Raw genomic sequence first — 141420 nt, forward strand, 5'->3', positions numbered from 1 at the left:
TATTTTTTGAGTTTTGTGTATTCTGGATATTAATCCTCTACCAGAGGAGTAGCTGGCCGAGATTTTATCCCATTCTGTAGGCTCTCTCTTCATGTTCTTAATTGTTTCTTTTGCTACGCAGAAGCTTTTTAGTTTGATGGCATCCCACTATTGATTCTTGGATTTATTTCCTGCACTTCGGGGGCCTTGTTATGGAAGGTGGTGCCATCACCTATATGACACACTTGGGTGACCCTGTTTTCTTGTAGCACTTGTAAAGTTTCTGGTCTAATTCCTTTTATCTAATTCTTTTATCCATTTCAATTTGAGTTTTTTGCAGGGTGATAAATAGGAGGCTAGTTTCATTTTTCTACATAAAGCTATCTAGTTTTTCCAGCACAATTTGTTTAAAAAAAAAAAAAGCTTCCTTTTCGCCAAAATATATTTTGGCACCTTTGTCAAATATCAGATGGCTACAGGTATATATGGATTTGTCTCTGTCTTATATTCTGTTCCATTGGTTTTCATGTCTATTTTGATGTCAATGCCATGTTGTTTTGTTACTACAGTTCTGTAGTATAATTTCAGATCAGGCATTGTGATACCTCCTGCTTCGCTTCTCTTACCTAGTATTACTTTTGCTATTCTGGGTTTCGTATTATTCCAAATGAATTGTTTTTTCTAAGTCTATGAAGAATGTTATTGGTATTTTGATGGGGATTGCATTGAATCTATTGCTTTTGGTATTATGGCCATTTTACATTATTGATTCTGCCCATGTAAGAATATGTGATGATTTTTCCATCTTCTAACCACTAACCATTTAACCATTTAACCACTTCTTTAATTTCTTTCTTCAGTGTTCTATAATTTTTGTTGTACAGCTCTTTTACCTCCCTGGTTAGATTAATTTTTTGAGGTTATTGTGTATGGGATGGCTTTCCTGGTTTTTTTTTTTCCTTGTCTGAATCACTGTTGGAGTATAGGAAATCTACTGATTTATGGGTGTTGATCTTGTATCCTGCTACTTTGCTCAACTCATTTATAAGCTCTGGAAGTCTTCTGGTGGTGTTGCTTGGGTTTTCTAGATATAGGTCATACCATCAGTAAACAGAGATAGTTTGATGTCTTCTTTTTCACTTGTATCCATTTGATTTGCCTTCCTTACCTGATTGCTCTAGCATTAATATTTTGAGGACTATATTGAATAGATGTGGTGAGAAGGGACAGCCTTTTTTTCTTTCTGAGTACAAAGTAAATGCTTTTAGTTTTTCTCCATTTAGTATGATGTTGAATTTGAATTTTTCATAAATGGCCTTTATGATGTTAAGATGGGTTCCTTTGAACCCTAGCTTCTACAATGTTTTTAATATGAATGGGTGTTGGATTTTTATTAAAGGCCTTTTTTGCATCTATTGAGATGATCATATGATTTTTGTCCTTAATTACTTTTAAGTGATAAATTACATTTATTGATTTGCATATATTGAACCAAACTTGCATCCCTGGAATGAAACCTACTTGATCATAATGTTTTACTTTTTGATGAGTTTTTTAATGTGGCTTGCTCATATTTTATTAAAAGTTTTTACTTCTATGTTCATCAGGGATATTGACCTGCAGTTTTCTTTCCTTGATATGTCTTTGCCTCATAAAAATCTACTTGGGAGTATTTCCTCACTTTCAATTTTATGGAATAATTTGAAAAAAATTGTGTTATTTCTTCTGCCAAGGTCTAGTAGAATTCAGCTGAGAATCCATCAGGTCCTCAGCTTTTCTTTTATGGAAGGCTTTTAATTGCTATTTCAATTTCACTACTTGGTATTGGTTGTTAGGTGTTTTATATCTTCCTGATTCAATTTGGGCTGGTTGTATGTATCCATAAGTTTGTCGATGTCTTCTATTTTTTTCTAATTATTGGTGTATCAGTTTTCAAAATAGGCTCTAATAATCCTCTGGATTTCAGAAGGGTCTGTGATGATATCTCCTTTTTCACATCTGATCTTGTTTGCACCCTCTCACTCTTCCTTTAAGTTAGTTTGGCTAAGGCTTGGTTGATCTTATTCATCTTTTAAAAAAACCAATGCTTAATTGCATTGATCCTGTGTATTGTTTTCTCATCCTCAATTTTATTGATTTTGCCTCTGATCTTATTTTCTATTTTCTGCTGCTTTGGGGGTTAATTTGTTCTTTTTCCAAGACCTTGAGGTGGAGCATAAACTTATTTATTTGGGATCTCACTGATATTTTAATGTAGGCTATAAATTTTTCTTTTAGAATTGCTTTCATACTGTCCCAGAAAATTTGATATGTTGTATATCTGTCCTTTTGTTTCTAAGAATTTCTTGATTTCTATTCTCATTTCTTCTTTCATCCATTTTTCATTTAAGAGAGTATTGTTCAGTCTCCATATGATTTCTGTTATTTTTCTTGCTGTTGATTTGTAGCTTCATTCCATTATGATCTGATAGGATAGAAAAGATTATATCCACTCTTTTATTTGGTAAGATTTGCTTTGTGGACTAAAATATGATCTAATTTAGGAAAAGTACCATGGGCAGCTGAGAAGAAGACAAATTCAACTGTTTGAAGATGGAATCTTCTGTATACGTACGTCCATTTGATTTATAATGTTGTTTAGGTTGGAGATATCTTTGATTTTATGTTTTGATGATCTGTCTATTGGTGATAAATGCCGCAGTCTGGCTGGGCACAATTCAGGAGCCACTTATCAAGCAGAAACAAACTTTATTTTTAGAACACACACACCACACCACACGAACTCTTCAGGAATTCCCTCAGAGCCCAACTGCCACCACCGGCTTCCCACAAACCTCTCAACCCCCCCCCCACTCTTCCTGCTCTTGAGGCCAATTGGCTGGGTCACGTGGGCGGAGCCAAAAAAAAGTCCCCCAATGAGCAGCTCCGTGGTCTGAAAGAATGGGGAAACAGCCCAATGAGCATTACCACAGAGGAGCCAATCAGCTGGCAGCTAGAAGTTTGCTGGCAGCTGGAAGTTTGCTGGGGCCCCTTCCGCTGTGGCTCTCAATGGATAAAGGTATATTAAAATCACCATGAAGTATAGTAACCTTAGTATAGTAACCTTGGCTGGCAGTTTATTGTGTTGGGGTCTATGTGGGATTTAATGTTGTGGAGTATTTTTTCCATATAATTGGGTATGTTGAAATGTGTGTTTACCATCATTATATGTTATTGTTGGATTGTTCCTTTACTGGGATGTAGTGGCCTTCTTTGTCTGTTCTGATTAATTTTTGCTTGAAATTTGATTGTCAATATGACTATAGCTACTCCTGCTTGTTTTCTTAGACTATATATATGCCTGGAATATCTCTTACCATCCTTTTACTTTCAGCCTGTGGATGTCTTTGCCTATAAGATGAGTCTTACAACAGCATATAGTTGGATCTTGGTTTTGATTCATTACACTAATTTGTGTCTTATAATTAGGGACTTGAGACCACTAACCATCAGTATTAGTATGGATATATATTTGTGGTTTCCTGACATTTTGGTTTTTTGTTATATTTTATCCTGTATTGATTCTCATTTAGTGGATTATTCTATTGAACTTCCTTGTTTGGGAGCTTTGGGAATTGTATTTTAGTTCATCTCCATGAAGTTTATCTTTGAGTATTCTTTGTAATACTGGCTTGGTGCTCATGAATTCTTTATTCTTGTCATGGAAAGTTTTTATTTCCCCCTCAAATTTGAAACTGAGCTTTTCTGGGTATAGTAACCAAAGCTGGTGATTGTTTTCCCTTAGGGCATGGAATATCTCATTCCAGGCCCTCTTTGCTTTTAGGGTATAAGCTGAGAAATCAGAAGTGAACCTTATTGGTTTGCCTCTAAATCTGACCTGATGTTTCTCTCTTGTGGCTTTTAATATTCTTTCCTTATTTTCAATGTTAGGCATTTTGATTATGTCTTGATGAGCTTCTTATTTGATTAGGTCTATTTGGGGTCCTATAAGCCTCCTGTATGTAGATATCTATCTCATTTCTGATATGGGAAAAGTTTTCTGTAACCATCTCATTGAAAATATTCTTTATGCCTTTAGTTTATATCTCCATATTCTCTTCTATCCCAATGATTCTCAGGTTTGGTCTTTTAAAGTTGTCCTATTGTTCTCATATATACTGGTCATGTTCTATGATTTGTTCCTCTTTATGGCCTTCTGTGTACTCAATATCAATAGACTGTCTTCAATGTCTGAGGTTCTGTCTTCAAGGGCTTATGGTTCTACTGAGGTTCTATTTTTTCCACATTTTAATTTGTTAGTGATGCCTTCAAGTAAGATTTTAATTTGGTTGATTATGTCTTTCATATCTAGGAGCTCTGTTTGGCTTCTTTTCACAATTTCTATTTCTTTATTAAAGTGGTATTTCATCTTTAATAATTGCTCTTTTAATTTTTTTTAGATCTTCTTTTAACTCATTGAACATTTTAATAATCATTTTTTATAACTTTTCTCTAGGTTTTTGTCCATCTCACTATCAGTGGGATCATTTTGGGGGGATTGTAGATTTGGGGGGAAGATTTATTTGCCTGTTTTCTCATGTTTTCAGAGGTCTTGGACTTGCACATCAGTTGGATTCCTCTATCTTTTTTTGCATAGTTCTTTTTGTATGTAAGTATCTTATTTGTTCTGGAACTTCTATTTTTGATATATGCATAGATCTTAAGGAGTGTAACCTGAGTTTCCTCTGATTGTTCCTCCTTGGGTCCTTGTTTTTGGTTCAGGGCTTTTGTCTCCGTACTTCTTTGAGTTGAAGTAATTTCATGGAATGTTAGTTCAATAGCAGAGTCTCTACCTGTGAATTTTTAGTGTCTCTGTAGGTTCCCAGCACCTCACAGATTAAGATGAAATAAAAAATAGTAATAACCACTACAAACAACAAACAATACGCAGTATTAAAGTAAATACTCAATTCCTACTCTGATGTCTTCAACTCTAATAGCCACTGAAAAACCAATTATCAGCAGTAAAAACAAACACCAATAACTAGATCTGGCTTTAAAGCAAACCACAGGTGTCGACTATATCATCCATAGCTATAATGATTGTATTAGCATTAATGGTGGGGCATTAGTTATATAAGCCAACGAGTTTGGAAGGATGGCAAATATACAGTTAATTAGGGAAAAGTAAAATGTGCTAGAACATTAGGAAAGAGTTTTCAGTTTTAAAAAGTAAACAGAGAATGCAGAAGTGACGATGTAGCACATGATCTTTCTATGGAGGGAGTGGAGAAATAGAAGAAGCAAGGTATTGGGAGAGAGGGAAATAAAGCAATAGAATTTGTTCATTATCAGAAGCAATAGAGAAAAAGAAAAATGAGAAATGACAAAAATAATACAAAACGAAGCCAAAATATACAGTCTGAAAAAAAACCCAAACCCTTAAAAGATAACACTAAGAAAAAATAATTACATTTTAAAATGCTAAAAAATGAGAGAAGAAACAAAGCAAGTGTATTATTGTGTCCCTGAACCAATCAGCACAGCCATAATTCTCTCACAAAAATTAAAATGAAACATTGTTTTTTAAAAAAATCTAAAGTCTTAGTGAAGAATGAAGAAATCTTCTCTGTTGAGATGGTCAAAATAGTTGATCAGATTGGGTGGTCAGTGTCTGTGCCCTACAGTCTGCCTTTCCATTTCTTCTTGAGTTAAGTACTGATAGAGCAAAGGGTGGTGGTTGTTAACCTCCTCCTGTTTTGTGTTTCTCTCTGGGCTGCCAGTTGGAACAGCTTAAGATTGAACCTCTTTGATATAAGACTAAACTTCCCTTCTCACTAGTAGGGCCTGTAATGGGTTAGGACATCCTGTCAGTTGGCATTTTGTCCATTCTTGGACCAGTTCGGTGCACTCCCAAGATACTACTCCTGCAGTGTTCTGTGAGGGGACTTCCAGTAGGTGGTGCTGAGGCTAAAGGCCTCAGGGGCTTTGTTGGGTGGTACCTGATTGGGAGAGATTCCATTGACCAGGTCCTTGGGCTTGACAGTAACCTGTGTTTGATGTGATTCTCTGGAGCCTCCCAAGAAATCCAAACATGGGGCAGGAGGAAGCCCAACCTTCACTCACGGCTTCCCAGTTGTGGAACATTAATGGTCTTAGTGCCTGAGGCTGTGCACCCTGCCAGCTCAGACTCCCAGCTGGCTTCAGCTGGTCACTGAGATTCCAGACACAAACAAAGAAGTGAGTCCATCTTCCCTTTCTCCTTCCTACTGGAATCCTCCTGGGTCCAATCTACTCCAGGCCTGTTTCACTCATGTTCCATCAGACCCATACTAGGGCACTGTATATGTGCCTGCCAAGACACTGGGGCTGTGTGATGTTGTTGTTTCTGATCTCCTGGTTCACATAGTTGCCAAGACGGCACACTAGCCCCAAGATGGCTCAAACCTCAGTTCTCCAAGACCAGCTGAGGTACAGAGCAGGCTTTTCAAGCACCAGCATGCAGTGCAGCCTCTGGAGCAGCCAACATAAGGTAGCATTTCTGATCTCAGTTTCTCTGTACCAAAACTCTGTTCTCCTTCCCTCTGCCTGGAGTGAATCCAACCAATGTAGGTTAGCTCCATGTCTTCTTTCTTCTTTGTTTATTGAACCCAAATTTCTGAGTCCATAAGCTGCTTTTAGTGTCCAATATGAAATTTTAGTGAAATTGCTCTTTGTCCTACCTCACTAAGAAGCTGTACACCTGCTGTTTTAATCCAGAGCCACAGCATAGCCTGGAATGCAGGTTTCTTCTGCTCTGCCATCTCCCATCCTTGAAAAACAGATTTAAACAAGTGTGTTAGCACTACATTACTGTAAAAGAATACCTGGGATAATCAACTTATAAAGCAAAATAGTTTATTCTGAATGACAGTTCTGGAGGTTTCAGTCCATGATTAATTGGCCCTGCTGATTCTAGGCTTCTGATGAGGCAGCACATCATGGTAAGAGATCGTGACAGGCAAATCTACTCACCTCATGCTCAATAAGCAAAAGAGAGGAAGAGGAAGGAGACTGGGGTTCTACTAACCCCTTCAAGGGCATGTCCTGATGACTACAAGAATTCCCACTAGGCTCTGCCTCATAAGTTTCCAATCCCTAACAATTGTGCCAAGGTAAGAGACTAAGCCTTTAACATATGAAACTTTGGGGTCATTTAAGTCCCAAACCATAGCAACAAACAACAAAACTTGACAGTAAGTGGATAGCTTCTAGCTCAGTACATTAATACCATGTATACTGTAATAGGTATATAATGCATATGAAAATATATATACTTATGTATGGTATGTAGTACAATGTATGGTATAGCACATTATATAACAAAATAGTGGATTTGTTAGTTTTATCCAACTCCTGCTAAGGAAGGAGTATTAATTTTTGACAACATTTTGTAAAATAGTAGCACTTCTTGGTAGAAATTAATTTCACATAATAGTTACACTAGGTCTTTTGTGTTTTGAAAATATTTTAGCTTTGGTTACATGATTTCTACAGACCTATTTGTTTAGGCTGCATTATAAACTGTGAAATTAATTTTATGTATTTGTACATTTGTTCTTTTTAAAATAAATATTTACTACACTACTACTGTATGTAATTTTGCTGGAGCATTATGGAAAAATAAGTTTGTGATTTACAGGCTTTAATATACTTGGGATAAAATAATAATATGTTAGTAATATTAATGAGGATCATTTGTACAAGGTAAGTAGCCATAGGTTTGTTTTCTATATCATTCATCTTTTTAATTTTACAACAAATGTGTACTTATCTAAGGATAGGAGAAAAAAGTTCTGATATTCTATTGCACGATGGCTACCCATACATGTATTTCAAAAAAGCTAGAAGAAAGCATTTTTAATGTTTTCACTCCAAAGCAAAGAAAAGATGTTTGAGGACATTTCACCACAAAGAACTGAAAAAATAGGGAGATATGCTTATCCTAGCTTGATCATTACACAATGCATACTTATATTAAAATACCACATGATACCCCATATGTATAATCTTTATGTTTCAACAAAAAGAATTTTTTTTAAAGAACTTTAAAAGATCGACAAAAAGAGAAAAACTGGAAAAAAAAACAAATGAGAAAAATTAAATTACATTCTAAAAATCATCCATAATGTCACCTTCTGGGGATAATCAGCATTATAATTTTGTTTTATATCTTCCAACCTTTCAACCTTTTTTGCATATGTATAAGTGAATCATATGTGGGAGAGGAAGCTAATGTACCTAATTCTGTGCTGGCTCATAAGGACATGTGTCTGTCAGCAGAGTGCCTTTGTGCCTTCTGTGTGGAATGAGATTGCAAGTAATGGGGAGATAAAAGCAGCGGCGAGGCTAGCTTGACTGATTACATAGGTAGGGGCATTGAAAACCAATAAAATAGATCTGGAATATGGAAGAATCGAGCGACAGAGGTTGAGAGTGAACAGATGAATGTTAAAAAATTGTATGTTGATTGAAATTTCTTTTAAATGTTTTGGAGGATATTACTCTTCTAAATTATTTGAGTGAAGACCCATAGGTGATTTGGCCTTATATGAATATGTTCACATGATAAAATACATGTGGGGTCTATGCATAGCCATCCTCATCCCCCTTTTCCAATAACAGCACCAACTCCCCAAACCTAGTGGGCTTCTGACAGCAACATTTTCAATGGTACAATTCTATTCTGCTGGCCTCACTTGAAACCCTAAGAAGTCATATACTCATCAATTCTTGGCCCAGAGTCTTTCAGAAATTTGGAACCAGAATTTACAGAATACCAAGTGGTTTCTAGATACCACTTGACTGCAATAGATGAAGTTGCCTAGGATCAATGTAACCCACTACATGGATTCTGGAATTAAACAGACAGAGTGAACAGAGATGAAAGAAAAATTACTGACAACTTTTTAATACATGGTTTAGCCTTTTATTTTTTTCAGCTATTTCTCCTAAGTGGCCATGGACTCCTTGAGATATCTCTTCATTTTTAAAAAAATTTTTAGTGTTTATTTTTTAGTTATTGGCGGATACAACATCTTTGTTTGTATGTGGTGCTGAGGATTGAACCTGGGCCACACGCATGCCAGGCGAGCGCTCTACTGCTTGAGCCACATCCCCAGCCCATCTTCATTTTTATAATAAACTTCATTTAGGTTTTTTTTTTCCTATTTGCTAGTTCAAATTGGTTCTTCATTTGCCATCACATACATTTTTCATATGAATCCATATCATTATCTCATCTACATTAATTACCATACAATCAGTTTGATTGATAAATGCTCTGCAATTTAATTAATCCCTAATCTTGTACTCTCGTACATTGTTTGCTCTTATAAACAATCTTTGTGTGTGTGTGTGGTACTGGGGATTGAATTTAGGGACTTATTCATGCTAGGCAAATACTAGAACACTAAGCTACATCCCCAGCCTTTTTCTTTTTTGGGGGGGAGGATGAGGTTTACTAGGGATTAAACCCAAGAGTGCTTTACCTCTGTGCCACATCCTTAGCCCCATTTTTATTTTTTTTATTTTGAGACAGAGTCTCACTAAGTTGCTTAGGGCCTCACTAAAATACTGAATCTGGCCTCAAACTTCTGATCCTCCCTGCCTCAGACTCTCAATCTGCTAGAATTACAGGCATGCACCACCACATCTTTTTTATAAAAAATTTACACATATATTTGCTTATTAATTTGAGAATATCCTTAGGGTAACCTTGTAGCAGCATATACACTGGATCAAAGAATAAGGTACATCTTTTAAGACTTTTGAGATATGTTGCCAAATTGTGCAAAAAATATGTAATAGTTTATCAAAACTAACCATAAATATTTGATAGGCAAATAGTAGAGATAAGTATCTTGTTTTAAGGTACATTCCTTTGATCACTAAACAGTATAATATTCATTCATGTGTGGGTCATTTTATTTCTCCAGTAGTAATAGTTATATATTTATCTTCTTAATTCACTTTTATAAGAGTATATAATTTTTCCTCATTAATTTTTAAGGTTCTTTTAAATACAAAAACATTTGTCCTTTGTTTAGCATATGAGTAACACATATATTTTCTAGCATATTATTTCATGTTTAGTTTTCAGTATGGCAGGTTTAAAACCATTTCGTTTTTAATTTTTCTTGATTTACTTCATAGAAATCTTTACCGTTCACATTTCCACCTTTAACCATGGGCTTAGAAGTTCCTCTGGCATTCCAAGATGATGCAGCAATTCAGTTGGTTCTCTAACTCTTTCCAGGGTGATAATCCAATATTCATGTCTGTTCTACTATTAAATGGGTCCTTCCTCTCCCTCCCTTTTTCCCTCCCTCCCTCCCTTTCTTCCCTCCTTCCTACCTTCCATCCGTCCTTCCTTTTGTCCTTCTTTTCATTTCATTGCATTGACTAGAATTTCTAGGACAATCTTATAAAATAGCATAAATAGTAGGTAACTTACATTTGGTTATATACTTCAGTAAACATTTAACAATGTTTTTCTCTTAAGATCTTTAACCCTTAGACTCCAAAGTACACTGTTTACATTAACAATGTAACTTATTCAGTTTCCTGGGAGGTTTTGTGCAGATTGGAAGCTGACCTTTGTTATAGTTTGATTCTGGAATGTTGCCCAAAGCCCCCTGTTGTTAAAGGCTTGGTCTCTAGCTTGGCACTATCAGGAGATGGTGGAACCTTTAAGATATGGGAGGGGTGGAGCTTAGGTTATTGGGGGTGTGCCCTTGAAGGGAATAGTGAGAATATAGCCCCTTCCTTTCTCCCTTTTGCATATTGCGCTCTCCCACCATGATGTGCTGCCTCACCACAGGCCCAGAAGCAACAGGACCTCTTGACCACAGACTGGAACCTCCAGCACTGGGAACCCAAACAAACCTTTCCTTTTTCAAGTTGATCTGCGGCAGGTGTTGGTTGTAGTAAAGGAAAACTGAATAATATAACCTTGCTCAAATGCCTCTTTAGCATCTCTGTAGCTAATATTTTTGTCCTTTGACATATAGATAAATTATATTAATAGTTTATGATATTATACCGTCCTTAAAATACTAGAATAAATCCAATTTTGTAATTATTTCAATATATGTTTTAGTTCCTTTTAAAAATATTAACATTTATGTCCAAAATTATATTGGCATATAGTTTATATTTTGCTACATCTTATTTAAGCTTATAGTATGACTATTAGCTACATGAAGAATTCAAAAATGTAATTTCCTAAATCTAATAAGATTCAAGTATAGAGTAGAAGTCTGCTCTAGCATTTAACCATTTTTTTGTTACCACCCTCTCCCTGTTCTTAACCATGTGGTTTTATGGTGTGTGTTTTTGTTTGTTTTATTTTGTTTACTTTCTTTATGGAAGCTTTACTTTGTTACGGAAATTTTCAAACATACAGAAAAGTAGGGGGAATTATAAACTAAAATACCATGAACCCCTCTCTTAGTGCCAATGTCAAAAATGACAGTGCTTTTTACAAGAGTTTTTAAATCTATCGCCCCTCAATTTCTTGCTGATTTTTTATTTTTAAGAAAAATAAGGATACATCTCAAAATAATGCATAAAAGTGAATCAAAGGAAGCACCTTAGCCACTTAAGTTTTAAGGATGTCTGTTTACTTCCAGCAGAACATCTTAGCTACTGTAGATAGCACAGATTATGTGCCTAGAACATTTGATAAACTTGCTCATACAATTTCTCAAACATATTTGAATCATCACTCCTCCAAACACTCTTTTGTATTTATTCTCTAATCATTAAACTATTTAGAGTTCCAATTATATATTTTATGTGTTGTTCAAAAAATTGATCTTTCTATTCATTGCATTTAGGTGAATATTTTATGCTTTTCTGTTTATACCTTCCCTATGCTTTTTGGTATATTTTAATGTTCTTTTATTAGGACTTTTTGAAAGAGATTTTTAGTTATGTTTGTGCCTTCTTGAAAAATATTTCTTGAAGTTAGTACTTTTACTTTATCCCAGAAATTGCATAATATGTATTCTATATATTTTAAGTAGTAAGTTTTTATTAACCTTTGTTATTAATCTCCATTTTAATGGCTTTGTGACTAAAAATGCTTCCTATAAAATTTACATTTATTAAGAAAAACATTTATGGCCTAATATACCTATGACTGTTTTAAATATTCTAAGGCATTGTTAAATGCCGAAGTCTGGTTGGACACAATTCATGAGCCACTTGTCAAAAGAAACAAACTTTATTTTTAGAATATACACACCAAACCACACAGCTCTTCAGGAAAACTTTCAGAGCCCAACTGCCACCACTGGCTTCCCACAAGCCTCTCAACCTCCCCCACTCCTCCTGCTCTTGAGGCCTATTGGCTGGGTCGCGTGGGCAGAGCCAAAAAAAGTCCCCCAATGAGCAGCTCCGTGGTCTGAAAGGGCGGGGAAACAACCCAATGAGCATCACCGCAGAGGAGCCAATCAGTTGGCAGCTAGAAGTTTGCTGGGGCCGCTGTAAGCCAATCATCAGCTGGCAGCTGGAAATTTGCTGGCAGCTTGAAGTTTGCTGGGGCTCCTTCGGCTGTGGCTCTCAACAGTTAAAGAAAGTATATAGACTTAGTTTAAAAAGCAAAGTATTGGATTCCACCTTTTGGGTCCCCTTCTTCCTCCGGGAGAAGTCTTTTCTTCTGTCCTTTAATAAATTTCTAATCTCTACAAAAAAAAAATAAATAAATAAATAAAAAGCAAAGTATTATATTCATGCATGCATGAATGCAATTTTAAAGTTGACATTCTTTGTTACATTAATCACACTTGTATTTCCAAAAATGTGATGGATCGGATATCCTGAAATATTCTCCCAATTCAAACTATCTAGAAATCATAGGTAAAATAAAACAACCCTTTTAAATGGATAGCTTCCAATAAAGTAAGAAAAATTCTTGGGAAATAAAACAGGAGGAGTGAATATTGGAAACCAGAGCAGAAGCTTAGGCTAAGATTTATTAATCAAGTGTTCTATGAGAATTTGAAGGGACCCAATACAATATCTCACCCTACTCAAGGAGTTAGAAGTTATATACCCACCTCCTACACTTATGTAGGGTTTATAACAGTGTAGAAGTAAAAGGTCCAGCAATTATAGCCCAAACAACAGAAAAGAGAAAATGAAAGAACACTGTTGTGAGATATGAAGTCATGAAAGCAGACTTTGGTTGGTTAAAGAAACACAGTATACCTAGAAGAGCCACTAAAAGATAAAACCAACTGAGGAGATTAAATGGAGTGCAAAAACAAACAAACAAAAATTCAGTTGTTCCAAAAGAAGGCAAGAAAAAGGCAGGGGAGAACAAAGGACAGATAGGAGAAATAGAAAACAAATAGCAAGATGATAGATTTAAAACTCATCAAATGGATGATTGCATTAAATATAATTTCAGTGGACCTAGAGGATTCAGAGTTAAACAGACCTCGACAATGACCTCACTTATTACGTTTCCCTCCATGTACATGTACTTGAATGGGGAGTGGAATGGACTTTATACCACTTTGGGTCCCTAGAAATTGTCACAAACTTAGGTCCTGTGTCCAACAATTTGGAAGATATATCTGAGTATTTTCCTTTCCCCAGTGTACATTCCCTAAGTGTCTTTATTGTAAAAGCATTTGTATTTTACACACTTGCTGCTGAATTACAGAGCAAGTTCCCATGGGGACCAGACCTCTTTTTCAGTCAATGAGTTCAGAGTCTGAATACCTGCTCAGGCCTAGATTCTTAATTTCCTAGTTAGGGCATGAATCTCAGTTTCTGCTCATCCATGCTTTCATGTCTTTTGATTGCATATCATAGGAACTGTCTTAATGGACACGGTGATGCATGACTCAAATGCTTCCTCCATGAATGGCTTGACATCCCAAATGTGAGGAGTAATGTCTGTACACAACCTTCAGCTGCCAGTACCCTCAGGTATCACTTCAACTGCAGCAAGACCATCAGTGGAGTTAAGTTCATGCTCTTTTCCAGAACAGCCAACATCCAATGACTGCTGACGCAAGATTATAAAGGCAAGGCATCCAAGCTCAATTGGGACAATTCTGAAGGGTGATTTTGGCTTCAGAATTCCCAAGTCAGCCAAGACTGGTAAGGGGTCTGCAACACAACTGGATCTCCCTCTGCCCAATCCTGCCTTCCCAACCCCCTTTCCACAGCTGTTGAATCCAAGTTTACTACTAAGGAACATACTATACCCTCTGTCTCTGAACCTGAAGCACAGAAAATCCAACCTGCAACATTGGTAGCAAGAGTAGTCTGTAAAAGAAAGAGATAAAATAGGGAAGTTCAAAGCTGGTACTTGCCACTGACAATGAGGAACTCGTCACTGGTGTTAGGCAGAGCACAGGTGCTCCTAGGAATGTTCGCTAGTGGTGAACTGGGGTGACTTATCAGTAGAAGAAAGTATCCTATCTGGTGTGATATGTCAGGAATTTGAAAAAAATGTGTAGGGGGTAGTAGCTACAAGGAAAACAAAATAGGAAAGATATAGTTAAACTATATTAAACTCTGAAAAAGATGACAGAAAGCTGAGAGAGATTGATGGCCAATTGAAAGCTAAGTCAGAAAACCAGATGGCATCTGTACCATACTAAGCACAGAGAAGGCTGTGAAAGCTGAGAACTATGACAAAAGATAAATTATTGGGTAACAAAGCTCTAGAGAGATTTGAACTCAAAACCAAGTCAGAGCCAGTATGCTGAAAGCAGGATTTGGGTTGGAAAGAATGGGTCCTGACACATATGAAAGGGATATGTGGCTTGATGTCTCCTCCACATCTTGAATACCTAGATTCCTTTGAACTCTCATCCTGCATTCAGGCTCATCCTCTCTGTTAGAGCTAGCATTTCCCATTTGAAGACCACATAGAAGTCTCTTCCCTGCAATACAACGTGGGCCCCACTTAGGATCTACCTCCTTTCCTGGTCTCTAGGCCTATAACCAAGTTGAAGCCACAGCTTCCTAGTCAGGAATATGCTGGTACCGGATAGAGGAAGAAAGGGACTGTACTTGAAAGCAGAACGTTATTTGGCCAGTGGGAGCTATATTTTGGTCTCATAACATTCCTCCTCCAATATTCCCAAAGGGTAAGAGTGATGCTGGTTAGAGTAGAAGCTTCTGGAAAGTACACGATGAAGCAGATACAAGAGGTAGACTGAACTGAAAAGTCAAAGGCATCACCTGTTTGATAAAGGACTCTTTGCTCCAGCTCCTAGATGCGGAACTAGGTAGGTGGGCATCTTCCCAGGGTAGGTGGGCATCTTCCCCTCTGTCTGGTTTCTTCAGGTAAGACTCTAATCATTCCTGAAGGCCCATTTCTAAGGCCTTAAGACTGGAGCTGGTATGTACAACACCAACTTTTCTGGGTCTCTAGTTGGCAGAATTTCTAGATTTCTGGGCCTCTGCTCTCTCTAGAATTACATCTGATTACATAATCATTCTCCAAAGCTTCATAATCAAGCAATGAATAATAAATCTCTCCCCAAAAGATAGATTTTTAGATCTCCTTTTGGTTCTGTGTCTCTGGAGAACCCTGACTAATTTTTGTCAAGGGTGGTCCACATCCACTGACTCAACAATGTGGGAATCAAAGGTCTGGCCATTTCAGCTTAACTTGGGGCCATGCAAAAATACCTTTCTGGTTTCTCAGTTCACAGTGGGGTCAGACAAGCCTGTATGCATCTAATCTCCATCTGCAGAATGCTACCTCCCCCAGCCCAATTCTCCAAGTTTCAATTTTTTTTAATATTTATTTTTTAGTTGTAGTTGGACACAGTACCTTTATTTTATTTATTTATTTTTATGTGGTGCTGAGGATTGAACCCAGAGCCTAGCACACACCAGGCAAGCGCTCTACCGCTGAGCCATAACCCCAGCCTTACAAGTTAAATGTTAAGGGCATACCTAAATAAACAACCTGTTCTCTAAATACCACTTTTTTCCTAGAAAACCCCACCTGTGACACTACTCATCACTCTCTCCCTCAGAAACTCCATGTGCCAGCTCATAAGGCAGGGTAACCTCCCCTAGATGCAATTCCAATCTTTCTACCCATTCCAGTAATTATGTTTGTAATCTTACTTCTGAGTCTCATAGGCTGCCTCCTCTATCTTCTCTCCTGGCCATTTCTAGGATATAGCATCCCTTGGATCTAGCATCCCTATTGTCACTAAAAAGCTCAGTTCTTAAGCTGAAGGTACTTAAGTACCTTCAGCCTCAGCGTACAAAAGACAGGCACTATTGAGTTCTCAAAAAGCTGGTACCCCTCCTGCTCACTGAGGAATCATTTATAAATTTGGTAAATGTAGTATGTATAGGCCTTCCTGAGCATAGTGAGTTAATGCATTTTCTGGTCTAAAGATTCATTCTAGCATTCTCATTTCTTTGATCCTATTTATCCTCTACTCCCTTCATAACTTTTCTAGCATCTCTATTTAATGTAGGCAACTAGGTTTTCCAAGCTCAGAGACATGCTTACTAACTAGTACATAGTAACATGCAAAGCAACTTTATAATGAAGAAGCCTCAAGCAAACATTGTGGAACTGGGGAACTCACATGCCACTGGGAAGGATGCACAGCATCACCTTTGTAATATTCCCTCCAAAGAAGCATAACCCAAATCTCATCGCAAGGAAACAAGCTCAAATTAAGTGATATTCTACAGATGATCTGTCCTATCACTTCAAACGTGTCAAAGCTGGTGTTTATGGACATACTGTGTGCCTTCCCGCTACAAAATTCATACATTGAATTCCTAACCCCAACTTGACTATATCTGAAAATAGGACCTTCAAGGAGGTAATTAAGGTTAAATGAGGTCATAAAGGTCGTGTCCTAATCTGATAAAATGACTGGCCTTATTTTAAAGATGGAGTGAAAACAAGTGAACTCTCTCTATGCACACATAGAGGAAAGCCCATGTGAGGCCTCAGAGAGAAGCTACCTGCCTACAAACAGGAAGGGAGGCCTCACCAGAAACCAATCCTGACAGCACCTTTAACTAGGGCTTCCAGCCTCCAGAACTGTGAAAAACTAAATTGTGGGAGGCTGAACTAGCACGTGACTGGGTCTATCTCCTCTGTTGAGGGATGTGACATCTCGCAGGGTCATACTGCTTCTTGATAGCCCCAGTCTGTGTCTCCTGCATGGGCGTGCCTTCCCACATCCCTGAGGGTGGAGCTATGCTCAACTGTTTCTTTGTAATATTACTCTTTGCCCTATTTAGGATAAAATGTTCCATGGAAACGCCTTTTGTGTGTGTCCTCTTCTCTTACTGTGCCCTTGGATGTGGCCTACCTAGTTGTCAGTCAACCTGCTGACAGCACACATCAGCCCCCTGAAACCTGACCCCTTGCCTCATTTGAATAGTTTCTCCTCAATAAAAGGAGTCAGCACGTTCTCTCTCTCTCTCTCTCTCTCTCTCTCTCTCTCTCTCTCTCTCTCTCTTTCTGTGAACCCTTAATGTCTGAGGAGCTGTCACAGCACCCCCAAAGAAAAAGGTATTTCTGTCTCTTGTGTGGTTATTTCACACAGCTCAATTAATCCAGTTCCCCTGGAGTGACCCCCAAGTGTTTTAGTCTCCAGCAACTCGGCAATAAATGTCTCTTGCTTAAGCTTCCCAGTGAGTGTTATGCTGGGTAATAGTCTAAACAGACTATAATGACCATAAAAACCACAAGAAAGAATTAAAGCCTTTGACTTTGGAGTCAAAGGGAAAACAGAAGAACTGGTATTACCTTTCTGTTTTATATGCATGAATCTTTCTTCAGCAGGAGAACCTTTAAAATTACATCTCTGTTTCATCATTTGTCTCAAACCTCATCTTTAGTATTTTCTAAAGAACATTTTGCTTAATTCCTCAGAATCCAATTCTACTCTTCTGTCATGCTTTAGCAGAAATATGATTGAGTAAACTGGAACCTAAGGCCAAGGAATAGTTCCTGATTTGTATAAGCCCATTCTTGCAGTCATACAATTTTTTTTAAAGATTGTTTTCTAACTTCAAGCCTAAGGTAATCCCAGCACTGAGACCCTATGACAACAGTTAGGAGTGGATGTATAAACTGTATTCCAATATAAACACTTGCTCAGAGATGGAGGAGGAGATGTTCTTTGTCCATCATGCTAAAAATGTGATAGGAACCAGCCTTAAAGTGAAGTATAAACTAGATGCACTAGAAGCAGAGGGATAGCTTGAATGAGGGTCCTTGGTGATATTGTTGAACCACTTGGTGACATTGTTGTTATCCCATTCTGACCTTTGCTCTTCCCTGGACTTCTAGTTATGCAAACTACATTCATTAATGATTTAAGTCACTTCAAGTTCAGTTTTCTATGACTTACAGATGAAAGCATTGATGTACATTATTTATAACTTTAAAAAATTCAAACAATTTTTGCTAGAAATATATAATGAGTACTTATTCTGACATAGTACTGTCCTATATGCAGTGAACAATTCGGAAATAACTTCTCTCCCTTTGTACATCTTATTTTGGTTAATTGACTTTATTTTGATTTTTCCAATATTTCTTTTGCCTACCTCCATTTTATGGCTTACTAGAATCTTTCATATTAATTCTGGAAGGATTATTCAAACTGGTTTACTGGGATAAACTAATCTTCTATAGCACTAATTATACTGTTGATAGTTTACACTCCAGATCTTTCTTTTGTTTTTTAAAATTTCTTCATCATACTGTCCCTGTCTACCCTACTTTATTATCTTCCCTCTCCCTTTTCTTCCTTATAGATTGACATTCTACATTCTAATGTTTTCTATCCTTACAATTTTTTTCCTAAATAAATGGGATGTAGTCTTGTACCCAATTAACGATGAAAACAATGATTTGAAATTTATACTTTTTGGGGGGTACTGGACATTGAACTTAGGGGCAGGAGACACTGAACCACATCCCCAGCCCCCTTTTAAAAATTTTTTGTTTTGAGACAAGTTCTCATTAAGTTGCCAAGGCTGGCCTTGATTTTTGATCCATCTGCCTCAGCCTCCCCAGTCACTGGGATTATAGGCATATGTCACTGTGCCCAGCAATCCACATTTTTTTTGATTAATACAAAAGCATGCTCTCATCCTCAGCAAGAAGAGTGAATCAGGAGGCATTACAATACCAGACTTTAATTATACTACAGAGCTATAGTAACAAAACAGCAATGGTATTGGCATCAAAATAGACATGAACACCAATGGTACAGAATAGAAGACACCGATACACATCCACTAAATACAGTTATCTCACACTAGACAAAAGGTGCCATAAACATACATTGGAGAAAAGATACCTCTTCAACAAATAGTGCCGGGAAAATAGAAATCCACATGTAGCAAATGAAATTAGAGCCCTATCTCTTATCCTGCAGAAAAGTTAACTCAAAGTGGATCAAGGACCCATGCATTAGACTCAAGACCCTGCACCTACTAAAATAAAAAGTAGGCCCAAATCTCCATCATGTCAGCTTAGGAACCAAATTCCTCAGCAAGACTCCTAAAGCGCAAGAAGTAAAATCAAGAGTCAATAAATGAGATGGATTTAAACTAAAAAGCATCTTTTCAGTAAAGGAAATAGTCAAGAACATGAATAAAGAGCCTACAGAATGGGAGAAAATCTTTTCTACCTGCACCTCAGATATAGCATTAATCCCCAGGACATAAAGAGCTAAAAAATCTTAACACCAAAAAGTCAATAAATGGGCAAAAGAACTGAATAGACACTTCACAGAAAAAAATACAAGCAATCAACAAATATATAAAAAAAGTTCAACAACTGTAGAAATTATAGAAATGCAAATTAAAACTACACTGAGATTTCATTTCACTCTAGTCAGAATGGCAATTATCAAGAACACAAGTAACAATTAATGTTGGCAAGGATGTGCGGAAAAAGGTACACTCATACATTGCTGGTGGGACTGCAAGTTGATGCAACCACTCTGGAAAGCTGTATGGAGATTCCTCAGAAAACTTTGAATGGAACCACCATTTGATCCAGTTGTCCCATTCCTTAGTATATACCCAAAGAACTTAAAATCAGTGTACTATAGTGAAACAGCACATAAATGTTCGTAGCAGCTCAATTCACAACAGCTAAGCTATGAAATCAACCTAGATGGCCTTCAACAGATGAATGGGTAAAGAAAATGTGGTGCATATACACAATGGAATATTACTCAGCCATCAAGAAAAATGAAATTATGGCATTTTCTCGTAAATGGATGGAAGTGGAGGCTATTAGGCTAAGTGAAATAAGCCAATCCCAAGAAAACAGAGAATGTTCTCTCTGATATGCTGATGCTACGTCTCAATAAGTGCTAGGGAGGCAAGAATAGAAGTTCATTGGGTTACACAAAGGAGAATGAAGGGAATTGAGGGGGGATGGAAATAGGAAAGACAATAGAAATAATTGGACATAGATTTCTATGTTCTTATATGAATACAAGACCAGGCTACCTCTATATCGTGTACAACCATAAAAATGAGAAGTTACAATCTATGTATGTATGATATATCAAAATATATTCTACTGTTATATATAACTAAAATGAAGAAATAAAACAATTTTTAAAAGCATGCTTTCTATGATCAAGAAATAAAAGACTTAAAGAAAATAAAAAGTTTACCTTCATTTTAAAAATCATTATTCACTTCTCTGAGATAAAGAATAAAAGGTGAATACACATTTTGCCTCCTGCAGAGTGGACAAAGGATGATATACAATTTTAAAGAATATAATGGCACATGGGAATTGAATATTAACAAAATAAGTCCTGGATTTGCCCTCACCTTTTGTGCCTGGAAAAAGTATATTCTCAATTCCTTACTTACTTCTTCATTTAGAAAAAAATGCCAGGTCTGAAAGTCAGAGAACTCCCATTGCCCAATATAAACCCTAAGATAGAACAATATGGTAGCATGATTCATTGAGGGGATAGGTATGCAATGTCTAATGTCACAATTTAATAAATATAATAATTGTACTATTCTATACACTACCATTTGTTCTAATTTTCTTTACTTGCTCTACCATGAGCAAATATATGATGATTAAAATTTAATCTGTTAAGTCCACATTGTGTAACAAAAAAGGTCATATAATTTAGGGAGATCTGGCTTTAGTCTGGGCTCCAATATTTACTTTCAGTCTAACTCTTGAAATATATCTTAATTGTAAGATGGGAATTGTTACAGAGTTATATAATAAGAACAAATGAGAAATGAATTTGAGAATAAGTTTTTAAGTGTACCTGTGAGGGGCTGGAGTTGTGCCTCAGTGGTAGAATGCTCACCTAGTACATGAGAGGCCCTGGGTTCGAGCCTTAGCACCACATGGAAATAAATAAATATAAAGGTATTATGTCCAACTATAACTAAAAAATAAAATATTTAAAAAATGTATCTATGATCCATAGAAATAAATATTAAATGTGTTAAATATTCAAACTTATACTAGAGGAAAGTTATTTAAAGAAAATCTCCTAGCTTTTATAAAATAAAGTATGTACAGTATATTGATAATTACATCATTTAACATATATTCCTTTACTTAGGCTTCTGCTCCCAAATATATTTTGTCTACTCTGAAATTGAATATTCCATCTGCTGACCAATTCAGCTAATTGATCCAAATGTTTCTAAATATGTTTGTTCCATTTCTTAATATTTGTGTTGCTTGCAGTTTTAGTATTGCTAAAAAAGTGTGTTATTTTCAATTACTTTTTTTAAGATCATTCACATCAACAACACAGGACTAATTAGCTTAGAAGAGCTAGCTGTTTCTGAAATCCCTAAGGACAATCACAAGAAGCCTCAAACTAATCTCTCTGTCATGAGCTGTGCCAACTTCTTATTACCACCTTCCTTGATCATGCTGTGACTATGATAACCACCCTTGAGCAAATAAAGTTTCCAGTTTACATAGTGGATCAAAACCAGAGCTGGGAATGGTACACTCATTCTCTCTTCGTTCCCTTTATGACATGGTATCTAAGTTACCCATCCCAAGCTGTCCCTGCATGACTTGGCCACAACATGAAAGGCATCTCATAGTGCTGTTTCTTCTAATATGTAACTACAAAGAAATCTCTTGGCGGAGCTGTAACCAATGTTATATTTAATAGCATTTGTAAAAGAAGACACATAAATAGGTATTAGGTGTCATCTTATTTCTCTTGGGATTAAAAAAAATGTATTCTTTACCAATATTTAACAATATTTTAAAATTATAAAATTAATAAAAGAATCATCATATTCTTTATATACCACAATGTATAGCTACCTATTATAAATATTATTTTGACTATTAATTGCTTTGTAGACAAAATAGAGGACACATATGTCATGCAATGTCTAGCATTATACATTAGAATAATTTAATCAATTTTGTTCTGAAATGCAATTTTAACCATAGGCAGCTTTTAAACTCTTAAGATCCAAGTTTCTTAAGATGCAACAGTATTGACCAAGGGCGTTAAAATGTGATATGCTTATAGATACAACTATTACAAAACAGTTTTCTTTCTTTCACCACATTCAAACTATAATACAATGGCACCATCTGTTGATGGAATGGCAGAATTGAACTTCTAAATGACAACATAATTATAAATATTTCTTGGAAATAAAAAAATCAAGGAACAGGACATAGGCCATTGCCCACAGAACATGTGACAGAGTGACATAGTTGGACAGGATTTGACTTGATTCCATTAATTGATTTTTTTGACTCTTTCATTCTGCAGAAGGGCACAGAATTTTTTTAAATGTTGATCATTGCATGAACATACAATATATAATATTAATTTTCTCACATATATTTAAATGTAAATTTTAGAAAGAACATATTCCTAACATTGACTTTTTTCATTCAACACAATTGTGTCAGATTGAACAGTAGGGCTTTGCTATAAACACATTTTTGGAAACACAGACTTCATATTTTCTTTCTTCCTTTTTTTTTTTTTTGGAAACATGCTGAACTGTATAAATGACCAGGAAACACATTTTAAAATGACTTTTAAAACACAGCAAAATGCTCTCAGATGCATATTTATACTTGCAAGAAAGTAAGGGAAATCTTCATATGCAAAACTTATCAAGAACACAAAAAAGCAGAACAATAAACAATAAGCTGAATTTTTCTCCACTGTTCCAGGGAAAAAGTATAGGGATCCAGATTGGTTTCATGGACTCCAATCAAAGATATTAACTGAAACTTATGAGATGTCCCTAGTTAAAACTGAGCCATTAGATTGGCTGTACCCACACCAAAAGTGTGGAATTGATTAAAATGGTCCACCAACTCAGGAAAATGATAAGCAATCTTGTTTGTCGTGACCTGGGATCTAGATGGATAAATACATTGTCTGATTTAAGAATTAGTGGTAAGGGAACATTCAACTGGTTTAAGGATGCATCTTTGCATGGCATCACTGGAAATACCTGGATAAACCAAATTTAAAACCTATTTGGGAGCTGGGTACAGTGGCACACACCTGTAATCCCAGTGCTCAGGAGCCTGAGGCAGGAGGATCACGAGTTCAATGCCAGCCTCAGCAAAAGCAAGGTGCTAAGCAACTCAGTGAGACCCTGTCTCTAAATAAAATATAAAATAGGACAAGGGATGTGCCTTAGTGGTTCAAGTGCCCCTGAGTTCAATCCCTGGCATCCCCCTCCCATAAAAAAATAATATATTTGGGGGACACATATTCACTTATTATGCCCATTCAGTTATAAAGGATTCTCACAAAAAAGTTCCACTGAAAGTGAGCCCATAAATCAAAAATCACAAAACTAAAAAGAAAACCTTTGATCTACCATTCAGAAAATATTATAAAATCTCAGGCAAATTTGGAAAACAATTAAATGGAACATACATGAATTAAAAATATAATATTGAGATTTAAAGTTATACATATTGTTTAGAAGCAGGTATGACAGAGCTAAGCAGATGATAAATGGAAGACTATGATGCAGAAATATAATGCACAGAGAAGTAAAGAAATATAAAATATGAAAGAGAAATTAGGCGTGGCAGATGGAATGATGAAGCTCAATATACATCTGACTATTCAGATTCCCAATGACAGACAACAGATGGAATGATTGAGAGAAAATGTTAAAAAGGACATGGCTGCACTTTTTCCCAAATGATAAAGACATGAATCCCCCAAATGGCAATATAGCACTAGCATCACGGAGAATAAAGAGAAATAAAGCACATAGATAATCCAGTGGAATAGCAGAAAAGCAAAGATAAAGAAGCAATTTCAAATACAAACATCAAGACAGACAAGTTTCCTGAAAGTAATGACAACTAGACTCACCACAGGCTTTTTGAAAGTATAGCAAAATGCAGTTGAAGGTATAATAAAGGTCAGAGAGCTTTCTTGCCATTTTCCTGAATTGTGAGCAACTCCCCCCCCCATTCCACAGATTCACTAAAGGTACAGCCATTGGAGGGGCTTAGTTCTAACTAGCAGCATCACACAAATTTAAGTTACTATCATTTGATTTGAGTACTCTTAAGTACTCAAATATCTTGTTAGTTTTAAGGGATGAGAGAAAACAACTCTCACCTTATTCTCACATTGTATTTTTATTTAAAGGAACTAATGTGGTATATACTATGAACTCACACTGTTTAATGATGTTCTAAACATTCACTAATTTAGTTGACATGATTTAATCCCCATAATAAATCCAAAAGGAATAATTTTAAATTCTCATCTTCTTGGTGAGGAAACTGAAGATAACAGTGGGAATAAAGTAAAATCCACAAAGTCACATAGCTAGAAAAAATTTAGAACTTAGAGTTTTGTCCCAACTAAGTTACCACTTAAAAATAGTGTTAAAATGAAAATGCTTCTGGGGTTGTGGCCAGTGGTATAGCACTTACCTAGCATGTGTGAGGCACTGGGTTCAATTCTCAGAACCACATAAAAATATAAATGAAAATGCTTCTTTTACAAACATTTAGTGACCATAAAATTTTTGTTAGAATAATTTTTATATAAAGTTATTCCTTAACAAGCAGGAAATTAAATCTCAAAAGTAGAGTTGTTAAACAACACCAACAAAAAAGTGGGGGGGTTACTATGTAAACCTAACCATCCTTAACTAAAAGAGCAAAAACAAAGACAAAAATATGAATACAAGTTTAGGGATTATACAAATAAGGAGGAACTAAATATTAGACAATATAATTTTTATTATCATATGTTACAAATAAAAGGAATAATTTTCAGATACAATAATTCTAAATGTATAGGCACTTAATATGCAATATAGAAATATATAAAACAATCTTTGACAAAACAAGAAATATCAATAAGTCAAATTTAACCATGAGAGATCTAACATTCTCCTCTCTAAATGACTTACCAACTAGATTTTTTATAGTTTTAAGATGGTAGATGAATAAAATAATGAGTTAACCTGTTAATCTGTTAGAAATATATTTAAAAATAACAAAAATAATCAGAGAGCAAATAGTTTCTCAATCATTTACAAAACTTTTAAAACAGCTGAGCTTGATTCCACATTATGTACAAACACAAGAGTGGGAAGTTATACTCAATATATGTATAATATATCAAAATACATTCTACTATCATGTATAACTAAAAATAACAAATAAAAAAATTTTTTTAAAAAGAATAGGGAAAAAACTGGCCATGAACTAAGCCTAAAAACAAGTTTTACCAAATACTAAGTATAAGGATCATAAAATCTGTGTCCACTGAATAAAATATGATTAAGATAAATTTGATAATAGATACATCTAAGAGGTCTCTAAAATTTTAAAATCACATTTTAATTAACAGGTTAAAAAGGAAAATAAAAAGAATCCATAAATATTAAACCAAATGATAATTATAAAATATTTTATACCGTAACTTATATGAATCTTAGCAATTTTATAGCACTAAGTGCTATAAAAAGCATTGGACAATTTAAAAAATAATGAACTAAGCTTTCAACTCAAGTTAGGAAAAAGAAACCAATAAACAGAGCACAATTTGTACTCCCAATGAAATAACTGATTCAGGCAAGAATTTTCAATGGATGTTAAACCATTAAATAAAAAGGTAATGGATTTAAATTGAAACAGAGTTAATGTAGATCCCACAGATTACTTGCTAGTGGTTTCTTACAACAGTGATCAATGGTGGCAACACCAATGATCAGATGATAGTTTTAATGTGATATAATAAGAAAATCATTGGAGCAATATCATCATCATCATCATCATCATCATCATCATCACCACCATTATCATCAATAGGGATTAAATGCAGTGTCAATTTACCACTGAGCCACATCCCTAATGCTTTTTATTTTTGATTTTGAGACAAGATATCGCTAAGTTGCTTAGGGTCTCACTAAGTTTTTGAGGCTGGCCTTGAATTTGTGATCCTCCGGCTTCAGCCTCCCAAGCCTCTGGGATTATAGACATGTGCCACCATGCCTAGCATATTATTTTTTAATAACTTTCAAAGAAGTGTTTTGCTATCTAATTAAATATAATCAAAACTTTATATCTATTTTACCAATTTACAGGACATTTATAGGAAATATCAAAATGCTAAGGTGCAAATTGAACAACCTCACAAGGAAACAATCATACACACTTGAAAAACTGGGTATTCTAAAGGAAAATCAATCTAGTCTCTTTAACAAATTAATGTCATAAAAAAAGAGAGAAAAATGTTTTATATTGAAATATTCTCTGGAGAAATGCCACATGTTATCATTGATTAAATCATAGCCTGAAAAACAATCAAAGGCATTGTGGGACTTAATGGAGACATTTGATAAAGGCAGATATTAAATCACTTTAGGGAATTATTATTAATTTTGTTACAAATAAATGATGGTTTGGTTATGTAGAATAAGTGTTTTAATTTTTAGAGGTACATACTGAAATAATTAGGGGTAAATTGTTATGATATGTGTAATTTATATTTTAAAATTTACCAAAAATAGATGAAACACATGATTTAATAATTAAATCTAGGTGACAAGTTTATTTTACCATTCTTTTCATTCTTTCATGTTTGGAATTTGTTAAAATAACACATTTCAAAAATAAAAACTTCACTGTCATTTGATTTTGAAGGTACTAATGTGAGCCAGATCTCTGTCTGTCTGTATAGGTTCTGCTTCTACCAAAGACTACTTCCTAAATCTGCAGAATGTATGACACAGAAAGATCCAGACACAGATGTCATTCATCCTGCAGCAAGATTGACATTCTGCCTGGACAGCATCCAGGCTGGTGACCATGACACTAACTGAACTGTGAGTTAATGATTATCAGACACCTCTTTCTCCTCTTACTTTTAATATAACATTCCAACACCAACTTTGAGTCAAACAAATTTGGACAGCTCTGTATTTGTCATCTTGTCACTGCTATAACAAATGCCTGGGATAAATATACCAAAGGAGAAAAATGTTTATTTTAGCTCACAGTTTAAAAGTTCTAGTCCCTTATTAATTGTCCCTGTTGATTTTGGGCTTCTAACAAAGCAACACCTTGTGGTAGAAACATGCAGTAGACTAAAACTGCCCACCTCGTGAATAAGAAACAACAACAAAAAAGAAAGCCAGGAGGGGGCTGAGGTCCCAGAGACTCCTTCAAAGGCACACTCCCAATGACCTAAAGTCTCCCCACTAGACCTCACCTCTTAAAGGTTCCACCACCTCCCAATAATACCACCCCCAGGGACCAAGCTTTTAACATGTGGACCATTGGAGAACATTTAAAATCCTATTTAGGAGAACCAAGATAGTTTTGGAGACAGTCTGGAATCAAATTGAAAACTTTCTGACCTTACTTATATCCAGTTTTACTGACTTTGTTGGAAACTTGCAGAATGTTTTTTATTATTATTTTTTCTATCTGTTCAAGTCCATCCAGTGTCTAAGTTTCACTCAACGGAAATAGCTATGCCTCTTCCAGAACAGGGAAGTAGAGTTCCATATTATTTTGGATAAAGTTAAGCAGTTCAATTCCATGTGCATTTACTGGAATTTTGACCTGTTTAGAGAGGTGAGATAAAAGTTATGAGGGGCTTATGCAGATACAAGCCACAGAAGAAAGCATTAAGTAGTAATACAAGAGACAAAACTTGAGCATTACAGGCTGAGAGTAAAACATGGGACAAGCTGTGGATAATGATAGCTTTGTTTCAACCTTAGTAATCCTTTAATTTCTTTTTCAAATTTTATTTTTGCCTTATGGGTAGGACCTCCTCTATGATATTGTATAGAAGTGATTATTGTGAGCATCTTTATCTGTTGCCAATACACAAAAGGAAATCATCTAAGTTTCCTCATTATGTTGTTTTATGTTGTCAAAGGCTTTTTTATTTTGGAGACCTGTAACAGGAGCTATGAGTTCTCACCTAGATTCCCATTGATCCAGTGAATATATCCATTCCTAAGCGATTGTGAATTAGGACACTTGAAGTTTACAACTGTTTCTTCTTACAAAGAATTCTCCTGACCTAACTATAGTCACAGGGGCAACCAGTGGCTAATAACTGACTGATACTCATTACAAAGACTGTTTTATTTTTACATAGTATTGAAGTGTTGAAGAAAGAAAATGACAGCTGAGCCCAGTGGCACACACCTATAATCAAAGATACTCTACCTGTGAGGCTGAGGCAGGAGGATCAAAAGTTCAAGGTCAGCCTCAGTAACTTAGTGGGATCCTGTTGCAAAATGAAAAAAATAAAAGAGCTGGAAGTATATCTCAGTGATACAGAGCCCCTTGGTTCAAACCCTAGTACCCCCCACTGCATACACACACATGAAGAAAAGTAGAAAATGCTAGACTCATATTCTCTTATTTAGTAATCAGGAATCTAAAACAGTAGGAGAGTCAAGAATCCTCCTTGGCAGCAGCATTTTTTTTTAAAAAATCAATTCTTGAAATGAGAAAAATACATCAGTTTAAAAGCCAGTCAGAATTTACTTTTGAGAGTAGAAGAATTTCAGAGAAAGCCTAATATCCTTTGTCTGGATTAGGGCTTCATTAATAAGAAGATATGATTGGGGGATGAGATATCTTTTTTTTAAAGAGAGATAATTTTTTGATATTTACTTTTCAGTAGACACAACATCTTTATTTTATTTTATGTGGTGGTGAGGATCAAACCCAGCACCCTACACATGTCAGGCAAGCGTGTTACCACTTGAGCCACGTCCCCAGCCTGGTGCAGCACTTTTCTATGTGTGCCTGTCACAGACAACCTGAGTATCCTCCTAGTATGGAAGTTGGTTTATCAATAGAGCAGAAGACCCAGTATACCAAGCAGAAACTACAATACCTTTAAGGATCTTCATTTGGAAATTATATACCATGATTTGTATGATATTATATTGATCACAAAATTCAGCCTTTTTCAGTGATAGTCAAGAGCATGACTATGAAGAGGCCTGGAGCATTTGTTGCTTTCTCATAGGCTGACAACCATAGTCTTCATATGACCTCCAACTATCAATCTCTTCTCAATGCAAAATATACTTATTCCTTGTCCAAGGTAACCAAAAGTTCCATATTATTAAAGTTCTAGCTTTAATTATCCTTTAAATCAAGTAAAAGTGTGGATGCACGTCTTTAGGTGGGGTTTCTCAAGAAAAAAACTAGTTAGCTGGGCAAGGTGACACAGCAATGGTAATCCCAGCAACTCTGGAGGCTGAAGCAAGAGTATCACAAATTCAAGGCCTGCCTCAGCAATTTAGTTTCACTAAACTGTCTCAAAAAAATAAAAATAAAAAGAATTGGGTTGTAGCTTATTTGTAAGTTACCCCATTACCAAATAAATAAACTGGTTATCTCATCTGCACACCCATCATAATGGTGGGGCAGGTTGCTTATCAGCTGACCTTAAAGTAAGATTATCTCACAGTAGCTAGGTGTACTCAATGTAATTACAAAGTTCTTAAAAGTAGAAAAGGAACTCTGAAGAAGTCAAAGTGACCTGATGTTAGAAGGCTTCAGCTCACTTTCATTGTCTGAGTCAAACAACAAAAACATCACATTCAGTTTTATGAGACTGGAAAATCCAAGATTAATATGCAGGCAGATTTGGTGTCTGATGAGGGTCCCTTTAAGATTCATAAACACCTCCTTCTTCTTGTGCAGTCAGAGTGGAGATGAAGCACTAGCTCTCTGGGGCCACTTACAAGGGCACTAATCCCAACTCCACCTTCATGACCTAGTTACTTTGCAAAAGCCCCACCTCTTAATACCATCATTGTGGTAAGACTGACTTTTTGAAGCTGGAAAAGAAAAGAATCCTTTCTAAAGCCCACAGAAAGGAGCACATCCCTGCTGATACCTTGATTTCGATTTGACACTCTGACCAACAGAACTCTTAGATAATAAGTGTGTGTTGTTTAAGCTACCAACTTTGTAATCCTTTGTTTTAAATGCAATGGAAAATGAACATACTTCCCCTTTATACTCTTTAGACCTACACATTTCCTATGCTTTCTTGATTAATAGGGTAATAGTTTTATGTGGTAGTTTTAGCATCTCTGGCTTCCTTACAGGGTCCAGGTAGCTCTTTCTCAAATCCAGTTTTCATGCAATGATTTCAGTAAATGTTAGGCTTCTGAAGTTAAACTCCAACTTATCAAGTCCTCTTTCCACACAGAAAACCAAGTGGACCTATAGCTTTAACCCCCATTTGTATTCCAGTTGTTTCTAGTTGACAGAAAGGCTAATTCAACTTGCTTAATTTGAAAAAGTTAGAAAACTTAGTGTTGCATCAAATTTTTATATAATGCCTTCTTTAGGTAGAAAATGCCTTTATTTATGAATATCTTCCATATGTCACGAAGTAAACCGAAAACTTTGCATGCATCAATTTTTCCATGTATTACTTAAAATGCACAGAAATATAAGCTGTCCCTGTTTTAGAAAGAAAAAAGTAGAAGTAGAAATTAGGTAATCCTAGTAAGTGCAGAAGCTAAGGATCTAGGTCAGTATAAGCCAGAGCCTGGCTTCCTAATAACTATGTACTGCATTCTAAGTAATGTGGCTTCCGGAGCTCATAAATCTCTCTACTTTCCAAAAACAAAAATACAAATTTTTAAAAGTTAGATTTTGCCCTTTTGTTTAAAATTCAAAGACCAAAGGATGCTTAAGTTTTCTTCTTAAAATGGCATAAATAGAAACTTTCACAGAAGCTTAAAATAACTCTGCTGGTCAATGAACAAAACATGGTCTTCAAATCCAGGTGTTGCCCACAGGGTAACAAAAATTAAGGATGAAGATGCTATACCACTTACAAACAGACGGCTTGTTTTCCTCCAAATAACTTTATAATTCTGCCCTACACCTGGTAGAGTTTTTTCCTAATGCACCAACATACTATAGCTTTTCAGATATTTCCAGTTAGTAAATGGTTTAGGAACAGATAGGAAAGGCTTTTACTCGTGCTGCGCACTCTCTATATAGGAAAGGATGTAGCCTCACCGTGAGCTAGTTTTGCGTAACTACTATTACAAATCTTAAGGAATGGGCGAATGTTCTCCACCCTACAGTTCATGGCCCTGACTCGCCAGCCGAGGCCAAAACCGTGCCCAAGTGGCGGTGGTGTTCCAAATGGGTAGAGCCGCCCACACCCTCCAGCCCTCCCCGGGAGTGCCTTCACAGTACAAAAGCCGCCGCACCACCAAAATGCTCCGGACAGCTTAAATAGCCGGCGACACGCTCCGTGCCCTTCCGTAAGTCTTCCCACCCCACTTCCGCTTCCGGGGGGGTGACTCCCAGGCCCTGGGGCTTGAGGGGCGGAGTTAGAGAGGAGCCGGAAGCGGCCGCACTTCCGGTACGGAAAACTCTCAGCTGCGGCTCTGACCCGGCTTGACAGGCGCGGTCCCTGCAAGTAGCGCTGCCGCCTTTCACCTCTCTGCTGTCTAACCTTCAAGCTCGTTTGCCGTCCCGAAGCTCCTTGTCTTCGAAGTCGCCCCTTCCCTATGTTCCGGGGCAGGAGTCCTGTAAGCAAAGATCCGCCCGCCGGTACCCCATCATGTCCGAACTGACTAAAGAGCTGATGGAGCTGGTGTGGGGCACCAAGAGCAGCCCCGGTCTCTCTGATACCATCTTCTGCCGCTGGACGCAAGGTACCCTGACTGGGTTCTCACTTCCAGCCCCTCTTCCTTTGCCCTGTGAGAGTCTAGCTGTGACGCCCTTCGCTCCAGACCCTCGCGAGCCCCGCACCCTATCCCACTACCCATGCTCAGCGCTGAAACAGAATTTTCTAAAAACGCCCACTTGCTTTGTGGGGAAGAGGTTGAGTAGGAGAGGGGTTACAGCTGCCTGCTGGAGAGCCTCTTCCACCCTTCGAGTTGCCCTTCAGCTGGAGAGAAGGGGCGGGTGGTCCCTTGCTGGGATGCAGTGTGTGACAAGGAAAGTGAGCCCTTTGCCTCTTGTCGGTTTCTCAGTGCTGTGGTTCTCTGGATTTTTACCCTGTAACAGTTTTATTTTATTGGTCTTTGATCTGTTTTTGCTCCCGAAGGAGGTGTATGTTATCTGTGTTTGGTCTATTTTTGGAGGGCGGGGAGTCCACAGGACAGTTAAGGCGGCTAAACCAGAAAGCAGTTTTGTTGTTTGTATTTTATATACGTGATTAGGCGTGGTACTTCCAATATAAACAGAAGGGTGCTTGCTACAAAGTTTTCTCTTGGCCCAAAGTATTCCCGGTTTTGAGATAGTATCTATTAGTATCTGATAGTATCTGTTACACTTGAAAAGGACTGTGGATCACAGCACTAAATGTGCAGTTCTAATGTTATCCAGACAAGAGTTTTGCATATGTAAAAATTCTTAATAAAACAAAGAGTATTGAAATAAAAATAACCATTTAATTCCTGCACTATTCTGGACTCTGAGCTGGACCCTTTATACTAGTAGTTGTCCCGAATTCTTAAGTCCTGATAGTAAAATAACACCTTACTAAGGTGACTTAAATTATGGTGAGGTGAAGAGTATAGCCTTTGGAGTCACTAGTAATGTATGTATGTATGTAAAACATTATTATTATTTAGAGAACACCTCAGAAGATTTGGGCGAATTTTTGGTATAGTAAGTAAAAATCCCTACTTCAAAATGTATGTTTTGTAACAAAAAAATCAGAATTGAAGAAGTCATCCCTTCTTTTAGATATGCCTGTTTTAGAGCTGGTAAAGTTAAGATGATTTATTACAGTAAATTGGACTACTTAGCCTACACTCTAGTTTTCCAAATGAGAAAAATGAGTCATGAAGGAATGAATTTCATATCTAACTCCCAACAGCTCTGATTTTATTATTTTGCTTTGAGTTTCTAAACAGATGTATTTAGTTTAGCTCTTTTTATACAGTTATGTCAGCTAACCAATATTTTGTAAATTCATGGACACCTGCATTTGCAGATTAATGTTACTTTGTAATCAGTCAACATTTATTAAGTATTCTACAATGTAGAAGAAGGTAATTTTCAACTTGGCTTACATTGTGAAATTTGAAGAAAATTTTAGGGAGACAGTTCTAGTAATAGTTAAGAGAACAGTCTTTGCATGTGCTTAGGTTCTAGGTTCATGCTATTTAAATTATTTAAGCCTCAGTTGCCTTCTCTGTAAAAATGCAGATAGCAGTGTCAACTTTAAAGGGTTGTTATGAGGATTAAAGGCCATGTAAATATATTTGGCCACTTAGCACAATATCTAATATATAGTAAATACTCTGTAAATGATAGTCATTGTTAAATAAAATTAAAAAGCATTTGATTGTGAACTAGGCCCAAGATCACATTGATTTTGCCCTGACAGTTACAAGAAATTATTTGATGTATAATTGTTATTTTAAATAGGAATTTATAATGGTATAGTAGAATGCTCTTCCAGCCAACTTTTAGTTAGGTGGAAGTTGCTTAACAAGATTAAAAATTAGTTCAGTTCAGATTATTTTGAAATAAGGGACTTTTTCCACCAAAGTGGTTATTTTTATTGTGGATATCTAATTCTTCAAGGTCTTCCATTGGTCAGTATTTTAAGGCAACCAAACATATATTTTAAGTCATCATCTCTGAGTCAGGTGCTGTTCTTGGTTGTGTATGTCGACTGTTGTATTAATTCTGTCATTCTTAGAGGTCATTGCTAAGTCTTGCTGTGGAAGTCATTTGGGAATGTGGGAATAGGCACAAGACACTGCTGCATTAGTAATGTGACATCAACCTTGGCTTTATTTTGTAGTCAGTAACAGTGTTTTGATTTGACAGCTGCAGTCTCAATCCTTTGGAAGCACGATATAAGGGTAAAATATATAGGATAAATACAAAGTTACATCTAGTTATATCATGTGAGATTATATTTATTGGTCGAGTTAAATTATTTTCATATGTCTGCCCAAAATAATATGCTGCAGGAGTGACACATAGTTGTCTTTACATTTTTAGATAACTCTTTACTGAAAATCTCATTTTTATAAAATGGGTAGGGTTTTGTTTTTATTTGGAAGACAAGAAGCCACTTAGAGGCTTGAAGCTGGCTTTTTTTTTTTTAACTTTTAAATGTTTCCTGTACTCCATTTCCTTTCTGCTAAAATTGCCTATAGTACTTTATAAGGAAAAACATTTTTCACTTCTTTAGTTCTTCAGTATCATTCATTCTTTTCTTTCTACAAATTAAACCAGAGTTTCAGGGCCTTGAAATTGAGACTTAATAGATTATGAGGGAAAATAAACATAAGTTAAGCATATATAGATGGTAAAAAAAAAAATAGAGAATTCCGGGTGGATTGTCCTGAATGGCTCTAACTTTTAAGATGAGATTTAAACAAACATTTGAAGTCAATGATCTAGTAGTCATGCAGACATAGGAAGAAAGTGTTCCAGGCAGAGGAAATGGTTGTCCTAAAAGACTAAATGCATAATATACCTTGCCTGTTGCTTGAGGACCAGAAAAGAGGTGAGTGTGGCTGGAGAGGGTGAGGGAAGGCAATAAAAGATGAGTGAAGAAATAATAGGGCCCAAGTCATAGCTTTCTAGGGCATTGTAAGAACTTTGGCTCTTATTCTGAATGAAATGGATGTTATAAGATAGTTCAGAGCTACAAAGATTTTAAGGCATTGTTTGGTTACTGTACTTGAAGATAGACTCTAGTGGATTAAGTTAGGCAATAAAGTCAGAAAATGAACAACTGCAGTAATTCAGGGGAAAGGTGGTTTGGATTAGGAAAATAGTAATGTAGATGGTAGAAAGCGGTCATATTGAAAAATTCCAGTAGAACCAAAACAAACTAGATTTAATAACAGCAGAATTGGTGTTATAAATAAAAACAATTAACTTTCAAATTTGGCAGACTTTTTCTATAAAGGGTTAATGTCCTTTTCCTCAATACTTTTGTAGCAAAAGCAGCCATACTGCATTTATAAAACATATGAAGACTGTAATTTTCCAATTGCCAATCTATATTATAAATATATTATAAATGCTCAAACTATTTCTCCCTCCTTCCAAGCTTTGTTGTTTCCTTGTTCCATGTGAAGATTAGCCAGAAAGGGAAAAACAATTTTGCTATTTATAGCAGTTCCATGTTTGGGGATTTTTTTGGGGGGTGAGAGGGCAGGTGTTGGGGAGGTGGGGCTGTGTTTGATTGAAATTAGAGTTCTAGGTTTTCAATATTGGGGACAATATTACATAAAATGAAAAAAAAGTAACAAAAGCGAGGGGTAAGTTGAAAATGTAAGTATGAAAAGTACTAAGAGGTAATTCCTTTGGGTTCAAATTTGATTGGGAATTATTACAAAGGAATTCAGTATTATTTTAAAGTAATAAAATGATATATCAGTATCATTAATTTTTCCCCTTAAAGTAAGTATAATGCTATGGATAACATTATTTCAAATATTTTATTGTTGGAAGCCTTTTATTTAAGTATAGTTTTTCCTTTCTCCAGTACACCTAAGTCATATTTCATCTAACAGATTTTTAAAATTAATTTATAAGCACATATGACAAAATTAATTCCTTGATAGTTTTAACACATAGTGTATTATTTTAAATTTTTTTTCTGTGTGGTTGTAGATAGACAGCATGCCTTTATTTGTTTGTGTTTTATTTTTTTCTATGATGCTAAGGATCCAATCCAGTGCTTCACACATGCTAGACAAGCACTCTGCCACTGAGCTACAGCCCTGGCCCCTAACGTATTCTTTTTTATTAAAAGACTTTGAAGTGTCTCATAGCATCATATTTCTACATTATGCTTTACAGTTTTTGAAAATTTATTTAACCCTTACAACCTTGAAAGATAATAGAAGACAAGTATAGTTGCCCTCATATTTTTTGATAAGAAAAATAAGGTCCAATTCAGATATATGACTTAAACAAGATCATCTAAGCTTGTAGTAGTCCAAAAAGTCTTTCTACAGTCATGTTTACATGGAATGTGAGAATTATAGAGGCCATGCAGTTATCAACTGTTTTGAGTAATGTATAGTGTATAATAAGTCATGAAACTGAGACTGAAAAACTGCAGAGGTTCATGGCTTAGGTTTAATTATAAAGAACAGACTTTTCTGTGGTTTATAATATTGTGATATAAAATTGCATAATATAATCAGTGGTTAAATGGGTCATTTCAGATCTCATCAGAAAAAAAGACAGTTTGTAATATGTTAATTCCTTTTAAAACTAGGATATAATGTCAGTATGAAAACCCTTGACAAGAAAAGTAGCTCAGTGTCCTAGGAAGTTCAAACTCAAAATCTTTTAAAAGCCTACTTGAAATAGTCTTGTTGAAGCATAAAATACTTAATTTCTATTTAGCTAACTTCATTTCAATTTTGGCTTTAATAGCATTTACAGTTTTTGAAAATTTATTTAATTATCAATTAATACACTCAAATATACATACTGGAATTAAACCGAATTTATATAAAGCATATCTACCTAGAATTCTCTCCTTGGTGTTTTAATAGCCAAAGTATAAAAGTGATTCATTACAATGTAGTTGGAACTATCAGCTCCACCCATGGATCCTGAAAATTGCATTATATTATTAAGAGTTTTAAGGAAGGTTAGAGTCCATTAATAATTCACACACATACACAGAAAGTTGAGCAGAGCCTGTTTGTTTTGTCTGCACTTAAGATGTACAACACCAGAGGTCCTTTCCTTATTCCCATTGGGCAAACAACAAAGGCCTGTTGATTTCACCTCTTGTTTCTAATTTGCACCTTGAATTTGATTGTCTTAATGCAGTAACTAACACCTTTAGTTACACTTGGCCTTGCTAAATTTTCCCATCTCCTTACCAATTTCCACTTCTGCATTTATCTTCTTATCTAACTCTCAGTCAACTGTGTATTGCTGGAGAAAATTGTCCAGCATTAATACAAATGTAATTAAGTTCAAGTTGAGTCCTTGCTACTACTTAGTTCTTTATCCTTGTTAGCTTTTCAGAAAACATTTCTCTCAATTCTCTACCCTTCTCATTTCCCTCACTTTTCAATAAATAACATCTGTTCATTTCTTTGCCCATGTTTAAATTAGAAGCCTTCTGAAATTCATCTGTAAGCTACCAACTTTCAAATTTTTTGAGCTCACTCAAAAATATTGAGGGCTTCAATATAAATAATGCAAAATTAATAAGCCCCTGATTATTTTTTGCATTTTAAAAAATCTCTCCAGTGTCCAGCTTGCTGGATGACTGCATTCTCACATTCGCTGTCCCAGTTCAGTCTGTCCCAATTTGTTGTTTTGATTGAAGTTATGCAGAAAACTCAGCTTCACAGATATGTAATTGAACAAGTTATGTATTGGCCTTTTATAATAACCATTGATATTATTTGATACCACACCAAAACTGAACATGCAATAGTCTTTGAAATTGTTTGCAATCTGGAATCTGAAACTGCAACAATGAACTTTTCCTACTCAGTTAAATTGAAATCCATTGATTGTCTTGTACTTTGACTGGATCTCTTGCCTGTGCACTAATTTGTACCAATGGATTCATTTGGAAATTATTGGTCTATTGGTTATGACAACCTTTTGAATGTATTTACTTCACAATAATCACCACTCATCAGAGAATTCTTTAAGCTTTGAGAAACTGTTAGATTCACACTTATAGATAGTTTCCCAGGTATTGCTTGAAAACTTGAAATTTTCTTACAATAATACTGCCAATTATTTTCCTTAATTTGCCACACTAACTTAATTTATTTATGAGAAAGTATCAGAAACCTATGTCTGAGTAATTGTATTTTATTGCTGGTTCTTCAAACTAAACACACACACATACACACATACACACACACACATATACACACACAAACAGCAATAGCAACAGAAATCCTGAAACCAGCACTCATTTAAGAAAGTAGCAAAGTTAGTTTGCAATTCTAAAAATTACCCATGTACTTTTCCTTGAGGTAACTCTAAACCATCAGACTTTGTAGATAGCAGAATTGCTTTATGGATAGTTTCCATTTTGTCACACATAATACTAAAGAGATTGCATTAAGGGCCTGATTTTAAAAAGTTAGCTGTTTTTACTATTTCAGGGCATTCTTAAGTTAATTTGACTATGTGTATGGTTGTATTTGTTACTACAAAATTACTAGTACATTTTGATAGCACTGCCTTGATATATGCTAATGAACAAGCAGTTTAACCCTCTTCGCTTTTGTACCATTACTGTGAATGTCAACAAAGTTAAAAGGACAAATAATATCTTAATATTATATTACAGGAACTATTTTAACCTCTAGGGAGCCCCCTGAAAGCATCACTTCCAGAGGATCTGTGAACTATATTTGAGAATCTGTCTTTAGTCCACAACTACCAAATTATACTTTTTTCAGCTCTTTTAAGAATTGCAGTCTTTAGACTTGCTTTTGCCCATATAAATCATATTCGTGCCTCCCTGCCTTTTTTATAACACATACCCTCAGTCTATAAAAATAGTAATTCTTTATCCAACCACCCTTCAATGGATCATCCTTTTTATCTTGTGCCAATTTTTTTCAACAAATAGCTTATTTTCCCTATTTTTCCTTCTAATTTGAATCACACTTCAATCCTTTAAAGTTTGGTTATTCTCTCCAGCACTGCAAGTCTCCCCCTCCACAGTGAAAGGTTTAATCCAGGAGGTTATCTTTATTTGGCAGCATTTATAACAGTTGACTACTCTTTGCTTCTGATTTTTTCCTTCCCAGAACCTGTCATGTTTTTCTCTTACCCTTATTTTTCTAATCTGTCAGTCTACATTGCTGACTCAGCCCTTGATCACTTCTTTAATGTTTCCAACTTCATTACCTTTGTGTGTGTGCTCATTCACGTTAACTGACATGTTTTAAAAGATTGTAATTGCTCTTTCTAATCCTAACTTCTGTTCTGAGCTCTAGACTACTTCTAAATGTTGCTAAAAAGTCTCACATTTTTTGAAACTGAATGTTGTCTTCATAGAAACAATGCCCCCACCCCATTATCTTCCTTTTGAAAACTTCAGCAAGCATTAATTGAGTAATGGCAATACATCATACTGTGGAAAAATAGTGTTCAATAAAATGGTCAAAATACCTATAAGGTAAAGTGGACAATGAATAAATAAACAATATAATTTCAGATTACAGTAAATAATCATTGTGCTGGAGGATGATAAGAGAGACTGCTTAGATAGGAAATATTTCTTTGAGGGGTTGACTTAGGTCCTGAAGAATAAGAATGATTTAGAGAAGAGAGTAGGGGAAAGAACATTTCCTGCAGAGAGAACAGCAAGCATAGAAGCCCCAGAAAAAGACCTTGGGATGTTCTAAAGATTGAAGGTCATTGCAGAGAATGAAAGAGTGAACTGAGGGCTGGTTGGATTAGTAGATCATCCTGAGTCTTTAAACTATTAAAAGGAGTTTGCATTTTATTCTAATTAGATTGAGAAGTCATTGAAATGTTTGAAGCAGATTGTGACAAAATCTAATTTTTATTTCTAAAGTATTCTGGAAACTCTGATGAATAGATGGAATAGATGTGATTTAAGGAGATAGAGAGGAAGTGGAAGATCTATTTGAAAAATTTTAATAGTATTTTAGGTAAGAAATTATGGCAGTTGAAATGTACATGCTCGAGATTATTCTGGATCCCTGAACCAAAGGATGAAGCCTAAAAGAAATCAGAATTTTTTAGAGGAAAGGTTAGCACGTGTTTCAAGCCAAGAAACATCATTTACAGAGGGTGAAAAATGGAATATTTGAAGACCTGAAAGAAGCCCAGCATATTTGGAGTCTAAAAAGGGAGAACTGTCTGGGGTGAAGGAGGAGAGATGGGCAGAAGCCAGTATACACGACCATATAATTTAGACTCTGTGTCTGGAGTTCTAAACCAGGCTATGTTTGGGGACTACCTGGTTACTCGCAGTAATGGAAATGCAGGGAATAGATGAAATAGCCCAGGTAGAATGTATAGGAAAAAGAGCAGAGATCCTAATGCTTGCACCTGGGGGCCTTCCACAGTTAAAAAGAGCTGATCTGAGAGACTGAGAAGAAATAGAAAAAAGAAAACATGGAACAAGAGGGACCAAAATTCAAAGAACAATGATTTTTCAGAAGTTCTAGTAAGCATTTGAGGTGATTCTCTGAGAGGTTAAGTAAGATTTGGAAAATAGCCTGTATTGGTCACATTGATGAATGTTGGGTGAGAATGCCTTTGGTATAATCATAGGTTAAAAAACCAGATTGGTGTGAGTTGAATAACATGTGAGATAAGACAAGTGAGATACTATATTTAGTTGGGGAGCTTTGAGAGAACAAAAATAAGGAAGTGTTGGCTGGAGTTTTTGGTAGAATCTTAAAGACTTTTGTAAAATGTGAGATACACATTTAAATGCTGCTTAGAAGAGAGACTGAAGGAAGAGAGAAGGTAGAAAGGAATGAGTATGTCTTGTTTGAATTGTTATCACCATCTTAAACTAGAAACCTCAGAGACAGTTCTAATTTCTTCTATACCAAGGCTTTGCTCCACTTACACATACTAATCAAAACTTAATTTTAATTATCTTACACATCAACCAAATCTTAATTTTGCCCCAAATATTGTCTAAAATAGTTTTTCTTCTCCACATGAATGTTGCTTTTTTTAGGTTGGCTTTTATTAGGGCTCTTGAAACAACCTTATCCCGTTCTGGTTCTTCAGCAAACATGAAAAACATTGAGTGATCATGCAACTACTAGAAAGTCTTGCCTGGTCGAATACTGGTTTGGTCCTTTGCAGTTCAAACCTCTTGTCATCTTCAGCTCCTCCCATTTGCCCTCTCCTCCAGCCTACCCCATCCTACCCTTTAGCTACATTAAATTTCCCTATGATTCATAAAATTTCCAGCTTTTACAATGCTTTTTCTTTTAATAAATAATATTTTAACTAAATTTCATTTGCTTATCCTTTTTCCCCCACCAGAGTCTTATTCAAGATCATTCTCAAACTTATCTTTTATGACTTGATTCAGGCAGAATATATTGTATCATTCTTTAGCCAAGGCACTTTCTTCATTCTCTTGTTACAACATTAACTTATTCCTTTTAGTAATCTTCTATTTGCATGTCTGTCTTCTCTGGACTGTTGTTTTCTCAAGACTAATGATTGTAACATTTATGAATATATCCTAGAGTGAATGACCAAGTTGTAATCAGTAATGAACTTTGATAGATTCCTAGCATGTGGAATTTTAAGAATAAAAACAGGCCTAGGAAATTGAAATGCTTACCTCCAGGTTATCTAGAAAATAACTGGATTTTTCAGACTTCTGGCTCAGGGGCCTCTGAAGAACTTCTGTAGTCACTACCAATCAGTGCAGGTAGGATAATGTTTACATAAAGATAGAACTAATATAATCACATTTATCGTCTATGATGCCATTATTAATTTACAGAATGTGACTCAAAGATTGAAATAAAAAAAATATATGGTTGGAAGGAGTCCTAAAAATTCTGTTGGAATTCAATACACTGTCTAGTCTTCCTTAGAATAAATTAAATAATTTAAAAATCAGGGGCTAAAGGTGTAGGTCACTGGTAGAACATGTGCTTAGGTTTCTTCCCCAACAAAATAAATAAAAAACTAAAGTCAGATTTAGTGACTTTATGACATTTGCCAGTAAATGGGTAGAGCTAGAGACTATCATGCTTAGTGAAAGAAGCCAGTCCCAAAAAGCCAAAGGTCAAATGTTTTCTGATATGTGAAAAGCTAACCCACAATAAGTGAATAGGGGTGAGGGAAAGAATAGAAGTTCAGTAGATGAGACAATGGGAAAAGCAGGAAAGGAGTAAAGATAGGAAAGGAAAGACAGTGGAATGAATCAGATATAATTTTCCAATGTACATATATGGAAACATCACAGTGAATCCTACCATCATGACCATCCCCAATAACAGAATCCTAAGTAGAATAAGATATATTTGATACTTGTATGATTATATCACAATGGATTCTACTGTCATGTATAACTAAAAAGAACAAATAAATTTTTAAAACTTAAATTTAGTGTTCTTTTATTCAGTTGCACACTTCATCTTCCTAGAGTGGTCTCTAGGTGCAAAATTATGTGTGTGCACGCATGTGTGTACATTCACTTGTGTGTATTTGGGAGGGCTAACATTGATTGCATAGCTTTTTTCAAAGGGCTTTTTGATCCTCCCAAAAGTGAAGAACTAATGTACCTGTTAACATGTAGGTATTTGCTGTTCTGATAAGTGATTGTTCTTTAAACAAAGTACATGAAAAATTCGTTTAGCTGCTTTTTGAATTACATTTTTAATCTTTGCTACTTGCTTTCATTTTTAGGGTTTGTGTTTAGTGAATCAGAGGGATCTGCATTAGAACAGTTTGAAGGTGGCCCCTGTGCTGTTATTGCACCCGTTCAGGTAACATAGACTACTTTACCAACTCCTTAGAGGGACATATTCAAACGTTTCATATTTGGCATTTTGTTTTCTAATGTCTGTACTCTATATAATTATGAGACATGGTCAGTTAATTATTTTGCTCATACAGATTTCTATAAATATCTAAAATAAAAATGAATTCAGAACATGGTGAGCATGGTGTACAGCAGTAGCTTCTTCTCTGCTTTCAAGGAAAAATAATAGAACTTCCCCAACTTTCAAAAATGTAGGAATCATTGATCTTGACACTTTTATGATATAAAGAACCTATTGAATAATAACATTTTATGCCTTACATAGAAATAACCAGTAATTATACTGTTTTCATTTGTTCTTTGTATAAAAATTATTTTCTGAAAAAGTTGAAGATATGTTAATATTTTCATGGCCTAAAACTTAAAGTATTCATATGTTGGCATTACATACTACTTAGGCTATAGCTTTGGCGTTTCTAAATAAACATAGCATCTGATTTCAAACAGTTTCAGAAATTGTCTTTGCACCGTAGGGCTTATATAAATGTCATTGATTTTAAATATGAATGTTTTTTAATTTGAAAGACTGATTTGTTATAAATTCTAACATTATTAAAGAATTTTCAGTTTACTGGTAATGTTTACAATATCTGAAAAGTACTGCAACTTTAGAATTGTTAAAAAAGAAGCTCTAATTTATTGCTTACATTTTTAACCATGTTTTTAAAATATATATTTAATGTGATATATTTATTACTCACTGGGTATAAAGAATATATTCCTGAACTGTCAGCTGCAAAGTAAGTTTTTATCTCAAACATTATATTTCATATAATTTTACATTATTAAAAACAAAATGTATTTCTAAAAAGGAAAAAAATTCCCTCATGATGAATTCCAAAATGTGTCCTTATAGCTCATTATTTCTTTAAAGAGTGAAGTTGTCTATAGAGTTGAATTAGTAAAGTTATAAATTAAGAAAGATGTGATTGTCTGACTCTTATGTCAGAATTAACTGAATACTTTAAAAGGAATTAAATCATAAGTTAGTGATTATAGCTGTTGTATTGAGTGAGTGAAGCATATTTTGGTCACTAGTAAGAATCTTACCGGGCCTGAATTTGGAGATGCTTTTATAGTCTATATATAAATTAGATTTTATGAACATAGCCCCTCTTGATCAGTAATGCTACCCTTAAATTTTTAGCAAAAGTTTATGAATGTGGAGAAATGCACAGGAGTTTAAAATTCAGTATATATCCAGATGGTAGTTCTTTTTATAAGTGGGGTGATTTTATGTAACAAAGGTAACTGTAATGTTAAAAATTCTGATGTACAACTACAAAAATGGAAAGTTGTTACTCCATGTATGTGTAATATGTGAAAATACACTCTACTTTTGAGGTCATGATTTAGTTTAAGAGGCACACAAATCTTTTCAAACAATAATATAACTTTTTTTTTATTAGTGTTTCAATGTAAACACCAAAACTAAATCATTAAGAGTAATGACAGATGGGGTTGCAATTGTGGCTTGGTGGTAGAGCACTTGCCTAGCATGTGTGAGGCACTAGTTTTGATTCTAAGCACCACATACAAATAAATTAAATAAAGGTCCATTGACAACTAAATATTAAAAAAAAGAGTTTGACATAAATGATTAAGTCTAGTTATTAAGTTAGACTATAAAATTTAGAATATGATACTAGTTTTTCTGGCACCATAGTAATACCATGATAACAGCACCAAATCTACAACTTCATCATAAATCTTACCTCATTTGTCAGTTTATTGAGTTTATTACATACCATGATTTTTAAAAAGGAACCAAACATCAATGGTGAAATAAAATGAAACTTCATATATATGCCATCAATATGACTTGTTAGCAATTTGAGGAGGAAAATTAGTTTAGATCTGATACTATATACCAAATATACTTTGAATTGTTTAATCATAGAGTAATATATTGTCAGTGTTTTAACAGAAGGATTACTTTAAGCTCAAAAAATATTTGCAGTGACCATTAGCAATAAGGGTATATTGTCTAATGGAAAGAACTTGTAAAAATTGGTTAGAAAAACATAGAAGACCTCAGTGCTGGAATGGACATAAATATGTAGTTGTAGCAGGTAGGATGATACTGGACTAATAAATAAATAAATAAATAAATAAATAACCCCCCCACCCACCCACACACACAAAAAAACCCTGCTGAGAATCCAAAGAATGAAAATTAAATTGTAACTAGAGCCTATTACCTACTTTTTAAAATTATATGAAATTATAATTGCCAGTGCATATGCAGGTAGGATGATGCTAGCATACTCAGGCACTGCCAGCTGATACAAATTTAACACAAATTTGAACTTTGATTTTGGGAAGAAATTTTATACTGTAATTGGAATCAATCAGATTTTTTTTAGTAGTTGTACCTTCTGTGAATCTTTGTTAAAGTAATAATCATATGGAAAAAGCTGAATTCAAGAATAAGATCATATTTATAGTATCAAAAAATTGCAACAACCTAATGAAAAATGATTTGAAGTAAATTTTGGCAGCTTGATAGACTTAAGTACTACTTAGATTATATTTATGAATTTCTATGGAAAAATAGAAAACAATGTGCCCATTATGATTCTCACTTGTAAAAACAAGTGTGGGGAAAAGACCATAAAGAAATACTGTGTGCATCACAGTGGCAACAGTGGTTGTATTAGTGGATGTCTTCACCTCACTTCCAAAATTTTGTAATGTAGTTATATTAATCCATTTTATGGTGGTTGTCATTTTGGGAAAATTCAGAAAAACTTGATTGTAGTATCTGTAGGTTTTATTGCTATGTGAATGCTATTGAATATTAGTTTTATTGTTAATTGTCTTTAAATCAGCAGCTCATTAGGTGCCAGGTACTGTGCTGAGAGTATTACATAAATTTTCTCCTAGAATCCTCACTGCAACGTTCTAAAGATTGTACACCGTTATTTTTAGTAAAGTAATAGAACCAGGATTCAAATCTAACTAAAAGCAATCTTCAGACTGTTTTTCTAATGCTTTCAAACACATGTGAGTGTGAATCGTCATAGTATCTTTAAAGGGATCTGCCCTTTACAGATTCAGATTCAATAGATGTATTTTAAGCAAGTCAGGTGAACTATGAGAGGGAAAATCTTTACTGCACTCAGATGCTTTCTGTAAACTAACCAATTCAGTTGACTTATTGAAGGAAAAGATCAGAAACCAGTTTGTTTTTGCTTTCAAATCTTATAGATTTTTGAGTTAAACCCGTAAATTAGGAGAGCTCCTTATGATTAATTGATAACTCTAATAGTGGTATTTCACAGATAAGACAGAGATAACAGGACCACTTTGTGCTTAGATTTCTTTTATCCCAAAGAATCTAAGGGAAATGTAGACTTGTTCCTGGTTTTGTAGGGCCCTCACTTAGTAAATGGAACAGAAATTTTGTAATTTCTAATTATGTGTCTATTATTTGAGTCTATTCTTCATAGGAGAAAATATGTATTGGAGAGGAATGTATATCTAGAATCAAATTCATAGTAGTATATTCCTAGTAAATAACCGTGCACTTACTGTTGAATGTGAAGGGGAATCACTTGAAATTTTTACAGAACTATTCAAAAGATCAGAAGGAGAGGCAATTTAGTTTTTCCCATTTAAAAAATAAAATGATAAGAGGTATGTTTATAATGCATTCTAATTCATGCTTTAATTGTATAAAGGCATTTCTTTTGAAGAAGCTCCTGTTTTCTTCTGAGAAGTCATCTTGGCGGAATTGCTCAGGTATAACAGCCATCTTTTAAAACTTTTATTCCATCCTCTATTTTAAAAAAGATCTATGCAGCATTCATCATCAATATTTTAATTAAAATTATCTATCTTAAAAAGTAAATTATCAGTGGGAGTTTTTTTCCTGAGGTTTATTTTTTATAATGTTTCATGAATAGCAACTCCAAATTTTAAGCTGTTTATTTCCAAATTTGATTTTTCTAATAACTAAGAGATAAAAGACAGGGTAGTATGACAGAGAAAAACCTTTGGCCTCTTGCTAAAACATACAATTCCTAGAACTTTGTGATGATAGTATACCATAAATAAAGATCATTATGGCCTTTATATTTTGTCTTATTTAGCTCTGGTCGACAGCTCAGAATTATATTTGCATCCCTGCATCTTTTGGTATAATGCCTTACACAATGCAAATACTGCAAATAATTCTCAGTTGAATTGCAAATGGGGCTCTAATAGCATCTGCAATATGATTAAATCAGATCTGTAGTACTACCTGATAATAACAAACATTTGCATTCCACTTGACAGTTTATAAAGATCTTTCCTTCATTTACACAATTTCATGTGAACCTCACAATAACATCTGGAGAAGGTAGGATATATTATGATCGAAGTTTTGTATGTAAGGACATAACAGCTTCCATTCCAAACCATGACCATAGACTGTACTAATGATTTTGAATTTAAGAGTTAAGTTGTCATACTTATATACATATATACTTTGATTTCTGAAATGCAAAATTTTAGTAAACCTATTTAAGAGAGATTTTCATTAACAAATTTTTATTAATAAAATTTGTACTTCTTGTACTAAAATATATTCACTTTGATACAAACTTGTAAAGCATTGTCATAAAGGTCAGAAAGGCTTCAATAATTATAAAGTAGATGACACAGTTCCTGTCTTTAAAGACAGTTTAATTCATTAGGAGAAACAGAAAGCTCCTGGGTCATTGAATATGTATACAGCTTATCCCCTTTATTGGAAAGTTTCAGAAAATTGTACTACTTCTGAAAAGTAACACAGCTTGAGAAAGGCAGGGTTGGCTAAGGTTCAGAGAGAAATGGTCTGTGTGTTCTCATACTCAAATCACTACAATATAGTGTCAGTAACTTATGTATTATATAGCATAACCACAATGGCCTCTGCTAAAGTAATGAATTATGGTCTTATATTTGCTGACAATGTGTTACCTCATTTTTCTTATTCCTGTGGGATAAGATGATAAGACATTAAAATTCAGAAGAAAGGATAAAAATAGAGGTCTCAACAGGCCTTGATGGTTGTGCTTGGTTCTGCAGTAGAGGAAACCTCAGGTTAAATGCTACATTTGCAGCTTCAGAAGCATGATCAGAATCAGATTATTCCAAGTGGCATATTCATAATGTTTAATTCTGCATTTTTCAGGACTTTTTCTATCAATGATAGTATGTAAAGTGATGATGTTTTGATCCTAAAGCACACCATAGAATAATTTACCATCTGTTATTCTTGGATTTTCCACATTCTTAAAATATTTGATTTTCATTATTAAATCAAAACATTTTTACTATTGTTGTTCGTCATGGGATTTTTTTTCTGAAAAAGCTATTAAACTTATACTTTGATTATTTTTAGAGGACGAGCAGAAGGAACTTCTTTGTCATACCTTATGTGATATTTTAGAAAGTGCTTGTTGTGACAACTCTGGATCATACTGCTTGGTTTCATGGTTAAGAGGAAGGACAACTGAGGAAACTGCTAGTATTTCTGGGAGTCCTGCAGAGTCTAGTTGCCAAGTGGAACATTCTTGTAAGATACATTTTTATTTCCTGAAATAACTTCTTATGCTTTTGTTTTAATGAAACTTGAACTTTTTGAAGAAAATATTTTTTAAATTTCATAACATCTTTTCTAATCAAAGCTTAATTAATAAATCAATTTAATATTTTCTATTTACCTTTTGATTTTAACTACTAGTAGATATATTTTTGCAAAAAAATTATCTCATAATAATCTTTTAAAGTTATAGATAACTTCTGCTTGACAGCAATCTCCCTTGAGCTTCAGAACTCTTATTAAGAAAGTTAAAAGAACAAAAATCTGTATACTTTAATTTCAAATGCCTTAATGTTATTCTTTAAGCATTGAAAGTAAAGGAGACATTTGATATCAGTACATTTCTTTTCGTTAGCTGCTTTCTAGAGCAAAGATGGGGATATTTTTTCTTAATTACATGCTGTTTTTTTGCTCCCAAACTTTTTGGTCATTGTTATATATGTGGATTATTTTAAGGTAATTTTAATTATTTCTAAAGTTTTTCATACAGCTATTCTTTTTCCTACAAAGTATGTATTCTGTGGCGTTTAGCTTTTAAAAATTTTTATGTGATTGACCTGAAAACTGTAATGGATGGATTCTTCTCGTGTATGGAAACTAGATTACATAAGAGTTGCTTTTCTGATTCGCAATTGAGGAATAAACTAATAGGTGATTTTTGATAAATGCTTCTAATAGATAAGTGACTTATTTTACATGTAATGCATTCCATTTACTGTCATCTCTATAGAACTTATTTAATAAAATTTGATGCTTTATTTTTAGAAAGTAAATTTTAATTGCTTCTAGAGACATCTTACCTTCCATATAGGATTAGTTGTAAGGCACCTTTGCCTCCTGGACTAAAATGTCCATGTGTTGTCATTGTCTTCTTTCTCTCACCTGTGCAATTAAAATGACTTAAATCTGGGAAATTCTAATAGTACATTTGCAAGGAATAATTTTTAAAATTTAGACAGTTGAGTGATGTCCCTTTTTGGGCCCTTTCCAACAGAACTTAATATTTTTACAGCTGATAATGACATTTGAAGACAAGTTGAAAATATTCACAAGGATTATAGTAAAACATATCAATTAATATTGGTTTTGAAATATTTTCTACCTTTCACCAGATTGCATGTAAGCATGTTTAATAGTTCCAGTTAGGATATTAAAAATTTGAGAGGAGAATAATTAAACTATTTAAAAGGCATTCTAAGGAAAATATACTTAAAGTCAGTCTATAATTATATGAGAAACTGTTAAAGCACTTTTTAATGTGATATTTTTCATTAGGATCTTAAAAATATGCTGTGTGCTCACCATGGATTCTGCTATGCATCCTATAGTGATAGGTTAAACTGCCCTGATTATATGCCCTTATCATGCACGGGGTTTGCTACTTTAGTAACTAATTTAAGTGGGCATTATATTGAATTCCCCTTCAAAAGACAGGCTACAATAATTTTCCAGTTTGCTTTGTGCCTCATTAAGTTGACATGACATAAAACCATATCTGAACTCCATTTTAAATTTTGTATACATTTGAACTGTTTTGTTAACTGAAAATTTGAGAGCTTACTTTAGATAATGAACTGAATTTAAATTAAAATTTTTATTCCATATAACAATCTATTTTTACCTGTTCTTTATTCCCAGTTCTCTTCTTCTTGTGTTTTATTTTTCACCATCCCTGCCTGCTAAGCTTTTTATTTTGCTTGCCTTTTTTCTCTAAATTACTATCTTTATGTCCACTTGAATAGTATACCTAGTAAAATTATTGTGATAATCAAGCCCTTTGGAAAAAGTAGTCTAGATTTTTTAATTTATCCTAAAATTGCAAATGTGAAGTGTTTTCTCCTTCATTAATATTACATTCTATACAAACATTAATTTCATTGGCTTATGTGGTGTGTATATTTTTGGCTTGTTGGTAATGCACACTTGTTTGCAGTAGTGAATACTTGGGTTCAATTTCAGTTTGTTTCCCATATAAACCTAAAGATTATTTAAATTAATCCATTTGGCCTTCTAAAGATTTTTTAAAAATTACTTGAAACATTTGAAAATTAAAACTGTGCTTTGTAAAGCTAGCATAATGTAATATTTTTAAATTGTCAGGAAATTTTTAAAATTTTGAACTCATAATGAATCAATTTCCCAAATTCACAAGAATGTATATTTTAAGCTATTAAGATTCACTTTATAAAATTCTAAAATTGTTCATTGTGAAAAAGTAGTCATTGTATTCAGTTATTTTGAAAGACTTTATCTTCTAGGAGCCAAGACTGAGTTTAAATCTCAGCTATATGTTCTTGAGAGAAGTCTTCTCTGTACCTCATGTTCCTCTTCTGTAAAATGGAGAACAGAGGGTCCATATAATGATTAAAGGAGGTCAGACCTGGCACTTGGAAAGCATTTAAGCATCACCTTTGATTAAAATTCTTTCTTTGATTTCTTGGATATTTTAAATTTATACTTGTACTATATTAATAGTATAATCTACATTACTGAAAACTTCTCAACAATTACACGAATTTAAATACAGAAACAAACTTAAAGCTGTTGTTGAACCTGTGTAATTTCAGTGCTATGCCTTTTTATAAACTTTTCTTTAATAATGAAGCATTAAACTTAAAGATCTTATATTATAAAGGAGGAAGCTGATGATTTTACTTGGAACCATAAGCTGAAAGATAATTTGAAAGTGAAGGGCACATGACAATGGTGTATGAAGCACTGATTGTCATCAGTTTCTCCTTTTTTATAAAATGTCCTAGTGTAACTGAATTGAAAATAAATGTCTGTTATTTACCCTTCTACATTCTCAGTATTATATCCATTTTAGTTATAACCATTGTAACTAAGACATTGAAATATAAATTCATGTTATAGTAGACACTAAACAGAATCTTAAGGGAATAAAAGAAATAGGGAAATTTTTTTATTGCTTGAAAGTATTTACAGCCTGCTGTGTGTATCTTGTGTCATTTATTTGCCATGTGTAGTGCTGAAAAGTGTCTTTTATGTATAGCTGCCTTGGCTGTCGAAGAGCTTGGCTTTGAGCGATTTCATGCATTAATTCAGTAAGTAACATTGGAACATTTAAAATACTTACTTTGTGGACACATTGCCATTCTAAGTCTGTTCATACTGTGGATTCTTAGATTGATATAGCACTGTGCTACTTAAACACAAATTTAAAATCCCTTGCTTAAGGATTTTTTTAACTAAAAAACTATAATTTATGTGTATATTTAATTATTTTAAGTCCTGAATTAGCTATCCAAGCACACTTAAAAAAAATTAAAAGCTTTTCATCATTACAATGAAAAAAATATGTTAGCCTAATGTTTTTCTGACTTGAATTAATATAAAATTTTTTAGTGGATAACACTAGAATTATTGCCTGTGTACCAGAATTTTTCTTTAATATTCAAAATGCCTATTTCATTAAAGTGTTTAAAATTTTGTTACAAAATAAAAGGTAAGGATGGCTATGTTGATAGATTTATAGGTGGCATTGGGAATTAATTTCTTAGAAAAGAAGCCACAAATGCATACAATAGTTTTAGCATTGAGATAATTGTTAAATAATTTTCAGGCGTTAAGAGATAAAATTTTCATCATTATTAAACACTTCTTTAAAGAGAGCCACTCTATTTTCTAAAAAAAACCAAAATGTATATTAAAGAATTTTATTGATGCCAGGCATTTCACCTAAAAGATGAAGAGGGTCCCCTACTAAGTAGATGGTTTGTTTTAATGGTATATACTGTATATAGTGGGAGTTGGCAGAAATAAAATTTGCTTTTAATAGCTAAACTTGTATTTGAAAGTTCGAATACTTATAAAAATCTCCTATTTATATGTATGTTTTAATGTATAAAACAATTTAAATTTTTCCCACTTGTGAATGTAGTAGATCTCATTATGTTACTAATACTTAATTATTTTTCCCCCCCAGAAAAAGATCATTCAGAAGTTTATCAGAATTAAAAGATGCTGTCTTGGACCAGTATTCAATGTGGGGAAACAAATTTGGAGTATTGCTTTTTCTGTATTCTGTGTTACTGACAAAGGTTTGTTTAAGAAGATGTTTCTTCTGCCCTTTATTAGTTTAGTACTGTTTATCCTGCTGTGATAAGTAATTTTTTGCCTGCTTCTGGTGCTTCTAAATCTCAAAATAAAAATCACTTAGGCTGATAATAAGAAATTAACTCACATTTTCTCTCCATTCACTTGTTACTTAACCACTTTCAAACTTTCATCTCTGCTTTTCTGTACTACAGAAGTTAGCAATGATAATCTTTATGAAATAGTGTCAGTTCTTATGAATTTTGCTTTCTTTGATCTTAGCAGTTTTTGGCATTGACCCCTTATCCCCTTCTGGGACTCCCACTTTTTTTCTTAACTTATCAATCATTGTGCTAGTTTTCTTCTTATGTCTCACAATTCTTTATGTTGTTGCTGTTGTTATTTTCTTCGATAGCTTCTTTCTTTCTTAGGTATTTTCTTCTTTCCTTCTGAATTTTGATATTCCCTATATTTCATTCTCTGGATTCGGTATGCTTTTTATTTTGTGAATATCTCACTCTCTCAGCTTAGCTTTATGTGTTTCATTCCAATATGTATACTTCTAATCCTACCGTTTTTCCTCAAATGCCAGTTTTATATTTCCAGTCACTTGTTAGTCTCAGTTGAATATGCTAATAGATATACAATGCCTGAAATCAATTTTTTTTCATTTGAAAAATGTTTATTGAGCATTGACTTTATGCTGGAACTTGTGCTAATAGTGTGATATATTTTTAATGGCTCTATTCAATGTTGTAAAAAATTACATGTAAATAATTATTTTCTGGGACTGAAAATTGGTGCAACCACTATGGAAAGTAGTATGGAGATTCCTCAGAAAACGGAATGAAATCACCATCTAACCCAGCTATCTTACTCCTTGGTTTATACCCAAAGAATTTAAAAATCAGCATACTACAGTAATGTCAATGTTTATAGCAGCTCAATTCACAATAGCTAGACTATAGAAGCAACCTAGGTGTCCCTCAATAGATGCATGGATAAAGAAAATGTGGTATATATACTCAACAGAATATTACTCAGCTTTAAAGAAAAGTGAAATTATGGCATTTTCCAGTAAATAGTTGGAGTTGGAGAAGATCATGCTAAGCAAAATAAGCCAATCCCACAAAACCAAAGGCCAAATATTTTCTCTAATATGCGGATGCTAATTCACAATAAGGCGGCGGGCACTAGGGAAGAATAACATTATCTTAGATTAGGCAGACGAAAGTGAGGGGAAGAGAGGGGAGGAGAGGGGATGTGGGGATAGGAAAGATAATATAATGAGACAGACTTTATGTATGTATATTTATGACTACATGACCAATATGATTCTGCAACATGTACACTCAGAAAAATGAGAAGTTACATCCCATCCAGGTATGATATATCAAAGTGCATAAATGCATTCTACTGTCATGTATAACTAATTAAAACCAAAAATTTTAAAAAACAATCATTTTCATTATGGCAATGGGTTTGGTGTTTAATTGTATGTGCAAAGAGTGGTAAGAAAATAGAAGATATGCCCAAGTTTATCAAGTTGAATAATGGGCCCACATTTTATAGTAGGGATCACTGATGGATGTAGGAATTTTATGAATGAATAAAAGTTTTGTGTAAGGAAAAGCTGTAATAATTTCCAAGCAGTGGGAGCAGCAAGTCTCAAAGCATAAGGTTTGAGACAACATAAGTTTTTGGAAACTATAAATACTCAGCATTACTCCAGCATAATATGCCATATAGCTAATGTGAAAGATGAGACTGAATACTTACATAAAGAAGTCTCCAAATATGAAGGTCCTTGTATATCATTCAAAAAATACTTCAGGTTTCATCTGCTCAAAATTGACAGAAGAAAAAAAAAGTTGAAGAAAATAACAAAATCTTTTTATTGATAAAAGAACCCTTAAATTGGAATAAATTTAATGAAAAGATTTGTTGTATGAATAAAAGTCTAGAATAAAGGTAACCAGAAAAGTGGGTATTGGAACAGGTGAAGCCTAAACCAGGACAATGACCATAGAGTGAAAAAGAAAGAATATATTTAGAGATGAATAATAGAAATAAACCAAATATTTATTTGACTTACTGAATATAAATGAAATAACCAAAAGCACTTGGGAATTGGGTAGTTGTTAGAAATGGCACTAATGGTGATGTCTAAGATGATTGGTTCCTTCTTAATAGTACATGGTTCTCATTTTTCAGATATATATATCTGAAAAATTTGGGTGCTTCCTCTCTCTCACCTTTTACAGCCAATAAGTTATCATGCTATTTGTTTTTTGAGCTACTCTTTGAAATGATACCTCCTTCCACCCCAGTGACTGTGCCCCTTGTTTCTGTTATTTATTTTGACTTTATCATAACTTGCTTTGTGTTTACAAGGATGGCAAGTGCAAGATCATACAAACTTTTGTTTCCCTACAATGTTTACACAATCATTAAATGTTCCGATATTTGATTAGTCAGTTATTTATGTAATTTTTACAACCAATAATGTGATAGTACCAGTGGTTAAAATTAGGTGAATAGCACAATATGTGTCAGTTTATCTGTGTCATTTTGGAGTTGGTGAGGTTAAAATACCTAGATCTTGTACTCATCCCCCATCTAGAACTTTTGCAATTTTGGTGTCCTTTGGAGAGATTTAGTATAAGGAAACTGGTTTTCAAGAAAATAAACTTTGTGTCCTCCTAATTTACATTTTATTTTGTTGCTATACATTTGAATTGCCAATATTTGGGGAAAAGCCTGATCAGAAATAAACTTTTCATTTTTTATGTGCCAGTTACATCTTTTGTATATTTAATATCTGTTGAAAATAATATGTGGATTTGTTTAGTACTGATAAGTTTTTTAATGACCTAAAATAAAATGAGTTGTTTTAGTGGGTATACTAGGTTTTAATTTAATTTAGCCTAAAGTAAATATTAACTTTTGTATTAAATAAACTTTTTCTTCTTCTTGAATGTTAAATGTTCTCTCTATCCTCTCTAATGAACAATGGATTTATTATCTATGAGTCTATTAGTGTTCTTTATGCAGAGCCCATGAAAGAAAATGTTTTGAGGAACTACTGCTTATAGTTATCTCAAATGTACCCCATTTCAAAGCTGAGTAATTCTTTGAAAGAAAGATTATGTAAATGTATTTTTTTAGAGTTATAAACTGGTCATTTTTTAAACTACCGTAATTTCCATTTTTGTTTTTAAATTAATTCTGTGAATTCTTGTTTTTTTTTTTTTTTTTAGGGCATTGAAAATATAAAAAATGAAATTGAAGATGCAAGTGAACCTTTAATAGATCCTGTATATGGACATGGCAGGTAATTAACCAAACTCTCTGATCTCCTTTGAGAATTTTAGTTTTTAGGAACTTAAGGTAAAATGTAAGTGAGGCAGATGAATTTCTGTCAGTAGTGTTGACAGCATGGAGTCTGTGGGTTTGAGCAGTCTTGGGCTTTCTGCATTGCTTTATGGATTAGGTGTTAACTTCCGGTTGACAATGCATTGTGTTAAGTTTTTAAGATAATAAGAGGTATTTTAAACAAATTCTGCTTTGTTTCATTTATGAAATTTTTTTAAAAGATAGAATTTACTATTTTGAATTTGAAACAACATCCTTACCTATTGAAAATGGTTTCTTCTTGGGAGGAAAAAAAAAATCCCATTTCCTCTGAGGCCACCTTCCTCTCAAGGTTTTTTATACCCATTTTTAACAAAATTAATAGAACATTGATAGATCATCTGCTTTTTCTTTTTTTCTTTCTTTCTTTTTTTTGTACTGGGGAACGAACCCAGAGATACTTTACCATTGAGCTATATCCCTAGTCCTTTTTATTTTCCTATTCAGAGTCTAAGTTGCTGAAGATCTTGCTAAGTTGCTTGCCCAAGCTGGCCTTGAATTTGCAATCTTCCTGCCTCAGCCTCCCAAATTGCTGGGATTACAGGTGTGTACTATCACACCGAGCTGATAGTTAATTTACCTAATACATGAATCCTTCTTTTTAGACCATTCTGCCTCAGAGGTTAAATTCACATATCTTCGATCAAAGACAAAACACATTAATAATTACCTATTTTTAAAGATGATAGTTAATTATCTATCATTTTTTAATTCATTTAAATATGATATCTTAAAAGTTGTTGAATTCATATGATTATATAGAATTATAGTTACCATTGTAGCAATGCATTTAACAAGACTAATTATATAAAATGGAAAATATACTCCCTCTATTTGTTATTTCTTAACATGATTTCATGTAAAAAATTACTTTATCCCTTACCATAGGGATCAATTACTTGACTTGCAGACTAGGTTTATCCATATTTTAATTGCCTTTTAATTCTTATTAATAGCCAAAGTTTAATTAACCTCCTACTGACGGGACATGCTGTTTCTAATGTATGGGATGGTGATAGAGAATGCTCAGGAATGCGTAAGTATATTTGTTTGTGTTTGCTTTATTATTAATACTTCAGTAGAACACAGTTGATTATTATTCATCTATGTAGTGGCTGCACATGATTTAGAAGTTAAGGTAAGTGCTTTCTGATAGAAGAATCCTCTATAGTTGCCAGGACACCATGTCATCAAGGATATAAATTCAGAGCCAAGCAATATTGGGGTTCACTTCCAATCAAGTATGGCTTTTGTTGGGCTGTTAAAGCACTCAGGCCTTTTATATTCTCTAGTATGATATTGGGATTATAGGACTAACTTCTTGAAAAAAATAACTCTATACAGATAGAACAGATTTATTTGGAGACATATTGCTATTGTTGCTTTAAATGGAGGAAAATTACAGGTTATAGTGATCTGAAATATTTACCTGAAGATCCTAGTGGGTTTTCCTATTACTTTTAATAAGCATAATTTCCTTTAAAATGCTGGGCAAATTTCATTTTATTACTGTTCAGAATAAATTTTTTTATTAAATAACTATTATATTAAATAACTACTGTTTGCCTCTTATTGAAATGTTTAGAGTAGGATGCGAAGCCAGATAGTTCCTTTAATTCACAGGCAAATTTATTATACAATTTTTTTTCTAATTTGTAATTACATAAAACTCACCAAACAGCAAAGCAAATGTTATGATTGAGAAAATAAGTTACTACTTTTTGTTCGCATTTAAATGATTCTTAAATTTGAGTTTTTCTCTAATTTTAGAAATATGTATAGTTAACAGAAACATGAAAGTATGCAGTGTAAAGAAAAGTAAAATTTGTGGAATGTCAGAATTTTTAAAACTGTAATGGAATCCAATCATTTTTCTTTTTCAGAAACTTAAGAACTTGAGAACTAACTTCATTTCCATTTTAGTCATTTTTTTAGTTGCTATACCAAAAGACCTTTCAAGAACAATTTTAAGGAGGAAAAGTTTATTTTGGGGGCTCACAGTTCAGAACTCTCAGTTTATAGAGGGCTGATTCCATTGCTCTGGGCCTGAGTCAAGGCAGAATATCATTATGGAATAGTATGATGGGAAAGTGGCTCAGAGCATCCTACCAGGAAGCTGAGCTCTAGAGAGAACTCTCTTCTCACCAAGGATAAATACATATCCTAAAGGCACACTCAAGTGACCCACCTTCCAGACATACCTCATCTGCCCACAGTTACCGCCAAGTTAATCCTTATTAAGAAGTTCATGTACTGATTGGGTTAGGACTCATAACCTAATCATTTTACCTCTAAACCCTCTTTCATTGTCACACATGTGCTTTTGGGGGCATCTAATATCTAAACCGTAACAATTACCGCAAAATTATTCACCTAGAGGTAAGGTTAGAATGAGAGCCTAGTTTTGCTAATTTTTAGCAAGTGTCACAGCATAAGGAGTGAAATTCATGGGGGGAAAATAGTCATTTTGTTGCTCTGTTATCTGTAATTAAGCTTATTCTCTTCTTAGAGCTTTATTCTGACATATAGCTGAAAGCATTTGATCCTGCCTATTAAAGGTCTATCAGTCTCTCTCTTGATTATATAGGCAGGTTTCTTTGTTCTCTCTCTGCCTCTCATATTGGCTTCAGCTCATCCCTACTTTCTTCTTGCTTTACAGAATAAGTTTGTTAATTATATAAGTTTTGGTTCTTGATATTTGCAGATTCATCCTTTTCTGATTCTTAAAATATTGCCATTCAAGGCTGCTGTCTTGCTGTGAATACTTTTAAGTATTAAACCAGAGACTCTGTATCTAATAGAAGAAAAAGTGGGCCCTAATCTTCATCATGTGGGATTAGACCCCAACTTCCTTAATAAAACTCCTATAGTGCAAGAATTAAAACCAAGAATCAATAAATGGGATGGAAACAAACTAAAAAGTTTCTTCTCAGCAAGAGAAACAATCTGTGAGGTGAACAGAGAGCCTACATCCTAGAGTAAATTTTTACCCCTCATAACAGATAGAGCATTAATCTCTAGGGTATATAAAGAACTCAAAAAGCTAAGCACCAAAAAACTAAGAACCCAATCAACAAATGGGCCAAGAACCTGAACAGACTCTTCTCAGAAGAGGATATACAATCAATCAACAAATATATGAAAAAATGTTCATCATCTCTAGCAATTAGAGCAATGCATATCAAAACTACTCTAAGATATCATCTCACTTCAGTCAGAATGGCAGCTATTATGAAGACAAACAACAGTAAGTGTTGGCGAGGATGTGTGGGAAAAGGTACACTCATACATTGCTGGTAGGACTGCAAATTGGTGCAGCCAATATGGAAAGCAGTATGGAGATTCCTTGGAATTCTGGGAATGGAACCACCATTTGGCCCAGCTCTCACTTTCCTTGGTCTATACTCAGAAGACTTAAAAACAGCATACTATAGGGACACAGCCACATCAATGTTTATAGCAGCACAATTCACAATATCTAAACTGTGGAGCCAACCGGGATGCCCTTCAGTGGATGAATGGATTAAAAAAAATGACATATATACACAATGGAATATTACTCAGCAATAAAAGAGAATAAATTCATGGCATTTGAAGGTAAATGGATGGCACTGGAGAAGATAATGCTAAGTGAAGCTAGCTAATTCCAAAAAAATGCTGAATGTTTTCTGTGATTTAAGGAGGCTGACTCATAGTTGGGTAGGGAGGGGGAGCATGTGAGGAATGGATGAATTATAGATAGGGCGGAGGGGTGGGAGGGAAAGGGAGAGGGCAAGGGATTAGCAATGATGGTAGAATGTGATGGTCATCATTATTCAAAGTACATGTATGAAGACACAAATTGGTATCAACATACTTTATATACAACCAGATATGAAAAATTGTGCTGTATACTTGTAATAGAATTATAATGCATTCTGCTGTCATTTATTTAAATAAATAAATAAAAAATAAAAATAAAATTAAAAAAATCAAAGTTCAGCAATAACTTTGAAATATTTTGGAAAAGAAAATAGGAAGAGTATATTTTTTACATTTTCCCTTAATCATTAGGAATATTGACTTGAAGTTCAGTTAACTGAACTTAAGATCAAAATCAATACATTCATTTGGCATTTATTGGATTTGTTTCCTGATAACATGGTTGGAGATATGTACTATAGGAAAAATTAGAGTTACTACTTTAAAATGCTTAGACAAGTCACATTACTTCTCTTAGCTTTAGTTCTTTTTTCATATAATATGAAAGTAATATCTTCCTCAAAGGGTTGTAAAAGTTAAGATCAGATTTCCAAATGTCTACACTGGCTAATAGAAAAACCTGTTTTCCCTCAAATGCTTATACACCTTGTCCTAGGGAGACTAGAACATGTAAGCAAGTAACTGTGGAATAAGGTCAAATGAAGCATTTTGAAATTAAGTACCACAGACATTCAGAAGGAGAAATTTTATGGATTTAGCTTGTGGGAAAGTAGACTTCAGGAGTGAACATTTTAATAGCCATACAGAATGAGCAGAAAGGCATTTGGGAGAAAGTGCAGTTATATTTAGGAATGAGGAGGCAGAGCAGTTAGAATACAGTAGTGTGGTTTTTAATTCTAACTACACATCATCATTTGGGGAGCGTAAAAATATATGATATTGGGCATGGTGCTGCATGCCTATAATCCTAACAGATTGGGAGGCTGAGGCAGGAGAATTGCAAATTCAAAACCAGCCTCAGCAATTTAGCAAGGCCCTAAGCAACTCAGTGATATAAATATTAAAAAAGGGCTGGAGATGTGTGGCTCAATGGTTGAATGACCATGGGCTCAATCCCCGGTACCAAAAATAAAAATATATGAGTACTCAGAGTCCAACACGGAACAATTATATTAGAACTCTAGATGGTAGGCCATGGGCATATAATTTAAAATTTATCTTAGATGATTTTTGATATGCATCCAGGTTTGAGGAAAAAGTGAATTAGACTAGTAAGAGGCAGGATTATCAACCTAGGATAGGGTAAGAACATAGAATTTCTAGAAAGCTATAAAGTCTAAGCCTTTGTTGACAAGTATTAGAAGAAGTCATTGAAAGTATTGAACAGAGAAATCAAAACCCTTAACCTGAGACAAGATTCACCTGATTATCTCAATAGATGCTACAAAAGCATTTGACCAATTACAGCATCCATTTGTGTTCAAAACACTAGAAAAACTAGGATAGTAGCAACATACCTCAACATTATAAAAGCTATGTACATTAAATCCAAAATCAACATCATTTTGAATGGGAAAAAAAATTGAAAGCATTCCTGCTAAAAAATGAACAAGATAAAGATACCCTCTTTCATCACTCAAACTATCTCTGTTTGCTGACATGATCCTATATTTAAACGATCCAAATACTCTATTAGAAAACTTCTAGAACTTATAAACAAATTCAGCCAAGTAGCAGGATATAAAATTAACAATTTTAAATCAGTTGCACCAATGATGAATCAACAGAAAGAGAAATTAGGAAATCTATATCATTCACAATAGCCTCAAAAAAACCTGGGAATCAATCTAACAAAAGAGATGAAAGACCTACCATGAAAACTACAGACCAGTAAAGAAAGAAATTGAAAACCACCTTTAGAGGATGAAAAGATCTCCTATGTTCTTGGACAGGCAGAATTAATCTTACTACTACAGATACTATTCAGATGTAACACAATTCCTATTGACATTCCAATGATATACTTTATAGAAATAGAAAAGGCAGTTATGAAATTCATTTGGAAAAATAAGAGCCTCAGAATAGCCAAAACAATCCTTAGTGAAAAAAGTGAAGCAGGATGTGTCATAGTACCAAACCTTAAATTATACTACAGAGCTAGTAACAAAACAGCATGGTACTGCCACCAAAACAGACATGAAGACCAGTAGTACAGAATAGAAGACACAGACACACCCACATAAATATTTATCTCATACTAGAAAAAGGTGCCATAAACATACATTGGAGGAAAGATAGTCTTTTCAGCAAATGGTGCTGGGAAAACTGGAAATTCATATGTAGCAGAATAAATTTGAATCACTGTCCATTACCCAGCACAAAAATCAACTCAAAGTGGATGAAGACCTAGGCATTAGACCAGAAACTCTGCACCTACTGGAAGAATATGTAGGCCTAACCCTCCATCATGTCAGCGTAGGAACCAATTTCCAAGAAGATTCCTAAAGAACTAGAAGTAAAATGAAGTATCAATAAATGGGATGGTATCAAACTAAAAAGTTTCTTGACAGCAAAGGAAACAAGAGTGTGAAGAGATAGCCTACAGAATGGAGAAGATCTTTGACCCCTGCATCTCAAGCATTAATCTCTAGGATATATAAAGAACTTAAAACCAAAAAGACAAATAACCCAATCAATAACTGGAAAAGGAACTGAACAGGCACATTTCATGGAAGAAAAAATAGGATCAGTCAACAAATATATGAAAAAATATTCAACATCTCTAGCAGTTAGAGAAATGCAAATTAAAATTATACTGAGATTTCATCTCAACTCTAGTTAGAAAGGCAATTATCAAAAGTACAAGTAACAATAAATGTTGGCGAGGGTGTGGGGGAAAGGTACACTCATACCTTGCTGTTGGAACTGCAACTGGGTGAAAGTACTCTGGAAAGCAGCATGATGATTCCTCAGAAACCTTGGAATGGAACCACTATATGACCCAGTTATCCCACTCCTTGATATATACCCAAGGGACTTAAAATTAGCACACTGCAATGATGCAGCCATTTTGACATTTATAACAGTTTGATTCACAATAGCTAAGGTATGAATTCAACCTAGGTGTCCTTTAACAGGTGAATGGATAAAGAAATTGTGGTATGTATACATCACTGAATATTACTCAGCCATAAAGAAGAATGACTATGACATTTTCCAGTAAATGGATGGACCTTCAGACTATTGTGCAAAGTGAAATAAGCAATCCCCAAAAACCAAATGTCATAGGTTCTCTCTGATATATAGATGCTAACACACAACAAGGGGGCAAGAGAAAGACAAAGAAGAATGAAGGAAAGGGAGGGGGACAGGAATAGGAAAGACAGTGAAATGAATCTGACATAACATTCATTCGTACATATTTGAACACACCACAGTGAACCTCCATAATTGTGTACAATCACAAGACTGGGATCCTATCTATAATAATATTTACTCCATGTTTGCATAAATATGTCAAAATATAATATACTCTCATGTATAACTAAAATCTGTTTGTAGGATATACTAGAATGGATTCACAAATTGAAAGCTGTTAGCATATAGCCTAGTCAGATGAGGGGTAATGTGGTGACAGAAGATACAGCAAAGAGGGAAAACAGAGCAGCTAGTATTTGTGTACTTCAGTATGTTAAGCAGTATGTTTTGGATATTATATTTTAAACCTCAGCGTAGTTAAGAAAATTAAAGCCAAAATACTTTAGTAATTTTCCCAAAGTCAATCACCAGAGGCCTAAACTACCTGTACTTTTGCTAACTTTTGATCCTTGCCCCAAGGCCTGTTCTGATTTCCCATAACATGTTCCCAGGTATCACATTACCTCTGGGATAGACAGTACAGAACTGTAGAATCTCTGGGATTCAGCATATTCTGTGTATGAAGGAAAGGTACAAATAACTACAAATAGTGGATTTTCAAATAAAACTTGTTGACTAAATTAACATAAGAATCATGCCAAGTTGCTTAAAAGCACTATATATGTTTTTATGGAGGAAAAAGTAATCTTTGCCTTCAGGTGTTTCATTTGAAGTGAATGACAACTCTTTGACGTTGATAAGAATCTTCATTATACAGTGGTGACAAACATTGAATATTCCATCAGCTGTTAAGTATTTGAATATCTTTTTTTCCATTTGCTCACCTCATTAATGTAACTACCCTATGATCATACTCATTTTACAGATCAGGAAACTGAGACACTGGGTGGCTGAGGATCTTCTTTTTAATTTTCATAGCTTAATAAACAGTATAACTGAGGCTTGAAGCACAGTTAGATTCTGTACAACAATATCCTTAATCAGTATGATGTAATCCCAGTTTTACTATGTATATTTTATGTATATTATCTCATATATATGTGGGATGAGAGAAGTTTATCTTATTTAAATTTTATGATAACCCAGAGAGGCAGATGTTTGTGCCACTGATAAACAACTGAGATTGAGTATTTATTCAATAGGTTCTTTGGATAAAGTTAATAAATGAGCCATGCACATATATATCTCAAAGAGAATGAAGGTGAAAAAGAGACTATGAAGTTATCAACAAGGTTTTTCTTTAGAAAAATAATTGAGATAGAAACCCTAATAGAATTATACATAACTTTCAAGAGTTAGAAGTCTCCTAAATTGTAGACCAGGAAACAGCCACTTTTAGTAGAAGTAATAGTAAATGAGGTCAAGAGTGTCACTAGCCTAGGAGAGGTGCACAGTTCTTTGAAGAAATAATATCCTGAGAAAAGACAAAGGCATTTTGACCTGTAAAAGAATTGAAACTTGATATTTGTGAAGCTTGCTTAGAGTGTGTATGCAGAGATACAAAGAAGAAAAAAAGAGAGAAAGGGTTTAAATCAGTTGCTGTAAAGAATATAGAGATGAGAAAAATTTAACAATGGGCATTCAGCAGCAATAGTTTAGATGAGATTAACTAGGATTATTTTAAAGTGAATCTGACCAATAAAGTTTTTAGTTAGTTCCCCCCACCCTAGCAATAAACTTCAGTCTGGCAGTGGGAGAAAAAGTATATATTTTATATTTAGCCCAGGAAAGGCCAAGAAGGTTCAGTGAAAGATGAACAGGGTATTTTCTCGCCTTTATTTTGTCAATATTTCATCTGTCATGTGTAGTAAACATTTTTTCTCATGGTCTTTTGCCTTGAATCATGGTGAACATTTAGACTGTTTATAATTTTGGCTATTACAAATAATGCTGTAGTAAGTATTGCATATGGGTCTTTCCTATTCATATATTACTACCAGTTTGATTTCTAGAAGTTAAATGTGTATCACATATTTAGCCTTTTGTTAAAATTTTTATTTACAACTTTATTAAGATATAATTTGCATATATGTTTAATACTTAAGATGTACAATTCAGTAATTTTTTTAGTAAGTTCTTAAGAGTTGTACAGCCACCACCACAATCAATTTTAAAATATTTTCCTCATCCCAAAAAGAAATCTTGTTCCCATTACCATGTTTCTTTTCATTCCAGCCTGGTGACTACTAAAATCTACTATTTGTCTCTACTAAATTTGCATGTTCGGGACATTTTGTAAAAGTAATACAGTGTCTGGTCTTATGACTGGATTTTTTTCATATATCATAGTGTTTTCCATGTACCAGTACTTCTCTCTTTTTATTGATAAATAACATTTAATCTTATGGATATACCACATTTATTCCAAAATCAATTAACAGACAATTGGAGCGTTTCCATTTATGTATAATACTGTTAGGGATATTAATGTGCATATTTTTGTGAGGACATAGTTTAGTATTATTTACTCTTTCCCTGGGAGTTAAAATCTGATATCATACAATAATTCATAAGATAGCCTTTTGAGAAACATGTTAAATATTGATAATGACAAATTTCCTTCTGAAATTTGCTACACCAACTAGTAAAGAATAAACTTCCATTTATGAAAGAGAGGTCCCATTTTCTGCATCCTGGCTGACACTAGATTTGCCAGAATCGTCAATCTTGAACATTTGTTTGGTCAGTTTATTTACCAGTGACAGACTTTTAATTTACACTTCTCAGATTTTACTGAGCCTCAACTTGATTATATTTTTTCATGTATTTGTCAGCATTTAAAATTTCTTCTTCTGGGAATTTCTGCTCCTCCTTCTATTGGCATTTTTGGGTAAGGAGTTATTTTCTTTCATTCATTTTCTAGGACTATTTATAAAGTCTCTTTTAGTTGGTTGTATATTAACTGTATTGCAGATATTTTCTTCCAACCTTTCCCCTCTCATTAGCATTGTTAATGATATATCTTATTATACTCAAGATTTTCATTTTTATGAGGTTGAATGATTTTTTACAGCTTGTTTTACTTTTTTTCTCTTTGTATCAATTTTATATTTCTACCACCCCAAGATTAGACTGCTATTCTCTAATATTAATTTTCTTCAAATGCTTTTGTGGGACTTTTTTTTCTCTTCTTCTTCTTCATATTTAGCTCTTTAGTCTATCTGCATTACTTATGAGTGGTATGAGGCAGTGATCTACATTATTTTTTTTAACTTGTTTTGCTTGTTGGTGATCAAACTTAGATCCTGAATATGCTAGGCAACCATTCTACCCCTGAACTACATACGCTCTCAATCCTACTATTATGGTTTAGATGTGAGATGCCCTTAAAAGCTCATGTATGAAACAATGCAAGAAAGTTTGAAGTAGAAATTATAGAGTTAACCCTTAACCTAATCAGTGAATTAGTCCCCTGATAGGGATTAACTGAGTGGTAACTGAAATCGTAAGGTGTGGCTAGAGGAGATGAGAATTGAGGTGTGGCTGTGTGTATATATTTGTATCTGGCAAGTGGAGATCTCTCTCTGCTTTCTGATCGCCATATAAGCTGCTTCCCTCTGCGAACTCTTCTGCCATGTGTTCTGCCTCACCATGAGCCCTGAGGAATGGAGCTGGTCTTCAATTAACTAATAAGACCTCTGAAACTATGAGCCCTCAAATAAACTTTTTCTTCTCTACAATTGTGCTGGTCAGATCTCTTAGTCATAGCAATAAAGTAGCCTACTAAAATACTTACCTTTTTACTTTTTCTCAAAGAATTACCCAAAGACCTACTTCCAGTCAGTTCTCTGCTGGTGGGAAACAACTCTATAAAAAAAATTCCCATATTTATGAGTCATTCTTCTAGCTCATCTATTCTACTGATGTATTTGTGAGGTAATATGTAAAACTATGGTATTATAAAATATTTTGATATTTGTTAGTACATGTTTCTTGATATTGTACTTTTCAAAATTATCCATTCTGGGGGTTATAGATCCAAAAAGTACATGCTTAGACACCAGTTTCCCTGGGTTCAACCCAGCATGTGTACACACACACACACACACACACACACACACAAATACATACAAATTATAGTAATTTCTACACTGTGTTTTTCAAACAAACTTTTCCCTATATTTTCTGGGTTTTGTTCTAAGAAATTTGTGAGGACTTGGAGTGAAGTCACATTGAATTTGTACATGATTTTAAAGAAATAACACCCTTACAATATTGAATCTTCCTATCTTGTTCCATATGTCCTTTAAAAAATTTAGTGTTTATCACATAGATCATATAGGTCCCAATTCCTCATGCCTCATTCTATCCCAAATGTTAAAGCTATCTTTTACTTCTGTAATAGAAATACACTGCAAGCTGGGCTTGATGGTGTATGCCTATAATCCCAGCAGCTCAGGAGGCTGAGTCAGGAGGATTGAGAGTTAAAAGCCAGCTTCAGCAATGGTGAGGTGCTTAGCAACTCAGTGAGACCTTGTCTCTAAATACAAAAATAGGGCCAGGGATATGGCTCAGTGGTTGAGTGCCCCTGAGTCCAATTCCCAGAACCAACAAAAAAAGAAAAACACTGCAGTAAAACTAATTACCCTCTTTGCATTCTTGCCCACTCCCTTAGACTTTCACATTGCCTTGTTGTATTCTTTTTCCATCATGTTTCTCTCTCACTTAAAACCTTTTACTGGCTGCTTCCCCTTTCACTTAAAATAAAACCCAGATTTCTTTCTAAGACTGATATCTTTTCATGGTCTATTTCCTGTCTGTCTGTTGTCTTTTTCTACCACTGCTAGTCTTTTGATCTGAAGTTTTCTTTGTTTTCCTATACATGAGTTTTCCCATAGATGAGTTTTCCCATGAACGCTTTTCTACCTTAAAGGAATCCCTCTATATTTTACACTCTTTATTGTTTATATTGTACATTTATTATTTTTGTATTTTTATTTTTTTAATATTTATCTTTGTCATATGAGATTGGTGTAGAAGTGTCAACTGCTATAAATCAGAAATGTACAGTCTTGTTTTTAAATTAAAATCACTATTGTCTATTGAGGCATAGTTATTTCAAGTTAATGAATTTGTGATACATATCAAATAATATAAACTCTAAGTAATAAGATCATTTTGAAATTCTATTATTAAGTAATGAGTTGCTATTAAGTGGCTAGGTGCTATACAAATTTGAAAAGTGTTTGGTTTATAAAAATAGGAGATATGGGCACAGTGGTGCATACCTAAAATTCCAGTGGTTCAGGAGGCTGAGGCAGGAAGATTGCAAGTTCAAAGCCAGCCTCAGCAAAACTGAGGTGCTAAGCAACTCAGTGAAACCCTGTCTCTAAATAAAATACAAAATAGGACTGGGTATGTGGCTCAGTGGCTCAGTTCAATTCCTGCTATTCCCTCCAAAAAAATTAATAGGAGAAAAGATCATAAATGCTATTTTTCTCAAATCTAATTTGCAAAAATAAGTTTAATGGGAACCAGATTTCATTTCACATTTAAAAGATCATCTTTAGTATCAGTATGTCCCCACACAAATTTTTAATATACTTTTCAATAGTGTTTTTTATCTGAAATTTAAATTTAACTGGGTATCTTTATTTTACTTTTTGTTGTTAATTTTTAACAGTGCTAGTTGGATGCCAAGTTGAGCAATCTAACATCTTAGGAATACAGCATACTACCAGTGAGTTTAAAAAGCTCTTCATGCTCATATATAGTTCAAACATGGCTCAAACTATAGGTACCTTTACATATAAGTGAAATGCTGAAACCTTTTTCATTATATTTTTTATTTTAGCTGTCCTAACATCCTTATTTTAAAAAGTCTTTTTTTCATTTTTAACTACAGATTCTTTATTTACTCAAAGACCTTACATAATCTATCACAGTTTAATTCTTCCTCATCACTAACTTGTGCTTGAGCAAAATAATGCTACTTGCATTCATATCTTTGTTCTTGCTTGTTGCTCTGCCTAAAGAGCCACGTCACATTTTTTAAACATTACCATCTAAACTAGATGCCTCTTATCTGTGCCTGTCCTTTCTTCAGTAACCACTTCATATACCAGCTCTTCCAAGAAGAGCTTCTGATTCTCATGGCTAGAAGATCCTACCTCTAAGTATTTTGCTTTCCTGACACTTACCACATCCTACCTAGTCTCTTAACTGCTTATTACTAAATTGCCCTTTAGAAAATCTGATCATCTGACCTCTCTGGGATACCTTTGTATTTTTGCACTATGCTTGGCATGTGAGATGCCCTCACAGCATAATAGCAAATTCAAGTACTTGGAATATAATACTCTGCTTAGAAATATAGTTAATCTCATTGAAATTAATAAGATATGTGTAGAAGGGGACTGATCATGATTAATATTTAAGATGCAATTTAATGCTAGGGTAAGAAAACCAGGTTAGACAGAAAATTCTAAATATACTTATAATTTTAAAAAGGTGAATTCATAGAAGCAGAGAGTAGAATGGTGGTTACCAGGAGATGTGGTAAGTTGGTGAGATGTTGGTCAAAGGATACCAAATTTCACTTAAAATGTTGGAATATTGTTAAAAGTTCTGTTGTACAATATGGGGACAGTTATTAAAGACAAACACTTAAAAATCATAATTGATTTTAAGTGTTCTCACCACAGAAAATAAATATGTGAGTTAACACATTTATTAATTAGTTGGATTCAGCCATCCATCAGCGTATACATATTTGGAGACATGTTCACTATCAATATATACTACTTTTATTTGTCAATCAATGAAAAATAAAAGACAAATGTATATTATAGTTAGGCTAAAGAAGAGTCTTATTTCTTTGATGCTATTTATACTGTAATATGTAGTACTTCTAAAAATTCAATTAGAAATTGGATAAGTCTTCATGGTTTATTTGTCTTTTTATTCTTATAATAAACCAATAATGGGAAAATATGCATATATATAACACATAATTATTAGAATTTTCTGCAAGTGAAGAATAAAATAAATAATCTTTGAAACTTTCTGAGAATCTTAATAAATAAATTCTATAAGTTGTAATTTTTGAGAATATTATATTCTCAGTATATTATAACTTGATATTAAAGGCTTAAAGATGCTTTTTAACTGTCAAAAGAAGATAATTTTAAATATATACTGTTTAAGTATATACTCTTTTTAAAGCAAATAGGCTTAATATATTTTTTAAACATTACCATCTAAACTAGATGCCTAAGCATGTAATTACTGATCTATTTTGAAAAATTCACTACCCAAGATTTATGAAAAGCTGTTTGGTATATTTAATAAAATATTATATACTATTCTAGATATTTGTTTAAACTCAAAGAAAAGGATGATGTAGTAACAAATCATAACACTAGGTGGTAGTAATTGATTTTAGAAATGATAAAATGTTTCTAAACATGTATTCTTTCTTGAACATGTAAACATTTAGTACTGCTTACTTTTTTTTTTTTTTTTTTTTGTACCAGGAATTGAACTCAGGGGCACTCGACTACTGAGCCACATCCCCATCCCTATTTTGTATTTTATTTAGAGACAGGGTCTCACTGAGTTGCTTAGGGCCTTGCTATTGCTGAGACTGGCTTTGAACTCATGATCCTCCTGTCTCAGCCTCTTGAGCTGCTGGGATTACAGGCGTGTACCACCACATCCAGTTAGTACTGCTTACATTTCATTGGAAAAAAGGAGAGATGTTTTCAAAGTATTTATTTACCTCTTTGGCCTACTTACCTGCACTCTGTTTTATTTCCTTTAACAGCTCTTTCCTAAATATTCTCAAAATTTTGGGTCCTAGGTCCTTTATATTCTTAAAAATCACTGAGGATCCCAAGGAGGTATTATTATAATACTTATAAGCCAATAATAATTTTTATGTTAGAAATTATAACTGAGAATTTTAAAAATATGTACCAATTCATTTTAAAATAATATGACCATTACTTGTAATACTTTTAATTAAAAAAAAAACCTTTTTGAAACAAATTAAGAACAGTGGAATTGTTTTAAATTTTGAAAATTTATTTATTTATTATTTGTTGTTTTTAGATATACATGACAGTAGGGTGCATTTTGACATATTATCCATACATGGAGTGCAACCCATTCCAATTTGAATCCCATTCTTGTGGTGGTATATGATATGAAGTTGCAGTGGTCATGTATTCATATTTGAGCATAGGAAAGTTATGTCCAATTTATTCTACTGTCTTTCCTGTTCTGTGTCTCTTCCCTTCCCTCCATTCCCTTAGTCTAATCCTATAAACTTCTACACTTTTCCTACTTACCCTTCCTTGTTATAGGTTAGCATCCACATATAAGACAGAACATTTGGTCTTTGGTTTTGGGGGACTGGCTTATTTCACTTGGCATGATAGTCTCCAGTTCCATCCATTTACCAGCAATGCCATAATTTCATTTTTTCATGGCCATTTAGTCCATTGTATAAATGTGACATGTTTTATTTATTCTAGGTTGATTCCATAGGTTGACTATTGTGAATTGAGCTGCTATAAACATTGATGTGTGTGCATCACTGTAGTATGCTGAGTTTAAGACCTTTAGATATAAGCTGAGGAGTGAGATAACTGGGTCAACTGGTGGTTCTATTCCATGTTTTCTGAGGAATCTCCATTCTGCTTTCCACAGTGATTGTACCAATTTGCAGTCTCACCAATAATGTATGAGTGTATCTTTTTCTCTACTTTCTCGACAATATTTATTATTGTATTCTTGATAATTGCCATTGGAATCTTAGTGTAGTTTGCTGGATTTTTACATCTGTTTATGAATTCAATCTATTGTGATATAAAAAAAATCACTTAGGTATGTAAGCCTCCAATCTACATTCATGAGAGAGTAAGAATAAAATAAGCAGTTAACGCCATATTATGAAAATCATTTGGATCTCTTCCTGAAAAGGTTCCTTTGAATCCCCAAAACTCCTAAATCATACTATAAGAATCATTGTTCTAACTCATCTCTGCCTGCCTAGAAGAAGGTAGTGACAAAATACAACCTATATTTATTCATGCCTTCTATTAATTTTTATTTTTTATTAATTAATTTATTATAATTTTATATTTATGACAACAGAATGTATTTCAATTCATAGTAAACATAGAGCACAATTTTTCATGGCTCTGATTGTACACAGAGTATTTTCACACCATTTGTGTCTTCATACATGGACTTAGGATAATGATTTCCATCTCATCTTCTTATCTCCCTGCCCCTTCCTTTCTCCTCTCTCCCCTTTGTCTTATCTAAAGTTCCTCCATTCCTCCCATGCCTCCTCATCCCCATTATGGATCAGCATCCTCATATCAGAGAACACATTCAGCATTTGGTTTTGGGAGGATTGGCTTACTTCACTTAGTATAATATTCTCCAACTCCATCCATTTACCTGCAAATGCCATGATTTTATTCTCTTTAATGCTGAGTAATATTCCATCGTATACATAGTTCCTTTATCCATTCGTCTACTGAAGGGCATCTAGGTTGGTTCCACAGTTTACCTATTGTGAATTGGGTGCTATAAACATTGATGTGGCTGTGTAACTATAGTATGGTCTTTAAAGTCCTTTGGGTATAAACCGAGCAGTGGAATAGCTGGGTCAAATGGTTGTGATTTGCATTTCTCTAATTGCGAGAGATGTTGAACATTTTTTCATATATTTGTTGATTAATTATATATATCCTCTTCTGAGAAGTGTCTGTTCAAGTCCTGTCTTCTACTTTTTTTGATTTTGATTTGTTGTTCTTTTTCTAGGGCTTTGAGATGTAATGTTAGGTCATTTATTTGTTGACTTCTTTTAAGGAATGAACTCCATGCAATGAACTTTCCTCTTAGTATTGCCTTCATATGTGTCCCAGAGATTCCGGTATGTTTTATCAGTGTTCTCATTTACCTCTAGGAATTTTTTTTAATCTCCTCTTTGATGTCTTTTGCAACCCATTGTTCATTCAGTAGCATATTAATTTAGTCTCCAGCTGTTGGAGTACCTTCTTTTTTTTATCATTGATTTCTAATTTCATTCCACTATGATCTGATAGAAATGTAGGGGAGTATCTCTGGGGTTTTTTGTTTTTTGTTTTTATTTGCTAACAGTTGTTTTTTGGCATAATATATGGTCTATTTTAGAAAAGTATCCATGTGCTGCTGAGAAGAAAGTATATTCACTCATTGATGTATGAAATATTCTGTATGTGTTTGTTAAGTCTGTTATTGATTGAATTATTGAGTTCTATAGTTTCTTTGTTTAGCTTTTCTTTGGAAGGTCTATCCAGTGGTGAAAGAGGTGTGTTAAAGTTCCCGAGAATTATTGTTTTGTGGTCTATTTGACTCTTGAACTTAAGAAAAAGTTTGTAGATGCTAAATTCTTTGGGGCATATATATTTATAATTGTTATGTCTTGTTGACGTATAGTTCCCCTAAGCAGTATGAAATATCCTTCTTTATCCCTTTTGATTAAATTTGGCTTGAAGTCTACTTTGATATGAGGATGGAAACCCCTATGTGTTTCCACAGTCCATGTGAGTGATTTGTTTTTTCCCAACCTTTCAACTTGAGTTTGTGAATGTCTTTTTCTATGAGATGAGTATCTTGAAGGCAGCATATTATTGGGTCTTTTATTTTCTCTTATCCAATCCACCAGGCTATGTCTTTTGATTGGTGAGTTTAGGCCATTCAACATTTAGAATTATTATTGAGATATGATTTATATTCCCAGCCATATTTGTTTATTTTTGGTATTTAACTTGATTTGGTTTCTCCTTTGATTAGTATTTCCTTTAGTGTAATACCACCTTTTGTGATTTTCATTGTTATTTTTCATTTCCCCCTCATGGAATATTTTGCCAAGGATGTTCTTGTAGTGTAGGCTTTCTAGTTGTAAATTATTTAAACTTTTGTTATCATGGAAGGTTTTTATTTAGTCATCAAATCTAAAGCTTAGTTTTTCTAGATATAAGATTCTTGGTTGGCATCCATTTTCTTTCAGAGCTGGTATATGCTATTCCAGGATCTTTTAGCTTTCAGGGTCTGGTTGAAAAATCTGCAGATATACTAATTGGTTTCCCCCATATGTAATCTGATTCCTTTTTCTTGTGGCTTTTAAAATTCTCTCCTTATTTTTTATGTAGGCATTATAACGTGCCTTGTTGTGGATCTGTTGTGATTTTGTGATTTTTGGTGTCCTGTAAGCCTCTTGTATTTGATTTTCCAATGCATTCTTCATATTTGGAAAATTTTCTGATATTACTTCATTGTATAGATTTTCATTTCTTTGGTTTGGAATTCTATGCCTTCCTCTATCCTAATATTTTTTAAATTTGTTCTTTTTATTTATCCCATAATTCTTGAATATTCTGCTCATGGCTTCTTAACCATCTTCACTGTTGTGTGGTCAACATTCTTTTCAAGATTATATATTTTGTCTTTATTGTCCAAGGTCCTGTCTTCCAAGTGATCTAATCTGTTGGTGATGCTTTCTTTTAACTTGGTTTATTGTTCTGTTCATTTCAAGGGTTTCTGTTTTGTTTTTTTTTCAGAACTTCTCTCTCCTTATTGAACTATCTTTTTCTTCCTGTATTTGCTTATGTAGCTCTTTATCAAAATGATCTTTTGATACCTGTATTTGTTCTCTTATATCATCCTTTAATTCACAGAACATTTTAATTATGTATATCCTGAGCTCTTTCTCTGTCATTTTTTCTGTTGTGCTGGCTATGTTTCTAATAATTTATTATTTTGTTTTGTTGGGGACACTTTCTTGTCTTGTTTTTTCATGTTATTCATGTGTCTTCCCTTCCAGCACTGCAGATCTGAGGTGTTACACTTTTTACCCTATAGGCTTATAGGGTGCCTGCATGTTTCCAGTATCTCTCCTTTAAAGGGGGAACAATGTGAACAGATCCCAGTACAAACAATATACAACCTTAAACCAAACAGCTGCTTTTAGGACATTTATGGTTTTGTCACAATATACAGAAATGAAAAGTTCAATTATTATTTTCAATATAAACAGTAGGTTTGCAAAAGGGTCTACAGTTTCTGATGGTGGACAAAGAAACCAGGGGTTAGATATAGGATGAGATGTTGAGGGGGTAGGAGGTGAGAATATATAGTTATTAGAAAGCATGAAAGAGGAATCTAAAGAAGTTGGTTAGTAGCAGGAGAAGAGAGAAAAAGTGATTTGGGCAGACAAGTGGGAATACAGTAGAGTTCAGAAAACAAACAAATATTAAGAAAATTAAAAATGTAAAAATAGGAGATAAAAGAATATACAACACTACTGTAATATACTATTCAGACATCCCAGCCCTCAGTAGCCTAATTCATGAAAAGTACATGGTTTCACAAATGTTGGGGATGTGAGGGCAAGAGAAGAGAAAGAAAAAAAATTTGAAGGAAGACACAAGGATTGTTTTTGTAGGAGATCAGTTTCTTTCCAGCTTTTCTTCTTATCCAATAGGTGAAATTGACTGTTGTTTGCTGGTATCTCCACCCTCAGGATAGTGAAGGTTATTAGGATGGGAGGATTGATCCTGGGGGCAAAGCTCTTGGAAGTGGGGTATAGCACTTTCCGGTCTCCAATGGAGACTGCACCCCAAGTATCTCCTTTGGGACCCACTCATGTGATGTGGGCACCTAATCTTAACTCCTTTTATCACCTGTAGACCTCACAATTCCTGGTCTCTAATTTAATCTCTAAACTGTATCTCACTCATCCCAATTGTGAACCTCTCTATCCAGAGGACTTACAGGCTGCATTCTGGGGGTTGTGCACCTGTTGAAGAGAGCTGTTTTATATTGGGTAGTTCAGGACCTGGTTTTGTAAGCTAGGGACTAGGTGCATAGCCGCAAGTACTGTGCCGGGTTAGTAGCTGCCGGTGAGGTGTGAGAATAAGGACTTTCCATTCCTTGATATTACTTCTGAGGTCCAGCTGTTTTTCTAAACTGGGAGTCTCCTCAACTAAAGGTGTCCCAAGAAGGAGGCGGCTGCTTTCAGCAATGAGGTGCTGCCAGAGGTGACATTGAATGGTCAGTTCAGAGATGCAGCTCTGTGGCATGCAGTATTGTGGCTGCCAGCTGTCTCCAGACCCAGTACAGTGTCCCCAGATGCAAACTCCCATATGTAGAGGACTGGCAGTGGTTGCAGTGCCCCAAGATGGAGGCAACCAGGAGAACCCGATGCTCGTAGATAGGAGTCCACACCGGAGTAGCAGCCGGAGTTTCTACACATGGGCTGCAAAGGGGTGTCCTGCATGGAAGCAGCAGCCAGGATTTTTGCACAGTTGGGCAACCAGGAATCCTGCACAGGTGCTAATGCCAGTGGACCTATTCGGGCATCTGGAGGTCCTATGTGGACGAGTGGCCGGGAGTTCTGCGCTGATGCTAAGGCCTGGAGACCATGGTGGCCATGATTTCTGTGCAAGCAGCTGGGGGTGGGGGACAGCAAGGGGGTCCTCTAATCACTCCCAGAGAAGCAGTATTCCCACTACTTGAATCCCAGAGGTCCTGAATGACACAGAATACAGCCTACCTCTAGGCCACCATCTAATTAATCTTCCCTATTAATTGTAAATTTACAAATCCAAAAAGCTAAACTTATATATATAGTTTTACAATGAACATAAATTTTAACCAGGAAAAAATTCTACAGACATAGGGAACCCAATGTTTCAAATGTATTTATTATAGTTCTGCTTAATATATGCAAGGTAAATGCTACAGTCTGAAAAGATTTTATCATCACTGTTACATCTCTGTGAAATAATCTGTTACACCTCTTCATTCTTTTCATGTTTTCTTCTTTCTTTCCACCTCCATGATTTTAAATCTAACCTCTGTGCTGATGATTCCCAAATCTCTGTATCTAACCCTGGCTTGCCTATCCTATGTCATCCAGTTGTTTGTCTCAATTTAGAAGTCCTAAAGATACATGAGTCCCAGCTTGTCTAAGGGCAAAGTTATGTTTTCTATTCATACAACACCAGAATATACTTCATAATCCTTTTTTTAGTTAATCACTGTTTATCAGGTTCCCCAGGCTAGATGCATATAAGGAAGCTTTAACAAAGGTTTAACTTCTTAAATACATTCAGTTTTTCATACCTCTGCCATTTCCTCTGCTTTGAATTTTCTTCTTACCTCTTTTTGGCCTGGAAAACTCCTGCGTATGCTTCAGGATACCGCTCCTGTAAGTCTTCCCTGACACTGTAAAGCAGGTGCTTGTATACTGCAGTGTGTGTGTGTGCCTGCGCATGTGTATACACAGCACAAACATTTTTTTCATTTGTTTCTTGGTAAACTCTAAGCCTTTATAGGGCAGAGACTATTTTCCTTTCATTATATCTCCTATCTTAAGCATACTACCTGTGTCCATTTATAGAAGAGAGGGATAGCATAAAATATCCATATTTTAATTGTGCTACCCAGTGATAAATTTTACTAAATAAGCATGTCCACTTTTTTTCAAAATCAAAGTCAACTCAAGTGAACCTTTTTGCATGGATATTAGTCTTTACTTTTACCAGTAATTCATTGGATTTCAGGGAATAAATTATTAAGCAAGTTAACATTGAATATAAAGTTTTATAAGTACATTTAAGATACATCACCCTTATCCATCACAAAGGTAATCTAGTGGTATTTTATAATTAGTGGTAATACAATGATTTGATTTTACCTCTTAATTCATATGTGCTAAGTTTCAAAGTATATTTCCAGGTAAAAGTATTTTGGAATAGTATAAATATAAATATTTAAACACATATATATGTATGAGTACTTCTCAGGTTTATATATAAATACAATGCTAAGTTTTTGGCTTTGCTTTTTTATTTTGCAGAACTTCTTGGTATACATGAGCAAGCAGCTGTAGGATTCTTAACATTAATGGAAGCTTTAAGATATTGTAAGGTAAATTGATTTTTAATATATTTTGAAACTGTTTTATTCACATGTTCTCTGTTGTAGATAATATTTTTGTTCCTATGATGGCACATTTTAACTTATTATTATGCCATTCTCTTCATTTTCTTTCTGATCCCTAAGTCTAAACTGGCAAGTTGAAAGATGGTTAAACTGACTGATCCTGAGATTGCTGTGAGAGGAATAGGGACAGAACTCAGAATAAAATAATATATAAAATATACAATATGACTTTGAATTTGAGGTGCCAAAATCTTAGAAGGAATCATACTATTTAGGACTTTTGCCAAAGCCTAAGAATTGGGACTAATCTAGTTATTTCTAGCTGTATTAAATTTACATGACTATTATTATAATATAAAGGTGCAATATAAGTTTAAAAACATTTTATGTATACATGGAACATTTGATCTTTATGGATAAGGCATTCTGTTGAAATATGTAATTACATTTATTTATGAATTAGAAAATATGCTTTGAATATTTGTGTGTTAACAGGCATTGTAAATTTTTCATTTATTTGTTTTACTTTGCTATATTTCTTCCAGGTTGGTTCTTACTTGAAATCTCCAAAATTTCCTATTTGGATTGTTGGCAGTGAAACTCACCTCACCGTATTTTTTGCCAAGGTATACTTCTAGCAGGATTTTTTCTTTAAATATGGCATCAAACAAACAGGTACTATAAGTCCATAAGTTGTATTTTGTGTAAATGTCAGTCTGTTTTCACTAATAAATGGATTGTTCCAAGAATCTAAGAAGTAAATACTACAGAATGTATTATATTGCTCCGATATTGGAGTCGTTTCAATAAAATTTGTCACTCAATTGTGTTATGGAGGAGTCACATTTTGGTTTGCTTTTTTTTTTTGGTAGGGAGGATAAAAAATCTCACTCACATGATCTAAAATAACTGTATCTCCTTAGAAAATAATTTAAAAATCTATTCAATGATATTAAAGTCAAGTGTTCTTTAAGATAGAACATTTCCCACAGTTTTAATATGTAATTCATTATAATATTGAAATAAAAGAAATGCATTTGTGTTTCAAATGCTTATATAAAATTATTTAAGTCTTAATCATTGACTACATATAATATCTTTTCATAATTTAGTGTTTAAGAGCTTTGATCTTAACCTTCCTTTAAATTCCAGCTTGCCATTGCCACTTACTAACATTTCTTATCCTTTTTTCTTATTGTAATGTAGGGGTTAATTAAAATACCTCGCTCTTAATTTTCAGGCTCCAATATAAAACATTTAGCAGTGTCTAGTTTAATTTAAGTGCTCAGTAAAGCTTAGTTGTTTTCATTATTGTCAATTTCATTTTTCAACAAAATTTAAACATCTCTGTTATCATAAGGTTGAATTATTAGTTTTTGAACTGAATGGGAAAATATAAAATTGATCCTTTGAAAGTTTTTAGTTCTAATGCATTTTTTGGATTCCTCCTTGAAAATTTTAGCAAGTATTTATCAATGTAAATTTACTTGTTTCTATATGAAGTATGAATTGTATTAATTGTGCCAAAATCTGAATTGATAGACTGTTAAATTTTGTAGATGTAATTCATTATTTATTCTCTTATTACTTTTATTGTGCTAGCAAAAGTCCAGTTAGCAGATCTAGAACAAGAAACATATTAAGTTTTCTTAAACTGGGAAAGTTATCATGTGCAACTCTAAAAGTACAGGCTTTTTTTACTTGTTACTTTTAATCAGAAAATTTTTGCTTTTTACTTCCCTCCCAAAATAGGGAGAAAGAAGTTGAAAGCAAAATGTACACTACAGAAACAGAACATCTTCTAATTAGTGATGATTTCATTGTTAATATATTTCCAGAAAAGAAAATTTTAATTTACATATATAATGTATTTTTAAACAAACTATATTTATTTCCAACCCCACTCTTCAACATTAGGAAAATTAACAAATTATACCAAGCTGTATGTTATAAATGTAAAAGAAGATGAGATGAAACTATTTTAAATCTTACAATTGATATTTAAGGAATTATTTTGTCAAAAATAGACTTAGTGGAAAGTTAATACACATATATATCAACTGAGCTCTGTGAGTTTGCAGAATCTTGTATTTAAGCATCTGAGTTAGACCTGCTGACAGAGCAATAAGAACAAATTATGCCTTCTTGATGAAACATACACTTTTTGCTTACTACTCCTGATATTTATTGTTGTTTCCATGGCTCTTGGTTTATTGTGCCATTGGGTTTATCACATAGCATAGAGTTTCCAATTCCCACTGTCTTTTTGCATGTCCCATGGGAGGTAGTGAGCCTTATCCAGGACAGATCTCTCATTTATTCTATTTCTCATCTATAGATCCAAGCCACATGCAATAAAATATTTTATTAGGGATGTGAAATTCATAAGAGAAACACAGGTCTAGGCCTGACAAAAACCTAAAACTTAGTGTGTGACTGTCATTAAGGTCACATATAGGACATTTTAAATCAGTCTTCATTTATTTGCATCCCTGATGCTCCATAGTCATGATAGGAAAGTGCACATATAATAAGGTGATTATAGAAATTTTTTAAGTTTTAGAGTCTTCAAATTTTTAGATCTTCAATATTGTTATATCAAATTCCTCATCTATCATATAGAACTCTTGAATTTTATACTAATTTTGTTTCAAGGCTTACCTTTGTAGTCTGAGCACCTAGCAATTAGTTTGGCTTATCAGATAGAGGATTCATTAGTTGAATGTTATAAACCTTTTGCATGTATTTTCTACACTTGAGTTCCAGTGATATTGATATACCCTATCTTTCCGTGACTTCTTTTGAAGCTTCTTAAAAGTATAGGTACTTCCCTTTCAATGTATTTTATTTATTTATTTATTTTAATTTTTTTTAAAGAGAGAGAGAGAATTTTTTTAATATTTATCTTTTAGTTTTTGGCGGACACAACATCTTTTTTTTTTGTTTTTTTTTTTTTATTGATTGTTCAACACATTACAGAGCTCAAGACATATCATCTTTCATACATTCGACTCAATTGGGTTTTGAACTCCCCAAATACATAATACAGACTCACTTCTGTTACATACTCACATTTTTACATAATGGCATATTAGTGACTGTTGTATTCTGCTACCTTTCCTATCCCCTACTATCCCCCCTCCCCTCCCCTCCCCTCCCCTCCCCTCCCCTCCCATCTTCCCTCTCTACCTCCTCTGCTGTTGTTCAATTCTCTCCCCTTTTTCCCCCCCACCCCCTTGCCCCTCATAACCTCTTATAATTTTGTGTATCACTGAAGGTCTCCTACCATTTCCATATGTTTTCCCTTCTCTCTTCCTTTCTCTCCCCCCATTCGTCTTAGTTTGCTGGTAGTCTTTTCCTCATGCTCTTCCTTCCTGTTCTATTCTTAGTGGCTCTCTTTATATCAAAGAAGACATTTGACATTTGTTTTTTAGGGCTTGGCTAGCTTCACTTAGCATAATCTGCTCTAATGCCATCCATTTCCCTGCAAATTCTATGATTTTGTCATTTCTTAGTGCTGCATAATACTCCATTGTGTATAGCTGCCACAATTTTTTTATCCACTCATCTATTGAAGGGCATCTAGGTTGGTTCCACAGTCTAGCTATTGTGAATTGTGCTGCTATAATCATTGATGTGGCCGTATCCGTATAGTGTGCTCTTTTAAGGTCCTCAGGGAATAGTCCAAGAAGGGCAATACCTGGGTCAAATGGTGGATCCATTCCCAGCTTTCCCAGGAATCTCCATACTGCTTTCCAAATTGGCCTCACCATTTTGCAGTCCCACCAGCAGTGAACAAGTGTGCCCTTTTCCCCACATCCTCGCCAACACTTATTGTTGTTTGACTTCATCATGGCTGCCAATCTTACAGGAGTGAAGTGGTATCTTAGGGTGGTTTTGATTTGCATTTCTCTGATTGCTAGAGATGGTGAGCATTTTCTCATGTGCTTGTGGATTGATTGTATGTCCTCCTCTGAGAAGTGTCTGTTCAGGTCCTTGGCCCATTTGTTGATTGGATTATTTGTTATCTTATTGTTTAATTTTTTGAGTTCTTTGTACATTCTGGATATTAGGGCTCTATCTGAGGTGTGAGGGGTAAAAATTTGTTCCCAGGATGTAGGCTCTCTATTTACCTCTTTTACTGTTTCTCTTGCTGAGAAAAAACTTTTTAGTTTAAGTAGGTCCCATTTGTTTATTCTTGTTATTAACTCTTGGGCTACGGGCGTTCTATTAAGGAATTTGGAGCCCGACCCCACAATATGTAGATCATAGCCAACTTTTCCTTCTATCAGACGCAGTGTCTCTGTTTTTATATCTAGCTCCTTGATCCATTTTGAGTTAACTTTTGTGGCTGGCGAGAGAAAGGGATTCAATTTCATTTTGTTGCATATGGATTTCCAATTTTCCCAACACCATTTGTTGAAGATGCTATCCTTCCTCCATTGCATGTTTTTAGCCCCTTTATCAAATATAAGATAGTTATAACTTTGTGGATTAGTCTCTGTGTCCTCTATTCTGTACCATTGGTCCACCTGCCTGTTTTGGTACCAGTACCATGCTGTTTTTGTTACTATTGCTTTGTAGTACAGTTTGAGCTCTGGTATCGCTATACCTCCAGATTCACACTTCCTGCTTAGAATTGCTTTTGCTATTCTGGGTCTTTTGTTTTTCCATATGAATTTCATGATTGTTTTATCTATTTCTACAAGAAATGTCTTTGGGATTCTGATTGGCATCGCATTAAACCTGTAGAGAACTTTGGGTAATATCGCCATTTTGATGATGTTAGTTCTGCCTATCCATGAACAGGGTACATTTCTTCCATCTTCTGAGATCTTCTTCTATCTCTCTCTTTAGGGTTCTGTAGTTTTCATTGTATAAATCTTTCACCTCTTTTGTTAGGTTGATTCCCAAGTATCTTATTTTCCTTGAGGATATTGTGAATGGAGTGGTTTTCCTTATTTCCATTTCAAAGGTTTTGTTGCTGATATACAGGAATGCCTTTGATTTGTGCGTGTTGATTTTATATCCTGCCACTTTGCTGAATTCATTTATTAACTCTAGCAGCTTCTTTGTAGATCCTTTTGGGTCTGTTAAGTAAATTATCATGTCATCTGCAAATAGCGATAATTTAATTTCTTCTTTTCCTATTTTTATGCCTTTAATTTCTTTTGTCTGTCTAATTGCTCTGGCTAGTACTTCGAGAACTAAATTGAATAGAAGTGGTGATAGAGGACATCCCGGTCTTGTTCCAGATTTTAGAGGGAATGCCTTCAGTTTTTCTCCGTTTAGGATGATGCTAGCCTGAGGTTTAGCATATATAGCTTTTACAGTGTTGAGGTAAATTCCTGATATCCCTAGTTTTTCTAATGTTTTGAACATAAAGGGATGTTGTATTTTGTCAAATGCTTTTTCTGCATCTATCGAGATGATCATATGGTTCTGGTCTTTAAGCCTATTGATGTGGTGAATAGCATGTATTGATTTCTGTATATTGAACCAGCCTTGCATCCCAGGGATGAATCCTACTTGATCATGGTGCACAAGTTTTCTGATATGTTTTTTTTTTTTAAAGAGAGAGTGAGAGAGGAGAGAGAGAGAGAGAGAATTTTTAATATTTATTTTTAGTTATCGGCAGACACAACATCTTTGTTGGTATGTGGTGCTGAGGATCGAACCCGGGCCGCACGCATGCCAGGAGAGCGCGCTACCGCTTGAGCCACATCCCCAGCCCTCTGATATGTTTTTGTATTCGATTCGCCAGAATTTTATTGAGAATTTTTGCATCCAAGTTCATTAGAGATATTGGTCTGTAGTTTTCTTTCTTTGAAGTGTCTTTGTCTGGTTTTGGGATCAGGGTGATGTTGGCCTCATAGAATGAATTTGGAAGAGCTCCTTCTTTTTCTATTTCTTGAAATAGTTTGAAAAGTATTGGTATTAGTTCTTCTTTGAAGGTTTTGTAGAACTCCGCTGTATACCCATCAGGTCCAGGGCTTTTCTTGGTTGGTAGTCTTTTGATGGCTTCTTCTATTTCTTCCTTTGTTATTGGTCTGTTTAAATTGTGTGTGTCTTCCTGTCTCAATCTGGGCAAATCATATGCCTTAAGAAATTTATTGATATCCTCGCTATCTTCTATTTTATTAGAATATAGGGTTTCAAAATAGTTTCTAATTATCTTCTGTATTTCTGTAGTGTCTGTTGTGATATTGCCTTTTTCATCCCGTATATTAGTAATTTGAGTTCTCTCTCTTCTTCTTTTTGTTAGCATAGCTAAGGGCTTGTCTATCTTATTTATTTTTTCAAAGAACCAACTTTTAGTTTTATCAATTTTTTCAATGGTTTTTTTTGTTTCAATTTTGTTTATTTCTGCTCTAATTTTAATTATTTCTTGTCTTCTACTACAATTGCTGTTGTTTTGTTCTTCCTTTTCTAGGTTTTTGAGGTGTAGTGTGAGTTCATTTATTTGTTGGTTTTTTCTTTTTTTGATGAAAGAACTCCAGGATATGAATTTCCCTCTTAAAACTGCTTTCATTGTGTCCCATAGATTCCGGTATGTTGTGTCTGTATTATCATTTGGCTCTAAGATACTTTTTTTATCTCTTCCTTTATGTCTTCTGTAACCCATTGATCATTCAATAACATATTGTTCATTTTCCATGTGGTGTAGGATTTTTCCTTCCTTTTTTTATCATTGATTTCCAATTTCATTCCATTATGGTCAGATATGGTGCATGGTATTATCTCCACACTTTTATATTTACTAAGATTTGCCTTATGGCATAATATATGGTCTATTTTTGAGTAGGATCCATGTGCTGCTGCGAAGAACGTGTATCCACTTGATGATGGTTGGTATATTCTATATATGTCAGTTAGGTCTAGGTTATTGATTGTGCTGTTGAGTTCTATAGTTTCTTTATTCAGTTTTTCTCTAGAGGATCTGTCTAATGGCGAGAGCGGTGTGTTGAAGTCACCCGTAATTATTGTGTTATGGTCTATTTGACTCTTGAACTTGAGGAGCGTTTGTTTTATGTAGATTGCAGCTCCATTGTTTGGTGCATACAAATTGATAATTGTTATGTCTTGTTGGTGGATGGTCCCTTTTAACAGTATATAGTGTCCTTCTTTATCCTTCTTAATTAACTTAGGTTTGAAGTTGATTTTATTTGATATGAGTATGGCCACTCCTGCTTGCTTCCGAGGGCCATGTGAGTGGTATGATTTTTCCTAACCTTTTACCTTCAGCCTGTGTATGTCTTTTCCTATCATATGAGTCTCCTGAAGGCATCATATTGTTGGATTTGTTTTTTTGATCCAGGTTGCTAGCCTATGTCTCTTGATTGGTGAGTTTAGGCCATTAACATTTAAAGTTACAATTGAGATATGATTTGTACTTCCAGTCATGCTTCTTTATTTATTTATTTTAGTTTGGCTAGTTTTACTTTTTTGGTTATTTTCCTCCTCCTTTACTGAGATACCTCTTGTTGTTAGTTTTGGGCACTATTTTTCAATTCCTCTTCTTGTAGTATATTGCTCAGAATGCTTTGCAGTGCTGGTTTTCTTGCTGCAAATTCTTTTAGCTTTTGTTTATCGTGAAAGATTTTAATTTCGTTGTCAAATCTGAAGCTCAATTTTGCTGGATACAGTATTCTTGGCTGAAATCCATTATTTTTCAGCGTTTGAAATACATTGTTCCAGGATCTTCTCGCTTTCAAAGTCTGTGCTGAGAAATCAGTCGTTAACCTAATTGGTTTACCCCTGAATGTAATCTGTCTCTTTTCTCTGGTAGCTTTTAATATTCTCTCCTTGTCCTGTATGTTGGCTATCTTCATAATTATGTGTCTTGGAGTTGGTCTATTATAGTTTTGAATGTTTGGGGTCCTGTAGGCTTCCAGGATTTGGCAATCCATTCCATCTTTCATCTCTGGGAAGTTTTCTACAATTATTTCATTTAATATGCTGTCCATTCCTTTGGTTTGAATCTCTGTGCCTTCTTCTATCCCGATGACTCTCAAATTTGGTTTTTTAATGACATCCCATATCTCTTGAATAGATTGCTCATGGGATTTAAGCATCTTTTCTGTGTTGACTATACTCTTTTCAAGTTGATAAACCTTGTCTTCATTATCTGATGTTCTGACTTCTACTTGTTCAAGTCTATTTGTAATATTCTCGTTTGAGTTTTTAATTTGGTTTATAGTTTCCTGCAATTCTAGGATTATAGTTTGATTCTTTTTTAAGATCTCTATCTCCTGGTAGAGCTCGTTCTTTGCCATTTGAATTTGTTTGTTTAATTCATTTTCAAAATATATTTTTATTGCTTGGACTTGCTGTCTCATGTCTTCTCTAATATTCCTTTCCATTTGAGTTAGGTATGCCTTGAGTTCTTTCCCTATCCCTGCTTCTGATGTTTCTATGTCCTCTTGTAGAATTAAGTTGTCTTGCATTGTTTGTACTCCTTTTTTCCCTTGTTTTCTCATGTTGTCCCCGTTGCTTTCCAGCTCTATTTGATTGTCGTGTTTCTGTTCTCTTCTATAGATTTGTTTCGGTTCTGTATTACTCTGATGCCTCTCCTTAGTGTTGTTAAACTATGCCTGCTGACGTGGATTCCACTGTGAAGGAAGATCCGACGTCTGAGCTCCAGTGACAACACTACTTTGCTATGACCGGCCCCAGTTCCTTGCCGGGGTGTCCTGATGAGGTGGTGTGACTGGACTGTCTCTGTTTGATTTCAGCTCCCAGTCGTGGCAGGCAGGCGGTCTCCAGCCGCCCAGTATCACAGGCCGCAGGCGAGTGATCGGTCACCTACGGCCGGGTGTTCTCCTACCGCCCAGCTATGCGGGCAGTGGGTGAACTGTCGCCGGTGGGCCTGCAATTTCCAGCTGCCCAGTCTCGAGGGCCTTGCCTCTAGCCTCCTGGTTTCTCCTGCTAGCCTTCTGTAGCCACAGGGCAGGCCGCAAGAATCAGTCGGCCTGGATCTCCGGGGTCCCACAGTTGGCAATTGGGATCCCAGGCACTCTGTCCTTTGGATTTTTCCTGCTTGCCCCTCCCCCAGCTCTAGCTAGACAGGTTTCCTTTTGGCTGCAGATGGGTAGGGGGGAGTTGCAGGTCAGGTGCCTCTAGTTCCCCCCTAGTCTTTATGCAGGCTCACTCTGATTCTCCCTCCCCCAGCAAGCGTAGGAGAGATTTTATGCAAGTTCCCGATGTATGGGGGATGGGCTGAGTGCCACACACCTGTTTTGTTGTTGAGATCTGTGGGAGAATGGCGGTGAATATTTCAGCTGTTCAAGATGCTGGCTGCTGATTGCCTTGGCGGAGTGTCCGCTGTGGGGGATGGGACTGTACCGCTTCCTTCCCTGTCTAAACTCCCGTACTCAGCCCGGGGGTCAGTGTGGGCTTGGCTGGCGGGATTCCACCTGATCGCAGCCGAGCCTCTCCCTGCTTGCTAATTAATGGCTTCCCTGGGGCGCCATGCCTTCTGTAGCCGCAGGGCAGGCCGCACGAATCAGTGGGCCTGGATCTCCGGGGTCCCACAGTTGGCGATTGGGATCCCAGGCACTCTGTCCTTTGGATTTTTCCTGCTTGCCCCTCCCCCAGCTCTAGCTAGACAGGTTTCCTTTTGGCTGCAGATGTGTAGGGGGTGTTGCAGGTCAGGTGCCTCTAGTTCCCCCCTAGTCTTTATGCAGGCTCACTCTGATTCTCCCTCCCCCGGCAAGCCTAGGAGAGATTTTATGCGAGTTCCCGATGTATGGGGGATGGGCTGAGTGCCACACACCTGTTTTGTTGTTGAGATCTGTAGGAGAATGGCGGTGGATATTTCAGCTGTTCAAGATGCTGACTGCTGATTGCCTTGGCGGAGTGTCCGCTGTGGGGGATGGGACTGTACCGCTTCCTTCCCCGTCTAAACTCCCGTACTCAGCCCGGGGGTCAGTGTGGGCTTGGCTGGCGGGATTCCACCTGATCACAGCCGAGCCTCTCCCTGCTTGCTAATTAATGGCTTCCCTGGGGCGCCACGCCTTCTGTAGCCGCAGGGCAGGCCGCACGAATCAGTGGGCCTGGATCTCTGGGGTCCCACAATTAGCGATTGGGATCCCAGGCCCTCTGTCCTTTGGATTTTTCCTGCTTTTTTTCATGTACTTGTTGATTGATTGTATGTCCTCCTCTGAGAAGAGTCTGTTCAGGTCTTTAACCCATTTGTTGATTGGGTTATTTGTTTTCTTATTGTTTAATATTTTGAGTTATTTGTATACTCTGAATATTAGGACTCTATCTGAAGTGTGAGGAATAAAAATTTGTTTCCAGGATGTAGGCTCCCTATTTACCTCTCTTATTGTTTCTCTTGCTGAAACTTTTTAATTTGAGTAAGTCCCATTTGTTAATTCTTGTTTCTAACTCTTGTGCTATGGGTGTCCTATTAAGGAATTTGGAGCCCGTCCCCACAATATGTAGATCGGAGCCAACTTTTTCTTCTATCAGACGCAGAGTCTCTGATTTGATATCTAGCTCCTTGATCCATTTTGAGTTAACTTTTGTGCATGGCGAGAGAAAGGGATTCTGTTTCATTTTGTTGTACATAGATTTCCAGTTTTCCCAGCACCATTTGTTGAAGATGCTATCCTTCCTCCATTGCTTTTAGTCCCTTTATCGAATATAAGTTAGTTGTAGTTTTCTGGATTGGTCTCTGTGTCCTCTATTCTGTACCATTGGTCCACCCACCTGTTTTGGTACCAGTACCATGCTGTTTTTGTTACTATTGCTCTGTAGTACAGTTTGAAATCTGGTATCGCTATACCTCCTGATTCACACTTCCTGCTTAGAATTGCTTTTGCTATTCTGGGTCTTTTATTTTTCCATATGAATTTCATGATTGCTTCATTTATTTCTAGAAGAAATGCCCTTGGGATTTTGATTGGCATTGCATTAAACCTATAGAGAACTTTTGGTAATATCGCCATTTTGATAATGTTAGTTCTGCCTATCCATGAACAGGGTACATTTCTTCCATCTTCTAAGATCTTCTTCTATTTCTCTCTTTAGGAATCTGTAGTTTTCATTGTATAAATCTTTCACCTCTTTTGTTAAGTTGATTCCCAAGTATTTTATTTTTTTTGAGGATATTGTGAGTGGGGTGGTTGTCCTCATCTCCATTTCAGAAGATTTGTTGCTGATATACAGGAATGCCTTTGATTTATGCATGTTGCTTTATATCCTGCCACTTTGCTGAATTCATTTATTAACTCTAGCAGCTTCTTTGTAGACCCTTTTGGGTCTGTTAAGTATATTATCATGTCATCCGCAAATAGCGATAATTTAACTTCTTCTTTTCCAATATTTATGCCTTTAATTTCTTTTGTCTGTCTAATTGCTCTGGCTAGTACTTCGAGAACTAAATTGAATAGAAGTGGTGATAGAGGGCACCCCTGTCTTGTTCCAGATTTTAGAGGGAATGCCTTCAGTTTTTCTCCATTTAGAATGATGCTAGCCTGAGGCTTAGCATAGATTGCTTTTACAATGTTGAGGTAAGTTCCTGTTATCCCTAGTTTTTCTAATGTTTTGAACATAAAGGGATGCTGTACTTTGTTGAATGCTTTTTCTGCGTCTATCGAGATGATCATATGGTTCTTATCTTTAAATATTGATGTGGTGAATAACATTTATTGATTTCCGTATATTGAACCAGCCTTGCATCCCAGGGATGAATCCTACTTGATCATGGTGCACAATTTTTTTGATATGTTTTTGTATCCAATTCACCAGAATTTTATTGAGGATTTTTGCATCTAGGTTTATTAGAGATATTGGTCTGTAGTTTTCTTTCTTTGAGGTGTCTTTGTCTGGTTTCAGGATCGGGGTGATGTTGGCCTCATAGAATGAATTTGGAAGAGCTCCTTCTTTTTCTATTTCCTGAAATAACTTGAAAAGTATTGGTATTAACTCTTCTTTAAAGGTTTTGTAAAACTCCGCTGTATACCCATCTGGTCCTGGGCTTTTCTTGGTTGGAAGTCTTTTGATGGCTTCTTCTATTTCCTCCTTTGTTATTGGGCTGTTTAAATTGTGTGTATCTTCCTGACTCAGTCTGGGCAAATCATATGACTTAAGAAATTTATCAATATCTTCACTATCTTCTGTTTTATTGGAATGTAGGGTTTCAAAATAATTTCTAATTATCTTCTGTATTTCTGTAGTGTCTGTTGTGATATTGCCTTTTCATCCCATATATTAGTAATTTGAGTTCTCTCTCTTCTTCTTTTCATTAGCATGGCTAAGGGTCTGTTGATCTTATTTAGTTTTTCGATGAACCAACTTTTAGTTTTGTCAATTTTTTCCATGTTTTCTTTTGTTTCAATTTTGTTGATTTCTGCTCTGATTTTAATTATTTCTTGCCTTCTGCTACCTTTGCTGGTGTTTTGCTCTTCCTTTTCTAGGGTTTTGAGATGAAGTGTGAGTTCATTTTTTTGTTGGTTTTTTCTTTTTTTTTTTTTTTTTTTTTTTGAGGAATGAACTCCTGGCAATGAATTTCCCTCTTAAAACTGCTTTCATTATGTCCCATAGATTCTGATATGTCATGTCTGTATTTTCATTTATCTCCAAGAATTTTTTGATTTCCTCCTTTATGTCTTCTGTAACCCATTGATCATTCAATAACTTATTGTTCATTTTCCAGGTGATGCAGGATTTTTCCTTCCTTCTTTTATCATTGATTTCTAGTTTCATTCCATTATGATCAGATAAGATGCATGGTATTTATCTCTACACCTTTATATTTACTAAGAGTTGCCCTATGGCATGATATATGGTCTATCTTTGAGAAGGATCACTGTGCTGCTGAGAAGAACGTATACTCGCTTGATGATGGTTGATGGATGTATTCTATATATGTCAGTTAAGTCTAGGTTATTGATTGTGTTATTGAGTTCTATAGTTTCTTTATTCAGCTTTTGTTTGGAGGATCTGTCCAATGGTGAGAGCGGTGTGTTGAAGTCACCCATAATTATTGTGTTGTGATCTATTTGATTCTTGAACTTGAGGAGAGTTTGTTTTATGAACATTACAGCACCATTATTTGGTGCATACATATTGGTAATTGTTATGTCTTGTTGGTGAATGGTTCCTTTTAACAGTATATAGTGTCCTTCTTTATCCCTTTTGAGTAACTTAAGTTTGAAGTTGATTTTATTTGATATGAGTATGACCCCTCCTGCTTGCTTCCGAGGACCATATGAGTGGTATGATTTTTCCCAACCTTTCATCTTCAGCCTGAGTATGTCTTTTCCTGTCAGATGAGTCTCCTGAAGGCAGCATATTGTTGGGTCTGTTTTTTTAATCCAAGTTACTGGCCTATGTTGCTTGATTGGTGAGTTTAAGCCATTAACATTTAGGGTTACTATTGATTTATGCTTTGTACTTCCAGTCATGTTTACTTATTTATTTTAATTTGGCTTGTTTTTCCTCTTTGGTTATTTCCCCACCCCCCTTTACTGAGTTACCTCCCCCTGTTGGTTTATTTCATTCCATAGGTTGCTCATTCCTTTGATTTGGACCTCTATACCTTCCTCTATCCCAATGACTCTTAAGTTTGGTTTTTTTATGACATCCATATCTGTTGGATGTTTTGCTTGTGGTTTCTTACTAGCCTTTCTGTGTTGACTATAGTCTTTTCGAGTTGATAAACTTTGTCTTCATTATCTGATGTTCTGACTTCTATTTGATCTAGTCTATTTGTAATATTCTCATTTGAGTTTTTGATTTGGTTTATGGTTTCCTGCATTTCTAGGATTACTGTTTGATTTTTTTTCAAAATCTCTTTCTCCTGGTAGAGTTCATTTTTTGCTTTTTGAATCTGTTTATGTAATTCATTTTCAAAGTATTCTTTCGTTGTTTGGACTTGCTGTTTAATGACTTTTTTAACATTCCATTGCATCTGAGTCAGGTATGCCTTGAGTTCTTTCTCTGTCCATTTTTCTGGTGCCTCTAGGTTCTCCTGTAAATTTAAGTTGTCCTGCATTGTTTGTAATCCTTTTTTTCCCTTGTTTTTTCATGGTGCTCACATTACTTTCTAACTCTGTTTGACTGCTGTGTTTTCTTCTATAAATATGTTTTAGTTTTGAATAGCTCCAAGATCTCTCCTTTGTGTTGGGAGACAATGTTTAGAGATGTTGGATTTAATTGTGATTTAAAGTAAATTCATTAATTTCATTAAAGGCCTTCAGATTTTGATGGCATATAGAGAATTGAGGTTTGAATTTAGGATTCTATGTTAAGGTCGGGCGATTTGATGGTATGGAGATTAGTATATCTTAGCTTCTTTGGGGGGTTGCTTAAATGCAGGCAGATATTAACAAGAGAATAGACAGGAGTACTTGGGGGTAGTTACGGGCTTAGGCGGACTATAGACCATCTCCTAATATTCATCTGTTCTATCGCTGAACTTGCTGTGATGGGGTCGGATATGTCAGAAACTGGCGATGTTGACGTCAGCTCTCTAGGATGGTGGCCACTGCCTTCCTTGGTGGGTTGTCCGGTGTGGAGGGCAGATCTGGACTATTTCTCTCCTCCATCTCAAACCCAGAACTCAGCCTGCAGCACTGTGAGGGCAGAGTTGGCAGGACCCCACAGAATCCGTAGCACCGTTTCTCTGCATTGCTGGCACGTTATCGTGTAGGCTCCGGCTGGTGGGCGGGCCGCTGATCAATCAGCCTGAATCTCCAGGCACGCGGTTCACTCGCAATTGAGCCGCAGTAACTGATCCTCGGGTGTTGAAATCCTACCTCTAGGTTTCAGCGCACCCCAATTTTGCTGGAAATTCCTAACAAGATACCTTCTGGCCGTTCTAAACTCACTAATCACCATCACAGTGATGCGATACACAGGGATGATGCACTCTATTCGCCGCCATCTTCCGGGAGCCTCTCAAAACATGAATTTTTAATCAAACTTTTTCCTACATGCTTTGCATATTTTGGGGCATCAGAAACTTGGGGTTATGTTACTGCGCAGTACCATCCTAGTACTAAAAGTTTTTATTTTTAATTATTTTGAAGAGAAATCTCTCCAAATATAAATGTTCCTGCCTCCTTAAACAAAGTTAACATTAATTGTATGTAATATTTCTTTGCTTCAACTCTGAATGTCCTCATGCTGCCTCATTTGTATATTTGGTTTTTGGGTATTTTCTAAACCATTTCCTTTTAATTATTTCTTGATCATGTCAGTGATATGGAAGAGAGCTCTTCTCCTGGGAATTTGTTTATTTTTTGTTACAATATAATACAAGTAATTGTCTAAAGAAGATAAACTGTTGTTAATAGAAGGGCCTAACTGTGTAAAATGTATAAATTCTATGAGCTTTCATCAATACTGTGGATCAGTGTTGATGAGTCAACACCTCTAGCTGTGTCCATAATTGGGGGGGGGCGGGGGCGTGGAATTGTAGCCAGTAGAATTGATAGCAGATTAAGGCAAAATCTTAGGTATTTCATTGTATGACCATCACTAAGTCTTAATAAGTTTGATTTGTTTTGTTGTTGTTTGTTACCCTCTGCCTAGAATGTGATTATAAATTCCTGCTTGGCACTCATGGTCTAATTTTGAAATGCTTTTGCATTATGGTTGTCATTTCTTCTACTTCTTTGTTCCTATTTTTTCCATGCCCTACCTTCTTGTGACAGAGAGCACCTGATTTGCTTTTCCACATTACCTAATATAGCAAACATTTCTCATTGTATTAAATACTGTTGAAATGTAAGGATTAATAATATCTTTTAATCATTTACTGAGTGTTTTCTGTTGGGAACTATGCTAAGTATCTTACTTGCATTTATGTTTCACTATTTGATGTAAACAATCTCTAAAGTACCATTTTCATCTATATTTTATAATCTGTGGCCAATTAAAAAATGTCATCTCCAAGTCATGAACAAATTATAGGAAAATGAAATCAAATCATTTTACTAGAGTGGAGTAGAGTCTGAAGGGAGAGGTGGATGCAGATGAATTGACACTTGAATGAAAGAACATGATAAGTTTTAGAATTATATGAAATGTCAGCTGTATTCTAGGTTTAGAAAAAGAGGTGTGATATGTGAAACATCATACTATTTTTGGAGAGTTGCAATTGATTTTATAGTTAAACCATCCTTTTGCTAGAAGATATTAGGATGGAGTCAGAGGCTGGAGGTTCAGATATCAGACTAGCTTGAATAACCAAATTTATTCCCAGATTATCTTCACATTATATTAATGTTTATCTTAAGATAAAAGACAAAAAACATGAATATCCAAAGCATGAATGCAATGCAAATTTATTAAAGTAGAGCAAATCACTTAATAAGCAATCAATTTCTCTCAAACTATGATGAAATGTTTTAAATATTATAAATTTGAGTACTGTGATTGTTTTTCAGTCATTGAAACCTTTTTTAAAATATTAGGGGGAAAGAATTGTTTGGGGGAGGGATGGAGAATATCTTTTTCTTTTTATTCATACTAATCCAGGCCTACCTTGGATACATTATTGGTATTGAGTAGACTCAGTTTCATTAATCTCTTTAGGCATTCATTTTCATATTGAAACACATGAAGTCTGCATATGTTGAGATTTCCTTATTCGTAGTTTTGTTTAAATTTTGTCATTGAGTAGCATGAGGAGAAAGAGGAAAAAGCATATCAGGTGTGAATAGGAAGAGCAAACATTCATGTGATACAAGCAGAATTAAAGCCCATCCAGAACATCAGGTTTTAATTCTTTTGCTTTAGTTAACAGACAACTCTAAAATTTCAGAGGTTTCCACAATGGCATTAAAGAAGAGGGCAACAAGAGCTGTCCATCCTCTAGGGAAGGAGGAATATTTGACTACTGACAGGACAGTGTTTAGAAATGCCTACTGGGGGTGATAAACGGAATTTAATTAAGTCTCTTATATTTAAATTCTCTACATCATAATCCCCCCACACTTTTTTTTTTTTTTTTTTTTGCCTGAACTGGTAACTACAACTCCCTCTGCACATCACCTAAACACACACCCCAAAGTTTATTTCTCTCATCTATACATTGACTGAGGTGTGCTCTGTGTGCTTCCTTTACTGTAAGATGTGGCTTGAAGGAAAATGTAGCACTCCTGACAGAGGGTAAGAATGGGACTTCCACAAAACTTGACAGAACTCTTATAGCTTCTGTTGGGAGATAACATAATGGCACTTCCAGGTATGTGTCTCTGGCCCAAACAAGTCACCTGGCCAAACATGATATAACTGCAGCAAGAGAGTTGACCCTTCCCATAGAAAGGGACTTCAGGTTCTCAGCAATATGCAGTGAAGCAGTGATATTTAATCCTCTTAAGGAAGGGGAGGAGCAATTAATTGGAAACAATAATGTCATCTACTACAGTAGATTACTTTGTGTCCTGGTGACTTAAGAGAGTTTAATTCTGATGATCCAAAGAGTCTTTTCTTAGAAATAAAGAGAAATTTTTTCAGATTTAGTGTGCCTTTTACCTTTGTGTTTGTATAATGCTAACTTCTGCCATCTGTAAAAGTCATTTTTCTTTAATTATGTTGGATATTCATATGCTCAAGTTAGCCTTTTCACTACTGTATTTTATTAAGAAAACAGGTGACATCTCTTAAATGGTGTTTACATAAACGAGAGTAAACAGTGATTTGAAAGACTATTTTCCCAGAGATGTTCATAATAGCATCCTAGATGCATAGGAGAGTTACTCACAAAGTAGACAACTTGAGGCATTAGTTGTCCTACAGCAGAAATCAGTTGAGAAGAGCTGTAAGGATTTTCAAAGTAAGCTATGTACTCACGATAGTGGGAGAAAAGGCCCACTCATTAATAACTGTGATGAGTATAATGTAAGAGTAGCTCATGTCCATCAGCCATTCCTTCTACTGCCTTTTTTCCACTGTATATTTAGAGTATTTTTATGGACAAAGATCTTCAAAGTGTTTTTCATTGTTGCCTGCCCTGATGACTTTACTGATACAACACAAATTGTAGTATTCAATGGAGATGGCCTGGGGCTTTTGTATGTTTTTGGAAAAATAATGGAAAAAGTAATTCTGTCCTACCTATGTTCAAGTGATATTTGAGAATATTTGATAAGTGGCTTATAAAAATGATGGGAATAGATTCTAAGTATAGTTGGTGGGCAAAAAGTTGGTATTAAGCAGATTATAAGGTGATTTTAAAGTAAAATTTTACTTAAAAGTTAATTATACACCAATTAGCTTGTTTTTTGAAGAGGCTTTTAGCACTATAAAAAGTCTGCAAGCTAAAATGTCATTTATTTATATGTTTTATATGCCTGAAGTTAGGTTAGGCTTTTGGAGGTTCTTTAATTACTCATGACAGCAGATTGTTCTTGATAATAGTGAAAAGTATAATGAATAAACTTTAAAGATCTTTTATTAATAATCTACTTATATTTAGCTAACATAGTCCTTATGTTTCACTACATGTTCAAAAGGATAGCTAGTGTTGCACATTTTCAAAGGTTTATGGTGATCAGTGAATAATTATCTTGATAGTACAGAGAGCTACATGAAAAAAGGATATTTCATTCACAATTATAGGATATAAGATAGTCCCATTACGCCTTGAATTTATCCCTCCTTTTCTTCTGTGGCACTTTACCAATTAAAGGTGGGTGAAGTTAGATAACGTGTAAAGCCTTAATTTTTAGCAATCCCTTTTGAACAATAAACTGGCTAAATAGAAGGTGTTTACTCTAACATTCCTCTGACCAAAGAATCTAATTTTTATCAGACTAATATAGAGATTTGCTTTTAGGATAAAATCATTTTGATTGTGAGTCATCTTATATAGCTAAAAGCAAACAGTATTTAAATATTTATCTCTTAAGTTTTTGATGTTTTTCTATTGATAGTAACTAAAAGTTTAGATGCTTTTCTTATTAAAATTTTCTTCTAAATGGAACTAGGGATGAAAGTTACTACTGACTTCAGTAATTTAGAATTACAGTATTGGAATCTTAATTATAATCAGTGGCTAATTTAAGCAGAATAAAGGATTGGTGTGCATTTTTTGAACTTCATATTAGGTAATAAGAAAATTATCTAATTTTTAAAGATAATTTTTTAAATATTCATGAAAATATAGCAACATGTTTTTTTTATGAGTTAAACTGTGATTTTAAGTGCATCAACTAAGTCTACCATCTAATAAGCTTGACTGTTAAAAATAAAATTTACGGTTGCATGGATAGATTGGGAAAATAATTCTAACAATGAAATCTAAAGCTGTTACTATATTAAGTTTTAGAAATGGAAAATCTGAGGAGTAGAATATTCTTCATATTCTTCACATTTACATAGGTATTATATGAAAGTTTTATTTCACTTTATCCTTTGTAATTATTTCTTTTATGTACCATAAGAAAAATATGGGAGCTATAATACCTCTCCAAAATATTTTGCTTTAGCATTATAAAACACACTGAATTAAATGAAATTCTTTATTTCTGTTCACACTTGCACAGCAAATCACTATATTTATTATTAGTGTATTACCAAATTTGCAACATGGATCATTCTGCTACAAATCTTTGTATTAGGAAGCTTGTTCACAGATGTTTAAATTAATTGGTAAAAATTTTTTACAAATAAATTGGTAAAAATTAGTGTTGCAATTTATATTAAATAAAAATTTAAAATTTAGTCCAATAGAGGGTGGTTTTATAAATTCTGATTTCATCAGTAAACATTTAATTATATAAAAAACTTTCACTGATACTATTTTTCTATAGTAATCTAGAAGGCATTGTAAACACTCAAATAAGTAAGTCAGGCTCACTTTGGAAGACTTGTGGGTGAGAACTTATTTTCATTAGCATTTACTGTTATCCCTTCCACCCTCCCTTCTTCTCCCTTCTGGTATTAAACATACTTAAAATAAGTGGTACGATTAAGAAGAGTTAATTCCCAATGAGTTTAACAAATTGCCTGTTAATTCCTAAGGAATTTAACAAATTGGCCTATCACTGAGGCCAACAGAGCAAAACATGATTTTTCAATTCTTCAAGACTTTGCTTTATTTGAAACACTTACATTTGGTGTTTTTATTATATGGGACTTGGCCAGTACAATTGGGATGTTTTTGGAAGGAAAAGGGGAGTTTCTGTTTAGGTTGGTAACATATGGTTTTATTGTTGTTACCCACATATGGAATTTTGAGATACTTGTTTCACATATCATAATGTGCCATGCATGAAGATAACTGCATTTGTTGTACATGGATGTTTAACCATTACCTCAAAACTCTGAAAGTTCACAGCCATTCATTCTTCCATCAGAACTGATTTCCCTTTCTAGCTTCTTCCCCTTTTCTCTTTCAGTTCCTATCAGTCCTCTTCTCTTCCAGTTTCCCCACCTTCCTACCTTTCACAGTTCTGTTCTTTCTATCTAGAATTCCCCACATTGTTTCTTCTTTCTGACAATAGCCAATATCTTCTTTACAAAGAAGATATTTTGGCTCTTGAGATGATTAAGACATATTTACACCCCAATATCTGTAGAATAAAAGGAAGCATGTTTAACACTTAACAAATGTTATAAGTCAGCAAACTTTGGCTCTCAGATCAAATGAACCCACCACCTATTTTTGTAAAATGATGTTTTATTGGAACACAGCCACAGTCATTTGTTTTTCTGCTGAGTTTTTTTTTTCTTTTTACAAAGTCATAACCAGAGGCAATAAATATATAGTGCACTTTTCATTAGAATTCATTTAAATTAATTCCTTTCTAGATTAGCAAAACATTTTTTTTTAATTTGTAACCTTTGGAACTTAGACACATAGTATCAGGCAGTTCTCTTACGTCCATCTTCCATTCCTGCATTTTCTGAAACCTTTAATGCCAAAGTATTTGATATAAACTTTTTTGTGTGGCTAAAAATGTGGAATCTTCCTGGCTTCTCTCAACTTTTCCCAAAACATCACTTTGTAGGAATATTGAAGAAATGTTTTGATAATATTGTCCACCATCTCATCCCCCTAAGAGGTGTTTTGTTTTACTTGTATTCTGAGAGTGTTTTATTATTTATTATAAGTTGACATCTTATATGAATTCCTGGGATACAAAGTAATACAATGTGGACTATAGTGTGGAGTCATTAAATCACATTAATTAATGATCTGTCACCTCAGATACTTAACTTTTTTGGTGAAAACATTTAAAATTAACCTTCTTAGCAATTTTGAAATGACCAGTATTTATTATCTGTATTCACCATGTTATGTAATAGAAGTTTTTTTTAAAAAAAAAAAGTTACTCAGGCATGTAATGTTATCCCCTTTGACATTATGTCCCCATTTCTTCCACTTCTATAACCACCACTCTACCTCTCTGCTTCTGTGAATTCAGTTTTTAGAGTTCTTATATGTGAGGACAAAAAATATTTCTTTCTATGCCTGACTTATTTCACTTAGCATATGTTCTCCAGTTCTTTCCATGTTATTGTAAATAATAATTTTCTTTAAAACTAAGTAGTATTCCATTGTCTCTATATACTACATTTATTCTTTCATCTGTTGAGGGACATTTAACTTAATTCTATAATTGGCTATTATGAGTAGGGCATCAAAGAACATTGGAATAACACACATCTCTTTGATTTCAGATCTTTTGGGTAAGTACCCCGAAGTGATATTGCTGGATCTTATGTTAATTCTTTTTTTTTTTTTTTTTGGTGCTGTGGATTGAACCCAGGGCCTTCTTGTACATGCAAGGCAAGCACTCTACCAACCTGAGCCATATCCCCCCAGCCCATTAGTTCTATTTTAATTTTTCAAGGAACCTACGTGTAGTTTTCCAGAATGGTTATGCTAATTTACATTTATTACCAGTAATATAAAGGGGTTTCCTTTTCTCTATTTACTCATCAGCCCTTGTTATTTTCATCTTTTTATAAAAGCCATTGTGGGGCTAGGTTTGTGGCTCAGCGGTAGAGCGCTCGCCTAGCATGTGCAAGGCCCTGGGTTCAATTCTCAGCACCACACAAAAATAAGTAAATAAAATAAAGGTATTGTATCCAACTACAACTAAAAAATAAATATTTTTAAACAAAAGCCATTGTGGCAGATGTGAAATATTATCTCATGTGGTTATAATTTACATTCTCCTAATGAATAGTGATATTATTTTTTCATATGTATGCTTCCATTTGTCTGACTTCTTTTAAGAAATATTCAGATACCTTGATCATTTTTAATTGACTTTTTGTTTTCTTCTGAGTTTTTTGAGCTCCTTATATACTTATATTTGGAAAGTAATCCTTTAGCAGATGTACAGTTTATAAATATTTTCTCCTGATTTATAGGTTGTCTTTATACAGTTTCCTTTGCTGTTTGGAAGGTTTTTAATTTGATGTAATCCCATTTTTCTGTTTTTGTTGCATGTGCTTTTAGGATCAACTCCAAAATAATCATTGCCCAGATCAATGTCATTGCTAGTTTTCCTCTGTTTTCTTCTAGCAGTTTTACAGTCTTTGGTCTTATATTTAAGTTTTCTTTCATTTTGTATATGGGATGAGGTAAGGTTTCAATTTTGTCCTTTTACATGAGGAAATCCAATTTTCTCAATACCATTCATTAAGACCTCCCTTTTGACATAGAGGGTTAATTTTTGGGCTCTCCATACTGTTCCATTGGTAATTGTGTTTTGTTTTTGTTGTTTTGTTTCTTTGCCAATAAGATGGTGCTTTAATTGCAATAACTTTGTAATACATTTTAAAAATAGTGTCTGGCTTTGTTCTTTTTGTTCATGGTTATATTGGATATGTGGGATCTCATGTTCTATATAAATTTTAGGAATAAGATTTTTCTATTTCTATGAAAATGAGGTTACAATTTTATTCAGGATTGCACTGAATCTGTATATCACTTTGGGTGATATGAACATTTTAACAGTGCTAATTCTTCCAATTCATGGTCATAAGAGACTATTATGAACAATTATATACCAACGAATTGAATAACCTAGAAAAATAATGGATTTCCTAGATAAATACAACTGTCAAGACTGAATCATGAAAAAATAGAAAATCAGACCAATAACACATATGAGATTTAATCAGTAAAAAAAAATCTTCCATCAAATAAAAACTTGACACCTGTTGGCATCACAGCTGAATTCTACTAAGCATTTAAAGAAAACAACTAATACCATTCCTTCTCATATTCTTCCAGAAAATCAAAAAGGAGAGAATCTGCCAAGCTCTTTTATGAAACAAAACCAAACAAGGATATTACAAGAAATGAAAATTATAGGCCACTATTCTTGATAAATATACATGTGAAAATTATCAGCAAAATTCAGCAAACACATGAGAAGGATAATTCACTAGACTAAGTACGATTTATCCATGAGACAAAAGGATGATTCAACATATATAAATTAATAAATATGTCACATTAACAGAATGAAGGAGAGAAGCTGTATAATCATCTCAGTAGATAGAGAAAAAAAAAGCATTTTACATTATTCAGCATCAATTCATGATAAAACTCATCAAATTAGGCATAGAAGGAATTTACCTCAGCACAGTAAAGGTCCCATACAAGAAGCCCATTACTTCCCAAAAGGGAAAACTAAAAAGTCTTTCCTGTAAGGTATGGAAGAAGACAAGGACATCCATGCTCAGTTCTATTCAACAAGGTATTGAGAGACCTTGCCACAGCAGATTGGCTAGAAAAGAATTAAAAGGCATTCAGCTGAAGGAAAAATTGAAATTATCAGTGTGCTGATAGCGTGATCTTATATATAAAACTAAAGTCTGAATGTTTTCTCTGATTAGTGGATGCTGATCTACAATGGGCGGGGTGGGAGGCGGGGCATGGGAAGAATGGAAGAACTTTGGATTGGCAAAGGGGAGGGTAGGGAGGCATTATAAGAGTAGGAAAGATGGTGGAATGAGATGGACATCATTACCCTAGGTACATATATGATTGCACAAATTTTGTGTCTCTATCCCATGTACAACCAGAATATTGAAATATTGCACTCCATTTGTGTATGATGGATGGAAATGCATTCTGCTGTCATGTACAACTAAGTAGAACAAATAAAAAAATTAAAAAATATATAACACCCTACAGATTCTATTAAAAACTGGTAAAACTAGTGAACACATACAGTTAATTTGCAGGATACAAAAACCTATACACAAAATAAGTATTTCTATACACTAACAACAAACTGAAAAAAAAAATCAAGAGTGCTTCCATTCACAATAATTACCTCTAAAAACCATTTAGAAATAAAACTAAGGAGGTAAAAGACATGCACACTGGAAATTATAAAACATGATAAAAGAAATTGAAGATTCAAATAAATGGAAAAATATCCTGTATCCATGGATTGGAAGAATTAATATTGTTTTTAACTAAGGGAAAAAAACATTTTTTTTCTTTTCTTCTATTTACATTGTAGTTTTAAGTAATACTTATAAATTCTAAATAATGTTTTAAAATTCATTAAATATCTTTCCTCATCATTTATTTGAAAAAAAAAAAGGTTGAAGTGGAACAGTTGTGAATAGAAAGAATGACTATATCTTTATCCCCTGCTGTATACATTTCTTCTTTGCATAAAATTTGGTCTGCTTTTGAGCCAGAAGTTCAGTTGTAGTGTTCATCTTCAAATTTCAACAGTTTTCTCAAAAGGGAATATTGAAAAAGAAAGTAATAGGGATATAACAAGTAATATAAAAATTATTCTAGAGTAGATGTAGAAATTTTTACAACTAAGGTTTGAAATTAATAAGGGAACTGAAGAAGGGTTATAAACCAGTGTTACTGATTGCTTCCTGAATCTGAGAGTTGACACTACTAGCTGTGGTCCAAAGTTACTGAGCAAAGGCTATATTTGTGATGCATTACAAAAAAGAAAGAGGTTTTAAGAAATATTGTTTGGAAATAGATTAATAATCAAACATGAAGTCAAGACTATGGTGACATATACCAGAATTATAAAAGCATTCTTCCTTTGACCCAGCAATCTCATTTTGTTGATACCTTTTAGTGCAACTACAAATGTATGAAATTACATGTTCTTATTTATTTGGTGCATTTTTTATAATAGCTAAAAGATTAAACACAATTGAAGCATCCAGCAATAAAGGAAATCTGAAAGGCATTGAAAGTTATACCGAAAGTAAACTTGTCCCTAAACATGTGTATTATCAGTAAAATAACATTGAAAATGCAGGAAAGGAGATAACAACAAGTTTCTATTAATGGCTGGTAAATGGGAAACAATATACATTACCAAATTTTATAAATGCCAAAAAAATCTTTTACTGGAATACATAAAAATATGCAAAAGCTTGCATAATTTGCCTTGTTTTGATTTCTATTTCTAATTTTTCATAAAAACCAAATGTGCTACTAAGATTCTCAGGAACCTAGTCCTCATGGTCAGGGGTAAGAATTGCTGTAATTCTTAGTTTGTTCATTTGTCTGTGAACAGAATAAAATTTGATCTGCTGTTGAGCTTCTCCTCAATCAGGAGTTCAGTTGCACTATTCACCCACAAATTCCAAGTTATCCCAGAAGAGAAATTGAAAAAAGAAGTAGGGGTACAAAAAGTTAAGGAAGCTAAAGCTCATACTAGAACATATGTAGAATTACAACAAAAATTAGTATGTTTCTTAGAAAAATTGTTTCCATAGGAGAACAGCATTTTAAATTTTATTTAACATTTATGTTTCACAACTTCTTTAGAAGGATTTGAGATGGTGAGAAGGTAAACTTGTTCTTTGAGTTTTATCTCAGCACATTTATAGGTGAAGCCTTAACCAAAAGCTATGACCAGAAGACAATAGGAGCCTAGATTCTACATTCATGCCAACCAAGTAGTAAAATTTTACAGTGACTTGGGTATTTGGAAGAAAACTTTTGTGAATCAATCAAAGATAACACTGAAATTTTGTGCTATAGAATTGTAATAGTAATGCTCACTGTGATAAATTAGTTATGATAGATCATTTATTTTATGGGGAAAAGGAATAATTCTGCCTTAAGATGTTCCCTATGAGTTAGGAAAGTTAAAAATTTGTTTATGCAGAATTTCATTGATTATTGTTTGGTTAGGTATTGCTGAGTTATGATTTTACCAAAGTAATAAATTTCAAATGTGTTACTATGTGTAATTTTATAAATCTTTGCTGCAAAATCTTAGTTTTGAGTATTGAAAACTAGAATGTTTTTTTTTATAGTTCTTTTTTGGGAGGGAGGGGGTTACCAGGGATTGAACTCAGGAGCATTCAACCACTGAGTCACATTCCCTGCCCTATTTTGTATTTTATTTAGAGACAGGGTCTCAAAAGAGTTGCTTAGCACCTTGCTTTTGCTGAGGCTGGTTTTGAACTTGGAATCCTCCTGCTTCAGCCTCCCAAGCAGCTGGGATTACAGGTGTTATATTTCTTAATACCTATCTAATCATGTAAAGAAATTTATGAATTGATTTTTAGATTGCATTTTTATAGTAACTACCTGTATAATGTTACTCTTCAAACATTCATATAAACCTTCACATGTATTTTCTCAATGCTTTTCTGTGTTTGAAGTATTATTGCCATTTTTCACATATACAATGAAGGCCTAGGGAGTTTGTAACTTATCTAGTCACACACCTATGATACATAAGTAGATCAAAATCTCCTGACTTTTTATCATTTCTTCTCCCTGACCTAGTATTTAATTTTTATTGTGATGATGATGGTGCAGCAGGTTGATAGCATGGTTTTATCTTTTCAGGATATGGCTTTAGTTGCTCCTGAAGCTCCTTCAGAACAAGCCAGGAGAGTTTTTCAAACCTATGATCCAGAAGGTAAAAGATCCGATTATGAACTGTTTTATGTCTTTATATATTCAAAGCATATTGATATTTACCTGAGTTTTATTGAAAAGAAATATAGATTGAATTTATAAAAAGTTTTAAAGGAAAATGATGAAAAGAGAACCAAAAAAATAACATATATTACCAATATGTTAACTTTTAATGTTAACTTTTCTTTCTTTCATTATACCTTTTCTCTAACTTAAGAAAAATCTGTTTCCTCTTAGAATTCATAATCTTTTAATCTTTTGGTAATGTTTCATTCTACTTCTTTAGATAAGGAAGTGAAAGGAATTTATATCCTAAAATTTTTCCTACCACTGAATCATGTTAAAGAATAAATAAATTCTATTAATACAGTTTTAAAATATATGAGCTAATCATCAAACTTAAGATGGTTTGAAAAATAGTAACAATTTCTTATGAAAATAAAATTGACATAAAAAGTATAGTACAAGATTCAAAGAAATGTTGTGATGAATTGAACTGAAATTAGAGAGCTGTCATGAAGACTTTGGAGGGAAAGAGCACTTTTGGCAAATGGAGGATAACAGAAAAGAAAGTGATAGGTCTGAGATAGTAACTATTGTCTGGCCTGAGTAGAAACAAAAGCTTTAAGAAAAATAATTAGGTAGAGTTTACTATTTCAAAGTGTTCCTAGAGGTCCAAGGTTAGTGAAATAACTGAGAAAATTAATTATATTAATTGTTGAATTTATATTTTAAAGAAATATATTTCAGGGCTGGGGATATATAGCTCATTTGGTAAAGTGCTTGCCTTGCATGCATAAGGCCCTGTGTTCAATTCCCAGCATCATAAAAAAAAAGAAGAAGAAGAAATATATGTCAGAGGAGTTGAGCATTTTCCTGGAGTATACCCTCTTGAAGATTTAAATACTTTGTTTCCTAACATCTCTAACCTACTTTAAGATACCTGACATCTCAATGGAAAGTGTCACTTCACAGTCATGCACATACATACATATGCCTGCTTTGTTTCAGGACTTCTGTGGGGGCATGTTTCTATCCATGATTACAGTATAAGAGAATTCCTTATAGCATGGAATACATTATAGCCTGAGGTATGCAGGATGGCATGACAGGTCTTTATGGTACAGATTTTTTAAGTGATTTTACAAAATATGAATCATATTCTTACACAAGTAACTATCCAGCACATTCTAAAACCAAAACATATGATTTTGTAGTCTTTTGTGTTGGATACGGCTATGTTTGTTTCACTAGTAAAAATTTTTGAATCAGAATTGAAACTGTGGGTGAATGAGCTTCTTAAGAAAATGATCATGCAGTGAGAAAATTAGAGGATCTTGAAGATGAGAACTATTAATGAACAAGTGCACAAGAAATACCTTCACGGCAAGGGGTGTTCACAAACAGAGGAGACTGAACATTCAAAAATGCTCATTAGAAGGCTGAGTGAAAAAAACTCAACGATGCATACACTAATACTAAGGTTTTAAAAACCTTAGGAGACCTTGTCATAAGCAATAGATTTGCGTGTTTACTTTTTGCAATTTTTTAAATCATTGATGAGATACTTGAACTATTCATTTTCTTTTGCACATTTACCAAACAAAATCAGAATGTCTTTTATTGCAAATAATCACAATTTATAATAAGTGGCAATTTTTTCAAATTTAATCATGAGAGATACAATATGAAAATAAAGTTGCTCTTCCTACTAAAGACAATTGTTGATTAAATAAAATTACTTTCATCTATAAAGTTTCCTTTGTGTCAGCTTAATAGGACTATAAACAATGATTAAAAAGCAAGGAAAATCAGATACCTCAGAGATCATCTTTATGATAAATCATGTTTAGAAAGTTAAACTTTTCTTAAAAACTGAAAATTTTCACTTTCAGTCTTTACAAACAGTCATTTACAAACTAATCTGCTCTTCTACTAATTTTGATTTTTTTTTCCTCCTAAACATAGTATACCTTGCTTTCACAATATAAGCAAATCAAGCCTGCTCAGAACACTAAGTATACTGTCTTACAAGCTTCTAAGTAGTTTTCAATTTCCATTTGGCAGAGACTGGTTTGGGGACAATTGTCCTTTGTCACTCTCCTTAGATACTTGAAGAATAATTGATCTAGAGAGGAGCTAATGAAAAGGGAACTGGAGTTCTGGTACCCATGAGTATTTTTGTATCTTTATCTCACTCACCATACCACTTTATCTCCCACTGTTGGCTGCTACTCAGGTATCTGACAGTTGCATTAACCTGTAAGAACACTGTTCACACACTGTGCCATAGGCATATTGGGAATTAAATTACTGGACTAGTGCAGGCATCTTGCATATTTTAAGCAAGTGATTCTGTGACATAAATCTGGCTTATAAGTGGGACCTGTCTAAAAATAACAGTGACTGGCATTTGCATGGAGCATTACAATTCATATTACATTTTTGCATCCATGATCCCATTAAACTTTGCCATAAATCCAGGAGATAGGCAGGGATTCTATCATCATCATTGTTCTTCAAAAATAAACAACTTTGTGACACTTCTCCAGAACTACATACCAATTAGTAAGAACCAAGATTGTCTAAATATTCTACAAGATCAAATACTTTCTTCCCCTCACTATTCCCGATGTCTTTTTTTAAAGGCTAAAATCTTCAAGTAGTACTTTTTAACTCAAGTTTTCTTTGAACTGTTGTTATTAATTTAGTGGAATAAGGATTTGATATTGACTTTCATTCTACTTGAACAATTAGAGTAACCTCCATTTCTTAGAAGCTAACTTAGAAGATCAAAATCATATGTTTGTACTGTTAATTTTGGTAGCATTCCAAATGAGAAATTTTTATTTTAGCAGGACCTTGATATCTCACATCTAATTACTTGGCTCAGTTTATTGAGCAATCCCAAGTCAAGAACGAAAATAAACACTAGTATATGTGGCTCAGGGTCTCAAAAGTAAAGTGAATCGGCATCAGGCCAATGCAAAGCATCATGCATGCATTTTTAAGGAAGTTCACATTGCATTTATTTATTGCATCTTTTGGGGGTGGGAGTTTTATGTGGTTTTGTACTCAAATGTCTGTTTTATAGGAGTTTTATAAAATAAAAAAATAGTGATGGAGGTAGATTGATCAATGTGATCAGATATGGGACAGAGGAACTTTGTAGTGCCTCCTAAAGAACCTTGTAATAGCAAGTAGATCTACATGATAGCTTATAAACACAGAAACTTATCCAAATAATTTTTCCTATCTCCTGAGAAAAAAATAATTTTGCATTTGGAGATTGTAGATTTTAACTGTGGCTTAACTAAGCAACATAATTTTTCTCTACTTTTCAAATTCATCGAAACTATGCCCACAAAACTTGAAAGTTTTCAAATGTGCCCTCAAACAGATAATTTATTCTCTCTGCTTCAAATTATCAGTAACTTGACAAATTAGAATTATTCTAAACTCTTGCCAAAAAATTGTACTTTTTTTCCTATATGATTTGTAGCCTTCAAGTTGAGACAAATCTGTCTTCAGATGGGGAAACAAGTGCTTAATGATGTTTAAGAACAGAAAAAGACCTTTGTGCTGTTATAACTTCATTTCCTTTTTGATAGACAGTGCACACTGTCTGAATGGGCAACTACACACTTCATTCTGTAGTTTGATTATAGGAGGCAAGGCTTTTGGACATCTTGTTCTCCTTGGCAAGATTTTTTAAAAATCAACTAAAGCCTGAAAAAAGATGCTTATTTAAAGCTGAGACAGTCTTTAGGAATGAGTAGATGATTAAGAGAACTTGAGCACTGTACATTTAAGGCAATAAACAGTTTGCTTGTTTAAAACTACCATCATTTCTAACTACCCTACAAGGTTTTTTCTGTGTCATGTACTATTACATCATCAGAGTTTGAGCCATTTGGCAATGCTATTTCCTCATCAAGCCAAAAAAAATTTTTTCCATTGAATAGCCATCATCAACATTTGATTCTACTCTACATTTCAACTTCAATTTTTTTTCATTAAATCTATAGCTCTTATTTCAGTCATCAAGCCTCTTATAGGATATCTCTTCCTAAGATGTCTATTACCTAATAGTCACTACATTCTTTCAAGATGTTCTATAACATTGTGAGAAAAGGAATTATTTTCTTAATGGGAAATACTTTGTTTATTGAAAGATACACCTAATAAGGTGTTATAATTTTAAGTAGAAAAAAAACTTTTACCCATTTTACAGATTAGTAAGACTGTTTAAAGAAAAAGTAATTTGACTTTAAGGTTTCATTGGAATTTTCAGGTAGAAATTATGTGGTTAACTTTTTTATTTGAAATCTCCCCCCAAAAAGTCTTTTGTCCATGTGCCTTATAAATCTAAAATAAAAGAATCTGGAAATAATAGACATTATTATTTTAAAAAGTAAACTTAATATGCTATTCCTTAATTTTTTGTATTCCTTTTATGTGATCCCCCCCCCCGGAATCTGATTAACAGTACTAGTATATCTTGAGGTAAACTCTTATTTGAAGTTTTTTCTGATATTTGTTTTTTCCAGATAATGGATTCATAGCTGATTCACTTCTAGAAGACGTAATGAAAGCATTGGACCTTGTTTCAGATCCTGAATAGTAAGCTAAATAGGGAGTGTCATCTTGTAAAATCAAAAAGATTCCATTATATTTTAAACATTATATTTATCTTTTTTAAAAAAGTTAAGCCTGCATTGTAAAAACTATCAATTTATATAAAATAAAGATTTAGAAAGAAATCAAACTAATCTATTATGATAGTAGAGACTTAACATATTTAAAATGAGCTTCCTTTTCCACCTCGTACTGCTGCTTTTTCTGAAGTGCTGAAAATGTCTTTAAGTTTTAAGTACAGGTATTCCATTTAAAGATTTTATTTCTTTTATGGTTTCTGTGAAATAATAAAAGAACCAGCAAGCCTGTAATTTTCAATCTTAAATAAAGATGACTAAATACATTGACTTTTCTAAATGATTAACTGATCTTAACCCTTTGTGAGTGACTTCAGTATATTTCAGGGTACAGAATTTTAGTATTACTTTTATGTCTTATCTTGTTATTCCTCTAAATTTAACAATGTATAAAACATAACTTTCTTCATAGATGTAGGATCTTTAATAAGAAATATTTTCTCGTTGATAATAAAGTAGGTATGTGTATTACATCTCTCCTAATTTTTCCCTTTTTTCTGCACAATTTTTTCTTCAAGGTTTTTCTGACAGTGAACAAACTTTAGCTTACAGAACAGTAAAAGCAAAAGCAACATGAAACATTAGTATACATAGTTTTTAGAATTTGGTCCTATTTTTAAATAAGTTCAGGTCTGCTTTTTTGGAAATGTGGAATACTTATAAACTAATCACATCTGAATTAATGTTTCAGTCATCTTAAAACTTTATTTTACCCATTCTCAATAATTAGACAAAATTATTTTAGCTTAGAAATTCAGAGTTGAACTGGTCTGATAAATGATAAAATAGTAAGTAACTGTTTTTCTTCCAGACTAATTTCCACATAGAGACCATCTTGTTTGCCCTGCTCTAATTTTCAAAAGAGAACTGAACTCAATCTTGGTTACTGATAGTTCTTAAGATGGGATGATGAAGGAGAAAGGGTCTTTTTGTTATTTTCAAATTCTTGTATGGATACATGCATATATGTAATTGCCCTTTTTCATCAGAATACATAGTATGCCTTGAATTATAGTTAGTATAGATGATTCAATCAGATTGTTTTCTTAGAAGTAGCTGTAAAACTGGACTAAGTTCTTTCTGTAGTTTGACCGATTCACATAAAATGTGATAGCCCATAATCTAGAATATATTAAAAAGTTAAATATTGTAAATATAAAATGTACCCATTTGTTTCATGTCATAACCTGGCCTTGCTCAGTCTTGCTAAAATATCATGTCCTTTTTGTAGTGTCCTAGAAGAGATACATGGCTGTAGGATGCAAATAGCCTACTCACCATACCACACATAAGATACAGTCTGACCTGAAGTTTACAGGAGACATGGCTACTGCAGTGCACATATGGATTTCTTAAACCTTAAAGCAAATCTTACCCTTACAGGGATAGCTTAAACTCCCTTTAAGAAAGAAACTCCTTGTCATTGACCCAGACAAAATACCCACATTCCCAGTCAGAAAGTCAAACCCCCTGACTGTATCTGGCCTATGTCATGGGCTGCATCTGCTGCCCATCTCTTAAGAGCTTGAGCCACAGAAGATGTCCAGATTCATTTTAACTTGAATTGAACCTAAGAGGAGAAGTGCCCAGTGAAACCCCAAACACAGTGTTTTACTTGTTATATAACGAGCTAAATTTAACTTGGAATTATAGTTTGAGATAGCTGAGAGAATAAAACTTTTCTGAAAAGACCATTTTTGTTTCTTAAAACCTTCCAGATTTCAGTCCATTTTAACATATCGTCTTTCTAGTCATACATAACACTTTTTAATAACTTTGACTTCACCTAAATGGCAAAGATTACATAGAGTTCTATTTTCTTTAGACTACTGCTGGGCCAATAAAGTACTTGCCACTTACTCTAATTCACTATACTTCAGCTCTTTGGTGATTATCTTTCCTCTTCAACCTTCAAGTAAGCATTTTAAGACTGTCTCAGATCTTGAAAATAACCTTTTTTACAAAACATTTTTGATTATCTGATGTACTACGCCTTTTGACATGTTTTTCTTCTTAGGCTGTACATGAACTTTTTTTTTGTAAAGTTAAATGCTTCATTTCGTTGTTAAATTCAGGCTTACCTGTGAAGCAAAGAAAATTTGCCTTTGGGAGGTAACAAGACTGGGTTTTTAAGCCTTGGTTTTTAAATTACCTAATAAGGAACAAAAATATTCCAAAGTCATCATCATAATTTAAATTTTAAATAGTAACAGATTACTCTGGTTTAAAAATAACAAAGTTTTGGCAAATTAAATGTCATTCCTGTGTATTTGTCATTAAGATCCTGAAAAGAACAGCTTTTAGAATTTTTGGCAGTCAAATGTGTTATAGTACCAGTAATTTAATCATAAAAGAAAAAAAATAAGACCTTCCTCCTTTGGTATTCATTGTTTTCCTTTTTTCTCCTATAGTATAAATCTCATGAAGAATAAATTAGATCCAGAAGGATTAGGAATCATATTGTTGGGTCCATTTCTTCAAGAATTTTTTCCTGATCAGGTAACATAGTTGAAGAAATACATTTATTATTTTGTTCTGTTGGAGGGGCCTCATCTGTCATGGTTTGGGTATTTTTTCCTATTTCTTTAAAATGTCCTAAGGTGTATATGAGAGACTGAGAGTGCTCTGTTATGTAAAGAACTTCCCCATGCAGAGAGGTCAGAGCCCTGTGTACCAATACATTAATGCAGAGCTTAGTGGGTCCGTGTGTGCTGGTGCAGTGCTGCATTGCCTGGGGTATACACACGTGCCAGTAGTGATGGCTGCTTGGAGCAGGGAAGGTGACAAAGGATACTGCAGTCACCGATATTTATACATAACCATACTGTTTTTTCTACAAGGATAAAATTCAAAAGTATATGAAATTAAAAACATCCTCCATTCCCTCTCATCCCCATGTTCATTCTCATGTGTAACTATTGTTATGTGTAACTATTGTTACTAGATTAGTATTTATCTTCTAAGAATTTTGTGAATACGGAGAAATGAGGGTAAAGGTGCCTATAGGTAGTAGGAGCCACTACTAGTTAACCTAAATTCCAGGAGAATCTCAGTTGAATCGAAGAAAAGGTAGAATTTTGTTTCAGTAGAGCTATGCTTTTTCATACTGGGACATGTCTTCTGTAGAATGTTGATAGTCGCTCATTTATTTAGAATATAAGCCTGTCACAAAACCCTTGAGTTTTGTCTGTGTCACTGGCAAACTAATTCTATATCCTATGTTGTCTTCTTATCTAAGAATTTTACTACTGAACTGAACTACTTAAATAGTTACTTGGTGGTCATTTTATCAGACAACATGTTGTAAATTGAAATTCATTGTTTCAGTTGAAATGCCAATTTCTTTTCTATCTCTATCATAAAAGAAATGTATTAGTACCAGTAATTTAATCATAAAAGAAAAAAATAAGACCTTTTCTACAAGTAGAAAAACTGTAAAAATGAAAAAATGGTTGAAGGAAATTTATAAGATATAATTATTAAATTTTAAGATGGCTATTATTTTCATAGTGTTTTTTTATGAATTAAAAGTTAAGCTTTCAAATGATATTTTTGGGAATGAAACCCATAACTCAATATTGTAGACTAAATTGGAAGCATATCAGTGCATTGTATAAGTGTTGTCTGTGCAAGCGTGATACCACTGTTCTTCCATATTGATTGAAAGGAACAACTTATTACAAAGAAGAAAAGTAGGGAGATATTTTAGTTAAGTATTTTTGTGTTATAAAATAATACATGCACATAGCTAAGCATAAGTGAAGAAGAGCTTATGTGAAAATTTATACTTCCTTCTTCCCAATCTCTTCTCCAGAAGCACCTGTTGCAGCTTTTTGGTTTTCTGGGAATTACTCCATTTAAGTTCTTTGCTTTGTCGAATGATGCCCCAATGAAAGGATGAGCATTTAAGAAACTTTGATTTTATGTTCATTGCTTGATAAAATGATATAAAGTTTTAATAGTAATTTATTTATATAGGGCTCCAGTGGTCCAGAATCTTTTACTGTCTACCACTACAATGGATTGAAGCAATCAAATTATAATGAAAAGGTAAGATAATTCACATAGCAATTTGTCTTCAACTGGGTTGATGAAATAAGTACATATGTATATAGCAACAGCAGATTCCCATAAAGTTGTTACCTAAGGTTATTCCAGGAGTCTCTTTACTATCAAAACATATTTTAGAATTAGTCATACCGATTTGTTCAACATGATACGGTACATTGAAGATCTAAATTGGAGCAATATTTCACTGTGACAAAATAACTGCATCTACATGCATAGTGTTACCCTTGGCTTTGTACATATTTCTAAATTGGCATTATGGTTAGTATAGTGAATGTCATTACAGATGCATTTAAATGCAGAAGGAGGTGACAATAGAATTTAAGAAAACTATTTTAAAGGATTAAAATAACCACAATGTCTAGCATTTATTGAGCATTTATCGGGAATTATAGGAAGTATTCTGTTTATACCCATTTTATAGAAGAGAGAACTGAAGCACAGGTAAGCAACCTTGTCAGAGGTCAAACAGCCAGAAAGTGGCAGAGCTGGGATTGAAACTTAAGGAATCTAGCCCAGAACATGCCCTCTTCCCCATTATGTTTGCTCTTTTCCTTGTAACTCAAAGGCATGAAGGTGACTCACGTGTTCTAAGCAAAAGTTTTGTCTCACCACTTCACTGTTTTAATGAAATACCACTCTGTGTACACATGTAATGTCTATTATGTTTGTATTTATTCAAAAAACAGTTGTGGTAAATAAAGCTGATATTAGAAGGAATAATCCCTAACATGCCTTTTTAATGTGATCTATGCATGCTGGTTTTATAACTATTTAAATTGGAAATGGCAACAGAAAATAGATTATAATATAAATACATAATTTTGGTTAAATCTAAAATACTAAAATTTACTTTTATTTTCATAATATAAAAGGAAAGTTCCATTAGATCCAAAATATTTTCACAAAAATAATTAATTGATACTTATAGCAGAAAATACAAACTGTCAATAAGAAAACGTGGATGTTATTTCTTAATGTGTGTTAATGAGTGCTTCATCTGGACTTTGAAGTTTTGCATAGCTTTGAAATAGAGGTGCTTTATAGTCACTAGTTATTCACCTACACAGTTCCTGCAAGGTAGTCAAATATTATCCATATTTTACAGATAAGACAGGGAGATTAAGTGACTCACCCAGGGTCACACAGCAAGTCATTGACAGAGCAGGGATTGGAACTGAGTTCCTGATTCCCAATCCTGTCCTTGGTCTGCTTGGCCACGCTACCTGTGTATAGTAAGTTTTCAAATTATGCTTGTGCGAAGTATCTGGCATACTAACAAAGATCAGAAATCAAAACAGGGTATATTAACATGACAGTAGTATATAGCAACTATAAAGCAAAGCATAATGTGTCATTAAGTTGCAGAAGTATAATGTTACGCAGTTACTTGGGAGCTAGTGAGGTGTATTAAAAACATCTGAAGGAAACAGGGAAGGGGACTACTATGCCTGATCTTCCAAATAACAAAAGCTAGTTGAGATCTCCAGAAGTGGGCCACAGTACTCTGTCCAGGCCCTTCTGCTCCATGTTTTGAGCAAGTGAAGTTCTTTGTGAAAATAAGTCTTACTTGTCAAATATTATAACTTGAGAGTTACATTCCTTGCAGAGAACTCCTCAGGAAAAGACTCTTTTGCTTTGGGGAATTGAAAAGTGAGAGTTGTAGTTTTAATAGTAAGTTTATTTCATCGACACTAGAAACAAACTTACATATTAACCAAAATAAGATTTTTTTAAAAAATTCACACTAGAAAATGTCTTTAGAACTTCCTAAAAAAAAATAGATATATGAAACCAAATTATCTGGCCTAGCAATACTTTAGATGTAGAAATAATGTGTCTTTTAGGGAACTATCATTTAAGGCTGATATTTGACTCCTTAGTCAAGTAAGTTTTTTTATATTGAAAGAACATTATTATATAATCGTGTGTATCCACCAATGAATATGTAAAAGTCATTATATATACTTTAGAAGAAGGCAATTTATATATTCCTATTAAATTATATAGTTAGAATTTCTGTTGGTACAGAAAATAAATAAATGACCATTCCTTTCATGTACCCAGAGAACCCTTTGTAAAGAGTTAGGGTTTCCACTGGTGCAATATGTCATAAAACATTTTATGTATTTTATTTGAAATGGAAGAAATAAGAATACAATTTTTCTAGTATTTAGTGACCATTTTTATATGCAGTGGCAATGATCACATAGAACATAAGTGCTGGCTAGTTTGATTTATCAGCCTCTTCCTACTATTTGATTGTACTGCATGAAAAATCAGGGAGAAAAAATTTTAAAAAGATGTCAGAACAAAATACATTCATGAGCTGAATTTTGGCAATACTTAATAACAAATTTAATTTTCAAACATGCAAATTGTCTTCAGCTCTGGAAATTCAGTCTTTAGATTGAAAGGAGCAAATGGAAGTTTCCCTCCTTAAAATGGATAGCTATATTTCTGTTATGGCTTTCCATTTCATGAGATTGGAATACAATAATAAAAGTGATGTAAATGAGTATAGTAATTGAAATTTTCTTTAAATAATTATTTAAAGGATGATTTTCTTCTTATTAAATACAGTCTGTATGTATCTTGTGATTCACGTATACTTTTATTCTAAACATCATCAGGTCAGCTAGCAATTAAAATCTATATCACTATCTCTTTGAAAATTTATTTTCATATTAAGCAAATATTCTTACTCATAATTTCTGTCAAAATAGATGAGAAGTTCCACATAAAACCCTATATAATAACTTGCTAGCCTATAAAAATGGTCTCACAGAAGAATTTACTAAGAATATTGATTGAGCTTGGTGGCTTTTTCTTTTTTCAATAGGTAATGTATGTAGAAGGAACTGCAGTCATTATGGGTTTTGAAGATCCCATGCTACAAACAGATGACACACCTATTAAACGCTGTCTCCAAACCAAATGGCCGTACATTGAGTTACTCTGGACCACAGATCGCTCTCCTTCACTAAACTGATTTCCCTAAGTATTTGTAAGGAAGATTGTAATAACAGATGTTGATAGAGGGATTTATGACTGGCAATTGGCTAAACACTGGTATCATTGATTAACTGTAAATAACAATTAAAAACACATTTTTGTGTTTAAGATGTTTTATTATTTGGTTTAAAGGTTTACCTTAAAGCTTATCCTATTTTAACCCTTTGTGTTGAAATTTACTAGCAAAATTAAGCTTTAATCAAAGTTCATCACTTTTGCAATAAGATAAGTATCAAAATCACTATGTATAAACTTTTGGGTTTTATTTCATTCAGCCACATTTTATCGTTTGATTGATTCTGGCTTATATATCAGCTTCCACACTGAAATGCAGAAATTAATTTTTTTCTTTTTGAAAATCTTTTCCATGAGAAATTCTGATAAATAACAATTTATCAGTCCAGATCCTTTGATAATTGTCTTAACTCTGGCATGTTTACAAAATGTAGAAACTATCTGAAAACTTCCCACTTATTCACAGGTGTCTAGGGGATGTATTTTTTAAACTGATAGAAAAGAGAATGTTTGATAGTCTTAACACTGTTAACTTTCACTGTGTTGCCAAATGCTTTTCCAAATTTGTTCCAACAACCCTATAAGCCAGCTTTCTTGTATATTTATAAATGTGATAAATGCATGAGAACATCTGTTACTACATTAGTATATTCCATTATTTATTATGATCCTAGTTGATAACCTAAATAAAAACTTTTTTCTTTAACTCTATCCTTGCATTCTTACATTAGTGACAAATAAACAAATATGTTTTTAAATGTTTCTGTCTAGACACCCTGAAAAACACAGTATCCAAAACTTTTCTAATGAACCAAACCTTACCTAAGAGCTCCACTAACACACACAGCTAGAAGCACAGAGCCTGGGTGGCAGCCATCTAAATCAGTGAGCAAAGATGCAGAAGCCTTATCCTGTTTACTTGAGAGAGATTTGCTTTATTCTAATAGTTTGCTCCACAGAAGTTTGAAACCTGAACAGCCAGAGCTGGTTCTGCCTTCACTTGTGAAACAGTCAAACATTTAGTATTCTCTTATATATTTTGGAGCTGAACTTTACCTTCAACAGCATACTTCCTGTGTGAATCTGGGGTTTTATTTTGTTTTTGTACAAACAGTTATAATATAATAAGTAAATTTTAGCACAAGAAAAAAAAGTGGCATGAGATATTTATGTATAACTTGGTAACATTTTATTTCAGAATTATGACACAATACTAGCTACTAGAATTCCAGTTAAAAATATTTTTTAAAATATTTTGGCTGAATCTTGGCTGCCTCAGAAGTAATATATGCATACACACACACATTGTTTGAATTAATTTCTCTAACTCCAGCCTTAAATTCCATAAGGATTATGAGAAAAACAGATTCTCTCATAATCATTTACCCTACAAAGTAGTGGGATGCTCTCACTGTGCTATGCAACAAATCATTCCAAAACTTTATGGCATAAGACAATCCTTGTATTAGTTTCACGCATTTTGTCACTTAGAAGTTCAAATGGCACAGTGGGGGGATGGCTTGCCTGCTTCTCTGTCTGGAAGCTCAGCTGAGACACTCAGTGGCCAGGGGCTAGAATCGTGGCAATGTCTTTACACATATGACAGGCATGACTGGGACCTTTGCTTGATATTATTGACAGTTGTAGACACACTGTCAAACAACTATAGGTATTTTTTTTAACACATGAGGGCCACTTACCAAAATAGATTAAGCAAGTCTAGAAAATGCTATGTAGAAATTAAGTAACACACTTCTGAACAGCCCAGAGGCAAAAGAAAAATTGCAATGGGAATTACAATATCCCTTTTCCTGAATGATAATGAAAATGACCTAATAAAATTAGTTAAAGCAATGTTTACACAAAAATAGTTTTAAAATAAGTATATTAGAAAAGTAGAAAGGTTTGCAAATTGGAAATCTAAGCTTGTATCTCAACAATACACACAAAGAAAATAAAAGGGTATAAATAAGGTAAAAGAAATATCCACAAGTAGAAGAATGAATTTCGGGCTTGGGTAGCTAAGTGGTAAAGTGCTTGCCTAGCACATCCTCAGCATTACATAAAAATAAAAAAAAGTAAAGATATTGTATCCATCTACAACTTAAAAAATTGTTTTTAAATAATTTGGACCCCTACCCTCACCTTATGCAAAAATTAGCTTCCAATGATTATATATTGAATTTTAAGAAGTAAGACTCTAAAATGAATAGAAAACAGGAGTGCATCTTTGACACATGCCAAAACGTAGATGAACCTCAAAACATGCTAAGTTAAAGGAGTTAGTCATAAAGACTGCATTTATAATTCCATTTTTGTGAAATCTCCAGATTAGGCAAGACTGAGACTTAAATGCATTAGCAGGAGCTGGGATAGGGACGGAGTAGGATAACAGGATTGGGGAATGACTGCTAGTGTGTACGGAGTTTATTTGGGAGTAATGAAATAACCTAATATTAAACCATGGTTGTTGAGAGCCACAGCCAAAGGGGCCCCAGTAAACTTCCAGCTGCCAGCTGATGATTGGCTCACAGCGGCCCCAGCAAACTTCTAGCTGCCAATTGATTGTCTCCTCTGCGATGATGCTCATTGGGCTGTTTCCCCGCCCTTTCAGACCACAGAGCTGCTCATTGGGGGACATTTTTTGGCTCTGCCCACACGACCCAGCCAATCGGCCTCAAGAACAGGAGGAGTGGGGGAGGTTAAGAGGCTATGGGAAGCCAGTGGTGGCAGTTCGGCTCTGAAGGTTTTTCCTGAGGAGCTTTGTGGTTTGGTGTGTGTGTTCTAAAAATAAAGTTTGTTTCTTTTGACAAGTGGCTCCTGAATTGTGCCCAGCCAGACTGCGGCATTTGGTGGCCCGTATGGGGAACGACTGAGGGTAAGTGATAAGGTAAACTGCTCGCCCTGAGGGCAGGGCGAGAGGATGGGTAGCCATTTTAAAATTCTTCTTTTGTTTTGCTTCACTTTTGTTTTAAGTTGCCTGTCCCTGGAGATATGTAAGATGGAAGAAAAACCACTCACATCTGAGGAACAGATCGGGAGAAAGGACGGATGGACATTTCAGGAGGATAGAAAGGCTATAATGATTTTTTGTTGTTCCAATTTTGTTTCACTCTGTTTCAGTTTTGTTTGGTGTTACCTTCTTGGGTTGTATTATAGTTATAGTAGAAATATTCAAGTAAAAGAGAAGGTCTCTCGAGCTAGTCAGAAAGAGAAAGAAAGTGTAGAGCAGAAAAAGCCATCAGGAGGAAAGTTACAACAGGAGACTTCTACTCACACCTTTCTATCACCAGAGGGCGTAAGTGTCCAACCAACAGCACCACCTCTACAGGAGACTGCTACTAACACCTTTCTATCACCAGAGGATGTAAGTATCCAACTAACAAGGCCACCTCCAAATGCTGGGAGGTCCCCACCCCCCGCAGTTGATAGTTGGGATCCTGAGACAGGATCTCAAATATTAACATGCCCTGTATTTGAGGCAGGAGGGCAGAAAATTCACAATGCTTTAAATTTCAAAACAGTGAAGCAGCTAAAAGAGGCTGTAACAACCTATGGTCCTCAAGTACCCTTCACTGTAAGCATGGTCGAATCCATTAACAACTTGAACATGACGCCAGCAGATTGGGCTAATATGTGCAAAGCTGTGCTAAATGGAGGACAATACCTGTTATGGAAGGTTGCCAATGAGGAATTTTGCAAGGAGACAGCTAGGCAAAATGCAGCAGCTGGTTCTCCTCAGAGAAATCTAGATATGTTGTTAGGAAAGGGACCTTATGAGTATCAGCAGCAACAAATTGCATATGATCCTGGCGTATAAGCACAAATTGCTGCAGATGCGGTTAAGGCATGGAAGACTTTACAAGGACATGGAGGTTTACAAGGTCAATTATCTAAGGTAATATAAGGAGCTAATGAACCTTAATGCTGAATTTGTAGATAGGCTTATTCAAACAGCTACCAGAGTTTTGGGGAATACAGAACAGGCAATGCCATTAATAAAACAACTGGCTTATGAGCAAGCGAATCGTTGGTGCAGAGAAGTCATTAGACCATGGAAACATGAAGATTTAAACACATTTATTAAAGTATGTAGAGACATTAATGAACAAGAGCAAGTCGTGGCAGCTGCAGTAAAACAGGCTTTAGATGCCAGGCCAAGAACATGGTACAATTGTGAACAAACAGGACATTTTAAAAGGAATTGCCCCATAGGAGGAGGGTTTAACAAAACTAGGTATCAAAGGAGTAGAATACCGGGTATTTGCCCACGATGCCATAGAGGGAGACATTGGGCTAATGAATGCCATTCTCAAACCACCATAGAGGGTACTCCATTATCAAAAAATGAACAAGGACCAGGTGTTTTCCACGATATCATGGAGAAAGGCATCAGGCTCCACTGCCAAAAAATGGACAAGGGGGCCCAATGCTCCGGGACCCAAGACCACAAATATACAGAGCACTGGAGGAACCCAACAACCCCATCAGGGTAGTGCCCAGGACACATTGTCCATTAGATCCCTCATCAAATAAACCAGAGGGAGCGCAGGGTTGGACATCTGCGCCTCCGCCAAATCAGTCCTAACTCCAGAGATGGGAGTTCAAATCATTCCCACAGGGGTAAAAGGACCTCTTCCCAAAGGAACAGTAGGCTTATTATTGGGACGCAGCTCTTCTACTCTAAAAGGACTTATGATAAGTCCTGGGGTAATTGACCCCGATTATGAAGGTGAAATAAAAATTATAGCCAGTTCTCCAAAGGGTATATCAGTAATTTCACCAGGACATAGAATAGCACAATTACTAATAATACCCAGCCTACATGATAAATTTTCCAGTCATCCTGTAGAAAGAGGTTCCAAGGGATTAGGCTCCACAGATGTAGATTGGGCTGTGATTTCTTTAAATTTAGATTCTCACCCCATGCTAAAACTAAATATTCAAGGACATGAATTTAATGGGCTACTGGATACAGGTGCAGACCTTAGCATCATCTCTCATCAAGAATGGCCAAAACAACAAGCCACTCAAACACTTTGAGGCCTAGGAGTGGCGACTAATCCCCATAGAAGTGCGATGGTATTAGATTGGAAGGATCCTGAAGGATGTGAAGGAACTATACAGCCATATGTATTGGATCATCTTCCCGTAATTTATGGGGACCAGATGTCCTAGATCAATTAGGTTTGACATTAACAAATAACATCAGCAAAATGCACCCACTATTATGACTACACAAGGTTTTAGGAAAGGAAAAAGATTAGAAAAATAAGAACAAGGTATAGCAGCACCAATACAAATAGATCAAGGAATGGACAGACATGGTTTGGATTTTCAGAAAGGGCCACTGAGAGAATAAAAATTACTTGGAAATCAGAAAGACCAGTATGGGTTCCTCAGTGGCCCCTGACTAAAGAAAAGATACAAGCAGCCATGACCTGGTCAAACAACAATTAGTGGAAGGACATATACAACCTTCTATATCTCCCCATAATACTCCCATTTTTGTCATCAAAAAGAAATCTGGTAAATGGAGATTATTGCAAGATTTAAGAGCCATTAATAATGAGATGGTTATTATGGGAACTGCTCAATCGGGGATCCCTCAATTGTCTGCTTTGCCAAAAACCTGGTATGTTTTAGTTGTAGATATTAAAGATTGTTTTTTTTCAATTCCAATTCATCCTGAGGATAGTCCATGTTTTGCATTTACTATCCCTGCACTGAATCATGAAGGTCCTGATCAGAGATATGAATGGAAAGTACTCCCTCAAGGGATGGCTAACAGCCCAACTATATGTCAAATTTATGTTAAAGTAATCCAGCCATTTAAAAATCAAAATCCTGAACTACAAATATTTCACTATATGGATGATGTATTATTAGCACATAAAGATAAAAACACATTGCTAGAATGTTATGCCACACTTATTTTAAAAACTTATTAAAAAATTATAATCTAGAGATAGCAATAGATTAAGTACAATTAAACTTTCCAATTAATTATTTAGGAATTCTATTACCCTCAACGTGGTCCATCCACCAAAAATTCTAATACGAATAGATCAACTCAAATCACTTAACACCTTTCAAAAGTTATTAGGAGACATAAATTGGATAAGGCCTTATCTAGGTATACCAACAGGAGAGTTGGGAACCTTTATTTGATATCCTAAAAGGTCCATCAGATCCAAATTCACCCCAATGTTAATGCCTGAAGCAAGAAAGGCATTAAAAATCATTGAAACATATATGGAAAATATGCATTTGGATAGAATTGATATAACTTTGCCTTTATTATTTATTGTACTACCAACAAAAAATATTCCTACAGGAGTATTTTGGCAAGAAGGTCCATTATTATGGATACATTTATCTTATTCTCCTAACACTATTCTTACTAGGTATCTTGAGGCTGTAGGACAATTAAAACTCAAAGGAATAAGAGCAGCAAAGGGAGTGTTTGGAATTTCTCCTAATGAAATTATTACTCCATATACTATGAATCAAATTGATGAGTTAGCTAATGAGTTAAATACTTGGGCAATAATCATGTGCAAATCTAATGTTTCATTTGATAACCACTTACCCTCTAATCCTTTATTGTCTTTTTGGTCATCGCATCCTGTAATTTTTCCAAAAATGACAAGAAAAACACCTATCATGAATGCTCCAAATATACTCACTGATGGGTCAAATAATGGTACAGCAGCAATAGTTACACCTGATCAAACTTTTACATTTTTAGTACCCAAACCATCAGCTCAAAAGGTAGAGCTTAATGCAGTATTACAAACTTTTGTGATGTTTAAAGATTCTGTATTTATTTTCCGATAGTCAGTATATAGTTAATGCTATAGTATCCCTTGAAGATGCTGGTAGGATTTCCCCTTCCTCTACTGTTTTCTCTTTGCTTTCCACTATACAAAGTCTAATCTGGGATAGAAAAGATCCGTTCTTTATAGGACATATCAGGGCACATACAGGATTGCCTGGAGCCCTTAGTTTGGGCAATGATTTAGCAGATAAAACTACACATGACATACATATTTTCTCTACACTAGAAGAAGCTACAAATTTTCATAAAAAGTTCCATGTCAATGCTAATACTTTGCAAAAGCGTTTTAAAATAACTAAGGAACAAGCTAGACAAATAATAAAACAATGTCAAAATTGTGTGACCTTTTTACCACAAGTTAATCTTGGAGTTAATCCTAGAGGACTGATACCTAACCATATTTGGCAGATGGACGTCACACAATTGCCAGAATTTGGAAAATTAAAATATTTGCATGTTACAGTTGATACTTCTTTTGGATTTTTGATGGGCTCCCTTCATGCTGGAGACAAAACTAAAGATATTATAGCTCATTGCTTACAAAATTTTGCCATTGTGGGCGTTCCAAAATAGTTAAAAACAGATAATGCCCCTGGTTATACTTCTACCTCTTTTAAACAATTTTGCTCATCATTTGGCATTACTCATATAACAGGAATCCCATACAATCCACAGGGACAAGGCATAGTTGAAAGAGCTCATCAAACTATTAAAATGAACTTATTAAAGCAAAAAGAAGGAATTGGGAAGGGGTATATATTCCCCAAAGATAAACTTAAAATAACCTTTTTACTCTAAACTTTTTAAATTTGGATTCATCAGGGCTTAGTGCTGCGGAAAGGCATATGTGTCCAAAAAAATGTACATAAGCCCAAGGTACTTTGGAAGGATATTCTAACAGGACAAAGGAAAGGTCCTGACCAAGTAATTGTCTAGAGTCGGGGGTCTGTTTGTGTGTTTCCACAGAGAGAACAGCAGCCAATATGGATTCCGGAGAGATTAACTAAGGTCCTAACCCAGTGATTGTCTAGAGTCAGGGGTCTGTTTATGTGTTTCCATAGGGAGAACAGCAGCCGATTTGGATTCCAGAAAGATTAACTAAAGCAATTTCCACAGACCAAAAGGAAGATGATTTGGCTCAAATCCATAACAACTGATATCCAAAACTCCAATTTGGCTATTCTTACATCTGCGACAGAACCAGGATGCTTTTTTCAATATCTATTTTATTATTACCCTTTCCCACATCATGAAGTTCTATTTTGTTTTTTGAGCTCATACAGACCTAGGTTAATGTTTTGCTGATCAGTTCTATTTTTTGACTATAGAGTTTTTAAACATTGCAATGGAGATTTCACCTGTAAAAAGTTATAAGGCCTTTACTATTTTGTTATGTGTTGTGTGCACATTTGTGTTTTATGTTGTATGTTTGTATGTATGTGTGTCCATATATCATATATGATGAGCACTCATGAAAAAATGGATCCAAAATTTTTTTTATTCACATGATTTAAATAGTTTAATTTAAATTGGATAAACAGCTGTTGAGGATTGTTTTAATATGTGAACAAAAAAGAAAGTTAACAGATCTGTTTGTTTACTTTCACCTTTCCTTTTCATTATATTTAATAATTCTGTTCAAGATAATGTAAATTGTTAAGAAAATTTTTTTCTTTTAGTGCCTTCTGGAATGTTACATAATTTTTTTTTTTTTAGCCATTATTGCCAGAATTCCTATCTTCATTCCAGTGCCAGTGAAGACAAAGATAAAACCAATCTACAGCTTCTGCAATAGCCATCACTGAACTGCTTGCAGAACTTGCCTGGACTATGTATCACTTGTATGCATTGTGAACTCACTTGTATGCATTGTGAGCTATCTGTTAGTGCAGCAACTTGTGATAGTGTTGGGGTATTTTTGCTGATGGTGTCATCGGTGGTACAATTTTTCCAAAAGGAGCAGTCAATTGGCTTGGTGTATCTTCCTCCCTTCTGCTTGTCATGTTCATTCAGCTAAAATTTGGGGGCCAACAGAGGTGAGGCAAAGAACCTCACCCCCCCCCCCGCTGGTACAAAGACCTATCCACAGGTGTGACTGTATGCTGGACCAGTAGTCAATGACGGGTAAGAGCCAATTGCAATGGTACCAACCTAAGACAGGAGGCTGATGCCTTGAGGTCAGCTCATCTGATGACAGGTAAGGACTATATGTACTATTGGACAACCTAAGGCAGGTAGGGTCCCTAGGCCATGTTTGTTGTTTAAACAGAGAGGGGGAGATGTTGAGAGCCACAGCCGAAGGGGCCCCAGCAAACTTCCAGCTGCCGGCTGATGATTGGCTCACAGCGGCCCCAGCAAACTTCTAGCTGCCAACTGATTGGCTCCCCTGCGGTGATGCTCATTGGGCTGTTTCCCCGCCCTTTCAGACCATGGAGCTGCTCATTGGGGGACTTTTTTTTGGCTCTGCCCACGTGACCCAGCCAATCGGCCTCAAGAGCAGGAGGAGTGGGGGAGGTTGAGAGGCTTGTGGGAAGCCAGTGGTGGCAATTGGGCTCTGAAGGTTTTTCCTGAGGAGCTGTGTGGTTTGGTGAGTGTGTTCTAAAAATAAAGTTTGTTTCTTTTGACAAGTGGCTCCTGAATTGTGCCCAGCCAGACTGCAGCACATGGTGATGGTTGTTAAACCAACTGAACTGTAAGCTAAAAGAAAAACCAGTGAAATAGAAAGCAGATCTATAGGGGGAAAGTGCTCAGCAAATCCAATAGTTTCCCGAAAAAAAGAAGTGCTACACCTAAGAAGACAGATCAAGATAAAAAAACAAGACAATGCAGAAAAGGGGGAACATAAATTCTCTAGATATTAATAAATTGTGGAAGGAAATTATGAGCTGTATTATGCCAGTGGATTTAAAAACTTAGATCAAATGGACTATTTATTTTTAAAACAACATAGCAGTGACACATGAAGAAAATCCCATATTCATTAAATTTTTTAAGAATCTTCCTGAAAAATTCTTGGCCTGGATGGCTTCACTGGCAAATGCTTCCCAACACTTAAGGAAAAAGTATCAATTTTTAAAAAAATTCTTCCAAGAAATAAAAAAAAATACAACACCATTCAATTTATGACTCCAGAATGACCTTGATTCAATACTAAAACCCAATGAACAAGAAGGAAATATTATAGATAAATATTTCCCATGATCATGGGGACAAAAATCCTGTACATATTTGAAACACATGAATAAATTATACATGTGTGGTTTTCACATTAACAGAATAAAGGAGAAAATGATTATTTAAATAGAGCATAGAAAGCATTTGATTAAAAACTATCAGAGGGGAACTTCTTATGTAAAGAACATTTATAAAAAAAATTATTCTTAATGGTGAAATAGTAAACACTTTCTACCCAAGTTCAAGAGACAATATGATCTTTCACCTCTTCTGTATAGTATTGTCCCACACAGGTCCTAGCCATTGTAATAAAGCAATAAAATAAGTACAAAGCAAATAAAAAGTTAAAATATGGTTCATAGATAATACACAAAATACTCTGTAGAAACATTTAGAATTCTTAAGTTAATTTAGCCAGTTGCTGGATACAAAACAAAAGCATATTTTTATAGATATAACATAGGTAATTAGAAAATTTTGTTTGGAAAATTATTTCCAATTGCATCAAAAAATACCAGATACCTAACAAGAAATCCAGTCAAAGAAATGCACATTTCTATGCTGAAAACTAGAAACATGGCTAAAAGATGAAGCAATAAACAAATGGAGGGACAGACCATGCTCATAAATTCAAAGACAATTAGTCAAATCTTCCCAGATTAAGATCAAATTCAGTGAAATTCTAAACAAAAATCTCTCACAAATTTTTGTTTAATTTATAGAATTTTATAAACTGATTACTTTATATGGCAAAAAGGGAGATTGAAAGTAGCCAACATCAACTGAATGTAGAAAAACTAATTTGGAGGATTTAATTATCAAATTTCAAAATGCTTTATAAAACTACAATAATTAGATGTGGTAGTGGAATAAACAAATCACTGGAACAAAATGCAGGTTAAGTATTCCTTATATGAAATTCTTAGAATAAGGGTGTTTCAGATTTTGGATTTTTTTCAGATATTTTAGTATTTTTATATACATAATGATATATTATCTTGGGAATGGAACCCTAGCCTAAATAAAATTCATTGTATTTCATATAGATCTTATAGCTAAAGGTAGTTTTAAATAATATTTTTAATAATTTTGTGGTGTGGAATTTGGTGCTCAAAAAGTTTAAGATTTTTGAGCATTTTGGATCTCTTTCAAATTAGGGATGTTCAATCTGTAGTTCTAAAACAGTCTCAAATATAGCTGTATTCTCTTTAAAAAAATGGTTCAACAGTTAAATAGAAAAATGTTCTAGTTAATAAGTAGTGTTTATTGGTTAGTGTTTATTTGAAAATTATACTTAATCCCTACCTCACTTCATACACAAAAATTAATTTAAAATGGAAAATGGACCTACAGTGAATTTATAAAACTAAACTTCTAGGGATGAACACAGGGTAATATTTTTATGACTTTGCAGGAGTCAAAGATATCTTTAAAAGAAAACATATAAGGTTCATTTAAAAATTTATAAATTGGACCTTGTTTGGGGGCTTCTGTTCATCAGACATTAAGAAAGGCAAAGGCAAATACAAACATCAGGAAAAGATACCTGCATTACATATATATGACTCAAAGTACTGTATCCAGGACTTAAAAGAACTGCTACCAATCAAAAAGAGAAAGATAGCCACATTTCAAAGTGGTCCAGAGACCTGAATTTGCCTTCTGAACTCGCATGAACAGTCGTGCCAAACATCAAGAATGTCACCCACACCTTCAAAGATCCAGAGACTTGGCACACAGCACAATGAAGACAAGGGCTAGTCTCCCCCTACCTGCCCCCCCCCCAACTAACTGCCCCTGTATGTATTGAGCAATGTACTTAAATACCAAGTCCCTTTTATATATAATCTGGATTGAAAATAATATTCATCTTCATTCACAGGAATTTTTTGAACACTGTTACACGCACTAAGCAAGCTATTCAACATAAAGCATCCTAACACATATATCAACAAATGTTTATTCTCTCTGCTGGCCTCTTCTTGGCACTTAAGTATATGCTAGATTGAATCTACTTAAGATATATTTTTATAATTATAATTTATAGTAAGTACCAATTTAATTAAGAAAAATACACAAATGGCCAACTGCCATTATAGCATAGTATTTACCGTATCAGGTTATATGGCTTACAACAATTTTCTAAGCATAAGAGTTTTTTCCATGAAGGTATTTTGATGTAAGACTGACAGTATAAATAGTTTTTTCACTGTGTTCTGAATCAGAGTTAATACTAAACATCTCGGCTGGAGAACACTAACTCATTCTATCAACACAGTGGTTACATTATGCAATAATATTTTCTTCCCTGTCAATTTCCCTTCTTTTCTTGTTCACATTAACTGATGTTACATATTAAATCAATTCACTAATTCTAAACAAATATTCTGAGTGAAAAAGCAAATGTGAACGATTTCCTGCTGTCTTGGGGAAATAAATTAAAACATTTTGTCTATAAATACATATATAATCTTGTTAAAATGTTAATGGGGGAAATATGTCATGTCAAAAATCATGCTAATCTGAGAAAATAAAACAAAATCATGTGTTTTTTAAAATCTACTACATTTTCTATATTGTCTTATTTACTTACTGTCACACTTTAGTCATTGTTACAGTTCCAAGAAAGTCAAGTACATTATTTCCTCACCTGGCAAAGTCCCCAAATTCTGACTGGATTACCAGCATTTCTTAGCCAGGGTTAGGACCCAGAAGCTAGCATGTGGACATCTCTGATTCTAAACATCACCAGTTACATGACTTTGGACAACTCACTTGGTTTCTATTCTGTTCTCTATTTCTATTCTGTGAAATGGGTAACTGAGCTTTCTAAATATTGTGCGTGAATTATCTGACTCAAGGTAAATATTCAAAAAATTGTGGGGACTATAATCATCATTATCGATTTACTCACCAACAAATGGCTCAATATTATAGCCAATCAAAAAATTCTACTAACTATGATAGATGGGAGAAAAAAAAATCACCTCACTAAAAGAGATGGTACACAAATACATGTGTACCAGACAAATAGTAGTAACTATTTAAAAGACTCAAGCCCCCAAATAATCCACCCTTTTAGGGAACAGGATCAATGAGACAAGTTTTCAACAGGGATTTGTGCCCTTCCTGATGATATAAATAAGCACTACCATAAGCTTTTTAGTGAGCAACCAGACCTTACTTCTGCCTGCAGAAGTTATGGAACAAAATTGGGACTCGGCAGTGGTGTGTTAGAACTGTTACTGAACATAATACTCATCTGTCATCTACTATAATTTTCAACCACTAAGGGAAATTGCATGAGATAATTTTTCTCTAAAGCTGAGGGGTTTTAAGAATTTTCCTGTATTGTCTCAGTAAATTTAATATCTACTATAATGCCTGCCTAGGCAGATGAATATGGAGTATCAGACCAAGCTTCCACTGACCAGAACCCCTGTGCACCAAGAAATGTTGATACTGAGTGGCCCAAAGGAATCTTCATTGGTGCAATTTGGACCAAATTAAGACCCAATGTCATGCACTAGTAGGTTGCACAATGGGGACTTCAACACAAGTAGTACCTACTTGTCCCTGACCTTAGGGCAAGGCTAGACTGACAGGAAGTGAGACCACGGTCTTCAGAGATGGGAGCCAATAAGATTATCACCCTTGGGCTGGGGTTGTGGCTCAGCAGTAGAGCTCTCGCCAGGCACAAGTGAGGTACTGGGCTCAATCCTCAGCACTACATAAAAATAAATAAATAAAATAAAGGTATTGGCTCCAATTACAACTACAAAAAAAATTTTAAAAAAAGATTAACACCCTTCCTTTTGCCATCAGATCCTTGTTCCCTAGATCTAAAATATTCTAGTTGGCTGATCTAGTTCAGCTCTGCTGTTTTGGTTCAGCAACCATTGTCTACCACTTCCTGTCCTTCTTGCTTTGTAGAAGAAAATGAAGGTACAGAGGAGAGCACAGTCCTGTGATGGTCATCTTTGTACAAGTGAAATATTCATGCTGGGCTTGGAAGTAGGTAGAGGGTGTCTCCCCTTCCACCAGGTAAGAAAAAGACTAAAAGAAACACTTTTTGAGATGGTAGGTTGTTGCCAGTATGAGAGACCTCCTCAGGTAGCAGGGACAAGGACATATCAATATGGCCTGCTGAACCAGAAGAGAATTGGAGCAGGTAGCAAGGTCCCTGGGGAAGTAGCCATATCCAAGGATGGCCACCCAACAGGAATTCACGCAAGAGGAGATGGTGCAAAAGAAGGGAGGACCTTGGCACATTCCAAAGAGCTCACTTGGTTGGGTACCCACTTGAGAGAGCAGTATTTAGGAGCCCACTGAACAGAGAACATCAATAGAGTCTCATCTCATCCAGGAAAGGAGTAACAACCAGCCCAGACAAGCCTGCAAGAGTTTCCACTTACAGGAAGAAGGACTGTCCCTCTCTTCCCTCCTTGCCCCAGCACATGGGAGGATCTGAGGCTCTTGAGTCTCCAGAACTAAGAGCTAGTTGAACCTCATTTATTTACTGAGGCAGGACAAGGGAGAAGGTATCTCAGACACATTCCAAGCACATCCAACACCACCAATCCAAGTGAGGTCCCTACACAAGCTCAGGAAGGGCGAGGAAAGGAGGCAGGCGACTCTGAGTCGGACATTGAGTCCGAAACCAAAGCTTCAGACTAAATTGCTTCTAATAACTACAATTGCCCTGAAGTTTAGGAACCTTAAAGTCATACTTAATTCCTCTCCCTTCCTTCATCCCACAATCAAATCATTCCAAGAGCCTGTCAGTTCTCTCTTCAACCCACTGCCACCACGATGCTGCTTCCATTTCTGTACAACCCAGCATTCTCACGTTCCTGAATTATTGCAAAATGTCTCTACACTGTATCCTGGCTTTTAGCCTTCCCCCACGTTGGTCCGTCTGGAAAAGCAGATAGAATGATCCTATTAAAATTCAAGTCAAATGGAGGCACTCTTATGTCCAAACCACTCCCAAGATTCTGTACTTACTAAAGCCTGTTCATCTCTGATCTTACTTTTGGTAACTTACCCATAAAAGCACTACGTTTCCTAGACGCAACTGACCTCTTTGTTGTTGTTCTTCTGATCTTCAGGCATGCTCCTGCCTCAGGGCCTTTGAACTTGCTTTGCCTCTTCTTGAAACTCTACCCAACATATCAAGACTCACCCTCTGCTGGTTTAGATGTGGTTTGTCCTCCCAGGGTTTGTGTATTGAAAGCATGATCCTCAGTGCAGTGATGCTGCAAGGTACTGGGCCCTTGTACAAAGTAACTAAGACATTGGAGCATCAGCCTCAGAAGAAATTAAAATAGTGCTCCCAAGACCTTAGTTAGTTTTTCATGGGAGCTGTCATAAAGAGCAAGGCTGGCCCCTCCCCATTCTATGGCATACTATCTTGCCAGTGTGATGTCATCCACCATGAGATCCTCATCAGAGCCAACCCAATGCCAGGGCCAGTAACATGCGCTTGAATCTCCAGAACTATGAGCTAGATGAACCTCTTTTATTTACACATTTTCCAGCCTCAGGTGTCTTATTATAGCAATGAAAAATGGACAAATACACCCTCTTCTTTTAAATCCTTCTCAAACGTCACCTTCCAAGTAAGACCACTTGACATTGAAATCTTAATTTCTGCTCCATGTCCCCAGTATTCCCTCTCTCCATTTTCTTTATTTTTTGATTCAACTCTTATCAACATCTAATGATGTTGTGATAGAGCATATTATGTTCCCAATTATGTGCTTCCTTACTCATTAAGGATTATTTCATATGGCTTGCTTTGGTCAATAAAGTATAAGAGAATGTGATGTGGGCTATTCCTGGGCAGAAGTTGCAAAAACCATAACATGATTCTTCTACCTTCTTCTATGAGACCAGCATGACCTGGAAAGGGTTTGTTCCTTGATTCTGAAGAAGATACAGAGAACAGCAGACAACCTACACAGGCCATGCTACCATCTTCGCCATTGCTTTCTTGGGTTGCTATTATCATATAATTCATTCTAAGCTAATTGATGCATTTATTTATTCTTTATTATCTATATTTTTTCCTACAACACAGGCTCAATTAAAACAAAATTTTCCACTTGTATTTTTCACTTGTTCACTACTGTATCACTCATGTTTAACACAGTGGGAACTTGGTGCAGCCAATCTGGAAATCAATATGGAGATTCCTTAGAAAACTGGGAATGGAACCACCATTTGATCCAGCTATCCCTCTCCTTGGTTTATATCCAAAGGGCTTAAAAATGGCATACTACAGGGACCCAGCTACATCAATGTTTATAGCAGCACAATTCACAATAGCTGAATTGTGGAACCAATTCAGATGCCCTTCAGTAGATGAATGGATAGGGAAATGTATACACAATGGAATATTACTCAGCATTAAAAGAGAATAAAATTATGGCATTTGCAGGTAAATGGATGGAGTTGGAGAATATAATGCTAAGTAAGCCAATCCCAAAAAACCAAAGGCTGATTTTTTTCTTTGATATGAGGATGCTGACTAATAATGGCAATAAGGAGGAAGCATGGGAGGAATGGAGGGACTTTAGATAAGGAAAAGGGGAGGTAGGGGGAAGGGGGTAGGAATGATGGTGGAATAAATTAGACATCTTTACCCTAAGTACGTATATTAACACATGAATGGTGTGAAATACTTTGTGTACAGCCAGTGACTTGAAAAATTTTGCTCTATATATGTAATATGAAATGAATTACATTCTGCCATCATATGTAACAAAATAGAATAAATAAATAATTTAATTTTTTAAAAAAAGAAACGAAAGAAGAAAGTGCAAGGAATCAGGGTGCAGTGGCACCTGACTGTAATCCCAGTGGCTCTGGAGGCTGAGGCAGAAGGATCACAAGTTTAAAGCCAACTTCAGCAACTTAGAGAGACCCTGTCTCAGAATAAAAAAACAAAACAAAACAAAAGGCCTGGGGATGTGGTTCAGTGGTTAAGTGGCTCTGGGTTCAATCCCTGGTTTAAAAAAAAAGTGTAAGGATTTAATTGGAAAGACCATTCTCTACCACTCTGCTGCTCTGTGAGATTATCACAAAGGAGCACAAGAGGAGGCCAGAGACATTGAGAGGCTCCTGCAGGACTCCAGGGAAGAGATGTTGGCTGAGTTAGGTGCTAACAGCAGAACAGTCAAGGATAATTCAGTGAATATACTTGGATGAAAGAGCCAACTGCACCTTCTGGCAGATTCAAGGAAGAATGTGAGGAAAGGAGAGTATTGTGCAAGCTATTTTGCAGACCCCAGAAAGCAAAAATGAGAGACAGAGAATTGGAGAGATAGCAAAAGAAAAGATAGCAAGATATTCAAGGTGGGAGGATTCTCCAGGTACCTATAAATGTAGAGCTAGAATTAAGTAAAAGGTTAAGATGAGTGTTGTAATTTGGAGAATTGTCCGCCTAAATATGGTCGTTGAAGTTTTCATAAGGACTAAGCATTGAATAAGAACAGTAAGTCATGCAAAGAGGAATTAATGCTCTTTAGCCATGGACAGGATGCATGAAAACCAGAAGGCCACTCACAGAGATTAATGGTCAGTGGAGGGAGAGAGTCAAATGACCTGAACGTGGGTAAAGGCAGACTTTGGGTCTTGGAGGACTTTATCTACTAGCAATGCCCTCTGTAGGGCCTTATTTGTTGTTTTGCTTAATCTGAGACCCCAAAGAATTCCTGAAAACTGGGAGGAAGTTCCAAAGATCTTAGTGATGCAGGAGGATAAAGGCTTGGAAGGGGCCAATTTTTAAAAAAAGAAGTCTTGAAAGCCATTGAAAATGGAATCGATTAACAATGAGATACCACTACACAGCATTAGAACAGACAAGACACTGACACCACCAATCGCTGGCTAGGACATGGAGCAACAGGAACACCCACCTATTCACTACTGGTGGAAATGAAAAATGGTGCATCCCCTTTGGGGAGATAATTGGATAGTTTCTTACAAAACTAAACATCTTCCTATCACACAATCCAGCCATCGCAGTTCTTAGTATTTATCCAAATAAATTTGAAGCTTCATATCTACACAAAACACTGCACGCTGGTATTTATAACAGCTTTATTCACAACTGCCAAAACCTGAACTCCATCAAGATGTCCTTCCATAGGTGAATGGATAAATAAACTCTGGTACATCCAGAGAGTTGAATTATTGGGCACTAAAAAGAAACAAGCCATGAAAACACAGGGAAAAAACCGAAATGCACATTATTAAGTGAAAGAAATATGTGTGAAAAGGCTGCATATGATATGATGCCAACTATATAATATTCTGGGAAAGGCAAAACAATACAGGAAAAAAAAAGATCAATGGTGTCAGAGAGAGACAGATAAACAGGCTCATGGAAGATCTTCATGAGCAATGAAACGATTCCAGATGATACCAGTGGTAGATACATGCCATGATACATTTGTCCAAACCCATAGCTTACATAAAACATGGAAAGTGAACACTAACATTAACTGAAGACTCTGGGTGATAACCACGTGTCCATGTAGCTTCATGACACACTCTGGGCGAGGGTGTCATGGTGGGGAAGGCTGTGAGCGGATGAGGGCATGGGATTATATACGAGCTCTGTGCTTGCCACTCAATTTTGCCATGCACTTAAAACTGCTCTAAAAGGTAGATGTTATTAACTTAAACCAGTGGGGTTGAGTAGAGCGGTGGGCTGAGGTCAAAGGAGAGAGTCAGGACTGCAGCTAGTGAAATCAGCTAGTGAAAATAGTTGTGGCTATTTATTACCTAAACACCATCTTTCCTGTTTTCCAGGCCCAAACCGTGACTTCGCCTTTGGTCTTCCTGCCTTTCTCATGTTCCCTCATCCAATCCATCAGCAAATATTGCCGGTTATATCTTCAAAATACATCAGATACTACTGCTGTCTTCTTGATGATTCAACTCCCTCATTTTCCCAGTTAATCAAAGAAGCTTCCTGAGACCCTTCCAACCCTCTTTGAGTCTGTAGGGTCTATTCTCAATTCAGGAGATGAATGATCCTATTAAAATCTAAGCCAAGTCCTGCCAGATGTCATGTCTCCTCTCAAAAACCCCCAAAGCCTTCTCATCTCACTCAGAATAAAACCCACATCCCACATGGCCAGAAGACCCCACATGTCTCCCCCACACTCGCCCTCCCTGTCGGTTTCTCTCACCTCCTGGACCTCACTATTACCTGCACAACCTCCTGCTCCACCAGCAGTTCCCTGGGCATGGCTTGTGGGCTCCTGGCTCTTTCTTCCTCTAGTGATTTTTCTCCAAGATACCCACAAGGCCCACTTCTTCTTTTCTCCAGATCTTTACGCAATAATGTCTTATTGGCAAGGCCTTCCTAGTCTCTCCCAAGTAAGATGGCAAGAGTTCCACCACCAGCTGCCCAACAAGCATTTGCTAACTCCCTTACCTTGTACTTTTGAGCACTCTCTGTCTACACTGTTTTTTTTTTCTTGCCTCTCTTTCCTCTCTAGAACATGGCTCAAATAGAACTGTTACCTGCTCATTGCTATATCCTCAGCACCTGGTGTCTCTCACACTCCCAGACACTTGAAAGTTACAGAATGGACGGATCAATGCACTCATAGGAAAAATTTCCACATTTTTAAAGGTGGACAAAAGAAATTGAAAATTAGAGACTGAGGCTGTTGCCATGTGTCCTGGTCCAATTTTGCCACAAACTTTTAGAACAAATGGAATGTTCCACCATTTCATGCATCAACAAAGTCCCTGTCTTTTTTGATTATCGGGCATTGATTGACCAACCTGATATATGTTGTTTTATCGTTGATTTAGGTGGACTTTTAAAGCTCATTTGATGCATAAAATCTTTAAGAACTAAATCAAGATTTTAGCAGGCATGGAATCGATTAAAAACTGCAACAAAGCCTGAATTGTAGAAGGTCTTTGTCATTCAGTTGGCTATTTTTGGATGTCTTTGCTCATTCGATAGGACACCACGTCTGAAAGGAAAGATATAAAACTGTGCACACTCTCAAGGACTTTACTACAAAGTAATTGCTATGTTTATCAAAACTTGATAAACTTTTCAAACTACTTTTATCACTAGTTTACCGCCAAAGCAAATTACAAACAGGCCAAGCATGTTTTTTGGTATGATACCAGTTTGCTACAACTAAGACATTCTAAGCAAAAAGGGAAATCACTTGTTGCTTTTCTCAAGCCTTCAAAAAAAAGTGAAACAGTTTGAATTACACTGACTAAGGAAACAAACCAGCTTACAGTTTAGAGCAGCACCATTAAACAGGGAAAAACACATTCTTCACTACAATTAAGCAGTGCCAATGATATTTTCATTTTTAACTTTCATTTTTGTTAATATTGTAGTTAAGGATGAAAAGGAAACTTGGAATCCTCAATTGAGCCACTTGAGAATGAAACCAGAATTCCAGATTTTTTGATATCGCTCCAATTGCAGCTGTTTGCTTTCTGTAGTTTTGTTATCAACCCCCTCATCACCCCTTCAAACTTCTGTGTTTTTCCAGAAAGAACCACCCCTCCAAGAAAAGGGTGATGAGCTTGGAATCTTCCATGTGAAAGAACAGTAGAAGCTCTGTGTTGTGCTGTGTAGCAACAATACAGACGAGGGGCCGAGGCTCAGGTTGTCTGCTACGGCAATTAAGACCTTTACAAGGATCAATCTCATCATGGCTCCCCTTGGCCTATCTCTATGGGAACTACAAAACATGAACTTGCTGCAGTCCGGCTGCAGCAAAATAACCGGGGGGGGGGGGTGACGAGCAACTTGTGTAGATTGGTACAGCAGGAGTGGGAGCCGTTTATTGTAGGACAACAGAGGTATTTATACATTCCACACAGCTTATCTTAATTAGAATAAACTAGATACATCAGTCAACCAATAAGGAATCTCCACACTTAATGGCTCGCTGGTGTTACTTCACAAATCACTCCCCCTGGCAAAATGCCAGGCGCCATCCTGACTTGTTTACAGACTCTAACATGAACTTATGACTTTGATACACAACCTGGCCCTGTCATATTTACCACTCACAACCTTGGTTGACTTGGAGGAAGGCTTTCATGGCTACATTATTGTCTGTAAGACTATCTTTGCTCTCATAGTTCCTAAAATCAGGTGAGAAGTAATTAACATTTCTCTGTCCATTCTGTCTTCATCCTAGAGCTGCAATAATTAGCATAGTGAGACCAAGGGAACAGAACGGAAGGTATAGAAATGAGCTCATGCGTGTGTGCACATGAGTATAGAGTGTGTTTAATATGTGGATTTCAAATCAAAAGGAAAAGCATAAATTATTTAATTTTATATCACATAAGAGTACTGTTGAGGTTGTAAGCCACTCTTTATGTGGCCTTAGGAGGGAAAAAGACTTTCTAAACATTATATATCATGGAACAATGATGACACTTTATAATTTCTATATGTAGAAAATCATAAGTAAAATAAAAAATGAAATGACAAACTAGGGGAATATATATATATGACAAAAAAATTATATCATCACTGTACTCCAATAGGAAAATTGATTTGTGGACTAGCAGTATACTCATTAATGAAAAACACTTCCCTAATGGGAATAATAATAATGCACATAAAAGGTTTAGTCTTGGCCCTGCACTTAAAAATCTCAATAGGAATAATTTCATTTATTAATATGTGTGTGTGTGTGCGCGCACGTGCACATTTACGTGAGTACAACTATGCAAACCAACTTTCATGGTTTACACAAAACTGTCCAGTTTGTGATCCAAAAGTTCACTACCCCAGAACATACATCTGTCCAGGGCAAGCTTGGGCAAGTGGTATCTCTGCTATTTACATATATAATAAAGGAGTTGGGAAAATGTGCCCCAAGACACTAATACTATTTAATTCTAAGAAGAAAGATTACAGAGTCATTTTATTTTCTTTTTTATGCTTAGTTGTATATCCTATTTTTTAAATAAATATGTATGTTCAATTATAAGAGAAATAACAATCTATTCTAATTTGGCATTTTTAAAAACTGCATACAGTTCTAGAATACTAATATCTGCATAAGATTTTTTTTTCCAAATAAAGGCTGAGTCAAATCTTAGCTATTCATATAGTACGAGAAAATCTGGCCCTAAAACATGATGTTATGAATTTTCCAGCACTATAGAATGATCTATTTTCCTATCTTGACTGTTAGCATGGGAAATGCAAAGTGGTTTAATAAAAAGCAAGTTCTACAGTTATAATATAATGCATGAGTTTTAATGCATTGGTACAAACTGGAGATTCTTCCAGTATCTGACCCAGTTAATAAAATGACATTTGTGATGTCATTATCTCCAAGATTGTGATTTATGTATTCAAATTTGTCCATTGATTGCCAGGATTATGTGACGGTATTTGCCGCATAAGGATAGATTGTGAGTTTATTCTTAAATTGAATTTTAATTAATTATTTAATTTCCTTAAAGTTTGAAGTGTTCCTAATTTAAATTTATACTTTGATGTGGTGGTGTGGGGTGTGGAGGGGGTTCTAATAAGAACTTTGGTGAGAACCAAAAGGATGGATCATTATTCTTTCAGTACCCAGCTCTCACGGGAGTTCTCATTGTATGGACAACAGATGTGGTGGAGGACAGACGGCGGGCAGGCTGCCTTGTCTTGTGACTAGAAAAACTTCACAATCCACACAAAGCTTCACCCATACCAGTGGGATCATCTTGCCTTTTCTTATTGTGTGCTGGAAAGCTGTTAATGGCTTTACTACACTCTTCCCAGTTACTCTATTTTTTTTTAATGCTTCCACATGAGATTTAGAATGTCTGAGTTTTTAAGAGTAAAACAATATAATTTTGGACACTGAAAGAACACAAGACAGTCTCTTATATTCTAACTGCTTCTTAGTGGAAGATCAAAACACACACACACACACACACACACACACACACACACACATACACACACACACACGCACACACCTGCTGGCTGGCTAGGACCCCATGAAAACTGAGATAATTATTGGTACCATTCAGAAATCCAGACCTTTTCATTTAACCAACTCATGTCCATCAAACTTAGCCATAGTTCCCCAGCATGGGAGCCCAGCGCTTTTTGAACCTTCAGCCTTCTACACTGTGTCACCTCAGGGCCCCTCTAGAGAATTATCTGTGCTTATCACTGTTGGCCTCTATTATGGATCCCAAATCAAATATCTAGTATTGCATTACTGCTATAAAAACTCCTGTCTGGCTTTGCCAGAGATAAAGGGGTCTCTTTTCAGTAATTGCAGCTAATCAAAAACAAATTGAGCACTGGGCTTTATGGCTTTCAAGAAACAAAACAAAAGCCAAGCAGCACACCACAGTATATTCTCTCAAATTGTCCCTCCTTTCTCACTCACTCCCTCACCCAACCTCCAGTCCTCTGCATAGACAAACTGAAAAAGAATTTCACCACGTTGATTGATTTTTTAAAGAATTTTTTTAAAAAATCTTTGTGTTTCTCGAAGCTATATGAAGCATATATGGACTATCACCCCAAGAAGATATCGCCTTATGCTAATAGCACCTCAGCAGTAAGAAAGTCATGCAAGTCCTTGAAGCTATCCACAGACTGGTGACAAGCAGAATTCTACAAATTGGTGGTAGAAAGTCCTAAGGGAACTAACCAATGAGACTGTAAGCCCTGTGCACAGTGAAGTGCCACGTGTCATGCTAACCCAGGCACTCAAGACCAGGGAACATAGGAGTCAATAAGTTAAAAGACTTTCATAAATGCAGCTCATTAACCAACTAACTACAGCTAAATTTCACTCTCTCAAATTGCCCAGGGGTTGGCAGCCCAATATTCTTTGGGGCTTCCAGATGTATAGTCTTTCTTCCCTCACTCTCCAGTCCATTACAAAGAGCTAGGCATTGCCCTTCTCCTGAATTATTCAGCCACAGGACCTAAATGAGCCCCTAACCAATCTTCCTGCATCAGCCTCCTCCTATGTCATCTCACACCTGCGACCGTCTCCTCAGAGTTCCTCACTGGCTGTCACAGTGATTAAATTGTGTTTATTGTTTCCATCAAATCAAACCAATTATGGATCACAGAGATCTTTACTGGCATCTTTCCTCCCAGCATCCAACAACCTTCAACTTCAATTACAAACAGCAGCAGCAGCTCTCCTGCTCATCCCCACCCGCCTTTACCATGGCTCTGCCAGACCTGCCATTGAGCCTGAAATGAGTGGACAGTGACAACGCCCTGAGCTCTTTCATTCTGAGCCTCAGGGAGTGTCAAGATAGCACAGAGGAAAATCCATGTTCAACCCAGACGGAGACAGGAAGTGGCTGCACCCACCAGTACTGTTTAAAACTGCACAGAATTAGTAAATTGGAAAAACAAAGTGCCCCATGCCTGCAGAGAATAAGCCTGCAGAGCACTCAAGCACAAGTCATTTAGGTCGAGGGAAAGTCAGAGATGCAGCATTGATTTACGAAGCCTCTAGCCAACTTTTTGCAGGACGCATCTAGAGAAACAAAACCTAAAACAAAAACAAAACAAAACTGATAAAGATTTCATCACTGAAAGAGCACGCTGGGAGCGATTACATAAGCAAAAGCTAATAACTTTCTGTGCTTAGTTATTTGGA

General features: G+C 34.9%; 1 protein-coding gene across 5 annotated transcripts; it reads left to right on the plus strand.

The window, feature by feature from the left end:
• The first annotated feature begins 31848 nt into the window (after nucleotides 1-31848).
• Mindy3 (MINDY lysine 48 deubiquitinase 3) lies at nucleotides 31849-117459 on the plus strand. Of its 5 annotated transcripts, XR_005730330.2 has the most exons (16): nucleotides 31849-32184; nucleotides 42878-42957; nucleotides 46697-46757; nucleotides 48385-48558; nucleotides 51599-51650; nucleotides 52532-52646; nucleotides 55902-55975; nucleotides 57012-57091; nucleotides 77996-78066; nucleotides 78627-78707; nucleotides 104864-104936; nucleotides 109486-109558; nucleotides 112062-112149; nucleotides 113629-113700; nucleotides 114827-114953; nucleotides 116561-116656. XR_005730330.2 is itself a non-coding variant. In XM_005330866.5 (15 exons), the coding sequence occupies exons 1-15, from the start codon at nucleotides 32091-32093 to the stop codon at nucleotides 116708-116710; spliced, it is 1338 nt and encodes a 445-aa protein (XP_005330923.1). In that variant the 5' UTR covers nucleotides 31850-32090; the 3' UTR covers nucleotides 116711-117459. The 5 variants fall into 5 exon arrangements, 4 of the variants coding, with proteins under 4 accessions (XP_005330923.1, XP_040132705.1, XP_077879490.1 ...); XM_005330866.5 differs by lacking the exon at nucleotides 114827-114953 and having other exon boundaries at nucleotides 31850-32184; nucleotides 116561-117459; XM_040276771.2 differs by lacking the exons at nucleotides 46697-46757; nucleotides 48385-48558; nucleotides 51599-51650; nucleotides 52532-52646; nucleotides 114827-114953 and having other exon boundaries at nucleotides 31850-32184; nucleotides 116561-117459.
• The last annotated feature ends 23961 nt before the right edge of the window (nucleotides 117460-141420 follow it).

Source organism: Ictidomys tridecemlineatus, chromosome 10, assembly GCF_052094955.1.
Source record: "Ictidomys tridecemlineatus isolate mIctTri1 chromosome 10, mIctTri1.hap1, whole genome shotgun sequence".
NCBI lineage: Eukaryota > Metazoa > Chordata > Mammalia > Rodentia > Sciuridae > Ictidomys > Ictidomys tridecemlineatus.

Bases quoted from the DNA above. Each gene is read 5' to 3' on its own strand.
- Mindy3 (XM_005330866.5), top strand. From the start codon at position 32,091: ATGTCCGAACTGACTAAAGAGCTGATGGAGCTGGTGTGGGGCACCAAG. The intron at 48,559-51,598 runs GTAAGATACATT...TTTTATGTATAG, and splicing joins TTGCCAAGTGGAACATTCTT to CTGCCTTGGCTGTCGAAGAG. The intron at 113,701-116,560 runs GTAAGATAATTC...TTTTTTCAATAG, and splicing joins AATCAAATTATAATGAAAAG to GTAATGTATGTAGAAGGAAC.